The following is a 144,179-nucleotide window of genomic DNA, read 5'->3' as shown; positions in this document are numbered from 1 at the left end:
GGTGTGTGGATGCATCCTTACATGGTCCACTCTCATGAAAAAAATTGGTGCATTCGCAAGAAAAATCATGACTTGAGGTCGAACTATAAATACATCAGCGATTCGAACTTTTTCACATGCACGACTTTTACGCCATGAGAGCTATTCTCAAAAGTATAAGTTTCAGAACAAAAATATTTGGTGTGTGGATGCATTCTTACATGGTCCACCCTCATGAAAAACATTGGCGCAATTGCATAGAAATTCATGACTTGAGGTCGAACTATAAATACATCAGCGATTCGAACTTTTTCGCATGCACGACTTTTACGCCATGAGAGCTATTCTCAAAAGTATAAGTTTCAGAACAAAAATGTTTGGTGTGTGGATGCATTCTTACATGGTCCACCCTCATGAAAAATATTGGCGCATTCGCAAGAAAAATCATGACTTGAGGTCGAACTATAAATACATCAGCGATTCGAACTTTTTCACATGCACGACTTTTACGCCATGAGAGCTATTCTCAAAAGTATAAGTTTCAGAACATATGTATTTGGTATGTGGATGCATTCTTACATGGTCCACCATCATGAAAAAAATTAGTGCATTTCCGAGAAAAATCATGACTTGAGGTCGAACTATAAATACATCAGCGATTCGAACTTTTTCACATGCACGACTTTTACGCCATGAGAGTTATTCTGAAAAGTATAAGTTTCAGAACAAAAATGTTTGGTGTGTGGATGCATTCTTACATGGTCCACCATCATGAAAAAAATTGGCGCATTCGCTAGAAAAATCATGACTTGAGGTCGAACTATAAATACATCAGCGATTCGAACTTTTTCACATGCACGACTTTTACGCCATGAGAGTTATTCTGAAAAGTATAAGTTTCAGAACAAAGATGTTTGGTGTGTGGATGCATTCTTACATGGTCCACCCTCATGAAAAAAATTGGCGCAATTGCATAGAAATTCAGGACTTGATGCCGAACTATAAATACATCAGCGATTCGAACTTTTTCGCATGCACGACTTTTACGCCATGAGAGCTATTCTCAAAAGTATAAGTTTCAGAACAAAAATATTTGGTGTGTGGATGCATTCTTACATGGTCCACCCTCATGAAAAAAATTGGCGCAATTGCATAGAAATTCATGACTTGAGGTCGAACTATAAATACATCAGCGATTCGAACTTTTTCGCATGCACGACTTTTACGCCATGAGAGCTATTCTCAAAAGTATAAGTTTCAGAACAAAAATGTTTGGTGTGTGGATGCATTCTTACATGGTCCACCCTCATGAAAAATATTGGCGCATTCGCAAGAAAAATCATGACTTGAGGTCGAACTATAAATACATCAGCGATTCGAACTTTTTCACATGCACGACTTTTACGCCATGAGAGCTATTCTCAAAAGTATAAGTTTCAGAACATATGTATTTGGTATGTGGATGCATTCTTACATGGTCCACCATCATGAAAAAAATTAGCGCATTTCCGAGAAAAATCATGACTTGAGGTCGAACTATAAATACATCAGCGATTCGAACTTTTTCACATGCACGACTTTTACGCCATGAGAGTTATTCTGAAAAGTATAAGTTTCAGAACAAAAATGTTTGGTGTGTGGATGCATTCTTACATGGTCCACCATCATGAAAAAAATTGGCGCATTCGCTAGAAAAATCATGACTTGAGGTCGAACTATAAATACATCAGCGATTCGAACTTTTTCACATGCACGACTTTTACGCCATGAGAGTTATTCTGAAAAGTATAAGTTTCAGAACAAAGATGTTTGGTGTGTGGATGCATTCTTACATGGTCCACCCTCATGAAAAAAATTGGCGCAATTGCATAGAAATTCAGGACTTGAGGCCGAACTATAAATACATCAGCGATTCGAACTTTTTCGCATGCACGACTTTTACGCCATGAGAGCTATTCTCAAAAGCATAAGTTTCAGAACAAAAATGTTTGGTGTGTGGATGCATCCTTACATGGTCCACTCTCATGAAAAAAATTGGTGCATTCGCAAGAAAAATCATGACTTGAGGTCGAACTATAAATACATCAGCGATTCGAACTTTTTCACATGCACGACTTTTACGCCATGAGAGCTATTCTCAAAAGTATAAGTTTCAGAACAAAAATATTTGGTGTGTGGATGCATTCTTACATGGTCCACCCTCATGAAAAACATTGGCGCAATTGCATAGAAATTCATGACTTGAGGTCGAACTATAAATACATCAGCGATTCGAACTTTTTCGCATGCACGACTTTTACGCCATGAGAGCTATTCTCAAAAGTATAAGTTTCAGAACAAAAATGTTTGGTGTGTGGATGCATTCTTACATGGTCCACCCTCATGAAAAATATTGGCGCATTCGCAAGAAAAATCATGACTTGAGGTCGAACTATAAATACATCAGCGATTCGAACTTTTTCACATGCACGACTTTTACGCCATGAGAGCTATTCTCAAAAGTATAAGTTTCAGAACATATGTATTTGGTATGTGGATGCATTCTTACATGGTCCACCATCATGAAAAAAATTAGCGCATTTCCGAGAAAAATCATGACTTGAGGTCGAACTATAAATACATCAGCGATTCGAACTTTTTCACATGCACGACTTTTACGCCATGAGAGTTATTCTGAAAAGTATAAGTTTCAGAACAAAAATGTTTGGTGTGTGGATGCATTCTTACATGGTCCACCCTCATGAAAAACATTGGCGCAATTGCATAGAAATTCATGACTTGAGGTCGAACTATAAATACATCAGCGATTCGAACTTTTTCGCAAGAACGACTTTTACGCCATAAGAGCTATTCTCAAAAGTATAAGTTTCAGAACAAAAATGTTTGGTGTGTGGATGCATTCTTACATGGTCCACCCTCATGAAAAAAATTGGCGCATTTGCAAGAAAAATCATGACTTGAGGTCGAACTATAAATACATCAGCGATTCGAACTTTTTCACATGCACGACTTTTACGCCATGAGAGCTATTCTCAAAAGTATAAGTTTCAGAACATATATATTTGGTGTGTGGATGCATTCTTACATGGTCCACCCTCATGAAAAATATTGGCGCATTTGCAAGAAAAATCATGACTTGAGGTCGAACTATAAATACATCAGCGATTCGAACTTTTTCACATGCACGACTTTTACGCCATGAGAGTTATTCTGAAAAGTATAAGTTTCAGAACAAAAATGTTTGGTGTGTGGATGCATTCTTACATGGTCCACCCTCATGAAAAAAATTGGCGCAATTGCATAGAAATTCAGGACTTGAGGCCGAACTATAAATACATCAGCGATTCGAACTTTTTTGCATGCACGACTTTTACGCCATGAGAGCTATTCTCAAAAGTATAAGTTTCAGAACAAACATGTTTGGTGTGTGGATGCATTCTTACATGGTCCACCCTCATGAAAAACATTGGTGCAATTGCATAGAAACTCATGACTTGAGGTCGAACTATAAATACATCAGCGATTCGAACTTTTTCGCATGCACGACTTTTACGCCATGAGAGCTATTCTCAAAAGTATAAGTTTCAGAACAAAAATGTTTGGTGTGTGGATGCATTCTTACATGGTCCACCCTCATGAAAAAAATTGGCGCATTCGCAAGAAAAATCATGACTTGAGGTCGAACTATAAATACATCAGCGATTCGAACTTTTTCGCATGCACGACTTTTACGCCATGAGAGCTATTCTCAAAAGTATAAGTTTCAGAATATATATATTTGGTGTGTGGATGCATTCTTACATGGTCCACCATCATGAAAAAAAATTAGCGCATTTCCGAGAAAAATCATGACTTGAGGTCGAACTATAAATACATCAGCGATTCGAACTTTTTCACATGCACGACTTTTACGCCATGAGAGTTATTCTGAAAAGTATAAGTTTCAGAACAAAAATGTTTGGTGTGTGGATGCATTCTTACATGGTCCACCCTCATGAAAAACATTGGCGCAATTGCATAGAAATTCATGACTTGAGGTCGAACTATAAATACATCAGCGATTCGAACTTTTTCACATGCACGACTTTTACGCCATGAGAGCTATTCTCAAAAGTATAAGTTTCAGAACAAAAATGTTTGGTGTGTGGATGCATTCTTACATGGTCCACCCTCATGAAAAAAATTGGCGCATTCGCAAGAAAAATCATGACTTGAGGTCAAACTATAAATACATCAGCGATTCGAACTTTTTCACATGCACGACTTTTACGCCATGAGAGCTATTCTCAAAAGTATAAGTTTCAGAAAAAAGATGTTTGGTGTGTGGATGCATTCTTACATGGTCCACCATCATGAAAAAAATTGGCGCAATTGCATAGAAATTCAGGACTTGATGCCGAACTATAAATACATCAGCGATTCGAACTTTTTCACATGCACGACATTTACGCCATGAGAGCTATTCTCAAAAGTATAAGTTTCAGAACATACATATTTGGTGTGTGGATGCATTCTTACATGGTCCACCCTCATGAAAAAAATTAGCGCATTTCCGAGAAAAATCATGACTTGAGGTCGAACTATAAATACATCAGCGATTCGAACTTTTTCACATGCACGACTTTTACGCCATGAAAGTTATTCTGAAAAGTATAAGTTTCAGAACAAAAATGTTTGGTGTGTGGATGCATTCTTACATGGTCCACCCTCATGAAAACAATTGGCGCATTTGCAAGAATATTCATGACTTGAGGTCGAACTATAAATACATCAGCGATTCGAACTTTTTCACATGCACGACTTTTACGCCATGAGAGCTATTCTCAAAAGTATAAGTTTCAGAACAAAAATGTTTGGTGTGTGGATGCATTCTTACAAGGTCCACCCTCATGAAAAAAATTGGCGCATTTGCCAGAAAAATCATGACTTGAGGTCGAACTATAAATACATGAGCGATTCGAACTTTTTCACATGCACGACTTTTACGCCATGAGAGTTATTCTGAAAAGTATAAGTTTCAGAACAAAAATGTTTGGTGTGTGGATGCATTCTTACATGGTCCACCCTCATGAAAAACATTGGCGCATTTGCAAGAAAAATCATGACTTGAGGTCGAACTATAAATACATCAGCGATTCGAACTTTTTCACATGCACGACTTTTACGCCATGACAGTTATTCTGAAAAGTATAAGTTTCAGAACAAAAATGTTTGGTGTGTGGATGCATTCTTACATGGTCCACCCTCATGAAAAAAATTGGCGCAATTGCATAGAAATTCATGACTTGAGGCCGAACTATAAATACATCAGCGATTCGAACTTTTTTGCATGCACGACTTTTACGCCATGAGAGCTATTCTCAAAAGTATAAGTTTCAGAACAAAAATGTTTGGTGTGTGGATGCATTCTTACATGGTCCACCCTCATGAAAAACATTGGTGCAATTGTATCGAAACTCATGACTTGAGGTCGAACTATAAATACATCAGCGATTCGAACTTTTTCACATGCACGACTTTTACGCCATGAGAGCTATTCTCAAAAGTATAAGTCTCAGAACAAAAATGTTTTGTGTGTGGATGCATTCTTACATGGTCCACCCTCATGAAAAAAATTGGCGCATTCGCAAGAAAAATCATGACTTGAGGTCGAACTATAAATACATCAGCGATTCGAACTTTTTCACATGCACGACTTTTACGCCATGAGAGCTATTCTCAAAAGTATAAGTTTCAGAACATATATATTTGGTGTGTGGATGCATTCTTACATGGTCCACCCTCATGAAAAAAAATTAGCGCATTTCCGAGAAAAATCATGACTTGAGGTCGAACTATAAATACATCAGCGATTCGAACTTTTTCACATGCACGACTTTTACGCCATGAGAGTTATTCTGAAAAGTATAAGTTTCAGAACAAAAATGTTTGGTGTGTGGATGCATTCTTACATGGTCCACCCTCATGAAAAACATTGGCGCAATTGCATAGAAATTCATGACTTGAGGTCGAACTATAAATACATCAGCGATTCGAACTTTTTCACATGCACGACTTTTACGCCATGAGAGCTATTCTCAAAAGTATAAGTTTCAGAACAAAAATGTTTGGTGTGTGGATGCATTCTTACATGGTCCACCCTCATGAAAAAAAGTGGCGCATTTGCAAGAAAAATCATGACTTGAGGTCAAACTATAAATACATCAGCGATTCGAACTTTTTCACATGCACGACTTTTACGCCATGAGAGCTATTCTGAAAAGTATAAGTTTCAGAAAAAAGATGTTTGGTGTGTGGATGCATTCTTACATGGTCCACCCTCATGAAAAAAATTGGCGCAATTGCATAGAAATTCAGGACTTGATGCCGAACTATAAATACATCAGCGATTCGAACTTTTTCACATGCACGACTTTTACGCCATGAGAGCTATTCTCAAAAGTATAAGTTTCAGAACATATATATTTGGTGTGTGGATGCATTCTTACATGGTCCACCATCATGAAAAAAATTAGCGCATTTCCGAGAAAAATCATGACTTGAGGTCGAACTATAAATACATCAGCGATTCGAACTTTTTCACATGCACGACTTTTACGCCATGACAGTTATTCTGAAAAGTATAAGTTTCAGAACAAAAATGTTTGGTGTGTGGATGCATTCTTACATGGTCCACCCTCATGAAAAAAATTGGCGCAATTGCATAGAAATTCATGACTTGAGGCCGAACTATAAATACATCAGCGATTCGAACTTTTTTGCATGCACGACTTTTACGCCATGAGAGCTATTCTCAAAAGTATAAGTTTCAGAACAAAAATGTTTGGTGTGTGGATGCATTCTTACATGGTCCACCCTCATGAAAAAAATTGGCGCATTCGCAAGAAAAATCATGACTTGAGGTCGAACTATAAATACATCAGCGATTCGAACTTTTTCACATGCACGACATTTACGCCATGAGAGCTATTCTCAAAAGTATAAGTTTCAGAACATATATATTTGGTGTGTGGATGCATTCTTACATGGTCCACCATCATGAAAAAAAATTAGCGCATTTCCGAGAAAAATCATGACTTGAGGTCGAACTATAAATACATCAGCGATTCGAACTTTTTCACATGCACGACTTTTACGCCATGAGAGTTATTCTGAAAAGTATAAGTTTCAGAACAAAAATGTTTGGTGTGTGGATGCATTCTTACATGGTCCACCCTCATGAAAAACATTGGCGCAATTGCATAGAAATTCATGACTTGAGGTCGAACTATAAATACATCAGCGATTCGAACTTTTTCACATGCACGACTTTTACGCCATGAGAGCTATTCTCAAAAGTATAAGTTTCAGAACAAAAATGTTTGGTGTGTGGATGCATTCTTACATGGTCCACCCTCATGAAAAAAATTGGCGCATTCGCAAGAAAAATCATGACTTGAGGTCAAACTATAAATACATCAGCGATTCGAACTTTTTCACATGCACGACTTTTACGCCATGAGAGCTATTCTCAAAAGTATAAGTTTCAGAAAAAAGATGTTTGGTGTGTGGATGCATTCTTACATGGTCCACCCTCATGAAAAAAATTGGCGCAATTGCATAGAAATTCAGGACTTGATGCCGAACTATAAATACATCAGCGATTCGAACTTTTTCACATGCACGACTTTTACGCCATGAGAGCTATTCTCAAAAGTATAAGTTTCAGAACATATATATTTGGTGTGTGGATGCATTCTTACATGGTCCACCATCATGAAAAAAATTAGCGCATTTCCGAGAAAAATCATGACTTGAGGTCGAACTATAAATACATCAGCGATTCGAACTTTTTCACATGCACGACTTTTACGCCATGAGAGTTATTCTGAAAAGTATAAGTTTCAGAACAAAAATGTTTGGTGTGTGGATGCATTCTTACATGGTCCACCCTCATGAAAAACATTGGCGCAATTGCATAGAAATTCATGACTTGAGGTCGAACTATAAATACATCAGCGATTCGAACTTTTTCGCATGCACGACTTTTACGCCATGAGAGCTATTCTGAAAAGTATAAGTTTCAGAACAAAAATGTTTTGTGTGTGGATGCATTCTTACATGGTCCACCCTCATGAAAAAAATTGCCGCATTCGCAAGAAAAATCATGACTTGAGGTCGGACTATAAATACATCAGCGATTCGAACTTTTTCACATGCACGACTTTTACGCCATGAGAGCTATTCTCAAAAGTATAAGTTTCAGAACATATATATTTGGTGTGTGGATGCATTCTTACATGGTCCACCCTCATGAAAAAAATTAGCGCATTTCCGAGAAAAATCATGACTTGAGGTCGAACTATAAATACATCAGCGATTCGAACTTTTTCACATGCACGACTTTTACGCCATGAAAGTTATTCTGAAAAGTATAAGTTTCAGAACAAAAATGTTTGGTGTGTGGATGCATTCTTACATGGTCCACCCTCATGAAAAAAATTGGCGCATTTGCAAGAAAAATCATGACTTGAGGTCGAACTATAAATACATCAGCGATTCGAACTTTTTCACATGCACGACTTTTACGCCAAGAGAGCTATTCTCAAAAGTATAAGTTTCAGAAAAAAGATGTTTGGTGTGTGGATGCATTCTTACATGGTCCACCCTCATGAAAACAATTGGCGCAATTGCATAGAAATTCAGGACTTGATGCCGAACTATAAATACATCAGCGATTCGAACTTTTTCACATGCACGACTTTTACGCCATGAGAGCTATTCTCAAAAGTATAAGTTTCAGAACATATATATTTGGTGTGTGGATGCATTCTTACATGGTCCACCATCATGAAAAAAATTAGTGCATTTCCGAGAAAAATCATGACTTGAGGTCGAACTATAAATACATCAGCGATTCGAACTTTTTCACATGCACGACTTTTACGCCATGAGAGTTATTCTGAAAAGTATAAGTTTCAGAACAAAAATGTTTGGTGTGTGGATGCATTCTTACATGGTCCACCCTCATGAAAAACATTGGCGCAATTGCATAGAAATTCATGACTTGAGGTCGAACTATAAATACATCAGCGATTCGAACTTTTTCGCATGCACGACCTTTACGCCATGAGAGCTATTCTCAAAAGTATAAGTTTCAGAACAAAAATGTTTGGTGTGTGGATGCATTCTTACATGGTCCACCCTCATGAAAAAAATTGCCGCATTCGCAAGAAAAATCATGACTTGAGGTCGGACTATAAATACATCAGCGATTCGAACTTTTTCACATGCACGACTTTTACGCCATGAGAGCTATTCTCAAAAGTATAAGTTTCAGAACATATATATTTGGTGTGTGGATGCATTCTTACATGGTCCACCCTCATGAAAAAAATTAGCGCATTTCCGAGAAAAATCATGACTTGAGGTCGAACTATAAATACATCAGCGATTCGAACTTTTTCACATGCACGACTTTTACGCCATGAAAGTTATTCTGAAAAGTATAAGTTTCAGAACAAAAATGTTTGGTGTGTGGATGCATTCTTACATGGTCCACCCTCATGAAAAATATTGGCGCATTTGCAAGAAAAATCATGACTTGAGGTCGAACTATAAATACATGAGCGATTCGAACGTTTTCACATGCACGACTTTTACGCCATGACAGTTATTCTGAAAAGTATAAGTTTCAGAACAAAAATGTTTGGTGTGTGGATGCATTCTTACATGGTCCACCCTCATGAAAATAAATTGGCGCAATTGCATAGAAATTCAGGACTTGAGGCCGAACTATAAATACATCAGCGATTCGAACTTTTTTGCATGCACGACTTTTACGCCATGAGAGCTATTCTCAAAAGTATAAGTTTCAGAACAAACATGTTTTGTGTGTGGATGCATTCTTACATGGTCCACCCTCATGAAAAACATTGGCGCAATTGCATAGAAATTCATGACTTGAGGTCGAACTATAAATACATCAGCGATTCGAACTTTTTCACATGCACGACTTTTACGCCATGAAAGTTATTCTGAAAAGTATAAGTTTCAGAACAAAAATGTTTGGTGTGTGGATGCATTCTTACATGGTCCACCCTCATGAAAAATATTGGCGCATTTGCAAGAAAAGTCATGACTTGAGGTCGAACTATAAATACATCAGCGATTCGAACTTTTTCACATGCACGACTTTTACGCCATGACAGTTATTCTGAAAAGTATAAGTTTCAGAACAAAAATGTTTGGTGTGTGGATGCATTCTTACATGGTCCACCCTCATGAAAAAAAATTGGCGCAATTGCATAGAAATTCAGGACTTGAGGCCGAACTATAAATACATCAGCGATTCGAACTTTTTTGCATGCACGACTTTTACGCCATGAGAGCTATTCTCAAAAGTATAAGTTTCAGAACAAACATGTTTGGTGTGTGGATGCATTCTTACATGGTCCACCCTCATGAAAAACATTGGCGCAATTGCATAGAAACTCATGACTTGAGGTCGAACTATAAATACATCAGCGATTCGAACTTTTTCGCATGCACGACTTTTACGCCATGAGAGCTATTCTGAAAAGTATAAGTTTCAGAACAAAAATGTTTGGTGTGTGGATGCATTCTTACATGGTCCACCCTCATGAAAAAAAATGGCGCATTCGCAAGAAAAATCATGACTTGAGGTCGAACTATAAATACATCAGCGATTCGAACTTTTTCACATACACGACTTTTACGCCATGAGAGCTATTCTCAAAAGTATAAGTTTCAGAACAAAAATGTTTGGTATGTGGATGCATTCTTACATGGTCCACCCTCATGAAAAATATTGGCGCATTTGCAAGAAAAATCATGACTTGAGGTCGAACTATAAATACATCAGCGATTCGAACTTTTTCACATGCACGACTTTTACGCCATGACAGTTATTCTGAAAAGTATAAGTTTCAGAACAAAAATGTTTGGTGTGTGGATGCATTCTTACATGGTCCACCCTCATGAAAAAAATTGGCGCAATTGCATAGAAATTCAGGACTTGAGGCCGAACTATAAATACATCAGCGATTCGAACTTTTTTGCATGCACGACTTTTACGCCATGAGAGCTATTCTCAAAAGTATAAGTTTCAGAACATATATATTTGGTGTGTGGATGCATTCTTACATGGTCCACCCTCATGAAAAAAATTAGCGCATTTCCGAGAAAAATCATGACTTGAGGTCGAACTATAAATACATCAGCGATTCGAACTTTTTTGCATGCACGACTTTTACGCCATGAGAGCTATTCTCAAAAGTATAAGTTTCAGAACAAAAATGTTTGGTGTGTGGATGCATTCTTACATGGTCCACCCTCATGAAAAAAATTGGTGCATTCGCAAGAAAAATCATGACTTGAGGTCGAACTATAAATACATCAGCCATTCGAACTTTTTCACATGCACGACATTTACGCCATGAGAGCTATTCTCAAAAGTATAAGTTTCAGAACATATATATTTGGTGTGTGGATGCATTCTTACATGGTCCACCATCATGAAAAAAAATTAGCGCATTTCCGAGAAAAATCATGACTTGAGGTCGAACTATAAATACATCAGCGATTCGAACTTTTTCACATGCACGACTTTTACGCCATGAGAGTTATTCTGAAAAGTATAAGTTTCAGAACAAAAATGTTTGGTGTGTGGATGCATTCTTACATGGTCCACCCTCATGAAAAACATTGGCGCAATTGCATAGAAATTCATGACTTGAGGTCGAACTATAAATACATCAGCGATTCGAACTTTTTCACATGCACGACTTTTACGCCATGAGAGCTATTCTGAAAAGTATAAGTTTCAGAACAAAAATGTTTGGTGTGTGGATGCATTCTTACATGGTCCACCCTCATGAAAAAAATTGCCGCATTCGCAAGAAAAATCATGACTTGAGGTCAAACTATAAATACATCAGCGATTCGAACTTTTTCACATGCACGACTTTTACGCCATGAGAGCTATTCTCAAAAGTATAAGTTTCAGAAAAAAGATGTTTGGTGTGTGGATGCATTCTTACATGGTCCACCCTCATGAAAAAAATTGGCGCAATTGCATAGAAATTCAGGACTTGATGCCGAACTATAAATACATCAGCGATTCGAACTTTTTCACATGCACGACTTTTACGCCATGAGAGCTATTCTCAAAAGTATAAGTTTCAGAACATATATATTTGGTGTGTGGATGCATTCTTACATGGTCCACCATCATGAAAAAAATTAGCGCATTTCCGAGAAAAATCATGACTTGAGGCCGAACTATAAATACATCAGCGATTCGAACTTTTTTGCATGCACGACTTTTACGCCATGAGAGCTATTCTCAAAAGTATAAGTTTCAGAACATATATATTTGGTGTGTGGATGCATTCTTACATGGTCCACCCTCATGAAAAACATTGGCGCAATTGCATAGAAACTCATGACTTGAGGTCGAACTATAAATACATCAGCGATTCGAACTTTTTCACATGCACGACATTTACGCCATCAGAGCTATTCTCAAAAGTATAAGTTTCAGAACATATATATTTGGTGTGTGGATGCATTCTTACATGGTCCACCATCATGAAAAAAATTGCCGCATTCGCAAGAAAAATCATGACTTGAGGTCGAACTATAAATACATCAGCGATTCGAACTTTTTTGCATGCACGACTTTTACGCCATGAGAGCTATTCTCAAAAGTATAAGTTTCAGAACAAAAATGTTTGGTGTGTGGATGCATTCTTACATGGTCCACCCTCATGAAAAAAATTGCCGCATTCGCAAGAAAAATCATGACTTGAGGTCGAACTATAAATACATCAGCGATTCGAACTTTTTCACATGCACGACATTTACGCCATGAGAGCTATTCTCAAAAGTATAAGTTTCAGAACATATATATTTGGTGTGTGGATGCATTCTTACATGGTCCACCATCATGAAAAAAAATTAGCGCATTTCCGAGAAAAATCATGACTTGAGGTCGAACTATAAATACATCAGCGATTCGAACTTTTTCACGTGCACGACTTTTACGCCATGAGAGTTATTCTGAAAAGTATAAGTTTCAGAACAAAAATGTTTGGTGTGTGGATGCATTCTTACATGGTCCACCCTCATGAAAAACATTGGCGCAATTGCATAGAAATTCATGACTTGAGGTCGAACTATAAATACATCAGCGATTCGAACTTTTTCACATGCACGACTTTTACGCCATGAGAGCTATTCTCAAAAGTATAAGTTTCAGAACAAAAATGTTTGGTGTGTGGATGCATTCTTACATGGTCCACCCTCATGAAAAAAATTGGCGCATTCGCAAGAAAAATCATGACTTGAGGTCAAACTATAAATACATCAGCGATTCGAACTTTTTCACATGCACGACTTTTACGCCATGAGAGCTATTCTCAAAAGTATAAGTTTCAGAAAAAAGATGTTTAGTGTGTGGATGCATTCTTACATGGTCCACCCTCATGAAAAAAATTGGCGCAATTGCATAGAAATTCAGGACTTGATGCCGAACTATAAATACATCAGCGATTCGAACTTTTTCACATGCACGACTTTTACGCCATGAGAGCTATTCTCAAAAGTATAAGTTTCAGAACATATATATTTGGTGTGTGGATGCATTCTTACATGGTCCACCATCATGAAAAAAATTAGCGCATTTCCGAGAAAAATCATGACTTGAGGTCGAACTATAAATACATCAGCGATTCGAACTTTTTCACATGCACGACTTTTACGCCATGAGAGTTATTCTGAAAAGTATAAGTTTCAGAACAAAAATGTTTGGTGTGTGGATGCATTCTTACATGGTCCACCCTCATGAAAAACATTGGCGCAATTGCATAGAAATTCATGACTTGAGGTCGAACTATAAATACATCAGCGATTCGAACTTTTTCGCATGCACGACTTTTACGCCATGAGAGCTATTCTCAAAAGTATAAGTTTCAGAACAAAAATGTTTGGTGTGTGGATGCATTCTTACATGGTCCACCCTCATGAAAAAAATTGCCGCATTCGCAAGAAAAATCATGACTTGAGGTCGGACTATAAATACATCAGCGATTCGAACTTTTTCACATGCACGACTTTTACGCCATGAGAGCTATTCTCAAAAGTATAAGTTTCAGAACATATATATTTGGTGTGTGGATGCATTCTTACATGGTCCACCCTCATGAAAAAAATTAGCGCATTTCCGAGAAAAATCATGACTTGAGGTCGAACTATAAATACATCAGCGATTCGAACTTTTTCACATGCACGACTTTTACGCCATGAGAGCTATTCTCAAAAGTATAAGTTTCAGAAAAAAGATGTTTGGTGTGTGGATGCATTCTTACATGGTCCACCCTCATGAAAACAATTTGCGCAATTGCATAGAAATTCAGGACTTGATGCCGAACTATAAATACATCAGCGATTCGAACTTTTTCACATGCACGACTTTTACGCCATGAGAGCTATTCTCAAAAGTATAAGTTTCAGAACATATATATTTGGTGTGTGGATGCATTCTTACATGGTCCACCATCATGAAAAAAATTAGTGCATTTCCGAGAAAAATCATGACTTGAGGTCGAACTATAAATACATCAGCGATTCGAACTTTTTCACATGCACGACATTTTTACGCCATGAGAGTTATTCTGAAAAGTATAAGTTTCAGAACAAAAATGTTTGGTGTGTGGATGCATTCTTACATGGTCCACCCTCATGAAAAACATTGGCGCAATTGCATAGAAATTCATGACTTGAGGTCGAACTATAAATACATCAGCGATTCGAACTTTTTCGCATGCACGACTTTTACGCCATGAGAGCTATTCTCAAAAGTATAAGTTTCAGAACAAAAATGTTTGGTGTGTGGATGCATTCTTACATGGTCCACCCTCATGAAAAAAATTGCCGCATTCGCAAGAAAAATCATGACTTGAGGTCGGACTATAAATACATCAGCGATTCGAACTTTTTCACATGCACGACTTTTACGCCATGAGAGCTATTCTCAAAAGTATAAGTTTCAGAACATATATATTTGGTGTGTGGATGCATTCTTACATGGTCCACCCTCATGAAAAAAATTAGCGCATTTCCGAGAAAAATCATGACTTGAGGTCGAACTATAAATACATCAGCGATTCGAACTTTTTCACATGCACGACTTTTACGCCATGAAAGTTATTCTGAAAAGTATAAGTTTCAGAACAAAAATGTTTGGTGTGTGGATGCATTCTTACATGGTCCACCCTCATGAAAAATATTGGCGCATTTGCAAGAAAAATCATGACTTGAGGTCGAACTATAAATACATCAGCGATTCGAACTTTTTCACATGCACGACTTTTACGCCATGACAGTTATTCTGAAAAGTATAAGTTTCAGAACAAAAATGTTTGGTGTGTGGATGCATTCTTACATGGTCCACCCTCATGAAAAAAAATTGGCGCAATTGCATAGAAATTCAGGACTTGAGGCCGAACTATAAATACATCAGCGATTCGAACTTTTTTGCATGCACGACTTTTACGCCATGAGAGCTATTCTCAAAAGTATAAGTTTCAGAACAAACATGTTTGGTGTGTGGATGCATTCTTACATGGTCCACCCTCATGAAAAACATTGGCGCAATTGCATAGAAACTCATGACTTGAGGTCGAACTATAAATACATCAGCGATTCGAACTTTTTTGCATGCACGACTTTTACGCCATGAGAGCTATTCTCAAAAGTATAAGTTTCAGAACAAACATGTTTGGTGTGTGGATGCATTCTTACATGGTCCACCCTCATGAAAAACATTGGTGCAATTGCATAGAAACTCATGACTTGAGGTCGAACTATAAATACATCAGCGATTCGAACTTTTTAGCATGCACGACTTTTACGCCATGAGAGCTATTCTCAAAAGTATAAGTTTCAGAACAAAAATGTTTGGTGTGTGGATGCATTCTTACATGGTCCACCCTCATGAAAAAAATTGCCGCATTCGCAAGAAAAATCATGACTTGAGGTCGAACTATAAATACATCAGCGATTCGAACTTTTTCACATGCACGACTTTTACGCCATGAGAGCTATTCACAAAAGTATAAGTTTCAGAACATATATATTTGGTGTGTGGATGCATTCTTACATGGTCCACCATCATGAAAAAAAATTAGCGCATTTCCGAGAAAAATCATGACTTGAGGTCGAACTATAAATACATCAGCGATTCGAACTTTTTCACATGCACGACTTTTACGCCATGAGAGTTATTCTGAAAAGTATAAGTTTCAGAACAAAAATGTTTGGTGTGTGGATGCATTCTTACATGGTCCACCCTCATGAAAAACATTGGCGCAATTGCATAGAAATTCATGACTTGAGGTCGAACTATAAATACATCAGCGATTCGAACTTTTTCACATGCACGACTTTTACGCCATGACAGCTATTCTCAAAAGTATAAGTTTCAGAACAAAAATGTTTGGTGTGTGGATGCATTCTTACATGGTCCACCCTCATGAAAAAAATAAGCGCATTCGCAAGAAAAATAATGACTTGAGGTCAAACTATAAATACATCAGCGATTCGAACTTTTTCACATGCACGACTTTTACGCCAAGAGAGCTATTCTCAAAAGTATAAGTTTCAGAAAAAAGATGTTTGGTGTGTGGATGCATTCTTACATGGTCTACCCTCATGAAAAAAATTGGCGCAATTGCATAGAAATTCAGGACTTGATGCCGAACTATAAATACATCAGCGATTCGAACGTTTTCACATGCACGACTTTTACGCCATGAGAGCTATTCTCAAAAGTATAAGTTTCAGAACAAATATATTTGGTGTGTGGATGCATTCTTACATGGTCCACCCTCATGAAAAAAATTAGTGCATTTCCGAGAAAAATCATGACTTGAGGTCGAACTATAAATACATCAGCGATTCGAACTTTTTCACATGCACGACTTTTACGCCATGGAAGTTATTCTGAAAAGTATAAGTTTCAGAACAAAAATGTTTGGTGTGTGGATGCATTCTTACATGGTCCACCCTCATGAAAAATATTGGCGCATTTGCAAGAAAAATCATGACTTGAGGTCGAACTATAAATACATCAGCGATTCGAACTTTTTCACATGCACGACTTTTACGCCATGACAGTTATTCTGAAAAGTATAAGTTTCAGAACAAAAATGTTTGGTGTGTGGATGCATTCTTACATGGTCCACCCTCATGAAAAAAATTGGCGCAATTGCATAGAAATTCAGGACTTGAGGCCGAACTATAAATACATCAGCGATTCGAACTTTTTTGCATGCACGACTTTTACGCCATGAGAGCTATTCTCAAAAGTATAAGTTTCAGAACAAACATGTTTGGTGTGTGGATGCATTCTTACATGGTCCACCCTCATGAAAAACATTGGCGCAATTGCATAGAAACTCATGACTTGAGGTCGAACTATAAATACATCAGCGATTCGAACTTTTTCGCATGCACGACTTTTACGCCATGAGAGCTATTCTCAAAAGTATAAGTTTCAGAACAAAAATGTTTGGTGTGTGGATGCATTCTTACATGGTCCACCCTCATGAAAAAAATTGCCGCATTCGCAAGAAAAATCCTGACTTGAGGTCGAACTATAAATACATCAGCGATTCGAACTTTTTCACATGCACGACATTTACGCCATGAGAGCTATTCTCAAAAGTATAAGTTTCAGAACATATATATTTGGTGTGTGGATGCATTCTTACATGGTCCACCATCATGAAAAAAATTGGCGCATTTCCGAGAAAAATCATGACTTGAGGTCGAACTATAAATACATCAGCGATTCGAACTTTTTCACATGCACGACTTTTACGCCATGAGAGTTATTCTGAAAAGTATAAGTTTCAGAAGAAAAATGTTTGGTGTGTGGATGCATTCTTACATGGTCCACCCTCATGAAAAACATTGGCGCAATTGCATAGAAATTCATGACTTGAGGTCGAACTATAAATACATCAGCGATTCGAACTTTTTCACATGCACGACTTTTACGCCATGAGAGCTATTCTGAAAAGTATAAGTTTCAGAACAAAAATGTTTGGTGTGTGGATGCATTCTTACATGGTCCACCCTCATGAAAAAAATTGGCGCATTTGCAAGAAAAATCATGACTTGAGGTCAAACTATAAATACATCAGCGATTCGAACTTTTTCACATGCACGACTTTTACGCCATGAGAGCTATTCTCAAAGGTATAAGTTTCAGAAAAAAGATGTTTGGTGTGTGGATGCATTCTTACATGGTCCACCCTCATGAAAAACATTGGCGCAATTGCATTGAAATTCATGACTTGAGGTCGAACTATAAATACATCAGCGATTCGAACTTTTTCACATGCACGACTTTTACGCCATGAGAGCTATTCTGAAAAGTATAAGTTTTAGAACAAAAATGTTTGGTGTGTGGATGCATTCTTACATGGTCCACCCTCATGAAAAAAATTGGCGCATTCGCAAGAAAAATCATGACTTGAGGTCGAACTATAAATACATCAGCGATTCGAACTTTTTCACATGCACGACTTTTACGCCATGACAGTTATTCTGAAAAGTATAAGTTTCAGAACAAAAATGTTTGGTGTGTGGATGCATTCTTACATGGTCCACCCTCATGAAAAAAATTGGCGCAATTGCAAAGAAATTCAGGACTTGAGGCCGAACTATAAATACATCAGCGATTCGAACTTTTTTGCATGCACGACTTTTACGCCATGAGAGCTATTCTCAAAAGTATAAGTTTCAGAACAAACATGTTTGGTGTGTGGATGCATTCTTACATGGTCCACCCTCATGAAAAACATTGGCGCAATTGCATAGAAATTCATGACTTGAGGTCGAACTATAAATGCATCAGCGATTCGAACTTTTTCGCATGCACGACTTTTACGCCATGAGAGCTATTCTCAAAAGTATAAGTTTCAGAACAAAAATGTTTGGTGTGTGGATGCATTCTTACATGGTCCACCCTCATGAAAAAAATTGCCGCATTCGCAAGAAAAATCATGACTTGAGGTCGAACTATAAATACATCAGCGATTCGAACTTTTTCACATGCACGACTTTTACGCCATGAGAGCTATTCTCAAAAGTATAAGTTTCAGAACATATATATTTTGTGTGTGGATGCATTCTTACATGGTCCACCATTATGAAAAAAATTAGCGCATTTCCGAGAAAAATCATGACTTGAGGTCGAACTATAAATACATCAGCGATTCGAACTTTTTCACATGCACGACTTTTACGCCATGAGAGTTATTCTGAAAAGTATAAGTTTCAGAACAAAAATGTTTGGTGTGTGGATGCATTCTTACATGGTCCACCCTCATGAAAAACATTGGCGCAATTGCATAGAAATTCATGACTTGAGGTCGAACTATAAATACATCAGCAATTCGAACTTTTTCACATGCACGACTTTTACGCCATGAGAGCTATTCTGAAAAGTATAAGTTTCAGAACAAAAATGTTTGGTGTGTGGATGCATTCTTACATGGTCCACCCTCATGAAAAAAATTGGCGCATTCGCAGGAAAAATCATGACTTGAGGTCGAACTATAAATACATCAGCAATTCGAACTTTTTCGCATGCACGACTTTTACGCCATGAGAGCTATTCTCAAAAGTATAAGTTTCAGAACAAAAATGTTTGGTGTGTGGATGCATTCTTACATGGTCCACCCTCATGAAAAAAATTGGCGCATTTGCAAGAAAAATCATGACTTGAGGTCGAACTATAAATACATCAGCGATTCGAACTTTTTTGCATGCACGACTTTTACGCCATGAGAGTTATTCTGAAAAGTATAAGTTTCAGAACAAAGATGTTTGGTGTGTGGATGCATTCCTACATGGTCCACCCTCATGAAAAAATTGGCGCAATTGCATAGAAATTCATGACTTGAGGTCGAACTATAAATACATCAGCGATTCGAACTTTTTCACATGCACGACTTTTACGCCATGAGAGTTATTCTGAAAAGTATAAGTTTCAGAACAAAAATATTTGGTGTGTGGATGCATTCTTACATGGTCCACCCTCATGAAAAAAATTGCCGCATTCGCAAGAAAAATCATGACTTGAGGTCGAACTATAAATACATCAGCGATTCGAACTTTTTCACATGCACGACTTTTACGCCATGAGAGCGATTCTCAAAAGTATAAGTTTCAGAACATATAGATTTGGTGTGTGGATGCATTCTTACATGGTCCACCATCATGAAAAAAATTAGCGCATTTCCGAGAAAAATCATGACTTGAGGTCGAACTATAAATACATCAGCGATTCGAACTTTTTCACATGCACGACTTTTACGCCATGAGAGTTATTCTGAAAAGTATAAGTTTCAGAACAAAAATGTTTGGTGTGTGGATGCATTCTTACATGGTCCACCCTCATGAAAAACATTGGCGCAATTGCATAGAAATTCAGGACTTGAGGTCGAACTATAAATACATCAGCGATTCGAACTTTTTCGCATGCACGACTTTTACGCCATGAGAGCTATTCTGAAAAGTATAAGTTTCAGAACAAAAATGTTTGGTGTGTGGATGCATTCTTACATGGTCCACCCTCATGAAAAGAATTGGCGCATTTGCAAGAAAAATCATGACTTGAGGTCAAACTATAAATACATCAGCGATTCGAACTTTTTCACATGCACGACTTTTACGCCATGAGAGTTATTCTTAAAAGTATAAGTTTCAGAACAAAGATGTTTCGTGTGTGGATGCATTCTTACATGGTCCACCCTCATGAAAAAAATTGCCGCATTCGCAAGAAAAATCATGACTTGAGGTCGAACTATAAATACATCAGCGATTCGAACTTTTTCGCATGCACGACTTTTACGCCATGAGAGCTATTCTGAAAAGTATAAGTTTCAGAACAAAAATGTTTGGTGTGTGGATGCATTCTTACATGGTCCACCCTCATGAAAAAAATTGGCGCAGTCGCAAGAAAAATCATGACTTGAGGTCGAACTATAAATACATCAGCGATTCGAACTTTTTCACATGCACCACTTTTACGCCATGAGAGTTATTCTCAAAAGTATAAGTTTCAGAACAAAAATGTTTGGTGTGTGGATGCATTCTTACATGGTCCACCCTCATGAAAAAAATTGGCGCATTTGCAAGAAAAATCATGACTTGAGGTCGAACTATAAATACATCAGCGATTCGAACTTTTTCACATGCACGACTTTTACGCCATGAGAGTTCTTCTCAAAAGTATAAGTTTCAGAACAAAGATGTTTGGTGTGTGGATGCATTCTTACATGGTCCACCCTCATGAAAAAAACTGGCGCAATTGCATAGAAATTCAGGACTTGAGGTCGAACTATAAAAACATCAGCGATTCGAACTTTTTCACATGCACGACTTTTACGCCATGAGAGCTATTCTGAAAAGTATAAGTTTCAGAACAAAAATGTTTGGTGTGTGGATGCATTCTTACATGGTCCACCCTCATGAAAAAAATTGGCGCATTCGCAAGAAAAATCATGACTTGAGGTCGAACTATAAATACATCAGCGATTCGAACTTTTTCGCATGCACGACTTTTACGCCATGAGAGCTATTCTGAAAAGTATAAGTTTCAGAACAAAAATGTTTGGTGTGTGGATGCATTCTTACATGGTCCACCCTCATGAAAAAAATTGGCGCAGTCGCAAGAAAAATCATGACTTGAGGTCGAACTATAAATACATCAGCGATTCGAACTTTTTCACATGCACGACTTTTACGCCATGAGAGCTATTCTCAAAAGTATAAGTTTCAGAAGAAAAATGTTTGGTGTGTGGATGCATTCTTACATGGTCCACCCTCATGAAAAAAATAAGCGCATTCGCAAGAAAAATCATGACTTGAGGTCGAACTATAAATACATCAGCGATTCGAACTTTTTCACATGCACGACTTTTACGCCATGACAGTTATTCTTAAAAGTATAAGTTTCAGAACAAAAATGTTTGGTGTGTGGATGCATTCTTACATGGTCCACCCTCATGAAAAAAATTGGCGCATTTGCAAGAAAAATCATGACTTGAGGTCGAACTATAAATACATCAGCGATTCGAACTTTTTTGCATGCACGACTTTTACGCCATGAGAGTTATTCTTAAAAGTATAAGTTTCAGAACAAAAATGTTTGGTGTGTGGATGCATTCCTACATGGTCCACCCTCATGAAAAAATTGGCGCAATTGCATAGAAATTCATGACTTGAGGTCGAACTATAAATACATCAGCGATTCGAACTTTCTCACATGCACGACTTTTACGCCATGAGAGTTATTCTGAAAAGTATAAGTTTCAGAACAAAAATATTTGGTGTGTGGATGCATTCGTACATGGTCCACCCTCATGAAATAAATTGGCGCATTCGCAAGAAAAATCATGACTTGAGGTCGAACTATAAATACATCAGCGATTCGAACTTTTTCACATGCACGACTTTTACGCCATGAGAGCGATTCTCAAAAGTATAAGTTTCAGAACATATAGATTTGGTGTGTGGATGCATTCTTACATGGTCCACCATCATGAAAAAAATTAGCGCATTTCCGAGAAAAATCATGACTTGAGGTCGAACTATAAATACATCAGCGATTCGAACTTTTTCACATGCACGACTTTTACGCCATGAGAGCGATTCTCAAAAGTATAAGTTTCAGAACATATAGATTTGGTGTGTGGATGCATTCTTACATGGTCCACCATCATGAAAAAAATTAGCGCATTTCCGAGAAAAATCATGACTTGAGGTCGAACTATAAATACATCAGCGATTCGAACTTTTTCACATGCACGACTTTTACGCCATGAGAGTTATTCTGAAAAGTATAAGTTTCAGAACAAAAATGTTTGGTGTGTGGATGCATTCGTACATGGTCCACCCTCATGAAAAAAATAAGCGCATTTGCAAGAAAAATCATGACTTGAGGTCGAACTATAAATACATCAGCGATTCGAACTTTTTCACATGCACGACTTTTACGCCATGAGAGTTATTCTGAAAAGTATAAGTTTCAGAACAAAAATGTTTGGTGTGTGGATGCATTCTTACATGGTCCACCCTCATGAAAAAAATTGGCGCAATTGCATAAAAATTCAGGACTTGAGGTCGAACTATAAATACATCAGCGATTCGAACTTTTTCACATGCACGACTTTTACGCCATGATAGCTATTCTCGAAAGTATAAGTTTCAGAACAAAAATGTTTGGTGTGTGGATGCATTCTTACATGGTCCACCCTCATGAAAAAAATTGGCGCAATTGCGTAAAAATTCAGGACTTGAGGTCGAACTATAAATACATCAGCGATTCGAACTTTTTCACATGCACGACTTTTACGCCATGACAGCTATTCTGAAAAGTATAAGTTTCAGAACAAAAATGTTTGGTGTGTGGATGCATTCTTACATGGTCCACCCTCATGAAAAAAATTAGCGCATTTGCAAGAAAAATCATGACTTGAGGTCGAACTATAAATACATCAGCGATTCGAACTTTTTCGCATGCACGACTTTTACGCCATGAGAGTTATTCTGAAAAGTATAAGTTTCAGAACAAAAATGTTTGGTGTGTGGATGCATTCTTACATGGTCCACCCTCATGAAAAAAATTGCCGCATTTGGAAGAAAAATCATGACTTGAGGTCGAACTATAAATACATCAGCGATTCGAACTTTTTCACATGCACGACTTTTACGCCATGAGAGTTATTCTCAAAAGTATAAGTTTCAGAACAAAAATGTTTGGTGTGTGGATGCATTCTTACATGGTCCACCCTCATGAAAAAAATTGGCGCAATTGCATAAAAATTCAGGACTTGAGGCCGAACTATAAATAAATCAGCGATTCGAACTTTTTCGCATGCACGACTTTTACGCCATGAGAGTTATTCTGAAAAGTATAAGTTTCAGAACAAAAATGTTTGGTGTGTGGATGCATTCTTACATGGTCCACCCTCATGAAAAGAATTGGCGCATTTGCAAGAAAAATCATGACTTGAGGTCGAACTATAAATACATCAGCGATTCGAACTTTTTCACATGCACGACTTTTACGCCATGACAGTTATTCTGAAAAGTATAAGTTTCAGAACAAAAATGTTTGGTGTGTGGATGCATTCTTACATGGTCCACCCTCATGAAAAAAATTGGCGCAATTGCATAGAAATTCAGGACTTGAGGCCGAACTATAAATACATCAGCGATTCGAACTTTTTTGCATGCACGACTTTTACGCCATGAGAGCTATTCTCAAAAGTATAAGTTTCAGAACAAACATGTTTGGTGTGTGGATGCATTCTTACATGGTCCACCCTCATGAAAAACATTGGCGCAATTACATAGAAACTCATGACTTGAGGTCGAACTATAAATACATCAGCGATTCGAACTTTTTCGCATGCACGACTTTTACGCCATGAGAGCTATTCTCAAAAGTATAAGTTTCAGAACGAAAATGTTTGGTGTGTGGATGCATTCTTACATGGTCCACCCTCATGAAAAAAATTGCCGCATTCGCAAGAAAAATCATGACTTGAGGTCGAACTATAAATACATCAGCGATTCGAACTTTTTCACATGCACGACATTTACGCCATGAGAGCTATTCTCAAAAGTATAAGTTTCAGAACATATATATTTGGTGTGTGGATGCATTCTTACATGGTCCACCCTCATGAAAAAAATTGCCGCATTCGCAAGAAAAATCATGACTTGAGGTCGAACTATAAATACATCAGCGATTCGAACTTTTTCACATGCACGACTTTTACGCCATGACAGTTATTCTGAAAAGTATAAGTTTCAGAACAAAAATGTTTGGTGTGTGGATGCATTCTTACATGGTCCACCCTCATGAAAAAAATTGGCGCAATTACATAGAAATTCAGGACTTGAGGCCGAACTATAAATACATCAGCGATTCGAACTTTTTCACATGCACGACTTTTACGCCATGAGAGCTATTCTCAAAAGTATAAGTTTCAGAACAAACATGTTTGGTGTGTGGATGCATTCTTACATGGTCCACCCTCATGAAAAACATTGGCGCAATTGCATAGAAATTCATGACTTGAGGTCGAACTATAAATGCATCAGCGATTCGAACTTTTTCGCATGCACGACTTTTACGCCATGAGAGCTATTCTCAAAAGTATAAGTTTCAGAACAAAAATGTTTGGTGTGTGGATGCATTCTTACATGGTCCACCCTCATGAAAAAAATTGCCGCATTCGCAAGAAAAATCATGACTTGAGGTCGAACTATAAATACATCAGCGATTCGAACTTTTTCACATGCACGACTTTTACGCCATGAGAGCTATTCTCAAAAGTATAAGTTTCAGAACATATATATTTGGTGTGTGGATGCATTCTTACATGGTCCACCATTATGAAAAAAATTAGCGCATTTCCGAGAAAAATCATGACTTGAGGTCGAACTATAAATACATCAGCGATTCGAACTTTTTCACATGCACGACTTTTACGCCATGAGAGTTATTCTGAAAAGTATAAGTTTCAGAACAAAAATGTTTGGTGTGTGGATGCATTCTTACATGGTCCACCCTCATGAAAAACATTGGCGCAATTGCATAGAAATTCATGACTTGAGGTCGAACTATAAATACATCAGCGATTCGAACTTTTTCACATGCACGACTTTTACGCCATGAGAGCTATTCTGAAAAGTATAAGTTTCAGAACAAAAATGTTTGGTGTGTGGATGCATTCTTACATGGTCCACCCTCATGAAAAAAATTGGCGCATTCGCAAGAAAAATCATGACTTGAGGTCGAACTATAAATACATCAGCGATTCGAACTTTTTCGCATGCACGACTTTTACGCCATGAGAGCTATTCTCAAAAGTATAAGTTTCAGAACAAAAATGTTTGGTGTGTGGATGCATTCTTACATGGTCCACCCTCATGAAAAAAATTGGCGCAGTCGCAAGAAAAATCATGACTTGAGGTCGAACTATAAATACATCAGCGATTCGAACTTTTTCACATACACGACTTTTACGCCATGACAGTTATTCTGAAAAGTATAAGTTTCAGAACAAAAATGTTTGGTGTGTGGATGCATTCTTACATGGTCCACCCTCATGAAAAAAATTGGCTCAATTGCATAGAAATTCAGGACTTGAGGCCGAACTATAAATACATCAGCGATTCGAACTTTTTTGCATGCACGACTTTTACGCCATGAGAGCTATTCTCAAAAGTATAAGTTTCAGAACAAACATGTTTGGTGTGTGGATGCATTCTTACATGGTCCACCCTCATGAAAAACATTGGCGCAATTGCATAGAAACTCATGACTTGAGGTCGAACTATAAATACATCAGCGATTCGAACTTTTTCGCATGCACGACTTTTACGCCATGAGAGCTATTCTCAAAAGTATAAGTTTCAGAACGAAAATGTTTGGTGTGTGGATGCATTCTTACATGGTCCACCCTCATGAAAAAAATTGCCGCATTCGCAAGAAAAATCATGACTTGAGGTCGAACTATAAATACATCAGCGATTCGAACTTTTTCACATGCACGACATTTACGCCATGAGAGCTATTCTCAAAAGTATAAGTTTCAGAACATATATATTTGGTGTGTGGATGCATTCTTACATGGTCCACCATCATGAAAAAAATTAGCGCATTTGCAAGAAAAATCATGACTTGAGGTCGAACTATAAATACATCAGCGATTCGAACTTTTTCACATGCACGACTTTTACGCCATGACAGTTATTCTGAAAAGTATAAGTTTCAGAACAAAAATGTTTGGTGTGTGGATGCATTCTTACATGGTCCACCCTCATGAAAAAAATTGGCGCATTCGCAAGAAAAATCATGACTTGAGGTCGAACTATAAATACATCAGCGATTCGAACTTTTTCACATGCACGACTTTTACGCCATGAGAGCGATTCTCAAAAGTATAAGTTTCAGAACATATAGATTTGGTGTGTGGATGCATTCTTACATGGTCCACCATCATGAAAAAAATTAGCGCATTTCCGAGAAAAATCATGACTTGAGGTCGAACTATAAATACATCAGCGATTCGAACTTTTTCACATGCACGACTTTTACGCCATGAGAGTTATTCTGAAAAGTATAAGTTTCAGAACAAAAATGTTTGGTGTGTGGATGCATTCTTACATGGTCCACCCTCATGAAAAACATTGGCGCAATTGCATAGAAATTCAGGACTTGAGGTCGAACTATAAATACATCAGCGATTCGAACTTTTTCGCATGCACGACTTTTACGCCATGAGAGCTATTCTCAAAAGTATAAGTTTCAGAACAAAAATGTTTGGTGTGTGGATGCATTCTTACATGGTCCACCCTCATGAAAAAAATTGGCGCATTCGCAAGAAAAATCATGACTTGAGGTCGAACTATAAATACATCAGCGATTCGAACTTTTTCACATGCACGACTTTTACGCCATGAGAGCTATTCTCAAAAGTATAAGTTTCAGAAGAAAAATGTTTGGTGTGTGGATGCATTCCTACATGGTCCACCCTCATGAAAAAATTGGCGCAATTGCATAGAAATTCATGACTTGAGGTCGAACTATAAATACATCAGCGATTCGAACTTTCTCACATGCACGACTTTTACGCCATGAGAGTTATTCTCAAAAGTATAAGATTCAGAACATAGATGTTTGGTGTGTGGATGCATTCCTACATGGTCCACCCTCATGAAAAAATTGGCGCAATTGCATAGAAATTCATGACTTGAGGTCGAACTATAAATACATCAGCGATTCGAAATTTCTCACATGCACGACTTTTACGCCATGAGAGTTATTCTGAAAAGTATAAGTTTCAGAACAAAAATATTTGGTGTGTGGATGCATTCTTACATGGTCCACCCTCATGAAAAAAATTGGCGCATTCGCAAGAAAAATCATGACTTGAGGTCGAACTATAAATACATCAGCGATTCGAACTTTTTCACATGCACGACTTTTACGCCATGAGAGTTATTCTCAAAAGTATAAGTTTCAGAACATATATATCTGGTGTGTGGATGCATTCTTACATGGTCCACCCTCATGAAAAAAATTGGCGCATTTGCAAGAAAAATCATGACTTGAGGTCGAACTATAAATACATCAGCGATTCGAACTTTTTCACATGCACGACTTTTACGCCATGAGAGCTATTCTCAAAAGTATAAGTTTCAGAACAAAAATATTTGGTGTGTGGATGCATTCTTACATGGTCCACCCTCATGAAAAAAATTAGCGCATTTGCAAGAAAAATCATGACTTGAGGTCGAACTATAAATACATCAGCGATTCGAACTTTTTCACATACACGACTTTTACGCCATGAGAGTTATTCTGAAAAGTATAAGTTTCAGAACAAAGATGTTTGGTGTGTGGATGCATTCTTACATGGTCCATCCTCATGAAGAAAATTGGCGCAATTGCATAAAAATTCATGACTTGAGGTCGAACTATAAATACATCAGCGATTCGAACTTTTTCACATGCACGACTTTTACGCCATGAGAGCTATTCTGAAAAGTATAAGTTTCAGAACAAAAATGTTTGGTGTGTGGATGCATTCGTACATGGTCCACCCTCATGAAAAAAATAAGCGCATTTGCAAGAAAAATCATGACTTGAGGTCGAACTATAAATACATCAGCGATTCGAACTTTTTCACATGCACGACTTTTACGCCATGAGAGTTATTCTGAAAAGTATAAGTTTCAGAAGAAAAATGTTTGGTGTGTGGATGCATTCTTACATGGTCCACCCTCATGAAAAAAATTGGCGCAATTGCATCAAAATTCAGGACTTGAGGTCGAACTATAAATACATCAGCGATTCGAACTTTTTCACATGCACGACTTTTACGCCATGATAGCTATTCTCGAAAGTATAAGTTTCAGAACGAAAATGTTTGGTGTGTGGATGCATTCTTACATGGTCCACCCTCATGAAAAAAATTGGCGGAATTGCGTAAAAATTCAGGACTTGAGGTCGAACTATAAATACATCAGCGATTCGAACTTTTTCACATGCACGACTTTTACGCCATGACAGCTATTCTGAAAAGTATAAGTTTCAGAACAAAAATGTTTGGTGTGTGGATGCATTCTTACATGGTCCACCCTCATGAAAAAAATTGGCGCATTTGCAAGAAAAATCATGACTTGAGGTCGAACTATAAATACATCAGCGATTCGAACTTTTTCGCATGCACGACTTTTACGCCATGAGAGTTATTCTGAAAAGTATAAGTTTCAGAACAAAAATGTTTGGTGTGTGGATGCATTCTTACATGGTCCACCCTCATGAAAAAAATAAGTGCATTTGGAAGAAAAATCATGACTTGAGGTCGAACTATAAATACATCAGCGATTCGAACTTTTTCACATGCACGACTTTTACGCCATGAGAGTTATTCTGAAAAGTATAAGTTTCAGAACAAAAATGTTTGGTGTGTGGATGCATTCTTACATGGTCCACCCTCATGAAAAAAATTGGCGCAATTGCATAAAAATTCAGGACTTGAGGCCGAACTATAAATAAATCAGCGATTCGAACTTTTTCGCATGCACGACTTTTACGCCATGAGAGTTATTCTGAAAAGTATAAGTTTCAGAACAAAAATGTTTGGTGTGTGGATGCATTCTTACATGGTCCACCCTCATGAAAAGAATTGGTGCATTCGCAAGAAAAATCATGACTTGAGGTCGAACTATAAATACATCAGCGATTCGAACTTTTTCACATGCACGACTTTTACGCCATGAGAGTTATTCTGAAAAGTATAAGTTTCAGAAGAAAAATGTTTGGTGTGTGGATGCATTCTTACATGGTCCACCCTCATGAAAAAAATTGGCGCAATTGCATAAAAATTCATGACTTGAGGTCGAACTATAAATACATCAGCGATTCGAACTTTTTCACATGCACGACTTTTACGCCATGATAGCTATTCTCGAAAGTATAAGTTTCAGAACAAAAATGTTTGGTGTGTGGATGCATTCTTACATGGTCCACCCTCATGAAAAAAATTGGCGCAATTGCGTAAAAATTCAGGACTTGAGGTCGAACTATAAATACATCAGCGATTCGAACTTTTTCACATGCACGACTTTTACGCCATGACAGCTATTCTGAAAAGTATAAGTTTCAGAACAAAAATGTTTGGTGTGTGGATGCATTCTTACATGGTCCACCCTCATGAAAAAAATTAGCGCATTTGCAAGAAAAATCATGACTTGAGGTCGAACTATAAATACATCAGCGATTCGAACTTTTTCGCATGCACGACTTTTACGCCATGAGAGTTATTCTGAAAAGTATAAGTTTCAGAACAAAAATGTTTGGTGTGTGGATGCATTCTTACATGGTCCACCCTCATGAAAAAAATAAGTGCATTTGGAAGAAAAATCATGACTTGAGGTCGAACTATAAATACATCAGCGATTCGAACTTTTTCGCATGCACGACTTTTACGCCATGAGAGTTATTCTGAAAAGTATAAGTTTCAGAACAAAAATGTTTGGTGTGTGGATGCATTCTTACATGGTCCACCCTCATGAAAAGAATTGGCGCAATTGCATAAAAATTCAGGACTTGAGGCCGAACTATAAATAAATCAGCGATTCGAACTTTTTCGCATGCACGACTTTTACGCCATGAGAGTTATTCTGAAAAGTATAAGTTTCAGAACAAAAATGTTTGGTGTGTGGATGCATTCTTACATGGTCCACCCTCATGAAAAAAATTGGCGCATTTGCAAGAAAAATCATGACTTGAGGTCGAACTATAAATACATCAGCGATTCGAACTTTTTCACATGCACGACTTTTACGCCATGAGAGTTAATCTCAAAAGTATAAGTTTCAGAACAAAGATGTTTGGTGTGTGGATGCATTCTTACATGGTCCACCCTCATGAAAAAATAGGCGCAATTGCATAGAAATTCATGACTTGAGGTCGAACTATAAATACATCAGCGATTCGAACTTTTTCACATGCACGACTTTTACGCCATGAGAGTTATTCTCAAAAGTATAAGTTTCAGAACATATATATTTGGTGTGTGGATGCATTCTTACATGGTCCACCCTCATGAAAAAAATTGGCGCATTTGCAAGAAAAATCATGACTTGAGGTCGAACTATAAATACATCAGCGATTCGAACTTTTTCACATGCACGACTTTTACGCCATGAGAGCTATTCTCGAAAGTATACGTTTCAGAACAAAAATATTTGGTGTGTGGATGCATTCTTACATGGTCCACCCTCATGAAAAAAATTAGCGCATTTGGAAGAAAAATCATGACTTGAGGCCGAACTATGAATACATCAGCGATTCGAACTTTTTCGCATGCACGACTTTTACGCCATGAGAGTTATTCTGAAAAGTATAAGTTTCAGAACAAAAATGTTTGGTGTGTGGATGCATTCTTACATGGTCCACCCTCATGAAAAAAATTGGCGCATTTGCAAGAAAAATCATGACTTGAGGTCGAACTATAAATACATCAGCGATTCGAACTTTTTCACATGCACGACTTTTACGCCATGAGAGTTATTCTGAAAAGTATAAGTTTCAGAACAAAAATGTTTGGTGTGTGGATGCATTCTTACATGGTCCACCCTCATGAAAAAAATTGGCGCAATTGCATAGAAATTCAGGACTTGAGGTCGAACTATAAACACATCAGCGATTCGAACTTTTTCACATGCACGACTTTTACGCCATGAGAGTTATTCTCAAAATTATAAGTTTCAGAACAAAAATGTTTGGTGTGTGGATGCATTCTTACATGGTCCACCCTCATGAAAAAAATTGGTGCATTCGCAAGAAAAATCATGACTTGAGGTCGAACTATAAATACATCAGCGATTCGAACTTTTTCACATGCACGACTTTTACGCCATGAGAGCTATTCTCAAAAGTATAAGTTTCAGAACATATATATTTGGTGTGTGGATGCATTCTTACATGGTCCACCCTCATGAAAAATTTGGCGCATTTGCAAGAAAAATCATGACTTGAGGTCGAACTATAAATACATCAGCGATTCGAACTTTTTCACATGCACGACTTTTACGCCATGAGAGTTATTCTCGAAAGTATAAGTTTCAGAACAAAAATATTTGGTGTGTATATGCATTCTTATATGGTCCACCCTCATGAAAAAAATTAGCGCATATGCATGAAAAATCATGACTTGAGGTCGAACTATAAATACATCAGCGATTCGAACTTTTTCACATGCACGACTTTTACGCCATGAGAGTTATTCTCAAAAGTATAAGTTTCAGAATAAAAATGTTTGGTGTGTGGATGCATTCTTACATGGTCCACCCTCATGAAAAAAATTGGCGCAATTACATAAAAATTCAGGACTTGAGGCCGAACTATAAATACATCAGCGATTCGAACTTTTTCGCATGCACGACTTTTACGCCATGAGAGTTATTCTGAAAAGTATAAGTTTCAGAACAAAAATGTTTGGTGTGTGGATGCATTCTTACATGGTCCACCCTCATGAAAAGAATTGGCGCATTTGCAAGAAAAATCATGACTTGAGGTCGAACTATAAATACATCAGCGATTCGAACTTTTTCACATGCACGACTTTTACGCCATGAGAGTTATTCTGAAAAGTATAAGTTTCAGAACAAAAATGTTTGGTGTGTGGATGCATTCTTACATGGTCCACCCTCATGAAAAAATTGGCGCAATTGCATAAAAATTCAGGACTTGAGGCCGAACTATAAATAAATCAGCGATTCGAACTTTTTCGCATGCACGACTTTTACGCCATGAGAGTTATTCTGAAAAGTATAAGTTTCAGAACAAAAATATTTGGTGTGTGGATGCATTCTTACATGGTCCACCCTCATGAAAAAAATTGGCGCATTTGCAAGAAAAATCATGACTTGAGGTCGAACTATAAATACATCAGCGATTCGAACTTTTTCACATGCACGACTTTTACGCCATGAGAGTTATTCTGAAAAGTATAAGTTTCAGAACAAAAATGTTTGGTGTGTGGATGCATTCTTACATGGTCCACCCTCATGAAAAAAATTGGCGCATTTGCAAGAAAAATCATGACTTGAGGTCGAACTATAAATACATCAGCGATTCGAACTTTTTCACATGCACGACTTTTACGCCATGAGAGTTAATCTCAAAAGTATAAGTTTCAGAACAAAGATGTTTGGTGTGTGGATGCATTCCTAGATGGTCCACCCTCATGAAAAAATTGGCGCAATTGCATAGAAATTCATGACTTGAGGTCGAACTATAAATACATCAGCGATTCGAACTTTCTCACATGCACGACTTTTACGCCATGAGAGTTATTCTGAAAAGTATAAGTTTCAGAACAAAAATATTTGGTGTGTGGATGCATTCTTACATGGTCCACCCTCATGAAAAAAATTGGCGCATTCGCAAGAAAAATCATGACTTGAGGTCGAACTATAAATACATCAGCGATTCGAACTTTTTCACATGCACGACTTTTACGCCATGAGAGTTATTCTCAAAAGTATAAGTTTCAGAACAAAAATATTTGGTGTGTGGATGCATTATTACATGGTCCACCCTCATGAAAAAAATTGGCGCATTTGCAAGAAAAATCATGACTTGAGGTCGAACTATAAATACATCAGCGATTCGAACTTTTTCACATGCACGACTTTTACGCCATGAGAGCTATTCTCGAAAGTGTAAGTTTCAGAACAAAAATGTTTGGTGTGTGGATGCATTCTTACATGGTCCACCCTCATGAAAAAAATTAGCGCATTTGCAAGAAAAATCATGACTTGAGGCCGAACTATAAATACATCAGCGATTCGAACTTTTTCGCATGCACGACTTTTACGCCATGAGAGTTATTCTCAAAAGTGTAAGTTTCAGAACAAAAATGTTTGGTGTGTGGATGCATTCTTACATGGTCCACCCTCATGAAAAAAATTGGCGCATTTGCAAGAAAAATCATGACTTGAGGTCGAACTATAAATACATCAGCGATTCGAACTTTTTCACATGCACGACTTTTACGCCATGAGAGTTATTCTGAAAAGTATAAGTTTCAGAACAAAAATGTTTTGTGTGTGGATGCATTCTTACATGGTCCACCCTCATGAAAAAAATTGGCGCAATTGCATAGAAATTTATGACTTGAGGTCGAACTATAAATACATCAGCGATTCGAACTTTTTCACATGCACAACTTTTACACCATGAGAGTCATTCTCAAAAGCATAAGTTTCAGAACATATATATTTGGTGTGTGGATGCATTATTACATGGTCCACCCTCATGAAAAAAATTGGCGCATTTGCAAGAAAAATCATGACTTGAGGTCGAACTATAAATACATCAGCGATTCGAACTTTTTCACATGCACGACTTTTACGCCATGAGAGCTATTCTCGAAAGTGTAAGTTTCAGAACAAAAATGTTTGGTGTGTGGATGCATTCTTACATGGTCCACCCTCATGAAAAAAATTAGCGCATTTGCAAGAAAAATCATGACTTGAGGCCGAACTATAAATACATCAGCGATTCGAACTTTTTCGCATGCACGACTTTTACGCCATGAGAGTTATTCTCGAAAGTGTAAGTTTCAGAACAAAAATGTTTGGTGTGTGGATGCATTCTTACATGGTCCACCCTCATGAAAAAAATTGGCGCATTTGCAAGAAAAATCATGACTTGAGGTCGAACTATAAATACATCAGCGATTCGAACTTTTTCACATGCACGACTTTTACGCCATGAGAGTTATTCTGAAAAGTATAAGTTTCAGAACAAAAATGTTTTGTGTGTGGATGCATTCTTACATGGTCCACCCTCATGAAAAAAATTGGCGCAATTGCATAGAAATTCATGACTTGAGGTCGAACTATAAATACATCAGCGATTCGAACTTTTTCACATGCACAACTTTTACACCATGAGAGTCATTCTCAAAAGCATAAGTTTCAGAACAAAAATATTTGGTGTGTGGATGCATTCTTACATGGTCCACCCTCATGAAAAAAATTGGCGCATTTGCAAGAAAAATCATGACTTGAGGTCGAACTATAAATACATCAGCGATTCGAACTTTTTCACATGCACGACTTTTACGCCATGAGAGCTATTCTCAAAAGTATAAGTTTCAGAACATATATATTTGGTGTGTGGATGCATTCTTACATGGTCCACCCTCATGAAAAAAATTGGCGCATTCGCAAGAAAAATCATGACTTGAGGTCGAACTATAAATACATCAGCGATTCGAACTTTTTCACATGCATGACTTTTACGCCATGAGAGTTATTCTGAAAAGTATAAGTTTCAGAACAAAAATGTTTGGTGTGTGGATGCATTCTTACATGGTCCACCCTCATGAAAAAAATTGGCGCAATTACATAAAAATTCAGGACTTGAGGCCGAACTATAAATACATCAGCGATTCGAACTTTTTCGCATGCACGACTTTTACGACATGAGAGTTATTCTGAAAAGTATAAGTTTCAGAACAAAAATGTTTGGTGTGTGGATGCATTCTTACATGGTCCACCCTCATGAAAAAAATTGGCGCATTGGCAAGAAAAATCATGACTTGAGGTCGAACTATAAATACATCAGCGATTCGAACTTTTTCACATGCACGACTTTTACGCCATGAGAGTTATTCTGAAAAGTATAAGTTTCAGAACAAAAATGTTTGGTGTGTGGATGCATTCTTACATGGTCCACCCTCATGAAAACAATTGGTGCATTTGCAAGAAAAATCATGACTTGAGGTCGAACTATAAATACATCAGCGATTCGAACTTTTTCACATGCACGACTTTTACGCCATGAGAGTTCTTCTCAAAAGTATAAGTTTCAGAACAAAGATGTTTTGTGTGTGGATGCATTCTTACATGGTCCACCCTCATGAAAAAAATTGGTGCAATTGCATAGAAATTCATGACTTGAGGTCGAACTATAAATACATCAGCGATTCGAACTTTTTCACATGCACGACTTTTACGCCATGAGAGTTATTCTGAAAAGTATAAGTTTCAGAACAAAAATATTTGGTGTGTGGATGCATTCTTACATGGTCCACCCTCATGAAAAAAATTGGCGCATTGGCAAGAAAAATCATGACTTGAGGTCGAACTATAAATACATCAGCGATTCGAACTTTTTCACATGCACGACTTTTACGCCATGAGAGCTATTCTCAAAAGTATAAGTTTCAGAACATATATATTTGGTGTGTGGATGCATTCTTACATGGTCCACCCTCATGAAAAAAATTGGCGCATTCGCAAGAAAAATCATGACTTGAGGTCGAACTATAAATACATCAGCGATTCGAACTTTTTCACATGCACGACTTTTACGCCATGAGAGTTATTCTCGAAAGTATAAGTTTCAGAACAAAGATGTTTGGTGTGTGGATGCATTCTTACATGGTCCACCCTCATGAAAAAAATTGGCGCAATTGCATAGAAAATCATGACTTGAGGTCGAACTATAAATACATCAGCGATTCGAACTTTTTCACATGCACGACTTTTACGCCATGAGAGCTATTCTCAAAAGTATAAGTTTCAGAACATATATATTTGGTGTGTGGATGCATTCTTACATGGTCCACCCTCATGAAAAAAATTGGCGCATTCGCAAGAAAAATCATGACTTGAGGTCGAACTATAAATACATCAGCGATTCGAACTTTTTCACATGCACGACTTTTACGCCATGAGAGTTATTCTCAAAAGTATAAGTTTCAGAACAAAAATGTTTGGTGTGTGGATGCATTCTTACATGGTCCACCCTCATGAAAAAAATTGGCGCAATTACATAAAAATTCAGGACTTGAGGCCGAACTATAAATACATCAGCGATTCGAACTTTTTCGCATGCACGACTTTTACGCCATGAGAGTTATTCTGAAAAGTATAAGTTTCAGAACAAAAATGTTTGGTGTGTGGATGCATTCTTACATGGTCCACCCTCATGAAAAAAATTGGCGCATTGGCAAAAAAAATCATGACTTGAGGTCGAACTATAAATACATCAGCGATTCGAACTTTTTCACATGCACGACTTTTACGCCATGAGAGTTATTCTCGAAAGTATAAGTTTCAGAACAAAGATGTTTGGTGTGTGGATGCATTCTTACATGGTCCACCCTCATGAAAAAAATTGGCGCAATTGCATAGAAATTCAGGACTTGAGGTCGAACTATAAATACATCAGCGATTCGAACTTTTTCACATGCACGACTTTTACGCCATGAGAGCTATTCTCAAAAGTATAAGTTTCAGAACATATATATTTGGTGTGTGGATGCATTCTTACATGGTCCACCCTCATGAAAAAAATTGGCGCATTCGCAAGAAAAATCATGACTTGAGGTCGAACTATAAATACATCAGCGATTCGAACTTTTTCACATGCACGACTTTTACGCCATGAGAGTTATTCTGAAAAGTATAAGTTTCAGAACAAAAATGTTTGGTGTGTGGATGCATTCTTACATGGTCCACCCTCATGAAAAAAATTGGCGCAATTACATAAAAATTCAGGACTTGAGGCCGAACTATAAATACATCAGCGATTCGAACTTTTTCGCATGCACGACTTTTACGCCATGAGAGTTATTCTGAAAAGTATAAGTTTCAGAACAAAAATGTTTGGTGTGTGGATGCATTCTTACATGGTCCACCCTCATGAAAAAAATTGGCGCATTGGCAAGAAAAATCATGACTTGAGGTCGAACTATAAATACATCAGCGATTCGAACTTTTTCACATGCACGACTTTTACGCCATGAGAGTTATTCTGAAAAGTATAAGTTTCAGAACAAAAATGTTTGGTGTGTGGATGCATTCTTACATGGTCCACCCTCATGAAAAAAATTGGTGCATTTGCAAGAAAAATCATGACTTGAGGTCGAACTATAAATACATCAGCGATTCGAACTTTTTCACATGCACGACTTTTACGCCATGAGAGTTCTTCTCAAAAGTATAAGTTTCAGAACAAAGATGTTTGTGTGTGGATGCATTCTTACATGGTCCACCCTCATGAAAAAAATTGGCGCAATTGCATAGAAATTCAGGACTTGAGGTCGAACTATAAAAACATCAGCGATTCGAACTTTTTCACATGCACGACTTTTACGCCATGAGAGTTATTCTGAAAAGTATAAGTTTCAGAACAAAAATATTTGGTGTGTGGATGCATTCTTACATGGTCCACCCTCATGAAAAAAAAAAATTGGCGCATTGGCAAGAAAAATCATGACTTGAGGTCGAACTATAAATACATCAGCGATTCGAACTTTTTCACATGCACGACTTTTACGCCATGAGAGTTATTCTCAAAAGTATAAGTTTCAGAACATATATATTTGGTGTGTGGATGCATTCTTACATGGTCCACCCTCATGAAAAAAATTGGCGCATTCGCAAGAAAAATCATGACTTGAGGTCGAACTATAAATACATCAGCGATTCGAACTTTTTCACATGCACGACTTTTACGCCATGAGAGTTATTCTCAAAAGTATAAGTTTCAGAACATATATATTTGGTGTGTGGATGCATTCTTACATGGTCCACCCTCATGAAAAAAATTGGCGCATTCGCAAGAAAAATCATGACTTGAGGTCGAACTATAAATACATCAGCGATTCGAACTTTTTCACATGCACGACTTTTACGCCATGAGAGTTATTCTCAAAAGTATAAGTTTCAGAACAAAAATATTTGGTGTGTATATGCATTCTTATATGGTCCACCCTCATGAAAAAAATTAGCGCATATGCAAGAAAAATCATGACTTGAGGTCGAACTATAAATACATCAGCGATTCGAACTTTTTCACATGCACGACTTTTACGCCATGAGAGTTATTCTGAAAAGTATAAGTTTCAGAACAAAAATGTTTGGTGTGTGGATGCATTCTTACATGGTCCACCCTCATGAAAAAAATTGGCGCAATTACATAAAAATTCAGGACTTGAGGCCGAACTATAAAAACATCAGCGATTCGAGCTTTTTCACATGCACGACTTTTACGCCATGAGAGTTATTCTGAAAAGTATAAGTTTCAGAACAAAAATATTTGGTGTGTGGATGCATTCTTACATGGTCCACCCTCATGAAAAAAATTGGCGCATTTGCAAGAAAAATCATGACTTGAGGTCGAACTATAAATACATCAGCGATTCGAACTTTTTCACATGCACGACTTTTACGCCATGAGAGTTATTCTCAAAAGTATAAGTTTCAGAACAAAAATGTTTGGTGTGTGGATGCATTCTTACATGGTCCACCCTCATGAAAAAAATTGGCGCATTCGCATTAAAAATCATGACTTGAGGTCGAACTATAAATACATCAGCGATTCGAACTTTTTCACATGCACAACTTTTACGCCATGAGAGTTATTCTCAAAAGTATAAGATTCAGAACAAAAATGTTTGGTAAGTGGATGCATTCTTACATGGTCCACCCTCATGAAAAAAATAAGCGCATTTGCAAGAAAAATCATGACTTGAGGTCGAACTATAAATATATCAGCGATTCGAACTTTTTCACATGCACGACTTTTACGCCATGAGAGTTATTCTGAAAAGTATAAGTTTCAGAACAAAAATGTTTGGTGTGTGGATGCATTCTTACATGGTCCATCCTCATGAAAAAAATTGGCGCAATTGCATAAAAATTCATGACTTGAGGTCGAACTATAAATACATCAGCGATTCGAACTTTTTCACATGCACGACTTTTACGCCATGACAGCTATTCTGAAAAGTATAAGTTTCAGAACAAAAATATTTGGTGTGTGGATGCATTCGTATATGGTCCACCCTCATGAAAAAAATAAGCGCATTTGCAAGAAAAATCATGACTTGAGGTCGAACTATAAATACATCAGCGATTCGAACTTTTTCACATGCACGACTTTTACGCCATGAGAGCTATTCTCAAAAGTATAAGTTTCAGAACATATATATTTGGTGTGTGGATGCATTCTTACATGGTCCACCCTCATGAAAAAAATTGGCGCAATTGCATAAAAATTCAGGACTTGAGGTCGAACTATAAATACATCAGCGATTCGAACTTTTTCACATGCACGACTTTTACGCCATGAGAGTTATTCTGAAAAGTATAAGTTTCAGAACAAAAATATTTGGTGTGTGGATGCATTCTTACATGGTCCACCCTCATGAAAAAAATTGGCGCATTCGCAAGAAAAATCATGACTTGAGGTCGAACTATAAATACATCAGCGATTCGAACTTTTTCACATGCACGACTTTTACGCCATGAGAGCTATTCTCAAAAGTATAAGTTTCAGAACATATATATTTGGTGTGTGGATGCATTCTTACATGGTCCACCCTCATGAAAACAATTGGCGCATTTGCAAGAAAAATCATGACTTGAGGTCGAACTATAAATACATCAGCGATTCGAACTTTTTCACATGCACGACTTTTACGCCATGAGAGCTATTCTCGAAAGTATAAGTTTCAGAACAAAAATGTTTGGTGTGTGGATGCATTCTTACATGGTCCACCCTCATGAAAAAAATTGGCGCAATTGCGTAAAAATTCATGACTTGAGGTCGAACTATAAATACATCAGCGATTCGAACTTTTTCACATGCACGACTTTTACGCCATGACAGCTATTCTGAAAAGTTTAAGTTTCAGAACAAAAATGTTTGGTGTGTGGATGCATTCTTACATGGTCCACCCTCATGAAAAAAATTGGCGCAATTACATAAAAATTCAGGACTTGAGGTCGAACTATAAATACATCAGCGATTCGAACTTTTTCACATGCACGACTTTTACGCCATGAGAGTTATTCTGAAAAGTATAAGTTTCAGAACAAAAATGTTTGGTGTGTGGATGCATTCTTACATGGTCCACCCTCATGAAAAAAATTGGCGCATTCGCAAGAAAAATCATGACTTGAGGTCGAACTATAAATACATCAGCGATTCGAACTTTTTCACATGCACGACTTTTACGCCATGAGAGTTATTCTGAAAAGTATAAGTTTCAGAACAAAGATGTTTGGTGTGTGGATGCATTCTTACATGGTCCACCCTCATGAAAAAAATTGGCGCAATTACATAAAAATTCAGGACTTGAGGCCGAACTATAAATACATCAGCGATTCGAACTTTTTCGCATGCACGACTTTTACGCCATGAGAGTTATTCTGAAAAGTATAAGTTTCAGAACAAAAATGTTTGGTGTGTGGATGCATTCTTACATGGTCCACCCTCATGAAAAAAATTGGCGCATTTGCAAGAAAAATCATGACTTGAGGTCGAACTATAAATACATCAGCGATTCGAACTTTTTCACATGCACGACTTTTACGCCATGAGAGTTATTCTGAAAAGTATAAGTTTCAGAACAAAAATGTTTGGTGTGTGGATGCATTCTTACATGGTCCACCCTCATGAAAAAAATTGGTGCATTTGCAAGAAAAATCATGACTTGAGGTCGAACTATAAATACATCAGCGATTCGAACTTTTTCACATGCACGACTTTTACGCCATGAGAGTTCTTCTCAAAAGTATAAGTTTCAGAACAAAGATGTTTGGTGTGTGGATGCATTCTTACATGGTCCACCCTCATGAAAAAAATTGGCGCAATTGCATAGAAATTCAGGACTTGAGGTCGAACTATAAAAACATCAGCGATTCGAACTTTTTCACATGCACGACTTTTACGCCATGAGAGTTATTCTGAAAAGTATAAGTTTCAGAACAAAAATATTTGGTGTGTGGATGCATTCTTACATGGTCCACCCTCATGAAAAAAATTGGCGCATTCGCAAGAAAAATCATGACCTGAGGTCGAACTATAAATACATCAGCGATTCGAACTTTTTCACATGCACGACTTTTACGCCATGAGAGTTATTCTCAAAAGTATAAGTTTCAGAACATATATATTTGGTGTGTGGATGCATTCTTACATGGTCCACCCTCATGAAAAAAATTGGCGCATTCGCATTAAAAATCATGACTTGAGGTCGAACTATAAATACATCAGCGATTCGAACTTTTTCACATGCACAACTTTTACGCCATGAGAGTTATTCTCAAAAGTATAAGATTCAGAACAAAGTGTTTGGTGTGTGGATGCATTCTTACATGGTCCACCCTCATGAAAAAAATAAGCGCATTTGCAAGAAAAATCATGACTTGAGGTCGAACTATAAATACATCAGCGATTCGAACTTTTTCACATGCACGACTTTTACGCCATGAGAGTTATTCTGAAAAGTATAAGTTTCAGAACAAAGATGTTTGGTGTGTGGATGCATTCTTACATGGTCCATCATCATGGAAAAAATTGGCGCAATTACATAAAAATTCAGGACTTGAGGTCGAACTATAAATACATCAGCGATTCGAACTTTTTCACATGCACGACTTTTACGCCATGAGAGCTATTCTGAAAAGTATAAGTTTCAGAACAAAAATGTTTGGTGTGTGGATGCATTCGTATATGGTCCACCCTCATGAAAAAAATTGGCGCATTTGCAAGAAAAATCATGACTTGAGGTCGAACTATAAATACATCAGCGATTCGAACTTTTTCACATGCACGACTTTTACGCCATGAGAGTTATTCTGAAAAGTATAAGTTTCAGAACAAAAATGTTTGGTGTGTGGATGCATTCGTACATGGTCCACCCTCATGAAAAAAATTGGCGCATTCGCAAAAAAATCATGACTTGAGGTCGAACTATAAATACATCAGCGATTCGAACTTTTTCACATGCACGACTTTTACGCCATGAGAGTTCTTCTCAAAAGTATAAGTTTCAGAACAAAAATGTTTGGTGTGTGGATGCATTCTTACATGGTCCACCCTCATGAAAAAATTGGCGCAATTGCATAGAAATTCAGGACTTGAGGTCGAACTATAAAAACATCAGCGATTCGAACTTTTTCACATGCACGACTTTTACGCCATGAGAGCTATTCTCAAAAGTATAAGTTTCAGAACATATATATTTGGTGTGTGGATGCATTCTTACATGGTCCACCCTCATGAAAAAAATTGGCGCATTTGCAAGAAAAATCATGACTTGAGGTCGAACTATAAATACATCAGCGATTCGAACTTTTTCACATGCACGACTTTTACGCCATGAGAGCTATTCTCGAAAGTATAAGTTTCAGAACAAAAATGTTTGGTGTGTGGATGCATTCTTACATGGTCCACCCTCATGAAAAAAATTGGCGCAATTACATAAAAATTCAGGACTTGAGGTCGAACTATAAATACATCAGCGATTCGAACTTTTTCACATGCACGACTTTTACGCCATGAGAGTTATTCTGAAAAGTATAAGTTTCAGAACAAAAATGTTTGGTGTGTGGATGCATTCTTACATGGTCCACCCTCATGAAAAAAATTGGCGCATTCGCAAGAAAAATCATGACTTGAGGTCGAACTATAAATACATCAGCGATTCGAACTTTTTCACATGCACGACTTTTACGCCATGAGAGTTATTCTGAAAAGTATAAGTTTCAGAACAAAGATGTTTGGTGTGTGGATGCATTCTTACATGGTCCACCCTCATGAAAAAAATTGGCGCAATTACATAAAAATTCAGGACTTGAGGCCGAACTATAAATACATCAGCGATTCGAACTTTTTCGCATGCACGACTTTTACGCCATGAGAGTTATTCTGAAAAGTATAAGTTTCAGAACAAAAATGTTTGGTGTGTGGATGCAATCTTACATGGTCCACCCTCATGAAAAAAATTGGCGCATTTGCAAGAAAAATCATGACTTGAGGTCGAACTATAAATACATCAGCGATTCGAACTTTTTCACATGCACGACTTTTACGCCATGAGAGTTATTCTGAAAAGTATAAGTTTCAGAACAAAAATGTTTGGTGTGTGGATGCATTCTTACATGGTCCACCCTCATGAAAAAAATTGGTGCATTTGCAAGAAAAATCATGACTTGAGGTCGAACTATAAATACATCAGCGATTCGAACTTTTTCACATGCACGACTTTTACGCCATGAGAGTTCTTCTCAAAAGTATAAGTTTCAGAACAAAGATGTTTGGTGTGTGGATGCATTCTTACATGGTCCACCCTCATGAAAAAAATTGGCGCAATTGCATAGAAATTCAGGACTTGAGGTCGAACTATAAAAACATCAGCGATTCGAACTTTTTCACATGCACGACTTTTACGCCATGAGAGTTATTCTCAAAAGTATAAGTTTCAGAACAAAAATATTTGGTGTGTGGATGCATTCTTACATGGTCCACCATCATGAAAAAAATTGGCGCATTCGCAAGAAAAATCATGACTTGAGGTCGAACTATAAATACATCAGCGATTCGAACTTTTTCACATGCACGACTTTTACGCCATGAGAGTTATTCTCAAAAGTATAAGTTTCAGAACATATATATTTGGTGTGTGGATGCATTCTTACATGGTCCACCCTCATGAAAAAAATTGGCGCATTCGCATTAAAAATCATGACTTGAGGTCGAACTATAAATACATCAGCGATTCGAACTTTTTCACATGCACAACTTTTACGCCATGAGAGTTATTCTCAAAAGTATAAGATTCAGAACAAAGTGTTTGGTAAGTGGATGCATTCTTACATGGTCCACCCTCATGAAAAAAATAAGCGCATTTGCAAGAAAAATCATGACTTGAGGTCGAACTATAAATACATCAGCGATTCGAACTTTTTCACATGCACGACTTTTACGCCATGAGAGTTCTTCTCAAAAGTATAAGTTTCAGAACAAAGATGTTTGGTGTGTGGATGCATTCTTACATGGTCCATCCTCATGAAAAAAATTGGCGCAATTGCATAAAAATTCAGGACTTGAGGTCGAACTATAAATACATCAGCGATTCGAACTTTTTCACATGCACGACTTTTACGCCATGAGAGCTATTCTGAAAAGTATAAGTTTCAGAACAAAAATGTTTGGTGTGTGGATGCATTCGTATATGGTCCACCCTCATGAAAAAAATAAGCGCATTTGCAAGAAAAATCATGACTTGAGGTCGAACTATAAATACATCAGCGATTCGAACTTTTTCACATGTACGACTTTTACGCCATGAGAGTTATTCTGAAAAGTATAAGTTTCAGAACAAAAATGTTTGGTGTGTGGATGCATTCTTACATGGTCCACCCTCATGAAAAAAATTGGCGCATTCGCAAGAAAAATCATGACTTGAGGTCGAACTATAAATACATCAGCGATTCGAACTTTTTCACATGCACGACTTTTACGCCATGAGAGTTATTCTGAAAAGTATAAGTTTCAGAACAAAAATGTTTGGTGTGTGGATGCATTCTTACATGGTCCACCCTCATGAAAAAAATTGGCGCATTTGCAAGAAAAATCATGACTTGAGGTCGAACTATAAATACATCAGCGATTCGAACTTTTTCACATGCTACTTTTACGCCATGAGAGCTATTCTCGAAAGTATAAGTTTCAGAACAAAAATGTTTGGTGTGTGGATGCATTCTTACATGGTCCACCCTCATGAAAAAAATTGGCGCAATTGCGTAAAAATTCAGGACTTGAGGTCGAACTATAAATACATCAGCGATTCGAGCTTTTTCACATGCACGACTTTTACGCCATGACAGCTATTCTGAAAAGTATAAGTTTCAGAACAAAAATGTTTGGTGTGTGGATGCATTCTTACATGGTCCACCCTCATGAAAAAAATTGGCGCATTCGCAAGAAAAATCATGACTTGAGGTCGAACTATAAATACATCAGCGATTCGAACTTTTTCACATGCACCACTTTTACGCCATGAGAGTTATTCTGAAAAGTATAAGTTTCAGAACAAAAATGTTTGGTGTGTGGATGCATTCTTACATGGTCCACCCTCATGAAAAAAATTGGCGCAATTGCATAGAAATTCAGGACTTGAGGTCGAACTATAAAAACATCAGCGATTCGAACTTTTTCACATGCACGACTTTTACGCCATGAGAGCTATTCTCAAAAGTATAAGTTTCAGAACATATATATTTGGTGTGTGGATGCATTCTTACATGGTCCACCCTCATGAAAAAAATTGGCGCATTCGCAAGAAAAATCATGACTTGAGGTCGAACTATAAATACATCAGCGATTCGAACTTTTTCACATGCACGACTTTTACGCCATGAGAGTTATTCTGAAAAGTATAAGTTTCAGAACAAAAATGTTTGGTGTGTGGATGCATTCGTACATGGTCCACCCTCATGAAAAAAATTGGCGCATTCGCAAAAAAATCATGACTTGAGGTCGAACTATAAATACATCAGCGATTCGAACTTTTTCACATGCACGACTTTTACGCCATGAGAGCTATTCTCAAAAGTATAAGTTTCAGAACATATATATTTGGTGTGTGGATGCATTCTTACATGGTCCACCCTCATGAAAAAAATTGGCGCATTTGCAAGAAAAATCATGACTTGAGGTCGAACTATAAATACATCAGCGATTCGAACTTTTTCACATGCACGACTTTTACGCCATGAGAGCTATTCTCGAAAGTATAAGTTTCAGAACAAAAATGTTTGGTGTGTGGATGCATTCTTACATGGTCCACCCTCATGAAAAAAATTGGCGCAATTACATAAAAATTCAGGACTTGAGGTCGAACTATAAATACATCAGCGATTCGAACTTTTTCACATGCACGACTTTTACGCCATGAGAGTTATTCTGAAAAGTATAAGTTTCAGAACAAAAATGTTTGGTGTGTGGATGCATTCTTACATGGTCCACCCTCATGAAAAAAATTGGTGCATTCGCAAGAAAAATCATGACTTGAGGTCGAACTATAAATACATCAGCGATTCGAACTTTTTCACATGCACGACTTTTACGCCATGAGAGTTATTCTGAAAAGTATAAGTTTCAGAACAAAGATGTTTGGTGTGTGGATGCATTCTTACATGGTCCACCCTCATGAAAAAAATTGGCGCAATTACATAAAAATTCAGGACTTGAGGCCGAACTATAAATACATCAGCGATTCGAACTTTTTCGCATGCACGACTTTTACGCCATGAGAGTTATTCTGAAAAGTATAAGTTTCAATACAAAAATGTTTGGTGTGTGGATGCATTCTTACATGGTCCACCCTCATGAAAAAAATTGGCGCATTTGCAAGAAAAATCATGACTTGAGGTCGAACTATAAATACATCAGCGATTCGAACTTTTTCACATGCACCACTTTTACGCCATGAGAGTTATTCTCAAAAGTATAAGTTTCAGAACAAAAATGTTTGGTGTGTGGATGCATTCTTACATGGTCCACCCTCATGAAAAAAATTGGCGCATTTGCAAGAAAAATCATGACTTGAGGTCGAACTATAAATACATCAGCGATTCGAACTTTTTCACATGCACGACTTTTACGCCATGAGAGTTCTTCTCAAAAGTATAAGTTTCAGAACAAAGATGTTTGGTGTGTGGATGCATTCTTACATGGTCCACCCTCATGAAAAAAACTGGCGCAATTGCATAGAAATTCAGGACTTGAGGTCGAACTATAAAAACATCAGCGATTCGAACTTTTTCACATGCACGACTTTTACGCCATGAGAGTTATTCTGAAAAGTATAAGTTTCAGAACAAAAATATTTGGTGTGTGGATGCATTCTTACATGGTCCACCCTCATGAAAAAAATTGGCGCATTCGCAAGAAAAATCATGACTTGAGGTCGAACTATAAATACATCAGCGATTCGAACTTTTTCACATGCACGACTTTTACGCCATGAGAGTTATTCTCAAAAGTATAAGTTTCAGAACATATATATTTGGTGTGTGGATGCATTCTTACATGGTCCACCCTCATGAAAAAAATTGGCGCATTCGCATTAAAAATCATGACTTGAGGTCGAACTATAAATACATCAGCGATTCGAACTTTTTCACATGCACAACTTTTACGCCATGAGAGTTATTCTCAAAAGTATAAGATTCAGAACAAAGTGTTTGGTAAGTGGATGCATTCTTACATGGTCCACCCTCATGAAAAAAATAAGCGCATTTGCAAGAAAAATCATGACTTGAGGTCGAACTATAAATACATCAGCGATTCGAACTTTTTCACATGCACGACTTTTACGCCATGAGAGTTCTTCTCAAAAGTATAAGTTTCAGAACAAAGATGTTTGGTGTGTGGATGCATTCTTACATGGTCCATCCTGATGAAAAAAATTGGCGCAATTGCATAAAAATTCAGGACTTGAGGTCGAACTATAAATACATCAGCGATTCGAACTTTTTCACATGCACGACTTTTACGCCATGAGAGCTATTCTCAAAAGTATAAGTTTCAGAACATATATATTTGGTGTGTGGATGCATTCTTACATGGTCCACCCTCATGAAAAAAATTGGCGCATTCGCAAGAAAAATCATGACTTGAGGTCGAACTATAAATACATCAGCGATTCGAACTTTTTCACATGCACGACTTTTACGCCATGAGAGTTATTCTGAAAAGTATAAGTTTCAGAACAAAAATGTTTGGTGTGTGGATGCATTCGTACATGGTCCACCCTCATGAAAAAAATTGGCGCATTCGCAAAAAAATCATGACTTGAGGTCGAACTATAAATACATCAGCGATTCGAACTTTTTCACATGCACGACTTTTACGCCATGAGAGCTATTCTCAAAAGTATAAGTTTCAGAACATATATATTTGGTGTGTGGATGCATTCTTACATGGTCCACCCTCATGAAAAAAATTGGCGCATTTGCAAGAAAAATCATGACTTGAGGTCGAACTATAAATACATCAGCGATTCGAACTTTTTCACATGCACGACTTTTACGCCATGAGAGCTATTCTCGAAAGTATAAGTTTCAGAACAAAAATGTTTGGTGTGTGGATGCATTCTTACATGGTCCACCCTCATGAAAAAAATTGGCGCAATTACATAAAAATTCAGGACTTGAGGTCGAACTATAAATACATCAGCGATTCGAACTTTTTCACATGCACGACTTTTACGCCATGAGAGTTATTCTGAAAAGTATAAGTTTCAGAACAAAAATGTTTGGTGTGTGGATGCATTCTTACATGGTCCACCCTCATGAAAAAAATTGGTGCATTCGCAAGAAAAATCATGACTTGAGGTCGAACTATAAATACATCAGCGATTCGAACTTTTTCACATGCACGACTTTTACGCCATGAGAGTTATTCTGAAAAGTATAAGTTTCAGAACAAAGATGTTTGGTGTGTGGATGCATTCTTACATGGTCCACCCTCATGAAAAAAATTGGCGCAATTACATAAAAATTCAGGACTTGAGGCCGAACTATAAATACATCAGCGATTCGAACTTTTTCGCATGCACGACTTTTACGCCATGAGAGTTATTCTGAAAAGTATAAGTTTCAATACAAAAATGTTTGGTGTGTGGATGCATTCTTACATGGTCCACCCTCATGAAAAAAATTGGCGCATTTGCAAGAAAAATCATGACTTGAGGTCGAACTATAAATACATCAGCGATTCGAACTTTTTCACATGCACCACTTTTACGCCATGAGAGTTATTCTCAAAAGTATAAGTTTCAGAACAAAAATGTTTGGTGTGTGGATGCATTCTTACATGGTCCACCCTCATGAAAAAAATTGGCGCATTTGCAAGAAAAATCATGACTTGAGGTCGAACTATAAATACATCAGCGATTCGAACTTTTTCACATGCACGACTTTTACGCCATGAGAGTTCTTCTCAAAAGTATAAGTTTCAGAACAAAGATGTTTGGTGTGTGGATGCATTCTTACATGGTCCACCCTCATGAAAAAAACTGGCGCAATTGCATAGAAATTCAGGACTTGAGGTCGAACTATAAAAACATCAGCGATTCGAACTTTTTCACATGCACGACTTTTACGCCATGAGAGTTATTCTGAAAAGTATAAGTTTCAGAACAAAAATATTTGGTGTGTGGATGCATTCTTACATGGTCCACCCTCATGAAAAAAATTGGCGCATTCGCAAGAAAAATCATGACTTGAGGTCGAACTATAAATACATCAGCGATTCGAACTTTTTCACATGCACGACTTTTACGCCATGAGAGTTATTCTCAAAAGTATAAGTTTCAGAACATATATATTTGGTGTGTGGATGCATTCTTACATGGTCCACCCTCATGAAAAAAATTGGCGCATTCGCATTAAAAATCATGACTTGAGGTCGAACTATAAATACATCAGCGATTCGAACTTTTTCACATGCACAACTTTTACGCCATGAGAGTTATTCTCAAAAGTATAAGATTCAGAACAAAGTGTTTGGTAAGTGGATGCATTCTTACATGGTCCACCCTCATGAAAAAAATAAGCGCATTTGCAAGAAAAATCATGACTTGAGGTCGAACTATAAATACATCAGCGATTCGAACTTTTTCACATGCACGACTTTTACGCCATGAGAGTTCTTCTCAAAAGTATAAGTTTCAGAACAAAGATGTTTGGTGTGTGGATGCATTCTTACATGGTCCATCCTGATGAAAAAAATTGGCGCAATTGCATAAAAATTCAGGACTTGAGGTCGAACTATAAATACATCAGCGATTCGAACTTTTTCACATGCACGACTTTTACGCCATGAGAGCTATTCTGAAAAGTATAAGTTTCAGAACAAAAATGTTTGGTGTGTGGATGCATTCGTATATGGTCCACCCTCATGAAAAAAATAAGCGCATTTGCAAGAAAAATCATGACTTGAGGTCGAACTATAAATACATCAGCGATTCGAACTTTTTCACATGCACGACTTTTACGCCATGAGAGTTATTCTGAAAAGTATAAGTTTCAGAACAAAAATGTTTGGTGTGTGGATGCATTCTTACCTGGTCCACCCTCATGAAAAAAATTGGCGCATTCGCAAGAAAAATCATGACTTGAGGTCGAACTATAAATACATCAGCGATTCGAACTTTTTCACATGCACGACTTTTACGCCATGAGAGCTATTCTCAAAAGTATAAGTTTCAGAACATATATATTTGGTGTGTGGATGCATTCTTACATGGTCCATCCTCATGAAAAAAATTGGCGCATTTGCAAGAAAAATCATGACTTGAGGTCGAACTATAAATACATCAGCGATTCGAACTTTTTCACATGCTACTTTTACGCCATGAGAGCTATTCTCGAAAGTATAAGTTTCAGAACAAAAATGTTTGGTGTGTGGATGCATTCTTACATGGTCCACCCTCATGAAAAAAATTGGCGCAATTGCGTAAAAATTCAGGACTTGAGGTCGAACTATAAATACATCAGCGATTCGAGCTTTTTCACATGCACGACTTTTACGCCATGACAGCTATTCTGAAAAGTATAAGTTTCAGAACAAAAATGTTTGGTGTGTGGATGCATTCTTACATGGTCCACCCTCATGAAAAAAATTGGCGCATTCGCAAGAAAAATCATGACTTGAGGTCGAACTATAAATACATCAGCGATTCGAACTTTTTCACATGCACGACTTTTACGCCATGAGAGTTATTCTGAAAAGTATAAGTTTCAGAACAAAAATGTTTGGTGTGTGGATGCATTCTTACATGGTCCACCCTCATGAAAAAAATTGGCGCATTCGCAAGAAAAATCATGACTTGAGTTCGAACTATAAATACATCAGCGATTCGAACTTTTTCACATGCACGACTTTTACGCCATGAGAGCTATTCTGAAAAGTATAAGTTTCAGAACAAAGATGTTTGGTGTGTGGATGCATTCGTATATGGTCCACCCTCATGAAAAAAATAAGCGCATTTGCAAGAAAAATCATGACTTGAGGTCGAACTATAAATACATCAGCGATTCGAACTTTTTCACATGCACGACTTTTACGCCATGAGAGTTATTCTGAAAAGTATAAGTTTCAGAACAAAGATGTTTGGTGTGTGGATGCATTCTTACATGGTCCACCCTGATGAAAAAAATTGGCGCAATTGCATAAAAATTCAGGACTTGAGGTCGAACTATAAATACATCAGCGATGCGAACTTTTTCACATGCACGACATTTACGCCATGAGAGTTATTCTGAAAAGTATAAGTTTCAGAACAAAAATGTTTGGTGTGTGGATGCATTCTTACATGGTCCACCCTCATGAAAAAAATTGGCGCATTCGCAAGAAAAATCATGACTTGAGGTCGAACTATAAATACATCAGCGATTCGAACTTTTTCACATGCACGACTTTTACGCCATGAGAGCTATTCTCAAAAGTATAAGTTTCAGAACATATATATTTGGTGTGTGGATGCATTCTTACATGGTCCACCCTCATGAAAAAAATTGGCGCATTTGCAAGAAAAATCATGACTTGAGGTCGAACTATAAATACATCAGCGATTCGAACTTTTTCACATGCACGACTTTTACGCCATGAGAGCTATTCTCGAAAGTATAAGTTTCAGAACAAAAATGTTTGGTGTGTGGATGCATTCTTACATGGTCCACCCTCATGAAAAAAATTGGCGCATTCGCAAGAAAAATCATGACTTGAGGTCGAACTATAAATACATCAGCGATTCGAACTTTTTCACATGCACGACTTTTACGCCATGAGAGTTATTCTGAAAAGTATAAGTTTCAGAACATATATATTTGGTGTGTGGATGCATTCTTACATGGTCCACCCTCATGAAAAAAATTGGCGCATTCGCATTAAAAATCATGACTTGAGGTCGAACTATAAATACATCAGCGATTCGAACTTTTTCGCATGCACGACTTTTACGCCATGAGAGTTATTCTGAAAAGTATAAGTTTCAGAACAAAAATGTTTGGTGTGTGGATGCATTCTTACATGGTCCACCCTCATGATAAAAATTGGCGCAATTGCATAAAAATTCAGGACTTGAGGCCGAACTATAAATAAATCAGCGATTCGAACTTTTTCGCATGCACGACTTTTACGCCATGAGAGTTATTCTGAAAAGTATAAGTTTCAGAACAAAAATGTTTGGTGTGTGGATGCATTCTTACATGGTCCACCCTCATGAAAAAAATAAGCGCATTTGCAAGAAAAATCATGACTTGAGGTCGAACTATAAATACATCAGCGATTCGAACTTTTTCACATGCACGACTTTTACGCCATGAGAGTTATTCTGAAAAGTATAAGATTCAGAACAAAAATGTTTGGTGTGTGGATGCATTCTTACATGGTCCACCCTCATGAAAAAAATTGGTGCCTTTGCAAGAAAAATCATGACTTGAGGTCGAACTATAAATACATCAGCGATTCGAACTTTTTCACATGGACGACTTTTACGCCATGAGAGCTATTCTGAAAAGTATAAGTTTCAGAACAAAAATGTTTGGTGTGTGGATGCATTCTTACATGGTCCACCCTCATGAAAAAAATAAGCGCATTTGCAAGAAAAATCATGACTTGAGGTCGAACTATAAATACATCAGCGATTCGAACTTTTTCACATGCACGACTTTTACGCCATGAGAGTTATTCTGAAAAGTATAAGTTTCAGAACAAAGATGTTTGGTGTGTGGATGCATTCTTACATGGTCCACCCTGATGAAAAAAATTGGCGCAATTGCATAAAAATTCAGGACTTGAGGTCGAACTATAAATACATCAGCGATTCGAACTTTTTCACATGCACGACTTTTACGCCATGAGAGCTATTCTCAAAAGTATAAGTTTCAGAACAAAAATGTTTGGTGTGTGGATGCATTCTTACATGGTCCACCCTCATGAAAAAAATTGGCGCATTCGCAAGAAAAATCATGACTTGAGGTCGAACTATAAATACATCAGCGATTCGAACTTTTTCACATGCACGACTTTTACGCCATGAGAGCTATTCTCAAAAGTATAAGTTTCAGAACAAAAATGTTTGGTGTGTGGATGCATTCTTACATGGTCCACCCTCATGAAAAAAATTGGCGCATTCGCAAGAAAAATCATGACTTGAGGTCGAACTATAAATACATCAGCGATTCGAACTTTTTCACATGCACGACTTTTACGCCATGAGAGTTATTCTGAAAAGTATAAGGTTCAGAACAAAGATGTTTGGTGTGTGGATGCATTCTTACATGGTCCACCCTCATGAAAAAAATTGGCGCAATTACATAAAAATTCAGGACTTGAGGCCGAACTATAAATACATCAGCGATTCGAACTTTTTCACATGCACGACTTTTACGCCATGAGAGTTATTCTGAAAAGTATAAGTTTCAGAACAAAAATGTTTGGTGTGTGGATGCATTCTTACATGGTCCACCCTCATGAAAAAAACTGGCGCATTTGCAAGAAAAATCATGACTTGAGGTCGAACTATAAATACATCAGCGATTCGAACTTTTTCACATGCACGACTTTTACGCCATGAGAGTTATTCTGAAAAGTATAAGTTTCAGAACAAAAATGTTTGGTGTGTGGATGCATTCTTACATGGTCCACCCTCATGAAAAAAATTGGTGCATTTGCAAGAAAAATCATGACTTGAGGTCGAACTATAAATACATCAGCGATTCGAACTTTTTCACATGCACGACTTTTACGCCATGAGAGTTCTTCTCAAAAGTATAAGTTTCAGAACAAAGATGTTTGGTGTGTGGATGCATTCTTACATGGTCCACCCTCATGAAAAAAATTGGCGCAATTGCATAGAAATTCATGACTTGAGGTCGAACTATAAAAACATCAGCGATTCGAACTTTTTCACATGCACGACTTTTACGCCATGAGAGTTATTCTGAAAAGTATAAGTTTCAGAACAAAAATATTTGGTGTGTGGATGCATTCTTACATGGTCCACCCTCATGAAAAAAATTGGCGCATTCGCAAGAAAAATCATGACTTGAGGTCGAACTATAAATACATCAGCGATTCGAACTTTTTCACATGCACGACTTTTACGCCATGAGAGTTATTCTGAAAAGTATAAGTTTCAGAACATATATATTTGGTGTGTGGATGCATTCTTACATGGTCCACCCTCATGAAAAAAATTGGCGCATTCGCATTAAAAATCATGACTTGAGGTCGAACTATAAATACATCAGCGATTCGAACTTTTTCACATGCACAACTTTTACGCCATGAGAGTTATTCTCAAAAGTATAAGTTTCAGAACAAAGATGTTTGGTGTGTGGATGCATTCTTACATGGTCCATCCTCATGAAAAAAATTGGCGCAATTGCATAAAAATTCATGACTTGAGGTCGAACTATAAATACATCAGCGATTCGAACTTTTTCACATGCACGACTTTTACGCCATGAGAGCTATTCTGAAAAGTATAAGTTTCAGAACAAAGATGTTTGGTGTGTGGATGCATTCGTATATGGTCCACCCTCATGAAAAAAATAAGCGCATTTGCAAGAAAAATCATGACTTGAGGTCGAACTATAAATACATCAGCGATTCGAACTTTTTCACATGCACGACTTTTACGCCATGAGAGTTATTCTGAAAAGTATAAGTTTCATAACAAAAATGTTTGGTGTGTGGATGCATTCTTACATGGTCCACCCTGATGAAAAAAATTGGCGCAATTGCATAAAAATTCAGGACTTGAGGTCGAACTATAAATACATCAGCGATGCGAACTTTTTCACATGCACGACATTTACGCCATGAGAGTTATTCTGAAAAGTATAAGTTTCAGAACAAAAATGTTTGGTGTGTGGATGCATTCTTACATGGTCCACCCTCATGAAAAAAATTGGCGCATTCGCAAGAAAAATCATGACTTGAGGTCGAACTATAAATACATCAGCGATTCGAACTTTTTCACATGCACGACTTTTACGCCATGAGAGCTATTCTCAAAAGTATAAGTTTCAGAACATATATATTTGGTGTGTGGATGCATTCTTACATGGTCCACCCTCATGAAAAAAATTGGCGCATTTGCAAGAAAAATCATGACTTGAGGTCGAACTATAAATACATCAGCGATTCGAACTTTTTCACATGCACGACTTTTACGCCATGAGAGCTATTCTCGAAAGTATAAGTTTCAGAACAAAAATGTTTGGTGTGTGGATGCATTCTTACATGGTCCACCCTCATGAAAAAAATTGGCGCAATTGCGTAAAAATTCAGGACTTGAGGTCGAACTATAAATACATCAGCGATTCGAACTTTTTCACATGCACGACTTTTACGCCATGACAGCTATTCTGAAAAGTATAAGTTTCAGAACAAAAATGTTTGGTGTGTGGATGCATTCTTACATGGTCCACCCTCATGAAAAAAATTAGCGCATTTGCAAGAAAAATCATGACTTGATGTCGAACTATAAATACATCAGCGATTCGAACTTTTTCGCATGCACGACTTTTACGCCATGAGAGTTATTCTGAAAAGTATAAGTTTCAGAACAAAAATGTTTGGTGTGTGGATGCATTCTTACATGGTCCACCCTCATGATAAAAATTGGCGCAATTGCATAAAAATTCAGGACTTGAGGCCGAACTATAAATAAATCAGCGATTCGAACTTTTTCGCATGCACGACTTTTACGCCATGAGAGTTATTCTGAAAAGTATAAGTTTCAGAACAAAAATGTTTGGTGTGTGGATGCATTCTTACATGGTCCACCCTCATGAAAAAAATAAGCGCATTTGCAAGAAAAATCATGACTTGAGGTCGAACTATAAATACATCAGCGATTCGAACTTTTTCACATGCACGACTTTTACGCCATGAGAGTTATTCTGAAAAGTATAAGATTCAGAACAAAAATGTTTGGTGTGTGGATGCATTCTTACATGGTCCACCCTCATGAAAAAAATTGGTGCCTTTGCAAGAAAAATCATGACTTGAGGTCGAACTATAAATACATCAGCGATTCGAACTTTTTCACATGGACGACTTTTACGCCATGAGAGCTATTCTGAAAAGTATAAGTTTCAGAACAAAAATGTTTGGTGTGTGGATGCATTCTTACATGGTCCACCCTCATGAAAAAAATAAGCGCATTTGCAAGAAAAATCATGACTTGAGGTCGAACTATAAATACATCAGCGATTCGAACTTTTTCACATGCACGACTTTTACGCCATGAGAGTTATTCTGAAAAGTATAAGTTTCAGAACAAAGATGTTTGGTGTGTGGATGCATTCTTACATGGTCCACCCTGATGAAAAAAATTGGCGCATTCGCAAGAAAAATCATGACTTGAGGTCGAACTATAAATACATCAGCGATTCGAACTTTTTCACATGCACGACTTTTACGCCATGAGAGCTATTCTCAAAAGTATAAGTTTCAGAACGTATATATTTGGTGTGTGGATGCATTCTTACATGGTCCACCCTCATGTAAAAAATTGGCACATTTGCAAGAAAAATCATGACTTGAGGTCGAACTATAAATACATCAGCGATTCGAACTTTTTCACATGCACGACTTTTACGCCATGAGAGTTATTCTGAAAAGTATAAGTTTCAGAACAAAAATGTTTTGTGTGTGGGTGCATTCTTACATGGTCCACCCTCATGTAAAAAATTGGCGCATTCGCAAGAAAAATCATGACTTGAGGTCGAACTATAAATACATCAGCGATTCGAACTTTTTCACATGCACGACTTTTACGCCATGAGAGCTATTCTCGAAAGTATAAGTTTCAGAACAAAAATGTTTGGTGTGTGGATGCATTCTTACATGGTCCACCCTCATGAAAACAATTAGCGCATTCGCAAGAAAAATCATGACTTGAGGTCGAACTATAAATACATCAGCGATTCGAACTTTTTCACATGCACGACTTTTACGCCATGAGAGTTATTCTGAAAAGTATAAGTTTCAGAACAAAAATGTTTGGTGTGTGGATGCATTCTTACATGGTCCACCCTCATGAAAAAAATTGGCGCATTTGCAAGAAAAATCATGACTTGAGGTCGAACTATAAATACATCAGCGATTCGAACTTTTTCACATGCACGACTTTTACGCCATGAGAGTTATTCTGAAAAGTATAAGTTTCAGAACAAAGATGTTTGGTGTGTGGATGCATTCTTACATGGTCCACCCTCATGAAAAAAATTGGCGCAATTACATAAAAATTCAGGACTTGAGGCCGAACTATAAATACATCAGCGATTCGAACTTTTTCGCATGCACGACTTTTACGCCATGAGAGTTATTCTGAAAAGTATAAGTTTCAGAACAAAAATGTTTGGTGTGTGGATGCATTCTTACATGGTCCACCCTCATGAAAAAAATTGGCGCATTCGCAAGAAAAATCATGACTTGAGGTCGAACTATAAATACATCAGCGATTCGAACTTTTTCACATGCACGACTTTTACGCCATGAGAGTTATTCTGAAAAGTATAAGTTTCAGAACAAAAATGTTTGGTGTGTGGATGCATTCTTACATGGTCCACCCTCATGAAAAAAATTGGTGCATTTGCAAGAAAAATCATGACTTGAGGTCGAACTATAAATACATCAGCGATTCGAACTTTTTCACATGCACGACTTTTACGCCATGAGAGTTCTTCTCAAAAGTATAAGTTTCAGAACAAAGATGTTTGGTGTGTGGATGCATTCTTACATGGTCCACCCTCATGAAAAAAATTGGCGCAATTGCATAGAAATTCATGACTTGAGGTCGAACTATAAAAACATCAGCGATTCGAACTTTTTCACATGCACGACTTTTACGCCATGAGAGTTATTCTGAAAAGTATAAGTTTCAGAACAAAAATATTTGGTGTGTGGATGCATTCTTACATGGTCCACCCTCATGAAAATAATTGGCACATTCGGAAGAAAAATCATGACTTGAGGTCGAACTATAAATACATCAGCGATTCGAACTTTTTCACATGCACGACTTTTACGCCATGAGAGTTATTCTCAAAAGTATAAGTTTCAGAACATATATATTTGGTGTGTGGATGCATTCTTACATGGTCCACCCTCATGAAAAAAATTGGCGCATTCGCATTAAAAATCATGACTTGAGGTCGAACTATAAATACATCAGCGATTCGAACTTTTTCACATGCACAATTTTTACGCCATGAGAGTTATTCTCAAAAGTATAAGATTCAGAACAAAAATGTTTGGTGTGTGGATGCATTCTTACATGGTCCACCCTCATGAAAAAAATTGGCGCATTTGCAAGAAAAATCATGACTTGAGGTCGAACTATAAATACATCAGCGATTCGAACTTTTTCACATGCACGACTTTTACGCCATGAGAGTTATTCTGAAAAGTATAAGTTTCAGAAGAAAAATGTTTGGTGTGTGGATGCATTCTTACATGGTCCACCCTGATGAAAAAAATTGGCGCAATTGCATAAAAATTCAGGACTTGAGGTCGAACTATAAATACATCAGCGATTCGAACTTTTTCACATGCACGACTTTTACGCCATGAGAGTTATTCTGAAAAGTATAAGTTTCAGAACAAAAATGTTTGGTGTGTGGATGCATTCGTACATGGTCCACCCTCATGAAAAAAATTGGCGCATTCGCAAGAAAAATCATGACTTGAGGTCGAACTATAAATACATCAGCGATTCGAACTTTTTCACATGCACGACTTTTACGCCATGAGAGCTATTCTCAAAAGTATAAGTTTCAGAACATATATATTTGGTGTGTGGATGCATTCTTACATGGTCCACCCTCATGAAAAAAATTGGCGCATTTGCAAGAAAAATCATGACTTGAGGTCGAACTATAAATACATCAGCGATTCGAACTTTTTCACATGCACGACTTTTACGCCATGAGAGCTATTCTCGAAAGTATAAGTTTCAGAACAAAAATGTTTGGTGTGTGGATGCATTCTTACATGGTCCACCCTCATGAAAAAAATTGGCGCAATTGCGTAAAAATTCAGGACTTGAGGTCGAACTATAAATACATCAGCGATTCGAACTTTTTCACATGCACGACTTTTACGCCATGACAGCTATTCTGAAAAGTATAAGTTTCAGAACAAAAATGTTTGGTGTGTGGATGCATTCTTACATGGTCCACCCTCATGAAAAAAATTAGCGCATTTGCAAGAAAAATCATGACTTGAGGTCGAACTATAAATACATCAGCGATTCGAACTTTTTCGCATGCACGACTTTTACGCCATGAGAGTTATTCTGAAAAGTATAAGTTTCAGAACAAAAATGTTTGGTGTGTGGATGCATTCTTACATGGTCCACCCTCATGATAAAAATTGGCGCAATTGCATAAAAATTCAGGACTTGAGGCCGAACTATAAATAAATCAGCGATTCGAACTTTTTCGCATGCACGACTTTTACGCCATGAGAGTTATTCTGAAAAGTATAAGTTTCAGAACAAAAATGTTTGGTGTGTGGATGCATTCTTACATGGTCCACCCTCATGAAAAAAATAAGCGCATTTGCAAGAAAAATCATGACTTGAGGTCGAACTATAAATACATCAGCGATTCGAACTTTTTCACATGCAGGACTTTTACGCCATGAGAGTTATTCTGAAAAGTATAAGATTCAGAACAAAAATGTTTGGTGTGTGGATGCATTCTTACATGGTCCACCCTCATGAAAAAAATTGGTGCCTTTGCAAGAAAAATCATGACTTGAGGTCGAACTATAAATACATCAGCGATTCGAACTTTTTCACATGGACGACTTTTACGCCATGAGAGCTATTCTGAAAAGTATAAGTTTCAGAACAAAAATGTTTGGTGTGTGGATGCATTCTTACATGGTCCACCCTCATGAAAAAAATTGGCGCATTTGCAAGAAAAATCATGACTTGAGGTCGAACTATAAATACATCAGCGATTCGAACTTTTTCACATGCAGGACTTTTACGCCATGAGAGTTATTCTGAAAAGTATAAGTTTCAGAACAAAGATGTTTGGTGTGTGGATGCATTCTTACATGGTCCACCCTCATGAAAAAAATTGGCGCAATTGCGTAATAATTCAGGACTTGAGGTCGAACTATAAATACATCAGCGATTCGAACTTTTTCACATGCACGACTTTTACGCCATGAGAGCTATTCTCAAAAGTATAAGTTTCAGAACAAAAATGTTTGGTGTGTGGATGCATTCTTACATGGTCCACCCTCATGAAAAAAATTGGCGCATTCGCAAGAAAAATCATGACTTGAGGTCGAACTATAAATACATCAGCGATTCGAACTTTTTCACATGCACGACTTTTACGCCATGAGAGCTATTCTCAAAAGTATAAGTTTCAGAACATATATATTTGGTGTGTGGATGCATTCTTACATGGTCCACCCTCATGTAAAAAATTGGCAAATTTGCAAGAAAAATCATGACTTGAGGGCGAACTATAAATACATCAGCGATTCGAACTTTTTCACATGCACGACTTTTACGCCATGAGAGTTATTCTCAAAAGTATAAGTTTCAGAACAAAAATGTTTTGTGTGTGGATGCATTCTTACATGGTCCACCCTCATGTAAAAAATTGGCGCATTCGCAAGAAAAATCATGACTTGAGGTCGAACTATAAATACATCAGCGATTCGAACTTTTTCACATGCACGACTTTTACGCCATGAGAGCTATTCTCGAAAGTATAAGTTTCAGAACAAAAATGTTTGGTGTGTGGATGCATTCTTACATGGTCCACCCTCATGAAAACAATTAGCGCATTTGCAAGAAAAATCATGACTTGAGGTCGAACTATAAATACATCAGCGATTCGAACTTTTTCACATGCACGACTTTTACGCCATGAGAGTTATTCTGAAAAGTATAAGTTTCAGAACAAAAATGTTTGGTGTGTGGATGCATTCTTACATGGTCCACCCTCATGAAAAAAATTGGCGCATTTGCAAGAAAAATCATGACTTGAGGTCGAACTATAAATACATCAGCGATTCGAACTTTTTCACATGCACGACTTTTACGCCATGAGAGTTATTCTGAAAAGTATAAGTTTCAGAACAAAGATGTTTGGTGTGTGGATGCATTCTTACATGGTCCACCCTCATGAAAAAAATTGGCGCAATTACATAAAAATTCAGGACTTGAGGCCGAACTATAAATACATCAGCGATTCGAACTTTTTCGCATGCACGACTTTTACGCCATGAGAGTTATTCTGAAAAGTATAAGTTTCAGAACAAAAATGTTTGGTGTGTGGATGCATTCTTACATGGTCCACCCTCATGAAAAAAATTGGCGCATTTGCAAGAAAAATCATGACTTGAGGTCGAACTATAAATACATCAGCGATTCGAACTTTTTCACATGCACGACTTTTACGCCATGAGAGTTATTCTGAAAAGTATAAGTTTCAGAACAAAAATGTTTGGTGTGTGGATGCATTCTTACATGGTCCACCCTCATGAAAAAAATTGGTGCATTTGCAAGAAAAATCATGACTTGAGGTCGAACTATAAATACATCAGCGATTCGAACTTTTTCACATGCACGACTTTTACGCCATGAGAGTTCTTCTCAAAAGTATAAGTTTCAGAACAAAAATGTTTGGTGTGTGGATGCATTCTTACATGGTCCACCCTCATGAAAAAAATTGGCGCAATTGCATAGAAATTCATGACTTGAGGTCGAACTATAAAAACATCAGCGATTCGAACTTTTTCACATGCACGACTTTTACGCCATGAGAGTTATTCTGAAAAGTATAAGTTTCAGAACAAAAATATTTGGTGTGTGGATGCATTCTTACATGGTCCACCCTCATGAAAAAAATTGGCGCATTCGGAAGAAAAATCATGACTTGAGGTCGAACTATAAATACATCAGCGATTCGAACTTTTTCACATGCACGACTTTTACGCCATGAGAGTTATTCTCAAAAGTATAAGTTTCAGAACATATATATTTGGTGTGTGGATGCATTCTTACATGGTCCACCCTCATGAAAAAAATTGGCGCATTTGCATTAAAAATCATGACTTGAGGTCGAACTATAAATACATCAGCGATTCGAACTTTTTCACATGCACAATTTTTACGCCATGAGAGTTATTCTCAAAAGTATAAGATTCAGAACAAAAATGTTTGGTGTGTGGATGCATTCGTACATGGTCCACCCTCATGAAAAAAATAAGCGCATTTGCAAGAAAAATCATGACTTGAGGTCGAACTATAAATACATCAGCGATTCGAACTTTTTCACATGCACGACTTTTACGCCATGAGAGTTATTCTGAAAAGTATAAGTTTCAGAAGAAAAATGTTTGGTGTGTGGATGCATTCTTACATGGTCCACCCTGATGAAAAAAATTGGCGCAATTGCATAAAAATTCAGGACTTGAGGTCGAACTATAAATACATCAGTGATTCGAGCTTTTTCACATGCACGACTTTTACGCCATGAGAGTTATTCTGAAAAGTATAAGTTTCAGAACAAAAATGTTTGGTGTGTGGATGCATTCGTACATGGTCCACCCTCATGAAAAAAATTGGCGCATTCGCAAGAAAAATCATGACTTGAGGTCGAACTATAAATACATCAGCGATTCGAACTTTTTCACATGCACGACTTTTACGCCATGAGAGCTATTCTCAAAAGTATAAGTTTCAGAACATATATATTTGGTGTGTGGATGCATTCTTACATGGTCCACCCTCATGAAAAAAATTGGCGCATTTGCAAGAAAAATCATGACTTGAGGTCGAACTATAAATACATCAGCGATTCGAACTTTTTCACATGCACGACTTTTACGCCATGAGAGCTATTCTCGAAAGTATAAGTTTCAGAACAAAAATGTTTGGTGTGTGGATGCATTCTTACATGGTCCACCCTCATGAAAAAAATTGGCGCAATTGCGTAAAAATTCATGACTTGAGGTCGAACTATAAATACATCAGCGATTCGAACTTTTTCACATGCACGACTTTTACGCCATGACAGCTATTCTGAAAAGTATAAGTTTCAGAACAAAAATGTTTGGTGTGTGGATGCATTCTTACATGGTCCACCCTCATGAAAAAAATTGGTGCCTTTGCAAGAAAAATCATGACTTGAGGTCGAACTATAAATACATCAGCGATTCGAACTTTTTCGCATGCACGACTTTTACGCCATGAGAGTTATTCTGAAAAGTATAAGTTTCAGAACAAAAATGTTTGGTGTGTGGATGCATTCTTACATGGTCCACCCTCATGAAAAAAATTGGCGCATTCGCAAAAAAAATCATGACTTGAGGTCGAACTATAAATACATCAGCGATTCGAACTTTTTCACATGCACGACTTTTACGCCATGAGAGTTATTCTGAAAAGTATAAGTTTCAGAACAAAGATGTTTGGTGTGTGGATGCATTCTTACATGGTCCACCCTCATGAAAACAATTGGCGCAATTACATAAAAATTCAGGACTTGAGGTCGAACTATAAATACATCAGCGATTCGAACTTTTTCGCATGCACGACTTTTACGCCATGAGAGTTATTCTGAAAAGTATAAGTTTCAGAACAAAAATGTTTGGTGTGTGGATGCATTCTTACATGGTCCACCCTCATGAAAAAAATTGGCGCATTTGCAAGAAAAATCATGACTTGAGGTCGAACTATAAATACATCAGCGATTCGAACTTTTTCACATGCACGACTTTTACGCCATGAGAGTTATTCTGAAAAGTATAAGTTTCAGAACAAAAATGTTTGGTGTGTGGATGCATTCTTACATGGTCCACCCTCATGAAAAAAATTGGTGCATTTGCAAGAAAAATCATGACTTGAGGTCGAACTATAAATACATCAGCGATTCGAACTTTTTCACATGCACGACTTTTACGCCATGAGAGTTCTTCTCAAAAGTATAAGTTTCAGAACATATATATTTGGTGTGTGGATGCATTCTTACATGGTCCACCCTCATGAAAAAAATTGGCGCATTTGCATTAAAAATCATGACTTGAGGTCGAACTATAAATACATCAGCGATTCGAACTTTTTCACATGCACGACTTTTACGCCATGAGAGTTATTCTGAAAAGTATAAGTTTCAGAACAAAAATATTTGGTGTGTGGATGCATTCTTACATGGTCCACCCTCATGAAAAAAATTGGCGCATTCGCAAGAAAAATCATGACTTGAGGTCGAACTATAAATACATCAGCGATTCGAACTTTTTCACATGCACGACTTTTACGCCATGAGAGTGATTCTCAAAAGTATAAGTTTCAGAACATATATATTTGGTGTGTGGATGCATTCTTACATGGTCCACCCTCATGAAAAAAATTGGCGCATTCGCATTAAAAATCATGACTTGAGGTCGAACTATAAATACATCAGCGATTCGAACTTTTTCACATGCACAATTTTTACGCCATGAGAGTTATTCTCAAAAGTATAAGATTCAGAACAAAAATGTTTGGTGTGTGGATGCATTCTTACATGGTCCACCCTCATGAAAAAAATTGGCGCATTTGCAAGAAAAATCATGACTTGAGGTCGAACTATAAATACATCAGCGATTCGAACTTTTTCACATGCACGACTTTTACGCCATGAGAGTTATTCTGAAAAGTATAAGTTTCAGAACAAAGATGTTTGGTGTGTGGATGCATTCTTACATGGTCCATCCTCATGAAAAAAATTGGCGCAATTGCATAAAAATCATGACTTGAGGTCGAACTATAAATACATCAGCGATTCGAACTTTTTCACATGCACGACTTTTACGCCGTGAGAGTTATTCTCAAAAGTATAAGTTTCAGAAGAAAAATGTTTTGTGTGTGGATGCATTCTTACATGGTCCACCCTGATGAAAAAAATTGGCGCAATTGCATAAAAATTCAGGACTTGAGGTCGAACTATAAATACATCAGCGATTCGAACTTTTTCACATGCACGACTTTTACGCCATGAGAGTTATTCTGAAAAGTATAAGTTTCAGAACAAAAATGTTTGGTGTGTGGATGCATTCGTACATGGTCCACCCTCATGAAAAAAATTGGCGCATTCGCAAGAAAAATCATGACTTGAGGTCGAACTATAAATACATCAGCGATTCGAACTTTTTCACATGCACGACTTTTACGCCATGAGAGCTATTCTCAAAAGTATAAGTTTCAGAACATATATATTTGGTGTGTGGATGCATTCTTACATGGTCCACCCTCATGAAAAAAATTGGCGCATTTGCAAGAAAAATCATGACTTGAGGTCGAACTATAAATACATCAGCGATTCGAACTTTTTCACATGCACGACTTTTACGCCATGAGAGCTATTCTCGAAAGTATAAGTTTCAGAACAAAAATGTTTGGTGTGTGGATGCATTCTTACATGGTCCACCCTCATGAAAAAAATTGGCGCAATTGCGTAAAAATTCAGGACTTGAGGTCGAACTATAAATACATCAGCGATTCGAACTTTTTCACATGCACGACTTTTACGCCATGACAGCTATTCTGAAAAGTATAAGTTTCAGAACAAAAATGTTTGGTGTGTGGATGCATTCTTACATGGTCCACCCTCATGAAAAAAATTGGCGCATTTGCAAGAAAAATCATGACTTGAGGTCGAACTATAAATACATCAGCGATTCGAGCTTTTTCGCATGCACGACTTTTACGCCATGAGAGTTATTCTGAAAAGTATAAGTTTCAGAACAAAAATGTTTGGTGTGTGGATGCATTCTTACATGGTCCACCCTCATGAAAAAAATAAGTGCATTTGGAAGAAAAATCATGACTTGAGGTCGAACTATAAATACATCAGCGATTCGAACTTTTTCACATGCACGACTTTTACGCCATGAGAGTTATTCTGAAAAGTATAAGTTTCAGAACAAAAATGTTTGGTGTGTGGATGCATTCTTACATGGTCCACCCTCATGAAAAAAATTGGCGCAATTGCATAAAAATTCACGACTTGAGGCCGAACTATAAATAAATCAGCGATTCGAACTTTTTCGCATGCACGACTTTTACGCCATGAGAGTTATTCTGAAAAGTATAAGTTTCAGAACAAAAATGTTTGGTGTGTGGATGCATTCTTACATGGTCCACCCTCATGAAAAAAATAAGCGCATTTGCAAGAAAAATCATGACTTGAGGTCGAACTATAAATACATCAGCGATTCGAACTTTTTCACATGCACGACTTTTACGCCATGAGAGTTATTCTGAAAAGTATAAGATTCAGAACAAAAATGTTTGGTGTGTGGATGCATTCTTACATGGTCCACCCTCATGAAAAAAATTGGTGCCTTTGCAAGAAAAATCATGACTTGAGGTCGAACTATAAATACATCAGCGATTCGAACTTTTTCGCATGCACGACTTTTACGCCATGAGAGTTATTCTGAAAAGTATAAGTTTCAGAACAAAAATGTTTGGTGTGTGGATGCATTCTTACATGGTCCACCCTCATGAAAAAAATAAGCGCATTTGCAAGAAAAATCATGACTTGAGGTCGAACTATAAATACATCAGCGATTCGAACTTTTTCACATGCACGACTTTTACGCCATGAGAGTTATTCTGAAAAGTATAAAATTCAGAACAAAGATGTTTGGTGTGTGGATGCATTCTTACATGGTCCACCCTCATGAAAAAAATTGGCGCAATTGCGTAAAATTTCAGGACTTGAGGTCGAACTATAAATACATCAGCGATTCGAACTTTTTCACATGCACGACTTTTACGCCATGAGAGCTATTCTGAAAAGTATAAGTTTCAGAACAAAAATGTTTGGTGTGTGGATGCATTCTTACATGGTCCACCCTCATGTAAAAAATTGGCGCATTCGCAAGAAAAATCATGACTTGAGGTCGAACTATAAATACATCAGCGATTAGAACTTTTTCGCATGCAGGACTTTTACGCCATGAGAGCTATTCTCAAAAGTATAAGTTTCAGAACATATATATTTGGTGTGTGGATGCATTCTTACATGGTCCACCCTCATGTAAAAAATTGGCGCATTTGCAAGAAAAATCATGACTTGAGGTCGAACTATAAATACATCAGCGATTCGAACTTTTTCACATGCACGACTTTTACGCCATGAGAGTTATTCTGAAAAGTATAAGTTTCAGAACAAAAATGTTTTGTGTGTGGATGCATTCTTACATGGTCCACCCTCATGTAAAAAATTGGCGCATTCGCAAGAAAAATCATGACTTGAGGTCGAACTATAAATACATCAGCGATTCGAACTTTTTCACATGCACGACTTTTACGCCATGAGAGCTATTCTCGAAAGTATAAGTTTCAGAACAAAAATGTTTGGTGTGTGGATGCATTCTTACATGGTCCACCCTCATGAAAAAAATTGGCGCATTTGCAAGAAAAATCATGACTTGAGGTCGAACTATAAATACATCAGCGATTCGAACTTTTTCACATGCACGACTTTTACGCCATGAGAGTTATTCTGAAAAGTATAAGTTTCAGAACAAAAATGTTTGGTGTGTGGATGCATTCTTACATGGTCCACCCTCATGAAAAAAATTGGCGCATTCGCAAGAAAAATCATGACTTGAGGTCGAACTATAAATACATCAGCGATTCGAACTTTTTCACATGCACGACTTTTACGCCATGACAGTTATTCTGAAAAGTATAAGTTTCAGAACAAAGATGTTTGGTGTGTGGATGCATTCTTACATGGTCCACCCTCATGAAAAAAATTGGCGCAATTGCATAAAAATTCAGGACTTGAGGTCGAACTATAAATACATCAGCGATTCGAACTTTTTCACATGCACGACTTTTACGCCATGAGAGTTATTCTGAAAAGTATAAGTTTCAGAACAAAAAAATTTGGTGTGTGGATGCATTCTTACATGGTCCACCCTCATGAAAAAAATTGGTGCCTTTGCAAGAAAAATCATGACTTGAGGTCGAACTATAAATACATCAGCGATTCGAACTTTTTCACATGCACGACTTTTACGCCATAAAAGCTATTTTCAAAAGTATAAGTTTCAGAACATATATATTTGGTGTGTGGATGCATTCTTACATGGTCCACACTCATGAAAAAAATTGGCGCATTTGCAAGAAAAATCATGACTTGAGGTCGAACTATAAATACATCAGCGATTCGAACTTTTTCACATGCACGACTTTTACGCCATGACAGCTATTCTCGAAAGTATAAGTTTCAGAACAAAAATGTTTGGTGTGTGGATGCATTCTTACATGGTCCACCCTCATGAAAAAAATTAGCGCATTTGCAAGAAAAATCATGACTTGAGGTCGAACTATAAATACATCAGCGATTCGAACTTTTTCGCATGCAGGACTTTTACGCCATGAGAGTTATTCTGAAAAGTATAAGTTTCAGAACAAAAATGTTTGGTGTGTGGATGCATTCTTACATGGTCCACCCTCATGAAAAAAATTGGCGCATTTGTAAGAAAAATCATGACTTGAGGTCGAACTATAAATACATCAGCGATTCGAACTTTTTCACATGCACGACTTTTACGCCATGAGAGTTATTCTGAAAAGTATAAGTTTCAGAACAAAGATGTTTGGTGTGTGGATGCATTCTTACATGGTCCACCCTCATGAAAAAAATTAGCGCAATTGCATAAAAATTCAGGACTTGAGGTCGAACTATAAATACATCAGCGATTCGAACTTTTTCACATGCACGACTTTTACGCCATGAGAGCTATTCTGAAAAGTATAAGCTTCAGAACAAAAATGTTTGGTGTGTGGATGCATTCGTACATGGTCCACCCTAATGAAAAAAATTGGCGCATTCGCAAGAAAAATCATGACTTGAGGTCGAACTATAAATACATCAGCGATTCGAACTTTTTCACATGCACGACTTTTACGCCATAAAAGCTATTTTCAAAAGTATAAGTTTCAGAACATATATATTTGGTGTGTGGATGCATTCTTACATGGTCCACCCTCATGAAAAAAATTGGCGCATTTGCAAGAAAAATCATGACTTGAGGTCGAACTATAAATACATCAGCGATTCGAACTTTTTCACATGCACGACTTTTACGCCATGACAGCTATTCTCGAAAGTATAAGTTTCAGAACAAAAATGTTTGGTGTGTGGATGCATTCTTACATGGTCCACCCTCATGAAAAAAATTAGCGCATTTGCAAGAAAAATCATGACTTGAGGTCGAACTATAAATACATCAGCGATTCGAACTTTTTCGCATGCACGACTTTTACGCCATGAGAGTTATTCTGAAAAGTATAAGTTTCAGAACAAAAATGTTTGGTGTGTGGATGCATTCTTACATGGTCCACCCTCATGAAAAAAATTGGCGCATTTGTAAGAAAAATCATGACTTGAGGTCGAACTATAAATACATCAGCGATTCGAACTTTTTCACATGCACGACTTTTACGCCATGAGAGTTATTCTGAAAAGTATAAGTTTCAGAACAAAAATGTTTGGTGTGTGGATGCATTCTTACATGGTCCACCCTCATGAAAAAAATAAGTGCATTTGCAAGAAAAATCATGACTTGAGGTCGAACTATAAATACATCAGCGATTCGAACTTTTTCACATGCACGACTTTTACGCCATGAGAGTTATTCTCAAAAGTATAAGTTTCAGAACAAAAATGTTTGGTGTGTGGATGCATTCTTACATGGTCCACCCTCATGAAAAAAATTGGCGCAATTGCATAAAAATTCAGGACTTGAGGCCGAACTATAAATAAATCAGCGATTCGAACTTTTTCGCATGCACGACTTTTACGCCATGAGAGTTATTCTGAAAAGTATAAGTTTCAGAACAAAAATGTTTGGTGTGTGGATCCATTCTTACATGGTCCACCCTCATGAAAAAAATAAGCGCATTTGCAAGAAAAATCATGACTTGAGGTCGAACTATAAATACATCAGCGATTCGAACTTTTTCACATGCACGACTTTTACGCCATGAGAGTTATTCTGAAAAGTATAAGATTCAGAACAAAAATGTTTGGTGTGTGGATGCATTCTTACATGGTCCACCCTCATGAAAAAAATTGGTGCCTTTGCAAGAAAAATCATGACTTGAGGTCGAACTATAAATACATCAGCGATTCGAACTTTTTCACATGCACGACTTTTACGCCATGAGAGTTATTCTGAAAAGTATAAGTTTCAGAACAAAAATGTTTGGTGTGTGGATGCATTCTTACATGGTCCACCCTCATGAAAAAAATAAGCGCATTTGCAAGAAAAATCATGACTTGAGGTCGAACTATAAATACATCAGCGATTCGAACTTTTTCACATGCACGACTTTTACGCCATGACAGCTATTCTCGAAAGTATAAGTTTCAGAACAAAAATGTTTGGTGTGTGGATGCATTCTTACATGGTCCACCCTCATGAAAAAAATTAGCGCATTTGCAAGAAAAATCATGACTTGAGGTCGAACTATAAATACATCAGCGATTCGAACTTTTTCGCATGCACGACTTTTACGCCATGAGAGTTATTCTGAAAAGTATAAGTTTCAGAACAAAAATGTTTGGTGTGTGGATGCATTCTTACATGGTCCACCCTCATGAAAAAAATTGGCGCATTTGTAAGAAAAATCATGACTTGAGGTCGAACTATAAATACATCAGCGATTCGAACTTTTTCACATGCACGACTTTTACGCCATGAGAGTTATTCTGAAAAGTATAAGTTTCAGAACAAAAATGTTTGGTGTGTGGATGCATTCTTACATGGTCCACCCTCATGAAAAAAATAAGTGCATTTGCAAGAAAAATCATGACTTGAGGTCGAACTATAAATACATCAGCGATTCGAACTTTTTCACATGCACGACTTTTACGCCATGAGAGTTATTCTCAAAAGTATAAGTTTCAGAACAAAAATGTTTGGTGTGTGGATGCATTCTTACATGGTCCACCCTCATGAAAAAAATTGGCGCAATTGCATAAAAATTCAGGACTTGAGGCCGAACTATAAATAAATCAGCGATTCGAACTTTTTCGCATGCACGACTTTTACGCCATGAGAGTTATTCTGAAAAGTATAAGTTTCAGAACAAAAATGTTTGGTGTGTGGATCCATTCTTACATGGTCCACCCTCATGAAAAAAATAAGCGCATTTGCAAGAAAAATCATGACTTGAGGTCGAACTATAAATACATCAGCGATTCGAACTTTTTCACATGCAGGACTTTTACGCCATGAGAGTTATTCTGAAAAGTATAAGATTCAGAACAAAAATGTTTGGTGTGTGGATGCATTCTTACATGGTCCACCCTCATGAAAAAAATTGGTGCCTTTGCAAGAAAAATCATGACTTGAGGTCGAACTATAAATACATCAGCGATTCGAACTTTTTCACATGCACGACTTTTACGCCATGAGAGTTATTCTGAAAAGTATAAGTTTCAGAACAAAAATGTTTGGTGTGTGGATGCATTCTTACATGGTCCACCCTCATGAAAAAAATAAGCGCATTTGCAAGAAAAATCATGACTTGAGGTCGAACTATAAATACATCAGCGATTCGAACTTTTTCACATGCACGACTTTTACGCCATGAGAGTTATTCTGAAAAGTATAAGTTTCAGAACAAAAATGTTTGGTGTGTGGATGCATTCTTACATGGTCCACCCTCATGAAAAAAATTGGCGCAATTGGATAAAAATTCAGGACTTGAGGTCGAACTATAAATACATCAGCGATTCGAACTTTTTCACATGCACGACTTTTACGCCATGACAGCTATTCTGAAAAGTATAAGTTTCAGAACAAAAATGTTTGGTGTGTGGATGCATTCTTACATCGTCCACCCTCATGAAAAAAATTAGCGCATTTGCAAGAAAAATCATGACTTGAGGTCGAACTATAAATACATCAGCGATTCGAACTTTTTCACATGCACGACTTTTACGCCATGAGAGTTATTCTGAAAAGTATAAGTTTCAGAACAAAAATGTTTGGTGTGTGGATGCATTCTTACATGGTCCACCCTCATGAAAAAAATTGGCGCAATTGCATAAAAATTCAGGACTTGAGGCCAAACTATAAATAAATCAGCGATTCGAACTTTTTTGCATGCACGACTTTTACGCCATGAGAGTTATTCTGAAAAGTATAAGTTTCAGAACAAAAATGTTTGGTGTGTGGATGCATTCTTACATGGTCCACCCTCATGAAAAAAATAAGCGCATTTGCAAGAAAAATCATGACTTGAGGTCGAACTATAAATACATCAGCGATTCGAACTTTTTCACATGCACGACTTTTACGCCATGAGAGTTATTCTGAAAAGTATAAGTTTCAGAACAAAAATGTTTGGTGTGTGGATGCATTCTTACATGGTCCACCCTCATGAAAAAAATTGGCCCAATTGCATAAAAATTCAGGACTTGAGGCAGAACTATAAATAAATCAGCGATTCGAACTTTTTCGAATGCACGACTTTTACGCCATGAGAGCTATTCTCAAAAGTATAAGTTTCAGAACAAAAATGTTTGGTGTGTGGATGCATTCTTACATGGTCCACCCTCATGAAAAAAATTGGCGCATTCGCAAGAAAAATCATGACTTGAGGTCGAACTATAAATACATCAGCGATTCGAACTTTTTCACATGCACGACTTTTACGCCATGAGAGTTATTCTGAAAAGTATAAGTTTCAGAACAAAAATGTTTGGTGTGTGGATGCATTCTTACATGGTCCACCCTCATGTAAAAAATTGGCGCATTCGCAAGAAAAATCATGACTTGAGGTCCAACTATAAATACATCAGCGATTCGAACTTTTTCACATGCACGACTTTTACGCCATGAGAGTTATTCTGAAAAGTATAAGTTTCAGAACAAAGATGTTTGGTGTGTGGATGCATTCTTACATGGTCCACCCTCATGAAAAAAATTGGCGCAATTACATAAAAATTCAGGACTTGAGGTCGAACTATAAATACATCAGCGATTCGAACTTTTTCGCATGCACGACTTTTACGCCATGAGAGTTATTCTGAAAAGTATAAGTTTCAGAACAAAAATGTTTGGTGTGTGGATGCATTCTTACATGGTCCACCCTCATGAAAAAAATTGGCGCATTTGCAAGAAAAATCATGACTTGAGGTCGAACTATAAATACATCAGCGATTCGAACTTTTTCACATGCACGACTTTTACGCCATGAGAGTTATTCTGAAAAGTATAAGTTTCAGAACAAAAATGTTTGGTGTGTGGATGCATTCTTACATGGTCCACCCTCATGAAAAAAATTGGTGCATTTGCAAGAAAAATCATGACTTGAGGTCGAACTATAAATACATCAGCGATTCGAACTTTTTCACATGCACGACTTTTACGCCATGAGAGTTCTTCTCAAAAGTATAAGTTTCAGAACAAAGATGTTTGGTGTGTGGATGCATTCTTACATGGTCCACCCTCATGAAAAAAATTGGCGCAATTGCATAGAAATTCATGACTTGAGGTCGAACTATAAAAACATCAGCGATTCGAACTTTTTCACATGCACGACTTTTACGCCATGAGAGTTATTCTGAAAAGTATAAGTTTCAGAACAAAAATATTTGGTGTGTGGATGCATTCTTACATGGTCCACCCTCATGAAAAAAATTGGCGCATTCGCAAGAAAAATCATGACTTGAGGTCGAACTATAAATACATCAGCGATTCGAACTTTTTCACATGCACGACTTTTACGCCATGAGAGTTATTCTCAAAAGTATAAGTTTCAGAACATATATATTTGGTGTGTGGATGCATTCTTACATGGTCCACCCTCATGAAAAAAATTGGCGCATTCGCATTAAAAATCATGACTTGAGGTCGAACTATAAATACATCAGCGATTCGAACTTTTTCACATGCACAACTTTTACGCCATGAGAGTTATTCTCAAAAGTATAAGATTCAGAACAAAAATGTTTGGTAAGTGGATGCATTCTTACATGGTCCACCCTCATGAAAAAAATAAGCGCATTTGCAAGAAAAATCATGACTTGAGGTCGAACTATAAATACATCAGCGATTCGAACTTTTTCACATGCACGACTTTTACGCCATGAGAGTTATTCTGAAAAGTATAAGTTTCAGAACAAAGATGTTTGGTGTGTGGATGCATTCTTACATGGTCCATCCTCATGAAAAAAATTGGCGCAATTGCATAAAAATTCAGGACTTGAGGTCGAACTATAAATACATCAGCGATTCGAACTTTTTCACATGCACGACTTTTACGCCATGAGAGCTATTCTCAAAAGTATAAGTTTCAGAACAAAAATGTTTGGTGTGTGGATGCATTCGTATATGGTCCACCCTCATGAAAAAATTAAGCGCATTTGCAAGAAAAATCATGACTTGAGGTCGAACTATAAATACATCAGCGATTCGAACTTTTTCACATGCACGACTTTTACGCCATGAGAGTTATTCTGAAAAGTATAAGTTTCAGAACAAAAATGTTTGGTGTGTGGATGCATTCTTACATGGTCCACCCTCATGAAAAAAATTGGCGCAATTGCATAGAAATTCAGGACTTGAGGTCGAACTATAAATACATCAGCGATTCGAACTTTTTCACATGCACGACTTTTACGCCATGAGAGTTATTCTGAAAAGTATAAGTTTCAGAACAAAAATGTTTGGTGTGTGGATGCATTCGTACATGGTCCACCCTCATGAAAAAAATTGGCGCATTTGCAAGAAAAATCATGACTTGAGGTCGAACTATAAATACATCAGCGATTCGAACTTTTTCACATGCACGACTTTTACGCCATGAGAGCTATTCTCAAAAGTATAAGTTTCAGAACATATATATTTGGTGTGTGGATGCATTCTTACATGGTCCACCCTCATGAAAAAAATTGGCGCATTTGCAAGAAAAATCATGACTTGAGGTCGAACTATAAATACATCAGCGATTCGAACTTTTTCACATGCACGACTTTTACGCCATGAGAGCTATTCTCAAAAGTATAAGTTTCAGAACATATATATTTGGTGTGTGGATGCATTCTTACATGGTCCACCCTCATGAAAAAAATTGGCGCATTTGCAAGAAAAATCATGACTTGAGGTCGAACTATAAATACATCAGCGATTCGAACTTTTTCACATGCACGACTTTTACGCCATGAGAGTTATTCTCGAAAGTATAAGTTTCAGAACAAAAATGTTTGGTGTGTGGATGCATTCTTACATGGTCCACCCTCATGAAAAAAATTGGTGCAATTGCGTAAAAATTCAGGACTTGAGGTCGAACTATAAATACATCAGCGATTCGAACTTTTTCACATGCACGACTTTTACGCCATGACAGCTATTCTGAAAAGTATAAGTTTCAGAACAAAAATGTTTGGTGTGTGGATGCATTCTTACATGGTCCACCCTCATGAAAAAAATTAGCGCATTTGCAAGAAAAATCATGACTTGAGGTCGAACTATAAATACATCAGCGATTCGAACTTTTTCGCATGCACGACTTTTACGCCATGAGAGTTATTCTGAAAAGTATAAGTTTCAGAACAAAAATGTTTGGTGTGTGGATGCATTCTTACATGGTCCACCCTCATGAAAAAAATTGGCGCAGTTGCATAAAAATTCAGGACTTGGGGCCGAACTATAAATACATCAGCGATTCGAACTTTTTCGCATGAACGACTTTTACGCCATGAGAGCTATTCTCAAAAGTATAAGTTTCAGAACAAAAATGTTTGGTGTGTGGATGCATTCTTACATGGTCCACCCTCATGAAAAAAATAAGCGCATTTGCAAGAAAAATCATGACTTGAGGTCGAACTATAAATACATCAGCGATTCGAACTTTTTCACATGCACGACTTTTACGCCATGAGAGTTATTCTGAAAAGTATAAGTTTCAGAACAAAAATGTTTGGTGTGTGGATGCATTCTTACATGGTCCACCCTCATGAAAAAAATTGGTGCCTTTGCAAGAAAAATCATGACTTGAGGTCGAACTATAAATACATCAGCGATTCGAACTTTTTCACATGCACGACTTTTACACCATGAGAGTTATTCTGAAAAGTATAAGTTTCAGAACAAAAATGTTTGGTGTGTGGATGCATTCGTACATGGTCCACCCTCATGAAAAAAATATGCGCATTTGCAAGAAAAATCATGACTTGAGGTCGAACTATAAATACATCAGCGATTCGAACTTTTTCACATGCACGACTTTTACGCCATGAGAGTTATTCTGAAAAGTATAAGTTTCAGAACAAAGATGTTTGGTGTGTGGATGCATTCTTACATGGTCCACCCTCATGAAAAAAATTGGCGCAATTGCGTAAAAATTCAGGACTTGAGGTCGAACTATAAATACATCAGCGATTCGAACTTTTTCACATGCACGACTTTTACGCCATGAGAGCTATTCTCAAAAGTATAAGTTTCAGAACAAAAATGTTTGGTGTGTGGATGCATTCTTACATGGTCCACCATCATGAAAAAAATAAGCGCATTTGCAAGAAAAATCATGACTTGAGGTCGAACTATAAATACATCAGCGATTCGAACTTTTTCAAATGCACGACTTTTACGCCATGAGAGTTATTCTGAAAAGTATAAGATTCAGAACAAAAATGTTTGGTGTGTGGATGCATTCTTACATGGTCCACCCTCATGAAGAAAATTGGTGCCTTTGCAAGAAAAATCATGACTTGAGGTCGAACTATAAATACATCAGCGATTCGAACTTTTTCACATGCACGACTTTTACACCATGAGAGTTATTCTGAAAAGTATAAGTTTCAGAACAAAAATGTTTGGTGTGTGGATGCATTCGTACATGGTCCACCCTCATGAAAAAAATAAGCGCATTTGCAAGAAAAATCATGACTTGAGGTCGAACTATAAATACATCAGCGATTCGAACTTTTTCACATGCACGACTTTTACGCCATGAGAGTTATTCTGAAAAGTATAAGTTTCAGAACAAAGATGTTTGGTGTGTGGATGCATTCTTACATGGTCCACCCTCATGAAAAAAATTGGCGCAATTGCGTAAAAATTCAGGACTTGAGGTCGAACTATAAATACATCAGCGATTCGAACTTTTTCACATGCACGACTTTTACGCCATGAGAGCTATTCTCAAAAGTATAAGTTTCAGAACAAAAATGTTTGGTGTGTGGATGCATTCTTACATGGTCCACCCTCATGAAAAAAATTGGCGCATTTGCAAGAAAAATCATGACTTGATGTCGAACTATAAATACATCAGCGATTCGAACTTTTTCACATGCACGACTTTTACGCCATGAGAGCTATTCTCAAAAGTATAAGTTTCAGAACATATATATTTGGTGTGTGGATGCATTCTTACATGGTCCACCCTCATGAAAAAAATTGGCGCATTTGCAAGAAAAATCATGACTTGAGGTCGAACTATAAATACATCAGCGATTCGAACTTTTTCACATGCACGACTTTTACGCCATGAGAGCTATTCTCGAAAGTATAAGTTTCAGAACAAAAATGTTTGGTGTGTGGATGCATTCTTACATGGTCCACCCTCATGAAAAAAATTGGCGCAATTGCGTAAAAATTCAGGACTTGAGGTCGAACTATAAATACATCAGCGATTCGAACTTTTTCACATGCACGACTTTTACGCCATGACAGCTATTCTGAAAAGTATAAGTTTCAGAACAAAAATGTTTGGTGTGTGGATGCATTCTTACATGGTCCACCCTCATGAAAAAAATTAGCGCATTTGCAAGAAAAATCATGACTTGAGGTCGAACTATAAATACATCAGCGATTCGAACTTTTTCGCATGCACGATTTTTACGCCATGAGAGTTATTCTGAAAAGTATAAGTTTCAGAACAAAAATGTTTGGTGTGTGGATGCATTCTTACATGGTCCACCCTCATGAAAAAAATAAGTGCATTTGGAAGAAAAATCATGACTTGAGGTCGAACTATAAATACATCAGCGATTCGAACTTTTTCACATGCACGACTTTTACGCCATGAGAGTTATTCTGAAAAGTATAAGTTTCAGAACAAAAATGTTTGGTGTGTGGATGCATTCTTACATGGTCCACCCTCATGAAAAAAACTGGTGCAATTGCATAAAAATTCAGGACTTGAGGCCGAACTATAAATAAATCAGCGATTCGAACTTTTTCGCATGCACGACTTTTACGCCATGAGAGTTATTCTCAAAAGTATAAGTTTCAGAACAAAAATGTTTGGTGTGTGGATGCATTCTTACATGGTCCACCCTCATGAAAAAAATAAGCGCATTTGCAAGAAAAATCATGACTTGATGTCGAGCTATAAATACATCAGCGATTCGAACTTTTTCACATGCACGACTTTTACGCCATGAGAGTTATTCTGAAAAGTATAATATTCAGAACAAAAATGTTTGGTGTGTGGATGCATTCTTACATGGTCCACCCTCATGAAAAAAATTGGTGCCTTTGCAAGAAAAATCATGACTTGAGGTCGAACTATAAATACATCAGCGATTCGAACTTTTTCACATGCACGACTTTTACGCCATGAGAGTTATTCTGAAAAGTATAAGTTTCAGAACAAAAATGTTTGGTGTGTGGATGCATTCTTACATGGTCCACCCTCATGAAAAAAATTAGCGCATTTGCAAGAAAAATCATGACTTGAGGTCGAACTATAAATACATCAGCGATTCGAACTTTTTCACATGCACGACTTTTACGCCATGAGAGTTATTCTGAAAAGTATAAGTTTCAGAAAAAAGATGTTTGGTGTGTGGATGCATTCTTACATGGTCCACCCTCATGAAAAAAATTGGTGCAATTGCGTAAAAATTCAGGACTTGAGGTCGAACTATAAATACATCAGCGATTCGAACTTTTTCACATGCACGACTTTTACGCCATGAGAGCTATTCTCAAAAGTATAAGTTTCAGAACAAAAATGTTTGGTGTGTGGATGCATTCTTACATGGTCCACCCTCATGAAAAAAATTGGCGCATTCGCAAGAAAAATCATGACTTGAGGTCGAACTATAAATACATCAGCGATTCGAACTTTTTCACATGCACGACTTTTACGCCATGAGAGCTATTCTCAAAAGTATAAGTTTCAGAACATATATATTTGGTGTGTGGATGCATTCTTACATGGTCCACCCTCATGTAAAAAATTGGCGCATTTGCAGGAAAAATCATGACTTGAGGTCGAACTATAAATACATCAGCGATTCGAACTTTTTCACATGCACGACTTTTACGCCATGAGAGTTATTCTGAAAAGTATAAGTTTCAGAACAAAAATGTTTTGTGTGTGGATGCATTCTTACATGGTCCACCCTCATGTAAAAAATTGGCGCATTCGCAAGAAAAATCATGACTTGAGGTCGAACTATAAATACATCAGCGATTCGAACTTTTTCACATGCACGACTTTTACGCCATGAGAGCTATTCTCAAAAGTATAAGTTTCAGAACAAAAATGTTTGGTGTGTGGATGCATTCTTACATGGTCCACCCTCATGAAAAAAATTGGCGCATTTGCAAGAAAAATCATGACTTGATGTCGAACTATAAATACATCAGCGATTCGAACTTTTTCACATGCACGACTTTTACGCCATGAGAGCTATTCTCAAAAGTATAAGTTTCAGAACATATATATTTGGTGTGTGGATGCATTCTTACATGGTCCACCCTCATGAAAAAAATTGGCGCATTTGCAAGAAAAATCATGACTTGAGGTCGAACTATAAATACATCAGCGATTCGAACTTTTTCACATGCACGACTTTTACGCCATGAGAGCTATTCTCGAAAGTATAAGTTTCAGAACAAAAATGTTTGGTGTGTGGATGCATTCTTACATGGTCCACCCTCATGAAAAAAATTGGCGCAATTGCGTAAAAATTCAGGACTTGAGGTCGAACTATAAATACATCAGCGATTCGAACTTTTTCACATGCACGACTTTTACGCCATGACAGCTATTCTGAAAAGTATAAGTTTCAGAACAAAAATGTTTGGTGTGTGGATGCATTCTTACATGGTCCACCCTCATGAAAAAAATTAGCGCATTTGCAAGAAAAATCATGACTTGAGGTCGAACTATAAATACATCAGCGATTCGAACTTTTTCGCATGCACGATTTTTACGCCATGAGAGTTATTCTGAAAAGTATAAGTTTCAGAACAAAAATGTTTGGTGTGTGGATGCATTCTTACATGGTCCACCCTCATGAAAAAAATAAGTGCATTTGGAAGAAAAATCATGACTTGAGGTCGAACTATAAATACATCAGCGATTCGAACTTTTTCACATGCACGACTTTTACGCCATGAGAGTTATTCTGAAAAGTATAAGTTTCAGAACAAAAATGTTTGGTGTGTGGATGCATTCTTACATGGTCCACCCTCATGAAAAAAACTGGTGCAATTGCATAAAAATTCAGGACTTGAGGCCGAACTATAAATAAATCAGCGATTCGAACTTTTTCGCATGCACGACTTTTACGCCATGAGAGTTATTCTCAAAAGTATAAGTTTCAGAACAAAAATGTTTGGTGTGTGGATGCATTCTTACATGGTCCACCCTCATGAAAAAAATAAGCGCATTTGCAAGAAAAATCATGACTTGATGTCGAGCTATAAATACATCAGCGATTCGAACTTTTTCACATGCACGACTTTTACGCCATGAGAGTTATTCTGAAAAGTATAATATTCAGAACAAAAATGTTTGGTGTGTGGATGCATTCTTACATGGTCCACCCTCATGAAAAAAATTGGTGCCTTTGCAAGAAAAATCATGACTTGAGGTCGAACTATAAATACATCAGCGATTCGAACTTTTTCACATGCACGACTTTTACGCCATGAGAGTTATTCTGAAAAGTATAAGTTTCAGAACAAAAATGTTTGGTGTGTGGATGCATTCTTACATGGTCCACCCTCATGAAAAAAATTAGCGCATTTGCAAGAAAAATCATGACTTGAGGTCGAACTATAAATACATCAGCGATTCGAACTTTTTCACATGCACGACTTTTACGCCATGAGAGTTATTCTGAAAAGTATAAGTTTCAGAAAAAAGATGTTTGGTGTGTGGATGCATTCTTACATGGTCCACCCTCATGAAAAAAATTGGTGCAATTGCGTAAAAATTCAGGACTTGAGGTCGAACTATAAATACATCAGCGATTCGAACTTTTTCACATGCACGACTTTTACGCCATGAGAGCTATTCTCAAAAGTATAAGTTTCAGAACAAAAATGTTTGGTGTGTGGATGCATTCTTACATGGTCCACCCTCATGAAAAAAATTGGCGCATTCGCAAGAAAAATCATGACTTGAGGTCGAACTATAAATACATCAGCGATTCGAACTTTTTCACATGCACGACTTTTACGCCATGAGAGCTATTCTCAAAAGTATAAGTTTCAGAACATATATATTTGGTGTGTGGATGCATTCTTACATGGTCCACCCTCATGTAAAAAATTGGCGCATTTGCAGGAAAAATCATGACTTGAGGTCGAACTATAAATACATCAGCGATTCGAACTTTTTCACATGCACGACTTTTACGCCATGAGAGTTATTCTGAAAAGTATAAGTTTCAGAACAAAAATGTTTTGTGTGTGGATGCATTCTTACATGGTCCACCCTCATGTAAAAAATTGGCGCATTCGCAAGAAAAATCATGACTTGAGGTCGAACTATAAATACATCAGCGATTCGAACTTTTTCACATGCACGACTTTTACGCCATGAGAGCTATTCTCGAAAGTATAAGTTTCAGAACAAAAATGTTTGGTGTGTGGATGCATTCTTACATGGTCCACCCTCATGAAAACAATTAGCGCATTTGCAAGAAAAATCATGACTTGAGGTCGAACTATAAATACATCAGCGATTCGAACTTTTTCACATGCACGACTTTTACGCCATGAGAGTTATTCTGAAAAGTATAAGTTTCAGAACAAAAATGTTTGGTGTGTGGATGCATTCTTACATGGTCCACCCTGATGAAAAAAATTGGCGCATTCGCAAGAAAAATCATGACTTGAGGTCGAACTATAAATACATCAGCGATTCGAACTTTTTCACATGCACGACTTTTACGCCATGAGAGTTATTCTGTAAAGTATAAGTTTCAGAACAAATATGTTTGGTGTGTGGATGCATTCTTACATGGTCCACCCTCATGAAAAAAATTGGCGCATTTGCAAGAAAAATCATGACTTGAGGTCGAACTATAAATACATCAGCGATTCGAACTTTTTCGCATGCACGACTTTTACGCCATGAGAGTTATTCTAAAAAGTATAAGTTTCAGAACAAAAATGTTTGGTGTGTGGATGCATTCTTACATGGTCCACCCTCATGAAAAAAATTGGCGCATTTGCAAGAATATTCATGACTTGAGGTCGAACTATAAATACATCAGCGATTCGAACTTTTTCACATGCAGGACTTTTACGCCATGAGAGTTATTCTGAAAAGTATAAGTTTCAGAACAAAGATGTTTGGTGTGTGGATGCATTCTTACATGGTCCACCCTCATGAAAAAAATTGGCGCAATTGCGTAAAAATTCAGGACTTGAGGTCGAACTATAAATACATCAGCGATTCGAACTTTTTCACATGCACGACTTTTACGCCATGAGAGCTATTCTCAAAAGTATAAGTTTCAGAACAAAAATGTTTGGTGTGTGGATGCATTCTTACATGGTCCACCATCATGAAAAAAATAAGCGCATTTGCAAGAAAAATCATGACTTGAGGTCGAACTATAAATACATCAGCGATTCGAACTTTTTCAAATGCACGACTTTTACGCCATGAGAGTTATTCTGAAAAGTATAAGATTCAGAACAAAAATGTTTGGTGTGTGGATGCATTCTTACATGGTCCACCCTCATGAAAAAAATTGGTGCCTTTGCAAGAAAAATCATGACTTGAGGTCGAACTATAAATACATCAGCGATTCGAACTTTTTGACATGCACGACTTTTACACCATGAGAGTTATTCTAAAAAGTATAAGTTTCAGAACAAAAATGTTTGGTGTGTGGATGCATTCGTACATGGTCCACCCTCATGAAAAAAATAGGCGCATTTGCAAGAAAAATCATGACTTGAGGTCGAACTATAAATACATCAGCGATTCGAACTTTTTCACATGCACGACTTTTACGCCATGAGAGCTATTCTCGAAAGTATAAGTTTCAGAACAAAAATGTTTGGTGTGTGGATGCATTCTTACATGGTCCACCCTCATGAAAAAAATTGGCGCAATTGCGTAAAAATTCAGGACTTGAGGTCGAACTATAAATACATCAGCGATTCGAACTTTTTCACATGCACGACTTTTACGCCATGAGAGTTATTCTGAAAAGTATAAGTTTCAGAACAAAAATGTTTGGTGTGTGGATGCATTCTTACATGGTCCACCCTCATGAAAAAAATTAGCGCATTTGCAAGAAAAATCATGACTTGAGGTCGAACTATAAATACATCAGCGATTCGAACTTTTTCGCATGCACGATTTTTACGCCATGAGAGTTATTCTGAAAAGTATAAGTTTCAGAACAAAAATGTTTGGTGTGTGGATGCATTCTTACATGGTCCACCCTCATGAAAAAAATAAGTGCATTTGGAAGAAAAATCATGACTTGAGGTCGAACTATAAATACATCAGCGATTCGAACTTTTTCACATGCACGACTTTTACGCCATGAGAGTTATTCTGAAAAGTATAAGTTTCAGAACAAAAATGTTTGGTGTGTGGATGCATTCTTACATGGTCTACCCTCATGAAAAAAACTGGCGCAATTGCATAAAAATTCAGGACTTGAGGCCGAACTATAAATAAATCAGCGATTCGAACTTTTTCGCATGCACGACTTTTACGCCATGAGAGTTATTCTCAAAAGTATAAGTTTCAGAACAAAAATGTTTGGTGTGTGGATGCATTCTTACATGGTCCACCCTCATGAAAAAAATAAGCGCATTTGCAAGAAAAATCATGACTTGATGTCGAGCTATAAATACATCAGCGATTCGAACTTTTTCACATGCACGACTTTTACGCCATGAGAGTTATTCTGAAAAGTATAATATTCAGAACAAAAATGTTTGGTGTGTGGATGCATTCTTACATGGTCCACCCTCATGAAAAAAATTGGTGCCTTTGCAAGAAAAATCATGACTTGAGGTCGAACTATAAATACATCAGCGATTCGAACTTTTTCACATGCACGACTTTTACGCCATGAGAGTTATTCTGAAAAGTATAAGTTTCAGAACAAAAATGTTTGGTGTGTGGATGCATTCTTACATGGTCCACCCTCATGAAAAAAATTAGCGCATTCGCAAGAAAAATCATGACTTGAGGTCGAACTATAAATACATCAGCGATTCGAACTTTTTCACATGCACGACTTTTACGCCATGAGAGCTATTCTCAAAAGTATAAGTTTCAGAACATATATATTTGGTGTGTGGATGCATTCTTACATGGTCCACCCTCATGTAAAAAATTGGCGCATTTGCAGGAAAAATCATGACTTGAGGTCGAACTATAAATACATCAGCGATTCGAACTTTTTCACATGCACGACTTTTACGCCATGAGAGTTATTCTGAAAAGTATAAGTTTCAGAACAAAAATGTTTTGTGTGTGGATGCATTCTTACATGGTCCACCCTCATGAAAAAAATTGGCGCATTCGCAAGAAAAATCATGACTTGAGGTCGAACTATAAATACATCAGCGATTCGAACTTTTTCACATGCACGACTTTTACGCCATGAGAGCTATTCTCGAAAGTATAAGTTTCAGAACAAAAATGTTTGGTGTGTGGATGCATTCTTACATGGTCCACCCTCATGAAAACAATTAGCGCATTTGCAAGAAAAATCATGACTTGAGGTCGAACTATAAATACATCAGCGATTCGAACTTTTTCACATGCACGACTTTTACGCCATGAGAGTTATTCTAAAAAGTATAAGTTTCAGAACAAAAATGTTTGGTGTGTGGATGCATTCTTACATGGTCCACCCTCATGAAAAAAATTGGCGCATTCGCAAGAAAAATCATGACTTGAGGTCGAACTATAAATACATCAGCGATTCGAACTTTTTCACATGCACGACTTTTACGCCATGAGAGTTATTCTGTAAAGTATAAGTTTCAGAACAAATATGTTTGGTGTGTGGATGCATTCTTACATGGTCCACCCTCATGAAAAAAATTGGCGCATTTGCAAGAAAAATCATGACTTGAGGTCGAACTATAAATACATCAGCGATTCGAACTTTTTCGCATGCACGACTTTTACGCCATGAGAGTTATTCTGAAAAGTATAAGTTTCAGAACAAAAATGTTTGGTGTGTGGATGCATTCTTACATGGTCCACCCTCATGAAAAAAATTGGCGCATTTGCAAGAATATTCATGACTTGAGGTCGAACTATAAATACATCAGCGATTCGAACTTTTTCACATGCACGACTTTTACGCCATGAGAGTTATTCTGAAAAGTATAAGTTTCAGAACAAAAATGTTTGGTGTGTGGATGCATTCTTACATGGTCCACCCTCATGAAAAAAATTGGCGCAATTGCATAAAAATTCAGGACTTGGGGCCGAACTATAAATAAATCAGCAATTCGAACTTTTTCGCATGAACGACTTTTACGCCATGAGAGCTATTCTCAAAAGTATAAGTTTCAGAACAAAAATGTTTGGTGTGTGGATGCATTCTTACATGGTCCACCCTCATGAAAAAAATAAGTGCATTTGCAAGAAAAATCATGACTTGAGGTCGAACTATAAATACATCAGCGATTCGAACTTTTTCACATGCACGACTTTTACGCCATGAGAGTTATTCTGAAAAGTATAAGTTTCAGAACAAAAATGTTTGGTGTGTGGATGCATTCTTACATGGTCCACCCTCATGAAAAAAATTGGTGCCTTTGCAAGAAAAATCATGACTTGAGGTCGAACTATAAATACATCAGCGATTCGAACTTTTTCACATGCACGACTTTTACACCATGAGAGTTATTCTGAAAAGTATAAGTTTCAGAACAAAAATGTTTGGTGTGTGGATGCATTCGTACATAGTCCACCCTCATGAAAAAAATAGGCGCATTTGCAAGAAAAATCATGACTTGAGGTCGAACTATAAATACATCAGCGATTCGAACTTTTTCACATGCACGACTTTTACGCCATGAGAGTTATTCTGAAAAGTATAAGTTTCAGAACAAAGATGTTTGGTGTGTGGATGCATTCTTACATGGTCCACCCTCATGAAAAAAATTGGCGCAATTGCGTAAAAATTCAGGACTTGAGGTCGAACTATAAATACATCAGCGATTCGAACTTTTTCACATGCACGACTTTTACGCCATGAGAGCTATTCTCAAAAGTATAAGTTTCAGAACAAAAATGTTTGGTGTGTGGATGCATTCTTACATGGTCCACCATCATGAAAAAAATAAGTGCATTTGCAAGAAAAATCATGACTTGAGGTCGAACTATAAATACATCAGCGATTCGAACTTTTTCACATGCACGACTTTTACGCCATGAGAGTTATTCTGAAAAGTATAAGATTCAGAACAAAAATGTTTGGTGTGTGGATGCATTCTTACATGGTCCACCCTCATGAAAAAAATTGGTGCCTTTGCAAGAAAAATCATGACTTGAGGTCGAACTATAAATACATCAGCGATTCGAACTTTTTCACATGCACGACTTTTACGCCATGAGAGTTATTCTGAAAAGTATAAGTTTCAGAACAAAAATGTTTGGTGTGTGGATGCATTCTTACATGGTCCACCCTCATGAAAAAAATTGGCGCAATTGCGTAAAAATTCAGGACTTGAGGTCGAACTATAAATACATCAGCGATTCGAACTTTTTCACATGCACGACTTTTACGCCATGAGAGCTATTCTCAAAAGTATAAGTTTCAGAACAAAAATGTTTGGTGTGTGGATGCATTCTTACATGGTCCACCCTCATGAAAAAAATTGGCGCATTTGCAAGAAAAATCATGACTTGATGTCGAACTATAAATACATCAGCGATTCGAACTTTTTCACATGCACGACTTTTACGCCATGAGAGCTATTCTCAAAAGTATAAGTTTCAGAACATATATATTTGGTGTGTGGATGCATTCTTACATGGTCCACCCTCATGAAAAAAATTGGCGCATTTGCAAGAAAAATCATGACTTGAGGTCGAACTATAAATACATCAGCGATTCGAACTTTTTCACATGCACGACTTTTACGCCATGAGAGCTATTCTCGAAAGTATAAGTTTCAGAACAAAAATGTTTGGTGTGTGGATGCATTCTTACATGGTCCACCCTCATGAAAAAAATTGGCGCAATTGCGTAAAAATTCAGGACTTGAGGTCGAACTATAAATACATCAGCGATTCGAACTTTTTCACATGCACGACTTTTACGCCATGACAGCTATTCTGAAAAGTATAAGTTTCAGAACAAAAATGTTTGGTGTGTGGATGCATTCTTACATGGTCCACCCTCATGAAAAAAATTAGCGCATTTGCAAGAAAAATCATGACTTGAGGTCGAACTATAAATACATCAGCGATTCGAACTTTTTCGCATGCACGACTTTTACGCCATGAGAGTTATTCTGAAAAGTATAAGTTTCAGAACAAAAATGTTTGGTGTGTGGATGCATTCTTACATGGTCCACCCTCATGAAAAAAATAAGTGCATTTGGAAGAAAAATCATGACTTGAGGTCGAACTATAAATACATCAGCGATTCGAACTTTTTCACATGCACGACTTTTACGCCATGAGAGTTATTCTGAAAAGTATAAGTTTCAGAACAAAAATGTTTGGTGTGTGGATGCATTCTTACATGGTCCACCCTCATGAAAAAAACTGGCGCAATTGCATAAAAATTCAGGACTTGAGGCCGAACTATAAATAAATCAGCGATTCGAACTTTTTCGCATGCACGACTTTTACGCCATGAGAGTTATTCTCAAAAGTATAAGTTTCAGAACAAAAATGTTTGGTGTGTGGATGCATTCTTACATGGTCCACCCTCATGAAAAAAATAAGCGCATTTGCAAGAAAAATCATGACTTGATGTCGAGCTATAAATACATCAGCGATTCGAACTTTTTCACATGCACGACTTTTACGCCATGAGAGTTATTCTGAAAAGTATAATATTCAGAACAAAAATGTTTGGTGTGTGGATGCATTCTTACATGGTCCACCCTCATGAAAAAAATAAGCGCATTTGCAAGAAAAATCATGACTTGAGGTCGAACTATAAATACATCAGCGATTCGAACTTTTTCACATGCACGACTTTTACGCCATGAGAGTTATTCTGAAAAGTATAAGTTTCAGAACAAAAATGTTTGGTGTGTGGATGCATTCTTACATGGTCCACCCTCATGAAAAAAATTAGCGCATTTGCAAGAAAAATCATGACTTGAGGTCGAACTATAAATACATCAGCGATTCGAACTTTTTCACATGCACGACTTTTACGCCATGAGAGTTATTCTGAAAAGTATAAGTTTCAGAAAAAAGATGTTTGGTGTGTGGATGCATTCTTACATGGTCCACCCTCATGAAAAAAATTGGCGCAATTGCGTAAAAATTCAGGACTTGAGGTCGAACTATAAATACATCAGCGATTCGAACTTTTTCACATGCACGACTTTTACGCCATGAGAGCTATTCTCAAAAGTATAAGTTTCAGAACAAAAATGTTTGGTGTGTGGATGCATTCTTACATGGTCCACCCTCATGAAAAAAATTGGCGCATTTGCAGGAAAAATCATGACTTGATGTCGAACTATAAATACATCAGCGATTCGAACTTTTTCACATGCACGACTTTTACGCCATGAGAGCTATTCTCAAAAGTATAAGTTTCAGAACATATATATTTGGTGTGTGGATGCATTCTTACATGGTCCACCCTCATGAAAAAAATTGGCGCATTTGCAAGAAAAATCATGACTTGAGGTCGAACTATAAATACATCAGCGATTCGAACTTTTTCACATGCACGACTTTTACGCCATGAGAGCTATTCTCGAAAGTATAAGTTTCAGAACAAAAATGTTTGGTGTGTGGATGCATTCTTACATGGTCCACCCTCATGAAAAAAATTGGCGCAATTGCGTAAAAATTCAGGACTTGAGGTCGAACTATAAATACATCAGCGATTCGAACTTTTTCACATGCACGACTTTTACGCCATGACAGCTATTCTGAAAAGTATAAGTTTCAGAACAAAAATGTTTGGTGTGTGGATGCATTCTTACATGGTCCACCCTCATGAAAAAAATTAGCGCATTTGCAAGAAAAATCATGACTTGAGGTCGAACTATAAATACATCAGCGATTCGAACTTTTTCGCATGCACGATTTTTACGCCATGAGAGTTATTCTGAAAAGTATAAGTTTCAGAACAAAAATGTTTGGTGTGTGGATGCATTCTTACATGGTCCACCCTCATGAAAAAAATAAGTGCATTTGGAAGAAAAATCATGACTTGAGGTCGAACTATAAATACATCAGCGATTCGAACTTTTTCACATGCACGACTTTTACGCCATGAGAGTTATTCTGAAAAGTATAAGTTTCAGAACAAAAATGTTTGGTGTGTGGATGCATTCTTACATGGTCCACCCTCATGAAAAAAACTGGCGCAATTGCATAAAAATTCAGGACTTGAGGCCGAACTATAAATAAATCAGCGATTCGAACTTTTTCGCATGCACGACTTTTACGCCATGAGAGTTATTCTCAAAAGTATAAGTTTCAGAACAAAAATGTTTGGTGTGTGGATGCATTCTTACATGGTCCACCCTCATGAAAAAAATAAGCGCATTTGCAAGAAAAATCATGACTTGATGTCGAGCTATAAATACATCAGCGATTCGAACTTTTTCACATGCACGACTTTTACGCCATGAGAGTTATTCTGAAAAGTATAATATTCAGAACAAAAATGTTTGGTGTGTGGATGCATTCTTACATGGTCCACCCTCATGAAAAAAATAAGCGCATTTGCAAGAAAAATCATGACTTGAGGTCGAACTATAAATACATCAGCGATTCGAACTTTTTCACATGCACGACTTTTACGCCATGAGAGTTATTCTGAAAAGTATAAGTTTCAGAACAAAAATGTTTGGTGTGTGGATGCATTCTTACATGGTCCACCCTCATGAAAAAAATTAGCGCATTTGCAAGAAAAATCATGACTTGAGGTCGAACTATAAATACATCAGCGATTCGAACTTTTTCACATGCACGACTTTTACGCCATGAGAGTTATTCTGAAAAGTATAAGTTTCAGAAAAAAGATGTTTGGTGTGTGGATGCATTCTTACATGGTCCACCCTCATGAAAAAAATTGGCGCAATTGCGTAAAAATTCAGGACTTGAGGTCGAACTATAAATACATCAGCGATTCGAACTTTTTCACATGCACGACTTTTACGCCATGAGAGCTATTCTCAAAAGTATAAGTTTCAGAACAAAAATGTTTGGTGTGTGGATGCATTCTTACATGGTCCACCCTCATGAAAAAAATTGGCGCATTCGCAAGAAAAATCATGACTTGAGGTCGAACTATAAATACATCAGCGATTCGAACTTTTTCACATGCACGACTTTTACGCCATGAGAGCTATTCTCAAAAGTATAAGTTTCAGAACATATATATTTGGTGTGTGGATGCATTCTTACATGGTCCACCCTCATGTAAAAAATTGGCGCATTTGCAGGAAAAATCATGACTTGAGGTCGAACTATAAATACATCAGCGATTCGAACTTTTTCACATGCACGACTTTTACGCCATGAGAGTTATTCTGAAAAGTATAAGTTTCAGAACAAAAATGTTTTGTGTGTGGATGCATTCTTACATGGTCCACCCTCATGTAAAAAATTGGCGCATTCGCAAGAAAAATCATGACTTGAGGTCGAACTATAAATACATCAGCGATTCGAACTTTTTCACATGCACGACTTTTACGCCATGAGAGCTATTCTCGAAAGTATAAGTTTCAGAACAAAAATGTTTGGTGTGTGGATGCATTCTTACATGGTCCACCCTCATGAAAACAATTGGCGCATTTGCAAGAAAAATCATGACTTGAGGTCGAACTATAAATACATCAGCGATTCGAACTTTTTCACATGCACGACTTTTACGCCATGAGAGTTATTCTGAAAAGTATAAGTTTCAGAACAAAAATGTTTGGTGTGTGGATGCATTCTTACATGGTCCACCCTCATGAAAAAAATTGGCGCATTCGCAAGAAAAATCATGACTTGAGGTCGAACTATAAATACATCAGCGATTCGAACTTTTTCACATGCACGACTTTTACGCCATGAGAGTTATTCTGTAAAGTATAAGTTTCAGAACAAATATGTTTGGTGTGTGGATGCATTCTTACATGGTCCACCCTCATGAAAAAAATTGGCGCATTTGCAAGAAAAATCATGACTTGAGGTCGAACTATAAATACATCAGCGATTCGAACTTTTTCGCATGCACGACTTTTACGCCATGAGAGTTATTCTAAAAAGTATAAGTTTCAGAACAAAAATGTTTGGTGTGTGGATGCATTCTTACATGGTCCACCCTCATGAAAAAAATTGGCGCATTTGCAAGAATATTCATGACTTGAGGTCGAACTATAAATACATCAGCGATTCGAACTTTTTCACATGCACGACTTTTACGCCATGAGAGTTATTCTGAAAAGTATAAGTTTCAGAACAAAGATGTTTGGTGTGTGGATGCATTCTTACATGGTCCACCCTCACGAAAAAAATTAGCGCAATTGCATAAAAATTCAGGACTTGAGGTCGAACTATAAATACATCAGCGATTCGAACTTTTTCACATGCACGACTTTTACGCCATGAGAGCTATTCTGAAAAGTATAAGTTTCAGAACAAAAATGTTTGGTGTGTGGATGCATTCGTACATGGTCCACCCTAATGAAAAAAATTGGCGCATTCGCAAGAAAAATCATGACTTGAGGTCGAACTATAAATACATCAGCGATTCGAACTTTTTCACATGCACGACTTTTACGCCATAAAAGCTATTCTCAAAAGTATAAGTTTCAGAACATATATATTTGGTGTGTGGATGCATTCTTACATGGTCCACCCTCATGAAAACAATTAGCGCATTTGCAAGAAAAATCATGACTTGAGGTCGAACTATAAATACATCAGCGATTCGAACTTTTTCACATGCACGACTTTTACGCCATGAGAGTTATTCTGAAAAGTATAAGTTTCAGAACAAAAATGTTTGGTGTGTGGATGCATTCTTACATGGTCCACCCTCATGAAAAAAATTGGCGCATTCGCAAGAAAAATCATGACTTGAGGTCGAACTATAAATACATCAGCGATTCGAACTTTTTCACATGCACGACTTTTACGCCATGAGAGTTATTCTGTAAAGTATAAGTTTCAGAACAAATAAGTTTGGTGTGTGGATGCATTCTTACATGGTCCACCCTCATGAAAAAAATTGGCGCATTTGCAAGAAAAATCATGACTTGAGGTCGAACTATAAATACATCAGCGATTCGAACTTTTTCGCATGCACGACTTTTACGCCATGAGAGTTATTCTAAAAAGTATAAGTTTCAGAACAAAAATGTTTGGTGTGTGGATGCATTCTTACATGGTCCACCCTCATGAAAAAAATTGGCGCATTTGCAAGAATATTCATGACTTGAGGTCGAACTATAAATACATCAGCGATTCGAACTTTTTCACATGCACGACTTTTACGCCATGAGAGTTATTCTGAAAAGTATAAGTTTCAGAACAAAGATGTTTGGTGTGTGGATGCATTCTTACATGGTCCACCCTCACGAAAAAAATTAGCGCAATTGCATAAAAATTCAGGACTTGAGGTCGAACTATAAATACATCAGCGATTCGAACTTTTTCACATGCACGACTTTTACGCCATGAGAGCTATTCTGAAAAGTATAAGTTTCAGAACAAAAATGTTTGGTGTGTGGATGCATTCGTACATGGTCCACCCTAATGAAAAAAATTGGCGCATTCGCAAGAAAAATCATGACTTGAGGTCGAACTATAAATACATCAGCGATTCGAACTTTTTCACATGCACGACTTTTACGCCATAAAAGCTATTCTCAAAAGTATAAGTTTCAGAACATATATATTTGGTGTGTGGATGCATTCTTACATGGTCCACCCTCATGAAAAAAATTGGCGCATTTGCAAGAAAAATCATGACTTGAGGTCGAACTATAAATACATCAGCGATTCGAACTTTTTCACATGCACGACTTTTACGCCATGACAGCTATTCTCGAAAGTATAAGTTTCAGAACAAAAATGTTTGGTGTGTGGATGCATTCTTACATGGTCCACCCTCATGAAAAAAATTAGCGCATTTGCAAGAAAAATCATGACTTGAGGTCGAACTATAAATACATCAGCGATTCGAACTTTTTCGCATGCACGACTTTTACGCCATGAGAGTTATTCTGAAAAGTATAAGTTTCAGAACAAAAATGTTTGGTGTGTGGATGCATTCTTACATGGTCCACCCTCATGAAAAAAATTGGCGCATTTGTAAGAAAAATCATGACTTGAGGTCGAACTATAAATACATCAGCGATTCGAACTTTTTCACATGCACGACTTTTACGCCATGAGAGTTATTCTGAAAAGTATAAGTTTCAGAACAAAAATGTTTGGTGTGTGGATGCATTCTTACATGGTCCACCCTCATGAAAAAAATTGGCGCAATTGCATAAAAATTCAGGACTTGAGGCCGAACTATAAATAAATCAGCGATTCGAACTTTTTCGCATGCACGACTTTTACGCCATGAGAGTTATTCTGAAAAGTATAAGTTTCAGAACAAAAATGTTTGGTGTGTGGATGCATTCTTACATGGTCCACCCTCATGAAAAAAATAAGCGCATTTGCATAAAAAATCATGACTTGAGGTCGAACTATAAATACATCAGCGATTCGAACTTTTTCACATGCACGACTTTTACGCCATGAGAGTTATTCTGAAAAGTATAAGTTTCAGAACAAAAATGTTTGGTGTGTGGATGCATTCTTACATGGTCCACCCTCATGAAAAAAATTGGCGCAATTGCATAAAAATTCAGGACTTGAGGCCGAACTATAAATAAATCAGCGATTCGAACTTTTTCGCATGCACGACTTTTACGCCATGAGAGTTATTCTGAAAAGTATAAGTTTCAGAACAAAAATGTTTGGTGTGTGGATGCATTCTTACATGGTCCACCCTCATGAAAAAAATAAGCGCATTTGCAAGAAAAATCATGACTTGATGTCGAGCTATAAATACATCAGCGATTCGAACTTTTTCACATGCACGACTTTTACGCCATGAGAGTTATTCTGAAAAGTATAATATTCAGAACAAAAATGTTTGGTGTGTGGATGCATTCTTACATGGTCCACCCTCATGAAAAAAATTGGTGCCTTTGCAAGAAAAATCATGACTTGAGGTCGAACTATAAATACATCAGCGATTCGAACTTTTTCACATGCACGACTTTTACGCCATGAGAGTTATTCTGAAAAGTATAAGTTTCAGAAAAAAGATGTTTGGTGTGTGGATGCATTCTTACATGGTCCACCCTCATGAAAAAAATTGGCGCAATTGCGTAAAAATTCAGGACTTGAGGTCGAACTATAAATACATCAGCGATTCGAACTTTTTCACATGCACGACTTTTACGCCATGAGAGCTATTCTCAAAAGTATAAGTTTCAGAACAAAAATGTTTGGTGTGTGGATGCATTCTTACATGGTCCACCCTCATGAAAAAAATTGGCGCATTCGCAAGAAAAATCATGACTTGAGGTCGAACTATAAATACATCAGCGATTCGAACTTTTTCACATGCACGACTTTTACGCCATGAGAGCTATTCTGAAAAGTATAAGTTTCAGAACAAAAATATTTGGTGTGTGGATGCATTCTTACATGGTCCACCCTCATGTAAAAAATTGGCGCATTTGCAAGAAAAATCATGACTTGAGGTCGAACTATAAATACATCAGCGATTCGAACTTTTTCACATGCACGACTTTTACGCCATGAGAGTTATTCTGAAAAGTATAAGTTTCAGAACAAAAATGTTTTGTGTGTGGATGCATTCTTACATGGTCCACCCTCATGTAAAAAATTGGCGCATTCGCAAGAAAAATCATGACTTGAGGTCGAACTATAAATACATCAGCGATTCGAACTTTTTCACATGCACGACTTTTACGCCATGAGAGTTATTCTCAAAAGTATAAGTTTCAGAACAAAAATGTTTGGTGTGTGGATGCATTCTTACATGGTCCACCCTCATGAAAAAAATTGGCGCAATTGCATAAAAATTCAGGACTTGAGGTCGAACTATAAATAAATCAGCGATTCGAACTTTTTCGCATGCACGACTTTTACGCCATGAGAGTTATTCTGAAAAGTATAAGTTTCAGAACAAAAATGTTTGGTGTGTGGATGCATTCTTACATGGTCCACCCTCATGAAAAAAATAAGCGCATTTGCAAGAAAAATCATGACTTGATGTCGAGCTATAAATACATCAGCGATTCGAACTTTTTCACATGCACGACTTTTACGCCATGAGAGTTATTCTGAAAAGTATAATATTCAGAACAAAAATGTTTGGTGTGTGGATGCATTCTTACATGGTCCACCCTCATGAAAAAAATTGGTGCCTTTGCAAGAAAAATCATGACTTGAGGTCGAACTATAAATACATCAGCGATTCGAACTTTTTCACATGCACGACTTTTACGCCATGAGAGTTATTCTGAAAAGTATAAGTTTCAGAACAAAAATGTTTGGTGTGTGGATGCATTCTTACATGGTCCACCCTCATGAAAAAAATTAGCGCATTTGCAAGAAAAATCATGACTTGAGGTCGAACTATAAATACATCAGCGATTCGAACTTTTTCACATGCACGACTTTTACGCCATGAGAGTTATTCTGAAAAGTATAAGTTTCAGAAAAAAGATGTTTGGTGTGTGGATGCATTCTTACATGGTCCACCCTCATGAAAAAAATTGGCGCAATTGCGTAAAAATTCAGGACTTGAGGTCGAACTATAAATACATCAGCGATTCGAACTTTTTCACATGCACGACTTTTACGCCATGAGAGCTATTCTCAAAAGTATAAGTTTCAGAACAAAAATGTTTGGTGTGTGGATGCATTCTTACATGGTCCACCCTCATGAAAAAAATTGGCGCATTCGCAAGAAAAATCATGACTTGAGGTCGAACTATAAATACATCAGCGATTCGAGCTTTTTCACATGCACGACTTTTACGCCATGAAAGCTATTCTCAAAAGAATAAGTTTCAGAACATATATATTTGGTGTGTGGATGCATTCTTACATGGTCCACCCTCATGTAAAAAATTGGCGCATTTGCAAGAAAAATCATGACTTGAGGTCGAACTATAAATACATCAGCGATTCGAACTTTTTCACATGCACGACTTTTACGCCATGAGAGTTATTCTGAAAAGTATAAGTTTCAGAACAAAAATGTTTGGTGTGTGGATGCATTCTTACATGGTCCACCCTCATGAAAAAAATTAGCGCATTTGCAAGAAAAATCATGACTTGAGGTCGAACTATAAATACATCAGCGATTCGAACTTTTTCACATGCACGACTTTTACGCCATGAGAGTTATTCTGAAAAGTATAAGTTTCAGAAAAAAGATGTTTGGTGTGTGGATGCATTCTTACATGGTCCACCCTCATGAAAAAAATTGGCGCAATTGTGTAAAAATTCAGGACTTGAGGTCGAACTATAAATACATCAGCGATTCGAACTTTTTCACATGCACGACTTTTACGCCATGAGAGCTATTCTCAAAAGTATAAGTTTCAGAACAAAAATGTTTGGTGTGTGGATGCATTCTTACATGGTCCACCCTCATGAAAAAAATTGGCGCATTCGCAAGAAAAATCATGACTTGAGGTCGAACTATAAATACATCAGCGATTCGAGCTTTTTCACATGCACGACTTTTACGCCATGAAAGCTATTCTCAAAAGTATAAGTTTCAGAACATATATATTTGGTGTGTGGATGCATTCTTACATGGTCCACCCTCATGTAAAAAATTGGCGCAGTTGCAAGAAAAATCATGACTTGAGGTCGAACTATAAATACATCAGCGATTCGAACTTTTTCACATGCACGACTTTTACGCCATGAGAGTTATTCTGAAAAGTATAAGTTTCAGAACAAAAATGTTTTGTGTGTGGATGCATTCTTACATGGTCCACCCTCATGTAAAAAATTGGCGCATTCGCAAGAAAAATCATGACTTGAGGTCGAACTATAAATACATCAGCGATTCGAACTTTTTCACATGCACGACTTTTACGCCATGAGAGCTATTCTCGAAAGTATAAGTTTCAGAACAAAAATGTTTGGTGTGTGGATGCATTCTTACATGGTCCACCCTCATGAAAACAATTAGCGCATTTGCAAGAAAAATCATGACTTGAGGTCGAACTATAAATACATCAGCGATTCGAACTTTTTCACATGCACGACTTTTACGCCATGAGAGTTATTCTGAAAAGTATAAGTTTCAGAACAAAAATGTTTGGTGTGTGGATGCATTCTTACATGGTCCACCCTCATGAAAAAAATTGGCGCATTCGCAAGAAAAATCATGACTTGAGGTCGAACTATAAATACATCAGCGATTCGAACTTTTTCACATGCACGACTTTTACGCCATGAGAGTTATTCTAAAAAGTATAAGTTTCAGAACAAAAATGTTTGGTGTGTGGATGCATTCTTACATGGTCCACCCTCATGAAAAAAATAAGTGCATTTGCAAGAATATTCATGACTTGAGGTCGAACTATAAATACATCAGCGATTCGAACTTTTTCACATGCACGACTTTTACGCCATGAGAGTTATTCTGAAAAGTATAAGTTTCAGAACAAAGATGTTTGGTGTGTGGATGCATTCTTACATGGTCCACCCTCACGAAAAAAATTAGCGCAATTGCATAAAAATTCAGGACTTGAGGTCGAACTATAAATACATCAGCGATTCGAACTTTTTCACATGCACGACTTTTACGCCATAAAAGCTATTCTCAAAAGTATAAGTTTCAGAACATATATATTTGGTGTGTGGATGCATTCTTACATGGTCCACCCTCATGAAAAAAATTGGCGCATTTGCAAGAAAAATCATGACTTGAGGTCGAACTATAAATACATCAGCGATTCGAACTTTTTCACATGCACGACTTTTACGCCATAAAAGCTATTCTCAAAAGTATAAGTTTCAGAACATATATATTTGGTGTGTGGATGCATTCTTACATGGTCCACCCTCATGAAAAAAATTGGCGCATTTGCAAGAAAAATCATGACTTGAGGTCGAACTATAAATACATCAGCGATTCGAACTTTTTCACATGCACGACTTTTACGCCATGACAGCTATTCTCGAAAGTATAAGTTTCAGAACAAAAATGTTTGGTGTGTGGATGCATTCTTACATGGTCCACCCTCATGAAAAAAATTAGCGCATTTGCAAGAAACATCATGACTTGAGGTCGAACTATAAATACATCAGCGATTTGAACTTTTTCGCATGCACGACTTTTACGCCATGAGAGTTATTCTGAAAAGTATAAGTTTCAGAACAAAAATGTTTGGTGTGTGGATGCATTCTTACATGGTCCACCCTCATGAAAAAAATTGGCGCATTTGTAAGAAAAATCATGACTTGAGGTCGAACTATAAATACATCAGCGATTCGAACTTTTTCACATGCACGACTTTTACGCCATGAGAGTTATTCTGAAAAGTATAAGTTTCAGAACAAAAATGTTTGGTGTGTGGATGCCTTCTTACATGGTCCACCCTCATGAAAAAAATTGGCGCAATTGCATAAAAATTCAGGACTTGAGGTCGAACTATAAATACATCAGCGATTCGAACTTTTTCGCATGCACGACTTTTACGCCATGAGAGTTATTCTGAAAAGTATAAGTTTCAGAACAAAAATGTTTGGTGTGTGGATGCATTCTTACATGGTCCACCCTCATGAAAAAAACTGGCGCATTCGCAAGAAAAATCATGACTTGAGGTCGAACTATAAATACATCAGCGATTCGAACTTTTTCACATGCACGACTTTTACGCCATGAGAGCTATTCTCAAAAGTATAAGTTTCAGAACATATATATTTGGTGTGTGGATGCATTCTTACATGGTCCACCCTCATGTAAAAAATTGGCGCATTTGCAAGAAAAATCATGACTTGAGGTCGAACTATAAATACATCAGCGATTCGAACTTTTTCACATGCACGACTTTTACGCCATGAGAGTTATTCTGAAAAGTATAAGTTTCAGAACAAAAATGTTTGGTGTGTGGATGCATTCTTACATGGTCCACCCTCATGAAAAAAATTGGCGCATTCGCAAGAATAATCATGACTTGAGGTCGAACTATAAATACATCAGCGATTCGAACTTTTTCACATGCACGACTTTTACGCCATAAAAGCTATTCTCAAAAGTATAAGTTTCAGAACATATATATTTGGTGTGTGGATGCATTCTTACATGGTCCACCCTCATGAAAAAAATTGGCGCATTTGCAAGAAAAATCATGACTTGAGGTCGAACTATAAATACATCAGCGATTCGAACTTTTTCACATGCACGACTTTTACGCCATGACAGCTATTCTCGAAAGTATAAGTTTCAGAACAAAAATGTTTGGTGTGTGGATGCATTCTTACATGGTCCACCCTCATGAAAAAAATTAGCGCATTTGCAAGAAAAATCATGACTTGAGGTCGAACTATAAATACATCAGCGATTCGAACTTTTTCGCATGCACGACTTTTACGCCATGAGAGTTATTCTGAAAAGTATAAGTTTCAGAACAAAAATGTTTGGTGTGTGGATGCATTCTTACATGGTCCACCCTCATGAAAAAAATTGGCGCATTTGTAAGAAAAATCATGACTTGAGGTCGAACTATAAATACATCAGCGATTCGAACTTTTTCACATGCACGACTTTTACGCCATGAGAGTTATTCTGAAAAGTATAAGTTTCAGAACAAAAATGTTTGGTGTGTGGATGCATTCTTACATGGTCCACCCTCATGAAAAAAATAAGTGCATTTGCAAGAAAAATCATGACTTGAGGTCGAACTATAAATACATCAGCGATTCGAACTTTTTCACATGCACGACTTTTACGCCATGAGAGTTATTCTCAAAAGTATAAGTTTCAGAACAAAAATGTTTGGTGTGTGGATGCATTCTTACATGGTCCACCCTCATGAAAAAAATTGGTGCAATTGCATAAAAATTCAGGACTTGAGGCCGAACTATAAATAAAACAGCGATTCGAACTTTTTCGCATGCACGACTTTTACGCCATGAGAGTTATTCTGAAAAGTATAAGTTTCAGAACAAAAATGTTTGGTGTGTGGATCCATTCTTACATGGTCCACCCTCATGAAAAAAATAAGCGCATTTGCAAGAAAAATCATGACTTGAGGTCGAACTATAAATACATCAGCGATTCGAACTTTTTCACATGCACGACTTTTACGCCATGAGAGCTATTCTGAAAAGTATAAGTTTCAGAACAAAAATGTTTGGTGTGTGGATGCATTCTTACATGGTCCACCCTCATGAAAAAAACTGGCGCATTCGCAAGAAAAATCATGACTTGAGGTCGAACTATAAATACATCAGCGATTCGAACTTTTTCACATGCACGACTTTTACGCCATAAAAGCTATTCTCAAAAGTATAAGTTTCAGAACATATATATTTGGTGTGTGGATGCATTCTTACATGGTCCACCCTCATGAAAAAAATTGGCGCATTTGCAAGAAAAATCATGACTTGAGGTCGAACTATAAATACATCAGCGATTCGAACTTTTTCACATGCACGACTTTTACGCCATGACAGCTATTCTCGAAAGTATAAGTTTCAGAACAAAAATGTTTGGTGTGTGGATGCATTCTTACATGGTCCACCCTCATGAAAAAAATTAGCGCATTTGCAAGAAAAATCATGACTTGAGGTCGAACTATAAATACATCAGCGATTCGAACTTTTTCGCATGCACGACTTTTACGCCATGAGAGTTATTCTGAAAAGTATAAGTTTCAGAACAAAAATGTTTGGTGTGTGGATGCATTCTTACATGGTCCACCCTCATGAAAAAAATTGGCGCATTTGTAAGAAAAATCATGACTTGAGGTCGAACTATAAATACATCAGCGATTCGAACTTTTTCACATGCACGACTTTTACGCCATGAGAGTTATTCTGAAAAGTATAAGTTTCAGAACAAAAATGTTTGGTGTGTGGATGCATTCTTACATGGTCCACCCTCATGAAAAAAATAAGTGCATTTGCAAGAAAAATCATGACTTGAGGTCGAACTATAAATACATCAGCGATTCGAACTTTTTCACATGCACGACTTTTACGCCATGAGAGTTATTCTCAAAAGTATAAGTTTCAGAACAAAAATGTTTGGTGTGTGGATGCATTCTTACATGGTCCACCCTCATGAAAAAAATTGGTGCAATTGCATAAAAATTCAGGACTTGAGGCCGAACTATAAATAAATCAGCGATTCGAACTTTTTCGCATGCACGACTTTTACGCCATGAGAGTTATTCTGAAAAGTATAAGTTTCAGAACAAAAATGTTTGGTGTGTGGATCCATTCTTACATGGTCCACCCTCATGAAAAAAATAAGCGCATTTGCAAGAAAAATCATGACTTGAGGTCGAACTATAAATACATCAGCGATTCGAACTTTTTCACATGCACGACTTTTACGCCATGAGAGCTATTCTGAAAAGTATAAGTTTCAGAACAAAAATGTTTGGTGTGTGGATGCATTCTTACATGGTCCACCCTCATGAAAAAAACTGGCGCATTCGCAAGAAAAATCATGACTTGAGGTTGAACTATAAATACATCAGCGATTCGAACTTTTTCACATGCACGACTTTTACGCCATGAGAGTTATTCTGAAAAGTATAAGTTTCAGAACAAAAATGTTTGGTGTGTGGATGCATTCTTACATGGTCCACCCTCATGAAAAAAATTGGCGCATTTGCAAGAAAAATCATGACTTGAGGCCGAACTATAAATACATCAGCGATTCGAACTTTTTCACATGCACGACTTTTACGCCATGAGAGTTATTCTGAAAAGTATAAGTTTCAGAACAAAAATGTTTGGTGTGTGGATGCATTCTTACATGGTCCACCCTCATGAAAAAAATTGGCGAAATTGCGTAAAAATTCAGGACTTGAGGCCGAACTATAAATACATCAGCGTTTCGAACTTTTTCGCATGCACGACTTTTACGCCATGAGAGCTATTCTCAAAAGCATAAGTTTCAGAACAAAAATGTTTGGTGTGTGGATGCATTCTTACATGGTCCACCCTCATGAAAAAAATTGGCGCATTCGCAAGAAAAATCATGACTTGAGGTCGAACTATAAATACATCAGCGATTCGAACTTTTTCACATGCACGACTTTTACGCCATGAGAGCTATTCTCGAAAGTATAAGTTTCAGAACAAAAATGTTTGGTGTGTGGATGCATTCTTACATGGTCCACCCTCATGAAAAAAATTGGCGCAATTGCATAAAAATTCAGGACTTGAGGCCGAACTATAAATACATCAGCGATTCGAGCTTTTTCGCATGCACGACTTTTACGCCATGAGAGTTATTCTGAAAAGTATAAGTTTTCAGAACAAAAATGTTTGGTGTGTGGATGCCTTCTTACATGGTCCACCCTCATGAAAAAAATAAGCGCATGTGCAAGAAAAATCATGACTTGAGGTCGAACTATAAATACATCAGCGATTCGAACTTTTTCACATGCACGACTTTTACGCCATGAGAGTTATTCTGAAAAGTATAAGTTTCAGAACAAAAATGTTTGGTGTGTGGATGCATTCTTACATGGTCCACCCTCATGAAAAAAATTAGCGCATTTGCAAGAAAAATCATGACTTGAGGTCGAACTATAAATACATCAGCGATTCGAACTTTTTCACATGCACGACTTTTACGCCATGAGAGCTATTCTGAAAAGTATAAGTTTCAGAACAAAAATGTTTGGTGTGTGGATGCATTCTTACATGGTCCACCCTCATGAAAAAAACTGGCGCATTCGCAAGAAAAATCATGACTTGAGGTCGAACTATAAATACATCAGCGATTCGAACTTTTTCACATGCACGACTTTTACGCCATGAGAGCTATTCTCAAAAGTATAAGTTTCAGAACATATATATTTGGTGTGTGGATGCATTCTTACATGGTCCACCCTCATGTAGAAAATTGGCGCATTTGCAAGAAAAATCATGACTTGAGGTCGAACTATAAATACATCAGCGATTCGAACTTTTTCACATGCACGACTTTTACGCCATGAGAGTTATTCTGAAAAGTATAAGTTTCAGAACAAAAATGTTTGGTGTGTGGATGCATTCTTACATGGTCCACCCTCATGAAAAAAATTGGCGCATTCGCAAGAAAAATCATGACTTGAGGTCGAACTATAAATACATCAGCGATTCGAACTTTTTCACATGCACGACTTTTACGCCATAAAAGCTATTCTCAAAAGTATAAGTTTCAGAACATATATATTTGGTGTGTGGATGCATTCTTACATGGTCCACCCTCATGAAAAAAATTGGCGCATTTGCAAGAAAAATCATGACTTGAGGTCGAACTATAAATACATCAGCGATTCGAACTTTTTCACATGCACGACTTTTACGCCATGACAGCTATTCTCGAAAGTATAAGTTTCAGAACAAAAATGTTTGGTGTGTGGATGCATTCTTACATGGTCCACCCTCATGAAAAAAATTAGCGCATTTGCAAGAAAAATCATGACTTGAGGTCGAACTATAAATACATCAGCGATTCGAACTTTTTCGCATGCACGACTTTTACGCCATGAGAGTTATTCTGAAAAGTATAAGTTTCAGAACAAAAATGTTTGGTGTGTGGATGCATTCTTACATGGTCCACCCTCATGAAAAAAATTGGCGCATTTGTAAGAAAAATCATGACTTGAGGTCGAACTATAAATACATCAGCGATTCGAACTTTTTCACATGCACGACTTTTACGCCATGAGAGTTATTCTGAAAAGTATAAGTTTCAGAACAAAAATGTTTGGTGTGTGGATGCATTCTTACATGGTCCACCCTCATGAAAAAAATAAGTGCATTTGCAAGAAAAATCATGACTTGAGGTCGAACTATAAATACATCAGCGATTCGAACTTTTTCACATGCACGACTTTTACGCCATGAGAGTTATTCTGAAAAGTATAAGTTTCAGAACAAAAATGTTTGGTGTGTGGATGCATTCTTACATGGTCCACCCTCATGAAAAAAATTGGCGCAATTGCATAAAAATTCAGGACTTGAGGCCGAACTATAAATAAATCAGCGATTCGAACTTTTTCGCATGCACGACTTTTACGCCATGAGAGCTATTCTGAAAAGTATAAATTTCAGAACAAAAATGTTTGGTGTGTGGATCCATTCTTACATGGTCCACCCTCATGAAAAAAATAAGCGCATTTGCAAGAAAAATCATGACTTGAGGTCGAACTATAAATACATCAGCGATTCGAACTTTTTCACATGCACGACTTTTACGCCATGAGAGCTATTCTCAAAAGTATAAGTTTCAGAACAAAAATGTTTGGTGTGTGGATGCATTCGTACATGGTCCACCCTCATGAAAAAAACTGGCGCATTCGCAAGAAAAATCATGACTTGAGGTCGAACTATAAATACATCAGCGATTCGAACTTTTTCACATGCACGACTTTTACGCCATGAGAGTTATTCTGAAAAGTATAAGTTTCAGAACAAAAATGTTTGGTGTGTGGATGCATTCTTACATGGTCCACCCTCATGAAAAAAATTGGCGCATTTGCAAGAAAAATCATGACTTGAGGTCGAACTATAAATACATCAGCGATTCGAACTTTTTCACATGCACGACTTTTACGCCATGAGAGTTATTCTGAAAAGTATAAGTTTCAGAACAAAAATGTTTGGTGTGTGGATGCATTCTTACATGGTCCACCCTCATGAAAAAAATTGGCGAAATTGCGTAAAAATTCAGGACTTGAGGCCGAACTATAAATACATCAGCGATTCGAACTTTTTCGCATGCACGACTTTTACGCCATGAGAGCTATTCTCAAAAGCATAAGTTTCAGAACAAAATTGTTTGGTGTGTGGATGCATTCTTACATGGTCCACCCTCATGAAAAAAATTGGCGCATTCGCAAGAAAAATCATGACTTGAGGTCGAACTATAAATACATCAGCGATTCGAACTTTTTCACATGCACGACTTTTACGCCATGAGAGCTATTCTCGAAAGTATAAGTTTCAGAACAAAAATGTTTGGTGTGTGGATGCATTCTTACATGGTCCACCCTCATGAAAAAAATTGGCGCAATTGCATAAAAATTCAGGACTTGAGGCCGAACTATAAATAAATCAGCGATTCGAACTTTTTCGCATGCACGACTTTTACGCCATGAGAGTTATTCTGAAAAGTATAAGTTTCAGAACAAAAATGTTTGGTGTGTGGATGCCTTCTTACATGGTCCACCCTCATGAAAAAAATAAGCGCATGTGCAAGAAAAATCATGACTTGAGGTCGAACTATAAATACATCAGCGATTCGAACTTTTTCACATGCACGACTTTTACGCCATGAGAGTTATTCTGAAAAGTATAAGTTTCAGAACAAAAATGTTTGGTGTGTGGATGCATTCTTACATGGTCCACCCTCATGAAAAAAATTAGCGCATTTGCAAGAAAAATCATGACTTGAGGTCGAACTATAAATACATCAGCGATTCGAACTTTTTCACATGCACGACTTTTACGCCATGAGAGTTATTCTGAAAAGTATAAGTTTCAGAACAAAAATGTTTGGTGTGTGGATGCATTCTTACATGGTCCACCCTCATGAAAAAAATAAGCGCATTTGCAAGAAAAATCATGACTTGAGGTCGAACTATAAATACATCAGCGATTCGAACTTTTTCACATGCACGACTTTTACGCCATGAGAGTTATTCTCAAAAGTATAAGTTTCAGAACAAAGATGTTTGGTGTGTGGATGCATTCTTACATGGTCCATCCTCATGAAAAAAATTGGCGCAATTGCGTAAAAATTCAGGACTTGAGGTCGAACTATAAATACATCAGCGATTCGAACTTTTTCACATGCACGACTTTTACGCCATGAGAGCTATTCTGAAAAGTATAAGTTTCAGAACAAAAATGTTTGGTGTGTGGATGCATTCTTACATGGTCCACCCTCATGAAAAAGTTGGCGCAATTGCATAAAAATTCAGGACTTGAGGCCGAACTATAAATAAATCAGCGATTCGAACTTTTTCACATGCACGACTTTTACGCCATGAGAGTTATTCTGAAAAGTATAAGTTTCAGAACAAAAATGTTTGGTGTGTGGATGCATTCTTACATGGTCCACCCTCATGAAAAAAATTGGCGCATTTGCAAGAAAAATCATGACTTGAGGTCGAACTATAAATACATCAGCGATTCGAACTTTTTCACATGCACGACTTTTACGCCATGAGAGTTATTCTGAAAAGTATAAGTTTCAGAACAAAAATGTTTGGTGTGTGGATGCATTCTTACATGGTCCACCCTCATGAAAAAATTTGGTGCCTTTGCAAGAAAAATCATGACTTGAGGTCGAACTATAAATACATCAGCGATTCGAACTTTTTCACATGCACGACTTTTACGCCATGAGAGTTATTCTGAAAAGTATAAGTTTCAGAACAAAAATGTTTGGTGTGTGGATGCATTCTTACATGGTCCACCCTCATGAAAAAAATTGGCGAAATTGCATAAAAATTCAGGACTTGAGGCCGAACTATAAATACATCAGCGATTCGAACTTTTTCGCATGCACGACTTTTACGCCATGAGAGCTATTCTCAAAAGCATAAGTTTCAGAACAAAAATGTTTGGTGTGTGGATGCATTCTTACATGGTCCACCCTCATGAAAAAAATTGGCGCATTCGCAAGAAGAATCATGACTTCAGGTCGAACTATAAATACATCAGCGATTCGAACTTTTTCACATGCACGACTTTTACGCCATGAGAGCTATTCTCGAAAGTATAAGTTTCAGAACAAAAATGTTTGGTGTGTGGATGCATTCTTACATGGTCCACCCTCATGAAAAAAATTGGCGCAATTGCATAAAAATTCATGACTTGAGGCCGAACTATAAATAAATCAGCGATTCGAACTTTTTCGCATGCACGACTTTTACGCCATGAGAGTTATTCTGAAAAGTATAAGTTTCAGAACAAAAATATTTGGTGTGTGGATGCATTCGTACATGGTCCACCCTCATGAAAAAAATAAGCGCATTTGCAAGAAAAATCATGACTTGAGGTCGAACTATAAATACATCAGCGATTCGAACTTTTTCACATGCACGACTTTTACGCCATGAGAGTTATTCTCAAAAGTATAAGTTTCAGAACAAAAATGTTTGGTGTGTGGATGCATTCTTACATGGTCCACCCTCATGAAAAAAATTGGCGCATTTGCAAGAAAATTCATGACTTGAGACCGAACTATAAATACATCAGCGATTCGAACTTTTTCACATGCACGACTTTTACGCCATGAGAATTATTCTGAAAAGTATAAGCTTCAGAACAAAAATGTTTGGTGTGTGGATGCATTCTTACATGGTCCAACCTCATGAAAAAAATTGGCGCATTTGCAAGAAAAATCATGACTTGAGGTCGAACTATAAATACATCAGCGATTCGAACTTTTTCACATACACGACTTTTACGCCATGAGAGCTATTCTCAAAAGTATAAGTTTCAGAACAAAAATGTTTGGTGTATGGATGCATTCTTACATGCTCCACCCTCATGAAAAAAATTGGCGCAATTGCATAGAAAATCATGACTTGAGGTCGAACTATAAATACATCAGCGATTCGAACTTTTTCGCATGCACGACTTTTACGCCATGAGAGCTATTCTGAAAAGTATAAGTTTCAGAACAAAAATATTTGGTGTGTGGATGCATTCTTACATGGTCCACCCTCATGAAAACAATTGGCGCATTTGCAAGAAAATTCATGACTTGAGGTCGAACTATAAATACATCAGCGATTCGAACTTTTTCACATGCACGACTTTTACGCCATGAGAGTTATTCTGAAAAGTATAAGTTTCAGAACAAAAATGTTTGGTGTGTGGATGCATTCTTACATGGTCCACCCTCATGAAAACAATTGGTGCATTTGCAAGAAAAATCATGACTTGAGGTCGAACTATAAATACATCAGCGATTCGAACTTTTTCACATGCACGACTTTTACGCCATGAGAGTTATTCTGAAAAGTATAAGTTTCAGAACAAAAATGTTTGGTGTGTGGATGCATTCTTACATGGGCCACCCTCATGAAAAAAATTGGCGCATTCGCAAGAATATTCATGACTTGAGGTCGAACTATAAATACATCAGCGATTCGAACTTTTTCACATGCACGACTTTTACGCCATGAGAGTTATTCTGAAAAGTATAAGTTTCAGAACAAAAATGTTTGGTGTGTGGATGCATTCTTACATGGTCCACCCTCATGAAAAAAATTGGCGCATTTGTAAGAAAAATCATGACTTGAGGTCGAACTATAAATACATCAGCGATTCGAACTTTTTCACATGCACGACTTTTACGCCATGAGAGTTATTCTGTAAAGTATAAGTTTCAGAACAAAAATGTTTGGTTTGTGGATGCATTCTTACATGGTCCACCCTCATGAAAAAAATTGGCGCATTTGCAAGAAAAATCATGACTTGAGGTCGAACTATAAATACATCAGCGATTCGAACTTTTTCACATGCACGACTTTTACGCCATGAGAGTTATTCTCAAAAGTATAAGTTTCAGAACAAAAATGTTTGGTGTGTGGATGCATTCTTACATGGTCCACCCTCATGAAAAAAATTGGCGCATTTGCAAGAAAAATCATGACTTGAGGTCGAACTATAAATACATCAGCGATTCGAACTTTTTCGCATGCACGACTTTTACGCCATGAGAGTGATTCTCAAAAGTATAAGTTTCAGAACAAAGATGTTTGGTGTGTGGATGCATTCTTACATGGTCCACCCTCATGAAAAAAATTGGCGCAATTGCAAAGAAATTCAGGACTTGAGGCCAAACTATAAATACATCAGCGATTCGAACTTTTTCACATACACGACTTTTACGCCATGAGAGCTATTCTCAAAAGTATAAGTTTCAGAATAAAAATGTTTGGTGTATGAATGCATTCTTACATGGTCCACCCTCATGAAAAAAATTGGCGCAATTGCATAGAAATTCAGGACTTGAGGCCAAACTATAAATACATCAGCGATTCGAACTTTTTTGCATGCACGACTTTTACGCCATGAGAGCTATTTTCAAAAGTATAAGTTTCAGAACAAAAATGTTTGGTTTGTGGATGCATTCTTACATGGTCCACCCTCATGAAAAAAATTGGCGCATTTGCAAGAAAAATCATGACTTGAGGTCGAACTATAAATACATCAGCGATTCGAACTTTTTCACATGCACGACTTTTACGCCATGAGAGCTATTCTCAAAAGTATAAGTTTCAGAACAAAAATGTTTGGTGTGTGGATGCATTCTTACATGGTCCACCCTCGTGAAAAAAATTGGCGCATTCGCAAGAAAAATCATGACTTGAGGTCGAACTATAAATACATCAGCGATTCGAACTTTTTCACATGCACGACTTTTACGCCATGAGAGTTATTCTCAAAAGTATAAGTTTCAGAACAAAAATGTTTGGTGTGTGGATGCATTCTTACATGGTCCACCCTCATGAAAAAAATTGGCGCAATTGCATAGAAAATCATGTCTTGAGGCCAAACTATAAATACATCAGCGATTCGAACTTTTTCACATGCACGACTTTTACGCCATGAGAGCTATTCTGAAAAGTATAAGTTTCAGAACAAAAATGTTTGGTGTGTGGATGCATTCTTACATGGTCCACCCTCATGAAAAAAATTGGCGCAATTGCAAGAATATTCATGACTTGAGGTCGAACTATAAATACATCAGCGATTCGAACTTTTTCGCATGCACGACTTTTACGCCATGAGAGTTATTCTGAAAAGTATAAGTTTCAGAACAAAAATATATGGTGTGTGGATGCATTCTTACATGGTCCACCCTCATGAAAAAAATTGGCGCATTTGCAAGAAAAATCATGACTTGAGGTCGAACTATAAATACATCAGCGATTCGAACTTTTTCACATGCACGACTTTTACGCCATGAGAGTTATTCTGTAAAGTATAAGTTTCAGAACAAAAATGTTTGGTGTGTGGATGCATTCTTACATGGTCCACCCTCATGAAAAAAATTGGCGCATTTGCAAGAAAAATCATGACTTGAGGTCGAACTATAAATACATCAGCGATTCGAACTTTTTCACATGCACGACTTTTACGCCTTGAGAGTTATTCTCAAAAGTATAAGTTTCAGAACAAAAATGTTTGGTGTGTGGATGCATTCTTACATGGTCCACCCTCATGAAAAGAATTGGCGCATTTGCAAGAAAAATCATGACTTGAGGTCGAACTATAAATACATCAGCGATTCGAACTTTTTCGCATGCACGACTTTTACGCCATGAGAGTGATTCTCAAAAGTATAAGTTTCAAAACAAAAATGTTTGGTGTGTGGATGCATTCTTACATGGTCCACCCTCATGAAAAAAATTGGCGCATTTGCAAGAAAAATCATGACTTGAGGTCGAACTATAAATACATCAGCGATTCGAACTTTTTCACATGCACGACTTTTACGCCATGAGAGCTATTCTCAAAAGTATAAGTTTCAGAACAAAAATGTTTGGTGTGTGGATGCATTCTTACATGGTCCACCCTCATGAAAAAAATTGGCGCAATTGCATAGAAATTCAGGACTTGAGGCCAAACTATAAATACATCAGCGATTCGAACTTTTTCACATGCACGACTTTTACGCCATGAGAGTTATTCTAAAAAGTATAAGTTTCAGAACAAAAATGTTTGGTGTGTGGATGCATTCTTACATGGTCCACCCTCATGAAAAAAATTGGCGCATTTGCAAGAAAAATCATGACTTGAGGTCGAACTATAAATACATCAGCGATTCGAACTTTTTCGCATGCACGACTTTTACGCCATGAGAGTGATTCTCAAAAGTATAAGTTTCAGAACAAAGATGTTTGGTGTGTGGATGCATTCTTACATGGTCCACCCTCATGAAAAAAATTGGCGCATTTGCAAGAAAAATCATGACTTGAGGTCGAACTATAAATACATCAGCGATTCGAACTTTTTCACATGCACGACTTTTACGCCATGAGAGTTATTCTGAAAAGTATAAGTTTCAGAACAAAAATGTTTGGTGTGTGGATGCATTCTTACATGGGCCACCCTCATGAAAAAAATTGGCGCATTCGCCAGAATATTCATGACTTGAGGTCGAACTATAAATACATCAGCGATTCGAACTTTTTCGCATGCACGACTTTTACGCCATGAGAGTTATTCTGAAAAGTATAAGTTTCAGAACAAAAATGTTTGGTGTGTGGATGCATTCTTACATGGTCCACCCTCATGAAAAAAATTGGCGCATTTGTAAGAAAAATCATGACTTGAGGTCGAACTATAAATACATCAGCGATTCGAACTTTTTCACATGCAAGACTTTTACGCCATGAGAGTTATTCTGTAAAGTATAAGTTTCAGAACAAAAATGTTTGGTGTGTGGATGCATTCTTACATGGTCCACCCTCATGAAAAAAATTGGCGCATTTGCAAGAAAAATCATGACTTGAGGTCGAACTATAAATACATCAGCGATTCGAACTTTTTCACATGCACGACTTTTACGCCATGAGAGTTATTCTCAAAAGTATAAGTTTCAGAACAAAAATGTTTGGTGTGTGGATGCATTCTTACATGGTCCACCCTCATGAAAAAAATTGGCGCATTTGCAAGAAAAATCATGACTTGAGGTCGAACTATAAATACATCAGCGATTCGAACTTTTTCGCATGCACGACTTTTACGCCATGAGAGTGATTCTCAAAAGTATAAGTTTCAGAACAAAGATGTTTGGTGTGTGGATGCATTCTTACATGGTCCACCCTCATGAAAAAAATTGGCGCAATTGCATAGAAATTCAGGACTTGAGGCCAAACTATAAATACATCAGCGATTCGAACTTTTTCACATGCACGACTTTTACGCCATGAGAGCTATTCTCAAAAGTATAAGTTTCAGAATAAAAATGTTTGGTGTATGAATGCATTCTTACATGGTCCACCCTCATGAAAAAAATTGGCGCAATTGCATAGAAATTCAGGACTTGAGGCCAAACTATAAATACATCAGCGATTCGAACTTTTTTGCATGCACGACTTTTACGCCATGAGAGCTATTTTCAAAAGTATAAGTTTCAGAACAAAAATGTTTGGTGTGTGGATGCATTCTTACATGGTCCACCCTTATGAAAAAAATTGGCGCATTTGCAAGAAAAATCATGACTTGAGGTCGAACTATAAATACATCAGCGATTCGAACTTTTTCACATGCACGACTTTTACGCCATGAGAGCTATTCTCAAAAGTATAAGTTTCAGAACAAAAATGTTTGGTGTGTGGATGCATTCTTACATGGTCCACCCTCGTGAAAAAAATTGGCGCATTCGCAAGAAAAATCATGACTTGAGGTCGAACTATAAATACATCAGCGATTCGAACTTTTTCACATGCACGACTTTTACGCCATGAGAGTTATTCTCAAAAGTATAAGTTTCAGAACAAAAATGTTTGGTGTGTGGATGCATTCTTACATGGTCAACCCTCATGAAAAAAATTGGCGCAATTGCATAGAAAATCATGTCTTGAGGCCAAACTGTAAATACATCAGCGATTCGAACTTTTTCACATGCACGACTTTTACGCCATGAGAGTTATTCTGAAAAGTATAAGTTTCAGAACAAAAATGTTTGGTGTGTGGATGCATTCTTACATGGTCCACCCTCATGAAAAGAATTGGCGCATTTGCAAGAAAAATCATGACTTGAGGTCGAACTATAAATACATCAGCGATTCGAACTTTTTCACATGCACGACTTTTACGCCATGAGAGTTATTCTGTAAAGTATAAGTTTCAGAACAAAAATATTTGGTGTGTGGATGCATTCTTACATGGTCCACCCTCATGAAAAAAATTGGCGCATTTGCAAGAAAAATCATGACTTGAGGTCGAACTATAAATACATCAGCGATTCGAACTTTTTCACATGCACGACTTTTACGCCATGAGAGTTATTCTGAAAAGTATAAGTTTCAGAACAAAAATGTTTGGTGTGTGGATGCATTCTTACATGGTCCACCCTCATGAAAAAAATTGGCGCATTTGCAAGAAAAATCATGACTTGAGGTCGAACTATAAATACATCAGCGATTCGAACTTTTTCGCATGCACGACTTTTACGCCATGAGAGTGATTCTCAAAAGTATAAGTTTCAGAACAAAGATGTTTGGTGTGTGGATGCATTCTTACATGGTCCACCCTCATGAAAAAAATTGGCGCAATTGCATAGAAATTCAGGACTTGAGGCCAAACTATAAATAAATCAGCGATTCGAACTTTTTCACATGCACGACTTTTACGCCATGAGAGTTATTCTGAAAAGTATAAGTTTCAGAACAAAAATGTTTGGTGTGTGGATGCATTCTTACATGGTCCACCCTCATGAAAAAAATTGGCGCAATTGCAAGAAAAATCATGACTTGAGGTCGAACTATAAATACATCAGCGATTCGAACTTTTTCGCATGCACGACTTTTACGCCATGAGAGTGATTCTCAAAAGTATAAGTTTCAGAACAAAGATGTTTGGTGTGTGGATGCATTCTTACATGGTCCACCCTCATGAAAAAAATTGGCGCAATTGCATAGAAATTCAGGACTTGAGGCCAAACTATAAATACATCAGCGATTCGAACTTTTTCACATGCACGACTTTTACGCCATGAGAGTTATTCTCAAAAGTATAAGTTTCAGAACAAAAATGTTTGGTGTGTGGATGCATTCTTACATGGTCCACCCTCATGAAAAAAAATGGCGCATTTGCAAGAAAAATCATGACTTGAGGTCGAACTATAAATACATCAGCGATTCGAACTTTTTCGCATGCACGACTTTTACGCCATGAGAGTTATTCTCAAAAGTATAAGTTTCAGAACAAAGATGTTTGGTGTGTGGATGCATTCTTACATGGTCCACCCTCATGAAAAAAATTGGCGCAATTGCATAGAAATTCAGGACTTGAGGCCGAACTATAAATACATCAGCGATTCGAGCTTTTTCACATGCACGACTTTTACGCCATGAGAGTTATTCTAAAAAGTATAAGTTTCAGAACAAAAATATTTGGTGTGTGGATGCATTCTTACATGGTCCACCCTCATGAAAAAAATTGGCGCATTCGCAAGAAAATTCATGACTTGAGGTCGAACTATAAATACATCAGCGATTCGAACTTTTTCAGATGCACGACTTTTACGCCATGAGAGTTATTCTGAAAAGTATAAGTTTCAGAACAAAAATGTTTGGTGTGTGGATGCATTCTTACATGGTCCACCCTCATGAAAAAAATTGGCGCATTTCCAAGAAAAATCATGACTTGAGGTCGAACTATAAATACATCAGCGATTCGAACTTTTTCACATGCATGACCTTTACGCCATGAGAGTTATTCTGAAAAGTATAAGTTTCAGAACAAAAATGTTTCGTGTGTGGATGCATTCTTACATGGTCCACCCTCATGAAAAAAATTGGCGCATTCGCAAGAAAAATCATGACTTGAGGTCGAACTATAAATACATCAGCGATTCGAACTTTTTCACATGCACGACTTTTACGCCATGAGAGTTATTCTGAAAAGTATAAGTTTCAGAACAAAAATGTTTGGTGTGTGGATGCATTCTTACATGGTCCACCCTCATGAAAAAAATTGGCGCATTTGCAAGAAAAATCATGACTTGAGGTCGAACTATAAATACATCAGCGATTCGAACTTTTTCACATGCACGACTTTTACGCCATGAGAATTATTCTGAAAAGTATAAGTTTCAGAACAAAAATGTTTGGTGTGTGGATGCATTCTTACATGGGCCACCCTCATGAAAAAAATTGGCGCATTCGCAAGAATATTCATGACTTGAGGTCGAACTATAAATACATCAGCGATTCGAACTTTTTCGCATGCACGACTTTTACGCCATGAGAGTTATTCTGAAAAGTATAAGTTTCAGAACAAAAATGTTTGGTGTGTGGATGCATTCTTACATGGTCCACGCTCATGAAAAAAATTGGCGCATTTGTAAGAAAAATCATGACTTGAGGTCGAACTATAAATACATCAGCGATTCGAACTTTTTCACATGCACGACTTTTACGCCATGAGAGTTATTCTGTAAAGTATAAGTTTCAGAACAAAAATGTTTGGTGTGTGGATGCATTCTTACATGGTCCACCCTCATGAAAAAAATTGGCGCATTTGCAAGAAAAATCATGACTTGAGGTCGAACTATAAATACATCAGCGATTCGAACTTTTTCACATGCACGACTTTTACGCCATGAGAGTTATTCTGAAAAGTATAAGTTTCAGAACAAAAATGTTTGGTGTGTGGATGCATTCTTACATGGTCCACCCTCATGAAAAAAATTGGCGCATTTGCAAGAAAAATCATGACTTGAGGTCGAACTATAAATACATCAGCGATTCGAACTTTTTCGCATGCACGACTTTTACGCCATGAGAGTGATTCTCAAAAGTATAAGTTTCAGAACAAAAATGTTTGGTGTATGAATGCATTCTTACATGGTCCACCCTCATGAAAAAAATTGGCGCAATTGCATAGAAATTCAGGACTTGAGGCCAAACTATAAATACATCAGCGATTCGAACTTTTTCACATGCACGACTTTTACGCCATGAGAGCTATTTTCAAAAGTATAAGTTTCAGAACAAAAATGTTTGGTGTGTGGATGCATTCTTACATGGTCCACCCTCATGAAAAAAATTGGCGCATTTGGAAGAAAAATCATGACTTGAGGTCGAACTATAAATACATCAGCGATTCGAACTTTTTCACATGCACGACTTTTACGCCATGAGAGCTATTCTCAAAAGTATAAGTTTCAGAACATATATATTTAGTGTGTGGATGCATTCTTACATGGTCCACCCTCGTGAAAAAAATTGGCGCATTCGCAAGAAAAATCATGACTTGAGGTCGAACTATAAATACATCAGCGATTCGAACTTTTTCACATGCATGACCTTTACGCCATGAGAGTTATTCTGAAAAGTATAAGTTTCAGAACAAAAATGTTTGGTGTGTGGATGCATTCTTACATGGTCCACCCTCATGAAAAAAATTGGCGCATTCGCAAGAAAAATCATGACTTGAGGTCGAACTATAAATACATCAGCGATTCGAACTTTTTCACATGCACGACTTTTACGCCATGAGAGTTATTCTCAAAAGTATAAGTTTCAGAACAAAAATGTTTGGTGTGTGGATGCATTCTTACATGGTCCACCCTCATGAAAAAAATTGGCGCATTTGCAAGAAAAATCATGACTTGAGGTCGAACTATAAATACATCAGCGATTCGAACTTTTTCACATGCACGACTTTTACGCCATGAGAGTTATTCTGAAAAGTATAAGTTTCAGAACAAAAATGTTTGGTGTGTGGATGCATTCTTACATGGGCCACCCTCATGAAAAAAATTGGCGCATTCGCAAGAATATTCATGACTTGAGGTCGAACTATAAATACATCAGCGATTCGAACTTTTTCGCATGCACGACTTTTACGCCATGAGAGTTATTCTGAAAAGTATAAGTTTCAGAACAAAAATGTTTGGTGTGTGGATGCATTCTTACATGGTCCACGCTCATGAAAAAAATTGGCGCATTTGTAAGAAAAATCATGACTTGAGGTCGAACTATAAATACATCAGCGATTCGAACTTTTTCACATGCACGACTTTTACGCCATGAGAGTTATTCTGTAAAGTATAAGTTTCAGAACAAAAATGTTTGGTGTGTGGATGCATTCTTACATGGTCCACCCTCATGAAAAAAATTGGCGCATTTGCAAGAAAAATCATGACTTGAGGTCGAACTATAAATACATCAGCGATTCGAACTTTTTCACATGCACGACTTTTACGCCATGAGAGTTATTCTGAAAAGTATAAGTTTCAGAACAAAAATGTTTGGTGTGTGGATGCATTCTTACATGGTCCACCCTCATGAAAAAAATTGGCGCATTTGCAAGAAAAATCATGACTTGAGGTCGAACTATAAATACATCAGCGATTCGAACTTTTTCGCATGCACGACTTTTACGCCATGAGAGTGATTCTCAAAAGTATAAGTTTCAGAACAAAAATGTTTGGTGTATGAATGCATTCTTACATGGTCCACCCTCATGAAAAAAATTGGCGCAATTGCATAGAAATTCAGGACTTGAGGCCAAACTATAAATACATCAGCGATTCGAACTTTTTCACATGCACGACTTTTACGCCATGAGAGCTATTTTCAAAAGTATAAGTTTCAGAACAAAAATGTTTGGTGTGTAAATGCATTCTTACATGGTCCACCCTCATGAAAAAAATTGGCGCATTTGCAAGAAAAATCATGACTTGAGGTCGAACTATAAATACATCAGCGATTCGAACTTTTTCACATGCACGACTTTTACGCCATGAGAGCTATTCTCAAAAGTATAAGTTTCAGAACATATATATTTAGTGTGTGGATGCATTCTTACATGGTCCACCCTCGTGAAAAAAATTGGCGCATTCGCAAGAAAAATCATGACTTGAGGTCGAACTATAAATACATCAGCGATTCGAACTTTTTCACATGCACGACTTTTACGCCATGAGAGTTATTCTCAAAAGTATAAGTTTCAGAACAAAAATGTTTGGTGTGTGGATGCATTCTTACATGGTCCACCCTCATGAAAAAAATTGGCGCATTTGCAAGAAAAATCATGACTTGAGGTCGAACTATAAATACATCAGCGATTCGAACTTTTTCACATACACGACTTTTACGCCATGAGAGTTATTCTGTAAAGTATAAGTTTCAGAACAAAAATGTTTGGTGTGTGGATGCATTCTTACATGGTCCACCCTCATGAAAAAAATTGGCGCATTCGCAAGAAAAATCATGACTTGAGGTCGAACTATAAATACATCAGCGATTCGAACTTTTTCGCATGCACGACTTTTACGCCATGAGAGCTATTCTCAAAAGTATAAGTTTCAGAACAAAAATGTTTGGTGTGTGGATGCATTCTTACATGGTCCACCCTTGTGAAAAAAATTGGCGCATTTGCAAGAATATTCATGACTTGAGGTCGAACTATAAATACATCAGCGATTCGAACTTTTTCACATGCACGACTTTTACGCCATGAGAGTTATTCTGAAAAGTATAAGTTTCAGAACAAAAATGTTTGGTGTGTGGATGCATTCTTACATGGTCCACCCTCATGAAAAAAATTGGCGCAATTGCATAGAAATTCAGGACTTGAGGCCAAACTATAAATACATCAGCGATTCGAACTTTTTCGCATGCACGACTTTTACGCCATGAGAGCTATTCTCAAAAGTATAAGTTTCAAAACAAAAATGTTTGGTGTGTGGATGCATTCTTACATGGTCCACCCTCATGAAAAAAATTGGCGCATTTGCAAGAAAAATCATGACTTGAGGTCGAACTATAAATACATCAGCGATTCGAACTTTTTCACATGCACGACTTTTACGCCATGAGAGCTATTCTCAAAAGTATAAGTTTCAGAACAAAAATGTTTGGTGTGTGGATGCATTCTTACATGGTCCACCCTCATGAAAAAAATTGGCGCATTCGCAAGAAAAATCATGACTTGAGGTCGAACTATAAATACATCAGCGATTCGAACTTTTTCACATGCACGACTTTTACGCCATGAGAGCTATTCTCAAAAGTATAAGTTTCAGAACAAAAATGTTTAGTGTGTGGATGCATTCTTACATGGTCCACCCTCGTGAAAAAAATTGGCGCATTTGCAAGAATATTCATGACTTGAGGTCGAACTATAAATACATCAGCAATTCGAACTTTTTCACATGCACGACTTTTACGCCATGAGAGTTATTCTGAAAAGTGTAAGTTTCAGAACAAAAATGTTTGGTGTGTGGATGCATTCTTACATCGTCCACCCTCATGAAAAAAATTGGCGCATTTGCAAGAAAAATCATGACTTGAGGTCGAACTATAAATACATCAGCGATTCGAACTTTTTCACATGCACGACTTTTACGCCATGAGAGCTATTCTCAAAAGTATAAGTTTCAGAACAAAAATGTTTGGTGTGTTGATGCATTCTTACATGGTCCACCCTCATGAAAAAAATTGGCGCATTCGCAAGAAAAATCATGACTTGAGGTCGAACTATAAATACATCAGCGATTCGAACTTTTTCACATGCACGACTTTTACGCCATGAGAGTGATTCTCAAAAGTATAAGTTTCAGAACAAAAATGTTTAGTGTGTGGATGCATTCTTACATGGTCCACCCTCGTGAAAAAAATTGGCGCATTTGCAAGAATATTCATGACTCGAGGTCGAACTATAAATACATCAGCAATTCGAACTTTTTCACATGCACGACTTTTACGCCATGAGAGTTATTCTGAAAAGTATAAGTTTCAGAACAAAAATGTTTGGTGTGTGGATGCATTCTTACATCGTCCACCCTCATGAAAAAAATTGGCGCATTTGCAAGAAAAATCATGACTTGAGGTCGAACTATAAATACATCAGCGATTCGAACTTTTTCACATGCACGACTTTTACGCCATGAGAGCTATTCTCAAAAGTATAAGTTTCAGAACAAAAATGTTTGGTGTGTGGATGCATTCTTACATGGTCCACCCTCATGAAAAAAATTGGCGCATTCGCAAGAAAAATCATGACTTGAGGTCGAACTATAAATACATCAGCGATTCGAACTTTTTCACATGCACGACTTTTACGCCATGAGAGCTATTCTCAAAAGTATAAGTTTCAGAACAAAAATGTTTGGTGTGTGGATGCATTCTTACATGGTCCACCCTCGTGAAAAAAATTGGCGCATTCGCAAGAAAAATCATGACTTGAGGTCGAACTATAAATACATCAGCGATTCGAGCTTTTTCACATGCACGACTTTTACGCCATGAGAGTTATTCTGAAAAGTATAAGTTTCAGAACAAAAATGTTTGGTGTGTGGATGCATTCTTACATGGTCCACCCTCATGAAAAAAATTGGCGCATTTGCAAGAAAAATCATGACTTGAGGTCGAACTATAAATACATCAGCGATTCGAACTTTTCACATACACGACTTTTACGCCATGAGAGTTATTCTGTAAAGTATAAGTTTCAGAACAAAAATGTTTGGTGTGTGGATGCATTCTTACATGGTCCACCCTCATGAAAAAAATTGGTGCAATTGCATAGAAATTCAGGACTTGAGGCCAAACTATAAATACATCAGCGATTCGAACTTTTTCACATGCACGACTTTTACGCCATGAGAGTGATTCTCAAAAGTATAAGTTTCAGAACAAAGATGTTTGGTGTGTGGATGCATTCTTACATGGTCCACCCTCATGAAAAAAATTGGTGCAATTGCATAGAAATTCAGGACTTGAGGCCAAACTATAAATACATCAGCGATTCGAACTTTTCACATGCACGACTTTTACGCCATGAGAGTGATTCTCAAAAGTATAAGTTTCAGAACAAAGATGTTTGGTGTGTGGATGCATTCTTACATGGTCCACCCTCATGAAAAAAATTGGTGCAATTGCATAGAAATTCAGGACTTGAGGCCAAACTATAAATACATCAGCGATTCGAACTTTTTCACATGCACGACTTTTACGCCATGAGAGCTATTCTCAAAAGTATAAGTTTCAGAACAAAAATATTAGGTGTGTGGATGCATTCTTACATGGTCCGACCTCATGAGAAAAATTGGCGCATTTGCAAGAAAAATCATGACTTGAGGCCGAACTATAAATACATCAGCGATTCGAACTTTTTCACATGCACGACTTTTACGCCATGAGAGTTATTCTCAAAAGTATAAATTTCAGAACAAAGATGTTTGGTGTGTGGATGCATTCTTACATGGTCCACCCTCATGAAAAAAATTGGTGCAATTGCATAGAAATTCAGGACTTGAGGCCAAACTATAAATACATCAGCGATTCGAACTTTTTCACATGCACGACTTTTACGCCATGAGAGTTATTCTCAAAAGTATAAGTTTCAGAACAAAAATGTTTGGTGTGTGGATGCATTCTTACATGGTCCACCCTCATGAAAAAAATTGGCGCATTTGCAAGAAAATTCATGACTTGAGGTCGAACTATAAATACATCAGCGATTCGAGCTTTTTCACATGCACGACTTTTACACCATGAGAGTTATTCTAAAAAGTATAAGTTTCAGAACAAAAATGTTTGGTGTGTGGACGCATTCTTACATGGTCCACCCTCATGAAAAAAATTGGCGCATTCGCAAGAAAATTCATGACTTGAGGTCGAACTATAAATACATCAGCGATTCGAACTTTTTCACATGCACGACTTTTACGCCATGAGAGTTATTCTGAAAATTATAAGTTTCAGAACAAAAATGTTTGGTGTGTGGATGCATTCTTACATGGTCCACCCTCATGAAAAAAATTGGCGCATTTGCAATAAAAATCATGACTTGAGGTCGAACTATAAATACATCAGCGATTCGAACTTTTTCGCATGCACGACTTTTACGCCATGAGAGCTATTCTCAAAAGTATAAGTTTCAGAACAAAGATGTTTGGTGTGTGGATGCATTCTTACATGGTCCACCCTCATGAAAAAAATTGGCGCAATTGCATAGAAATTCAGGACTTGAGGTCGAACTATAAATACATCAGCGATTCGAACTTTTTCACATGCACGACTTTTACGCCATGAGAGCTATTCTGAAAAGTATAAGTTTCAGAACAAAAATGTTTGGTGTGTGGATGCATTCTTACATGGTCCACCCTCATGAAAAAAATTGGCGCATTTGCAAGAAAATTCATGACTTGAGGTCGAACTATAAATACATCAGCGATTCGAGCTTTTTCACATGCACGACTTTTACGCCATGAGAGTTATTCTAAAAAGTATAAGTTTCAGAACAAAAATGTTTGGTGTATGGATGCATTCTTACATGGTCCACCCTCATGAAAAAAATTGGCGCATTTGCAAGAAAAATCATGACTTGAGGTCGAACTATAAATACATCAGCGATTCGAACTTTTTCACATGCACGACTTTTACGCCATGAGAGCTATTCTCAAAAGTATAAGTTTCAGAACAAAAATGTTTGGTGTGTGGATGCATTCTTACATGGTCCACCTTCATGAAAAGAATTGGCGCATTCGCAAGAAAAATCATGACTTGAGGTCGAACTATAAATACATCAGCGATTCGAACTTTTTCACATGCACGACTTTTACGCCATGAGAGTTATTCTGAAAAGTATAAGTTTCAGAACAAAAATGTTTGGTGTGTGGATGCATTCTTAAATGGTCCACCCTCATGAAAAAAATTGGCGCATTCACAAGAAAAATCATGACTTGAGGTCGAACTATAAATACATCAGCGATTCGAGCTTTTTCACATGCACGACTTTTACGCCATGAGAGCTATTCTCAAAAGTATAAGTTTCAGAACAAAAATGTTTGGTGTGTGGATGCATTCTTACATGGTCCACCCTCATGAAAAAAATTGGCGCATTTGCAAGAATATTCATGACTTGAGGTCGAACTATAAAAACATCAGCGATTCGAACTTTTTCACATGCACGACTTTTACGCCATGAGAGCTATTCTCAAAAGTATAAGTTTCAGAACAAAAATGTTTGGTGTGTGGATGCATTCTTACATGGTCCACCCTCATGATAAAAATTGGCGCATTTGCAAGAAAAATCATGACTTGAGGTCGAACTATAAATACATCAGCGATTCGAACTTTTTCACATGCACGACTTTTACGCCATGAGAGTTATTCTGTAAAGTATAAGTTTCAGAACAAAAATGTTTGGTGTGTGGATGCATTCTTACATGGTCCACCCTCATGAAAAAAATTGGCGCATTTGCAAGAATATTCATGACTTGAGGTCGAACTATAAATACATCAGCGATTCGAACTTTTTCACATGCACGACTTTTACGCCATGAGAGTTATTCTGAAAAGTATAAGTTTCAGAACAAAAATGTTTGGTGTGTGGATGCATTCTTACATGGTCCACCCTCATGAAAAAAATTGGCGCATTCGCAAGAAAAATCATGACTTGAGGTCGAACTATAAATACATCAGCGATTCGAACTTTTTCACATGCACGACTTTTACGCCATGAGAGTTATTCTGAAAAGTATAAGTTTCAGAACAAAGATGTTTGGTGTGTGGATGCATTCTTACATGGTCCACCCTCATGAAAAAAATTGGTGCAATTGCATAGAAATTCAGGACTTGAGGCCAAACTATAAATACATCAGCGATTCGAACTTTTTCGCATGCACGACTTTTACGCCATGAGAGTTATTCTGCAAAAGTATAAGTTTCAGAACAAAAATGTTTCGTGTGTGGATGCATTCTTACATGGTCCGACCTCATGAGAAAAATTGGCGCATTTGCAAGAAAAATCATGACTTGAGGTCGAACTATAAATACATCAGCGATTCGAACTTTTTCACATGCACGACTTTTACGCCATGAGAGCTATTTTCAAAAGTATAAGTTTCAGAACAAAAATGTTTGGTGTGTGGATGCATTCTTACATGGTCCACCCTCATGAAAAAAATTGGCGCATTTGCAAGAAAATTCATGACTTGAGGTCGAACTATAAATACATCAGCGATTCGAGCTTTTTCACATGCACGACTTTTACGCCATGAGAGTTATTCTAAAAAGTATAAGTTTCAGAACAAAAATATTTGGTGTGTGGATGCATTCTTACATGGTCCACCCTCATGAAAAAAATTGGCGCATTCGCAAGAAAATTCATGACTTGAGGTCGAACTATAAATACATCAGCGATTCGAACTTTTTCACATGCACGACTTTTACGCCATGAGAGTTATTCTCAAAAGTATAAGTTTCAGAACAAAAATGTTTGGTGTGTGGATGCATTCTTACATGGTCCACCCTCATGAAAAAAATTGGCGCATTTGCAAGAAAAATCATGACTTGAGGTCGAACTATAAATACATCAGCGATTCGAACTTTTTCGCATGCAGGACTTTTACGCCATGAGAGTGATTCTCAAAAGTATAAGTTTCAGAACAAAGATGTTTGGTGTGTGGATGCATTCTTACATGGTCCACCCTCATGAAAAAAATTGGCGCAATTGCATAGAAATTCAGGACTTGAGGTCGAACTATAAATACATCAGCGATTCGAACTTTTTCGCATGCACGACTTTTACGCCATGAGAGCTATTCTCAAAAGTATAAGTTTCAGAACAAAAATGTTTAGTGTGTGGATGCATTCTTACATGGTCCACCCTCATGAAAAAAATTGGCGTATTTGCAAGAAAATTCATGACTTGAGGTCGAACTATAAATACATCAGCGATTCGAGCTTTTTCACATGCACGACTTTTACGCCATGAGAGTTATTCTAAAAAGTATAAGTTTCAGAACAAAAATATTTGGTGTGTGGACGCATTCTTACATGGTCCACCCTCATGAAAAAAATTGGCGCATTCGCAAGAAAATTCATGACTTGAGGTCGAACTATAAATACATCAGCGATTCGAACTTTTTCACATGCACGACTTTTACGCCATGAGAGTTATTCTCAAAAGTATAAGTTTCAGAACAAAAATGTTTGGTGTGTGGATGCATTCTTACATGGTCCACCCTCATGAAAAAAATTGGCGCATTTGCAAGAAAAATCATGACTTGAGGTCGAACTATAAATACATCAGCGATTCGAACTTTTTCGCATGCACGACTTTTACGCCATGAGAGTGATTCTCAAAAGTATAAGTTTCAGAACAAAGATGTTTGGTGTGTGGATGCATTCTTACATGGTCCACCCTCATGAAAAATATTGGCGCAATTGCATAGAAATTCAGGACTTGAGGTCGAACTATAAATACATCAGCGATTCGAACTTTTTCACATGCACGACTTTTACGCCATGAGAGCTATTCTCAAAAGTATAAGTTTCAGAACAAAAATGTTTGGTGTGTGGATGCATTCTTACATGGTCCACCCTCATGAAAAAAATTGGCGCATTTGCAAGAAAATTCATGACTTGAGGTCGAACTATAAATACATCAGCGATTCGAGCTTTTTCACATGCACGACTTTTACGCCATGAGAGTTATTCTAAAAAGTATAAGTTTCAGAACAAAAATGTTTGGTGTATGGATGCATTCTTACATGGTCCACCCTCATGAAAAAAATTGGCGCAATTGCATAGAAATTCAGGACTTGAGGCCAAACTATAAATACATCAGCGATTCGAACTTTTTCACATGCACGACTTTTACGCCATGAGAGCTATTTTCAAAAGTATAAGTTTCAGAACAAAAATGTTTGGTGTGTGGATGCATTCTTACATGGTCCACCTTCATGAAAAGAATTGGCGCATTCGCAAGAAAAATCATGACTTGAGGTCGAACTATAAATACATCAGCGATTCGAACTTTTTCACATGCACGACTTTTACGCCATGAGAGTTATTCTGAAAAGTATAAGTTTCAGAACAAAAATGTTTGGTGTGTGGATGCATTCTTACATGGTCCACCCTCATGAAAAAAATTGGCGCATTCGCAAGAAAAATCATGACTTGAGGTCGAACTATAAATACATCAGCGATTCGAACTTTTTCACATGCACGACTTTTACGCCATGAGAGCTATTCTCAAAAGTATAAGTTTCAGAACAAAAATGTTTGGTGTGTGGATGCATTCTTACATGGTCCACCCTCATGAAAAAAATTGGCGCATTTGCAAGAAAATTCATGACTTGAGGTCGAACTATAAATACATCAGCGATTCGAGCTTTTTCACATGCACGACTTTTACGCCATGAGAGTTATTCTAAAAAGTATAAGTTTCAGAACAAAAATATTTGGTGTGTGGATGCATTCTTACATGGTCCACCCTCATGAAAAAAATTGGCGCATTCGCAAGAAAATTCATGACTTGAGGTCGAACTATAAATACATCAGCGATTCGAACTTTTTCACATGCACGACTTTTACGCCATGAGAGTTATTCTCAAAAGTATAAGTTTCAGAACAAAAATGTTTGGTGTGTGGATGCATTCTTACATGGTCCACCCTCATGAAAAAAATTGGCGCATTTGCAAGAAAAATCATGACTTGAGGTCGAACTATAAATACATCAGCGATTCGAACTTTTTCGCATGCAGGACTTTTACGCCATGAGAGTGATTCTCAAAAGTATAAGTTTCAGAACAAAGATGTTTGGTGTGTGGATGCATTCTTACATGGTCCACCCTCATGAAAAAAATTGGCGCAATTGCATAGAAATTCAGGACTTGAGGTCGAACTATAAATACATCAGCGATTCGAACTTTTTCGCATGCACGACTTTTACGCCATGAGAGCTATTCTCAAAAGTATAAGTTTCAGAACAAAAATGTTTGGTGTGTGGATGCATTCTTACATGGTCCACCCTCATGAAAAAAATTGGCGTATTTGCAAGAAAATTCATGACTTGAGGTCGAACTATAAATACATCAGCGATTCGAGCTTTTTCACATGCACGACTTTTACGCCATGAGAGTTATTCTAAAAAGTATAAGTTTCAGAACAAAAATATTTGGTGTGTGGACGCATTCTTACATGGTCCACCCTCATGAGAAAAATTGGCGCATTCGCAAGAAAAATCATGACTTGAGGTCGAACTATAAATACATCAGCGATTCGAACTTTTTCACATGCACGACTTTTACGCCATGAGAGCTATTTTCAAAAGTATAAGTTTCAGAACAAAAATGTTTGGTGTGTGGATGCATTCTTACATGGTCCACCCTCATGAAAAAAATTGGCGCATTTGCAAGAAAAATCATGACTTGAGGTCGAACTATAAATACATCAGCGATTCGAACTTTTTCGCATGCACGACTTTTACGCCATGAGAGTGATTCTCAAAAGTATAAGTTTCAGAACAAAGATGTTTGGTGTGTGGATGCATTCTTACATGGTCCACCCTCATGAAAAAAATTGGCGCAATTGCATAGAAATTCAGGACTTGAGGTCGAACTATAAATACATCAGCGATTCGCATTTTTTTAGCATGCACGACTTTTACGCCATGAGAGTTATTCTAAAAAGTATAAGTTTCAGAACAAAAATGTTTGGTGTCTGGATGCATTCTTACATGGTCCACCCTCATGAAAAAAATTGGCGCATTCGCAAGAAAAATCATGACTTGAGGTCGAACTATAAATACATCAGCGATTCGAACTTTTTCACATGCACGACTTTTACGCCATGAGAGCTATTCTCAAAAGTATAAGTTTCAGAACAAAAATGTTTGGTGTATGGATGCATTCTTACATGGTCCACCCTCATGAAAAAAATAAACGCAATTGCATAGAAATTCAGGACTTGAGGCCAAACTATAAATACATCAGCGATTCGAACTTTTTCGCATGCACGACTTTTACGCCATGAGAGCTATTTTCAAAAGTATAAGTTTCAGAACAAAAATGTTTGGTGTGTGGATGCATTCTTACATTGTCCACCTTCATGAAAAAAATTGGCGCATTCGCAAGAAAAATCATGACTTGAGGTCGAACTATAAATACATCAGCGATTCGAACTTTTTCACATGCACGACTTTTACGCCATGAGAGTTATTTTGAAAAGTATAAGTTTCAGAACAAAAATGTTTGGTGTGTGGATGCATTCTTAAATGGTCCACCCTCATGAAAAAAATTGGCGCATTCGCAAGAAAAATCATGACTTGAGGTCGAACTATAAATACATCAGCGATTCGAACTTTTTCACATGCACGACTTTTACGCCATGAGAGCTATTCTCAAAAGTATAAGTTTCAGAACAAAAATGTTTGGTGTGTGGATGCATTCTTACATTGTCCACCTTCATGAAAAAAATTGGCGCATTCGCAAGAAAAATCATGACTTGAGGTCGAACTATAAATACATCAGCGATTCGAACTTTTTCACATGCACGACTTTTACGCCATGAGAGTTATTCTAAAAAGTATAAGTTTCAGAACAAAAATATTTGGTGTGTGGACGCATTCTTACATGGTCCACCCTCATGAAAAAAATTGGCGCATTCGCAAGAAAATTCATGACTTGAGGTCGAACTATAAATACATCAGCGATTCGAACTTTTTCACATGCACGACTTTTACGCCATGAGAGTTATTCTGAAAATTATAAGTTTCAGAACAAAAATGTTTGGTGTGTGGATGCATTCTTACATGGTCCACCCTCATGAAAAAAATTGGCGCATTTGCAATAAAAATCATGACTTGAGGTCGAACTATAAATACATCAGCGATTCGAACTTTTTCGCATGCACGACTTTTACGCCATGAGAGCTATTCTCAAAAGTATAAGTTTCAGAACAAAGATGTTTGGTGTGTGGATGCATTCTTACATGGTCCACCCTCATGAAAAAAATTGGCGCAATTGCATAGAAATTCAGGACTTGAGGTCGAACTATAAATACATCAGCGATTCGAACTTTTTCACATGCACGACTTTTACGCCATGAGAGCTATTCTCAAAAGTATAAGTTTCAGAACAAAAATGTTTGGTGTGTGGATGCATTCTTACATGGTCCACCCTCATGAAAAAAATTGGCGCATTTGCAAGAAAATTCATGACTTGAGGTCGAACTATAAATACATCAGCGATTCGAGCTTTTTCACATGCACGACTTTTACGCCATGAGAGTTATTCTAAAAAGTATAAGTTTCAGAACAAAAATGTTTGGTGTGTGGATGCATTCTTACATGGTCCACCCTCATGAAAAAAATTGGCGCAATTGCATAGAAATTCAGGACTTGAGGCCAAACTATAAATACATCAGCGATTCGAACTTTTTCACATGCACGACTTTTACGCCATGAGAGCTATTTTCAAAAGTATAAGTTTCAGAACAAAAATGTTTGGTGTGTGGATGCATTCTTACATGGTCCACCTTCATGAAAAGAATTGGCGCATTCGCAAGAAAAATCATGACTTGAGGTCGAACTATAAATACATCAGCGATTCGAACTTTTTCACATGCACGACTTTTACGCCATGAGAGTTATTCTGAAAAGTATAAGTTTCAGAACAAAAATGTTTGGTGTGTGGATGCATTCTTAAATGGTCCACCCTCATGAAAAAAATTGGCGCATTCGCAAGAAAAATCATGACTTGAGGTCGAACTATAAATACATCAGCGATTCGAACTTTTTCACATGCACGACTTTTACGCCATGAGAGCTATTCTCAAAAGTATAAGTTTCAGAACAAAAATGTTTGGTGTGTGGATGCATTCTTACATGGTCCACCCTCGTGAAAAAAATTGGCGCATTTGCAAGAATATTCATGACTTGAGGTCGAACTATAAATACATCAGCGATTCGAACTTTTTCACATGCACGACTTTTACGCCATGAGAGCTATTCTCAAAAGTATAAGTTTCAGAACAAAAATGTTTGGTGTGTGGATGCATTCTTACATGGTCCACCCTCATGATAAAAATTGGCGCATTTGCAAGAAAAATCATGACTTGAGGTCGAACTATAAATACATCAGCGATTCGAACTTTTTCACATGCACGACTTTTACGCCATGAGAGTTATTCTGAAAAGTATAAGTTTCAGAACAAAAATGTTTGGTGTGTGGATGCATTCTTACATGGTCCACCCTCATGAAAAAAATTGGCGCATTCGCAAGAAAAATCATGACTTGAGGTCGAACTATAAATACATCAGCGATTCGAACTTTTTCACATGCACGACTTTTACGCCATGAGAGTTATTCTGAAAAGTATAAGTTTCAGAACAAAGATGTTTGGTGTGTGGATGCATTCTTACATGGTCCACCCTCATGAAAAAAATTGGTGCAATTGCATAGAAATTCAGGACTTGAGGCCAAACTATAAATACATCAGCGATTCGAACTTTTTCGCATGCACGACTTTTACGCCATGAGAGTTATTCTGCAAAAGTATAAGTTTCAGAACAAAAATGTTTGGTGTGTGGATGCATTCTTACATGGTCCGACCTCATGAAAACAATTGGTGCATTTGGAAGAAAAATCATGACTTGAGGTCGAACTATAAATACATCAGCGATTCGAACTTTTTCACATGCACGACTTTTACGCCATGAGAGCTATTCTCGAAAGTATAAGTTTCAGAACAAAATTATTTGGTGTGTGGATGCATTCTTACATGGTCCACCCTCATGAAAAAAATTGGCGCATTTGCAAGAAAAATCCTGACTTGAGGTCGAACTATAAATACATCAGCGATTCGAACTTTTTCACATACACGACTTTTACGCCATGAGAGTGATTCTCAAAAGTATAAGTTTCAGAACAAAAATGTTTGGTGTGTGGATGCATTCTTACATGGTCCACCCTCATGAAAAAAATTGGCGCATTTGCAAGAAAAATCATGACTTGAGGTCGAACTATAAATACATCAGCGATTCGAACTTTTTCACATGCACGACTTTTACGCCATGAGAGCTATTTTCAAAAGTATAAGTTTCAGAACAAAAATGTTTGGTGTGTGGATGCATTCTTACATGGTCCACCCTCATGAAAAAAATTGGCGCATTTGCAAGAAAATTCATGACTTGAGGTCGAACTATAAATACATCAGCGATTCGAGCTTTTTCACATGCACGACTTTTACGCCATGAGAGTTATTCTAAAAAGTATAAGTTTCAGAACAAAAATATTTGGTGTGTGGATGCATTCTTACATGGTCCACCCTCATGAAAAAAATTGGCGCATTCGCAAGAAAATTCATGACTTGAGGTCGAACTATAAATACATCAGCGATTCGAACTTTTTCACATGCACGACTTTTACGCCATGAGAGTTATTCTCAAAAGTATAAGTTTCAGAACAAAAATGTTTGGTGTGTGGATGCATTCTTACATGGTCCACCCTCATGAAAAAAATTGGCGCATTTGCAAGAAAAATCATGACTTGAGGTCGAACTATAAATACATCAGCGATTCGAACTTTTTCGCATGCACGACTTTTACGCCATGAGAGTGATTCTCAAAAGTATAAGTTTCAGAACAAAGATGTTTGGTGTGTGGATGCATTCTTACATGGTCCACCCTCATGAAAAAAATTGGCGCAATTGCATAGAAATTCAGGACTTGAGGTCGAACTATAAATACATCAGCGATTCGAACTTTTTCGCATACACGACTTTTACGCCATGAGAGCTATTCTCAAAAGTATAAGTTTCAGAACAAAAATGTTCGGTGTGTGGATGCATTCTTACATGGTCCACCCTCATGAAAAAAATTGGCGCATTTGCAAGAAAATTCATGACTTGAGGTCGAACTATAAATACATCAGCGATTCGAGCTTTTTCACATGCACGACTTTTACGCCATGAGAGTTATTCTAAAAAGTATAAGTTTCAGAACAAAAATATTTGGTGTGTGGACGCATTGTTACATGGTCCACCCTCATGAAAAAAATTGGCGCATTCGCAAGAAAATTCATGACTTGAGGTCGAACTATAAATACATCAGCGATTCGAACTTTTTCACATGCACGACTTTTACGCCATGAGAGTTATTCTGAAAAGTATAAGTTTCAGAACAAAAATGTTTGCTGTGTGGATGCATTCTTACATGGTCCACCCGCGTGAAAAAAATTGGCGCATTTGCAAGAATATTCATGACTTGAGGTCGAACTATAAATACATCAGCGATTCGAACTTTTTCACATGCACGACTTTTACGCCATGAGAGCTATTCTCAAAAGTATAAGTTTCAGAACAAAAATGTTTGGTGTGTGGATGCATTCTTACATGGTCCACCCTCATGAAAAAAATTGGCGCATTTGCAAGAAAAATCATGACTTGAGGTCGAACTATAAATACATCAGCGATTCGAACTTTTTCGCATGCACGACTTTTACGCCATGAGAGTGATTCTCAAAAGTATAAGTTTCAGAACAAAGATGTTTGGTGTGTGGATGCATTCTTACATGGTCCACCCTCATGAAAAAAATTGGCGCAATTGCATAGAAATTCAGGACTTGAGGTCGAACTATAAATACATCAGCGATTCGCATTTTTTTAGCATGCACGACTTTTACGCCATGAGAGTTATTCTAAAAAGTATAAGTTTCAGAACAAAAATGTTTGGTGTCTGGATGCATTCTTACATGGTCCACCCTCATGAAAAAAATTGGCGCATTCGCAAGAAAATTCATGACTTGAGGTCGAACTATAAATACATCAGCGATTCGAACTTTTTCACATGCACGACTTTTACGCCATGAGAGCTATTCTCAAAAGTATAAGTTTCAGAACAAAAATGTTTGGTGTATGGATGCATTCTTACATGGTCCACCCTCATGAAAAAAATTGGCCCAATTGCATAGAAATTCAGGACTTGAGGCCAAACTATAAATACATCAGCGATTCGAACTTTTTCACATGGACGACTTTTACGCCATGAGAGCTATTTTCAAAAGTATAAGTTTCAGAACAAAAATGTTTGGTGTGTGGATGCATTCTTACATTGTCCACCTTCATGAAAAAAATTGGCGCATTCGCAAGAAAAATCATGACTTGAGGTCGAACTATAAATACATCAGCGATTCGAACTTTTTCACATGCACGACTTTTACGCCATGAGAGTTATTCTGAAAAGTATAAGTTTCAGAACAAAAATGTTTGGTGTGTGGATGCATTCTTAAATGGTCCACCCTCATGAAAAAAATTGGCGCATTCGCAAGAAAAATCATGACTTGAGGTCGAACTATAAATACATCAGCGATTCGAACTTTTTCACATGCACGACTTTTACGCCATGAGAGCTATTCTCAAAAGTATAAGTTTCAGAACAAAAATGTTTGGTGTGTGGATGCATTCTTACATGGTCCACCCGCGTGAAAAAAATTGGCGCATTTGCAAGAATATTCATGACTTGAGGTCGAACTATAAATACATCAGCGATTCGAACTTTTTCACATGCACGACTTTTACGCCATGAGAGCTATTCTCAAAAGTATAAGTTTCAGAACAAAAATGTTTGGTGTGTGGATGCATTCTTACATGGTCCACCCTCATGAAAAAAATTGGCGCATTTGCAAGAAAAATCATGACTTGAGGTCGAACTATAAATACATCAGCGATTCGAACTTTTTCACATGCACGACTTTTACGCCATGAGAGTTATTCTGTAAAGTATAAGTTTCAGAACAAAAATGTTTGGTGTGTGGATGCATTCTTACATGGTCCACCCTCATGAAAAAAATTGGCGCATTTGGAAGAAAAATCATGACTTGAGGTCGAACTATAAATACATCAGCGATTCGAACTTTTTCACATACACGACTTTAAGGCCATGAGAGTTATTCTGAAAAGTATAAGTTTCAGAACAAAAATGTTTGGTGTGTGGATGCATTCTTACATGGTCCACCCTCATGAAAAAAATTGGCGCATTCGCAAGAAAAATCATGACTTGAGGTCGAACTATAAATACATCAGCGATTCGAACTTTTTCACATGCACGACTTTTACGCCATGAGAGTTATTCTCAAAAGTATAAGTTTCAGAACAAAGATGTTTGGTGTGTGGATGCATTCTTACATGGTCCACCCTCATGAAAAAAATTGGTGCAATTGCATAGAAATTCAGGACTTGAGGCCAAACTATAAATACATCAGCGATTCGAACTTTTTCACATGCACGACTTTTACGCCATGAGAGCTATTCTGAAAAGTATAAGTTTCAGAACAAAGATGTTTGGTGTGTGGATGCATTCTTACATGGTCCACCCTCATGAAAAAAATTGGTGCAATTGCATAGAAATTCAGGACTTGAGGCCAAACTATAAATACATCAGCGATTCGAACTTTTTCACATGCACGACTTTTACGCCATGAGAGCTATTCTCAAAAGTATAAGTTTCAGAACAAAAATGTTTGGTGTGTGGATGCATTCTTACATGGTCCACCCTCATGAAAAAATTTAGCGCATTTGCAAGAAAAATCATGACTTGAGGTCGAACTATAAATACATCAGCGATTCGAGCTTTTTCACATGCACGACTTTTACGCCATGAGAGTTATTCTAAAAAGTATAAGTTTCAGAACAAAAATATGTAGTGTGTGGATGCATTCTTACATGGTCCACCCTCATGAAAAAAATTGGCGCATTTGCAAGAAAATTCATGACTTGAGGTCGAACTATAAATACATCAGCGATTCGAACTTTTTCACATGCACGACTTTTACGCCATGAGAGTTATTCTGAAAAGTGTAAGTTTCAGAACAAAAATGTTTAGTGTGTGGATGCATTCTTACATGGTCCACCCTCATGAAAAAAATTGGCGCATTTGCAAGAAAAATCATGACTTGAGGTCGAACTATAAATACATCAGCGATTCGAACTTTTTCGCATTCACGACTTTTACGCCATGAGAGCTATTCTAAAAAGTATAAGTTTCAGAACAAAGATGTTTGGTGTGTGGATGCATTCTTACATGGTCTGCCCTCATGAAAAAAATTGGCGCAATTGCATAGAAATTCAGGACTTGAGGCCAAACTATAAATACATCAGCGATTCGAACTTTTTCGCATGCACGACTTTTACGCCATGAGAGCTATTCTCAAAATTATAAGTTTCAGAACAAAAATATTTGGTGTGTGGATGCATTCTTACATGGTCCACCCTCATGAAAAAAATTGGCGCATTTGCAAGAAAAATCATGACTTGAGGTCGAACTATAAATACATCAGTGATTCGAACTTTTTCACATGCACGACTTTTACGCCATGAGAGTTATTCTGAAAAGTGTAAGTTTCAGAACAAAAATGTTTAGTGTGTGGATGCATTCTTACATGGTCCACCCTCATGAAAAAAATTGGCGCATTTGCAAGAAAAATCATGACTTGAGGTCGAACTATAAATACATCAGCGATTCGAACTTTTTCACATGCACGACTTTTACGCCATGAGAGTTATTCTGTAAAGTATAAGTTTCAGAACAAAAATGTTCAGTGTGTGGATGCATTCTTACATGGTCCACCCTCATGAAAAAAAATGGCGCATTCGCAAGAAAAATCATGACTTGAGGTCGAACTATAAATACATCAGCGATTCGAACTTTTTCACATGCACGACTTTTACGCCATGAGAGTTATTCTGAAAAGTATAAGTTTCAGAACAAAAATGTTTGGTGTGTGGATGCATTCTTACATGGTCCACCCTCATGAAAAAAATTGGCGCAATTGCATAGAAATTCAGGACTTGAGGCCGAACTATAAATACATCAGCGATTCGAACTTTTTCGCATGCACGACTTTTACGCCATGAGAGCTATTCTCAAAAGTATAAGTTTCAGAACAAAAATGTTTGGTGTGTGGATGCATTCTTACATGGTCCACCCTCATGAAAAAAATTGGCGCATTCGCAAGAAAAATCATGACTTGAGGTCGAACTATAAATTCATCAGCGATTCGAACTTTTTCGCATGCACGACTTTTACGCCATGAGAGCTATTCTCAAAAGCATAAGTTTCAGAACAAAAATGTTTGGTGTGTGGATGCATTCTTACATGGTCCACCCTCATGAAAAAAATTGGCCCAATTGCATAGAAATTCAGGACTTGAGGCCAAACTATAAATACATCAGCGATTCGAACTTTTCGCATGCACAACTTTTACGCCATGAGAGTTATTCTGAAAAGTATAAGTTTCAGAACAAAAATATTTGGTGTGTGGATGCATTCTTACATGGTCCACCCTCATGAAAAAAATTGGCGCATTTGCAAGAAAAATCATGACTTGAGGTCGAACTATAAATACATCAGCGATTCGAGCTTTTTCACATGCACGACTTTTACGCCATGAGAGTTATTCTGAAAAGTATAAGTTTCAGAACAAAAATATTTGGTGTGTGGATGCATTCTTACATGGTCCACCCTCATGAAAAAAATTGGCGCATTTCCAAGAAAAATCATGACTTGAGGTCGAACTATAAATACATCAGCGATTCGAACTTTTTCACATGCACGACTTTTACGCCATGAGAGTTATTCTGTAAAGTATAAGTTTCAGAACAAAGATGTTTGGTGTGTGGATGCATTCTTACATGGTCCACCCTCATGAAAAAAAATGGCGCATTTGGAAGAAAAATCATGACTTGAGGTCGAACTATAAATACATCAGCGATTCGAACTTTTTCACATGCACGACTTTTACGCCATGAGAGTTATTCTGAAAAGTGTAAGTTTCAGAACAAAAATGTTTGGTGTGTGGATGCATTCTTACATGGTCCGCCCTCATGAAAAAAATTGGCGCAATTGCATAGAAATTCAGGACTTGAGGCCAAACTATAAATACATCAGCGATTCGAACTTTTTCGCATGCACGACTTTTACGCCATGAGAGCTATTCTCAAAATTATAAGTTTCAGAACAAAAATATTTGGTGTGTGGATGCATTCTTACATGGTCCACCCTCATGAAAAAAATTGGCGCATTTGCAAGAAAAATCATGACTTGAGGTCGAACTATAAATACATCAGTGATTCGAACTTTTTCACATGCACGACTTCTACGCCATGAGAGTTATTCTGAAAAGTGTAAGTTTCAGAACAAAAATGTTTAGTGTGTGGATGCATTCTTACATGGTCCACCCTCATGAAAAAAATTGGCGCATTTGCAAGAAAAATCATGACTTGAGGTCGAACTATAAATACATCAGCGATTCGAACTTTTTCACATGCACGACTTTTACGCCATGAGAGTTATTCTGAAAAGTATAAGTTTCAGAACAAAAATGTTTAGTGTGTGGATGCATTCTTACATGGTCCACCCTCATGAAAAAAAATGGCGCATTCGCAAGAAAAATCATGACTTGAGGTCGAACTATAAATACATCAGCGATTCGAACTTTTTCACATGCACGACTTTTACGCCATGAGAGTTATTCTGAAAAGTATAAGTTTCAGAACAAAAATGTTTGGTGTGTGGATGCATTCTTACATGGTCCACCCTCATGAAAAAAATTGGCGCAATTGCATAGAAATTCAGGACTTGAGGCCGAACTATAAATACATCAGCGATTCGAACTTTTTCGCATGCACGACTTTTACGCCATGAGAGCTATTCTCAAAAGTATAAGTTTCAGAACAAAAATGTTTGGTGTGTGGATGCATTCTTACATGGTCCACCCTCATGAAAAAAATTGGCGCATTCGCAAGAAAAATCATGACTTGAGGTCGAACTATAAATTCATCAGCGATTCGAACTTTTTCGCATGCACGACTTTTACGCCATGAGAGCTATTCTCAAAAGCATAAGTTTCAGAACAAAAATGTTTGGTGTGTGGATGCATTCTTACATGGTCCACCCTCATGAAAAAAATTGGCCCAATTGCATAGAAATTCAGGACTTGAGGCCAAACTATAAATACATCAGCGATTCGAACTTTTCGCATGCACAACTTTTACGCCATGAGAGTTATTCTGAAAAGTATAAGTTTCAGAACAAAAATGTTTGGTGTGTGGATGCATTCTTACATGGTCCACCCTCATGAAAAAAATTGGCGCATTCGCAAGAAAAATCATGACTTGAGGTCGAACTATAAATACATCAGCGATTCGAACTTTTTCACATGCACGACTTTTACGCCATGAGAGTTATTCTGAAAAGTATAAGTTTCAGAACAAAAATGTTTGGTGTGTGGATGCATTCTTACATGGTCCACCCTCATGAAAAAAATTGGCGCATTTCCAAGAAAAATCATGACTTGAGGTCGAACTATAAATACATCAGCGATTCGAACTTTTTCACATGCACGACTTTTACGCCATGAGAGTTATTCTGAAAAGTGTAAGTTTCAGAACAAAAATGTTTGGTGTGTGGATGCATTCTTACATGGTCCGCCCTCATGAAAAAAATTGGCGCAATTGCATAGAAATTCAGGACTTGAGGCCAAACTATAAATACATCAGCGATTCGAACTTTTTCGCATGCACGACTTTTACGCCATGAGAGCTATTCTCAAAATTATAAGTTTCAGAACAAAAATATTTGGTGTGTGGATGCATTCTTACATGGTCCACCCTCATGAAAAAAATTGGCGCATTTGCAAGAAAAATCATGACTTGAGGTCGAACTATAAATACATCAGTGATTCGAACTTTTTCACATGCACGACTTCTACGCCATGAGAGTTATTCTGAAAAGTGTAAGTTTCAGAACAAAAATGTTTAGTGTGTGGATGCATTCTTACATGGTCCACCCTCATGAAAAAAATTGGCGCATTTGCAAGAAAAATCATGACTTGAGGTCGAACTATAAATACATCAGCGATTCGAACTTTTTCACATGCACGACTTTTACGCCATGAGAGTTATTCTGAAAAGTATAAGTTTCAGAACAAAAATGTTTAGTGTGTGGATGCATTCTTACATGGTCCACCCTCATGAAAAAAAATGGCGCATTCGCAAGAAAAATCATGACTTGAGGTCGAACTATAAATACATCAGCGATTCGAACTTTTTCACATGCACGACTTTTACGCCATGAGAGTTATTCTGAAAAGTATAAGTTTCAGAACAAAAATGTTTGGTGTGTGGATGCATTCTTACATGGTCCACCCTCATGAAAAAAATTGGCGCAATTGCATAGAAATTCAGGACTTGAGGCCGAACTATAAATACATCAGCGATTCGAACTTTTTCGCATGCACGACTTTTACGCCATGAGAGCTATTCTCAAAAGTATAAGTTTCAGAACAAAAATGTTTGGTGTGTGGATGCATTCTTACATGGTCCACCCTCATGAAAAAAATTGGCGCATTCGCAAGAAAAATCATGACTTGAGGTCGAACTATAAATTCATCAGCGATTCGAACTTTTTCGCATGCACGACTTTTACGCCATGAGAGCTATTCTCAAAAGCATAAGTTTCAGAACAAAAATGTTTGGTGTGTGGATGCATTCTTACATGGTCCACCCTCATGAAAAAAATTGGCCCAATTGCATAGAAATTCAGGACTTGAGGCCAAACTATAAATACATCAGCGATTCGAACTTTTCGCATGCACAACTTTTACGCCATGAGAGTTATTCTGAAAAGTATAAGTTTCAGAACAAAAATGTTTGGTGTGTGGATGCATTCTTACATGGTCCACCCTCATGAAAAAAATTGGCGCATTCGCAAGAAAAATCATGACTTGAGGTCGAACTATAAATACATCAGCGATTCGAACTTTTTCACATGCACGACTTTTACGCCATGAGAGTTATTCTGAAAAGTATAAGTTTCAGAACAAAAATGTTTGGTGTGTGGATGCATTCTTACATGGTCCACCCTCATGAAAAAAATTGGCGCATTTCCAAGAAAAATCATGACTTGAGGTCGAACTATAAATACATCAGCGATTCGAACTTTTTCACATGCACGACTTTTACGCCATGAGAGTTATTCTGTAAAGTATAAGTTTCAGAACAAAAATGTTTGGTGTGTGGATGCATTCTTACATGGTCCACCCTCATGAAAAAAAATGGCGCAATTGCATAGAAATTCAGGACTTGAGGCCGAACTATAAATACATCAGCGATTCGAACTTTTTCTCATGCACGACTTTTACGCCATGAGAGCTATTCTCAAAAGTATAAGTTTCAGAACAAAAATCTTTGGTGTGTGGATGCATTCTTACATGGTCCACCCTCATGAAAAAAATTGGCGCATTCGCAAGAAAAATCATGACTTGAGGTCGAACTATAAATACATCAGCGATTCGAACTTTTTCACATACAAGACTTTTACGCCATGAGAGTTATTCTGAAAAGTATAAGTTTCAGAACAAAAATGTTTGGTGTGTGGATGCATTCTTACATGGTCCACCCTCATGAAAAAAATTGGCGCATTCGCAAGAAAAATCATGACTTGAGGTCGAACTATAAATTCATCAGCGATTCGAACTTTTTCGCATGCACGACTTTTACGCCATGAGAGCTATTCTCAAAAGCATAAGTTTCAGAACAAAAATGTTTGGTGTGTGGATGCATTCTTACATGGTCCACCCTCATGAAAAAAATTGGCCCAATTGCATAGAAATTCAGGACTTGAGGCCAAACTATAAATACATCAGCGATTCGAACTTTTCGCATGCACAACTTTTACGCCATGAGAGTTATTCTGAAAAGTATAAGTTTCAGAACAAAAATGTTTGGTGTGTGGATGCATTCTTACATGGTCCACCCTCATGAAAAAAATTGGCGCATTCGCAAGAAAAATCATGACTTGAGGTCGAACTATAAATACATCAGCGATTCGAACTTTTTCACATGCACGACTTTTACGCCATGAGAGTTATTCTGAAAAGTATAAGTTTCAGAACAAAAATGTTTGGTGTGTGGATGCATTCTTACATGGTCCACCCTCATGAAAAAAATTGGCGCATTTCCAAGAAAAATCATGACTTGAGGTCGAACTATAAATACATCAGCGATTCGAACTTTTTCACATGCACGACTTTTACGCCATGAGAGTTATTCTGTAAAGTATAAGTTTCAGAACAAAAATGTTTGGTGTGTGGATGCATTCTTACATGGTCCACCCTCATGAAAAAAAATGGCGCAATTGCATAGAAATTCAGGACTTGAGGCCGAACTATAAATACATCAGCGATTCGAACTTTTTCTCATGCACGACTTTTACGCCATGAGAGCTATTCTCAAAAGTATAAGTTTCAGAACAAAAATCTTTGGTGTGTGGATGCATTCTTACATGGTCCACCCTCATGAAAAAAATTGGCGCATTTGCAAGAAAAATCATGACTTGAGGTCGAACTATAAATACATCAGCGATTCGAACTTTTTCACATACAAGACTTTTACGCCATGAGAGTTATTCTGAAAAGTATAAGTTTCAGAACAAAAATGTTTGGTGTGTGGATGCATTCTTACATGGTCCACCCTCATGAAAAAAATTGGCGCATTTGCAAGAATATTCATGACTTGAGGTCGAACTATAAATACATCAGCGATTCGAACTTTTTCGCATGCACGACTTTTACGCCATGAGAGCTATTCTCAAAAGTATAAGTTTCAGAACAAAAATGTTTGGTGTGTGGATGCATTCTTACATGGTCCACCCTCATGAAAAAAATTGGCGCATTTGCAAGAATATTCATGACTTGAGGTCGAACTATAAATACATCAGCGATTCGAACTTTTTCACATGCACGACTTTTACGCCATGAGAGCTATTCTGAAAAGTATAAGTTTCAGAACAAAAATGTTTGGTGTGTGGATGCATTCTTACATGGTCCACCCTCATGAAAACAATTGGCGCATTAGCAAGAAAAATCATGACTTGAGGTCGAACTATAAATACATCAGTGATTCGAACTTTTTCACATGCACGACTTTTACGCCATGAGAGCTATTCTCAAAAGTATAAGTTTCAGAACAAAAATGTTTAGTGTGTGGATGCATTCTTACATGGTCCACCCTCATGAAAAACATTGGCGCATTCGCAAGAAAAATCATGACTTGAGGTCGAACTATATATACATCAGCGATTCGAACTTTTTCGCATGCACGACTTTTACGCTATGAGAGTGATTCTCAAAAGTATAAGTTTCAGAACAAAAATATTTGGTGTGTGGATGCATTCTTACATGGTCCACCCTCATGAAAGAATCTGGCGCAATTGTATAGAAATTCAGGACTTGAGGCCAAACTATAAATACATCAGCGATTCGAACTTTTTCGCATGCACGACTTTTACGCCATGAGAGCTATTCTCAAAAGTATAAGTTTCAGAACAAAAATATTTGGTGTGTGGATGCATTCTTACATGGTCCACCCTCATGAAAAAAATTGGCGCATTCGCAAGAAAAATCATGACTTGAGGTCGAACTATAAATACATCAGCGATTCGAACTTTTTCACATGCACGACTTTTACGCCATGAGAGCTATTCTGAAAAGTATAAGTTTCAGAACAAAAATGTTTGGTGTGTGGATGCATTCTTACATGGTCCACCCTCATGAAAAAAATTGGCGCATTCGCAAGAATATTCATGACTTGAGGTCGAACTATAAATACATCAGCGATTCGAACTTTTTCACATGCACGACTTTTACGCCATGATAGTTATTCTGAAAAGTATAAGTTTCAGAACAAAAATGTTTGGTGTGTGGATGCACTCTTACATGGTCCACCCTCATGAAAAAAATTGGCGCATTTGCAAGAAAAATCATGACTTGAGGTCGAACTATAAATACATCAGCGATTCGAACTTTTTTGCATGCACGACTTTTACGCCATGAGAGTTATTCTGAAAAGTATAAGTTTCAGAACAAAGATGTTTGGTGTGTGGATGCATTCTTACATGGTCCACCCTCATGAAAAAAATTGGCGCAATTGCATAGAAATTCAGGACTTGAGGCCAAACTATAAATAC

This window comes from Haliotis cracherodii, unplaced genomic scaffold, assembly GCF_022045235.1.
Source record: "Haliotis cracherodii isolate W230 unplaced genomic scaffold, xgHalCrac1.p SCAF_26, whole genome shotgun sequence".
NCBI classification, from domain to species: Eukaryota; Metazoa; Mollusca; class Gastropoda; order Lepetellida; family Haliotidae; genus Haliotis; species Haliotis cracherodii.
The sequence above is the reverse complement of the archived record's forward strand: the minus strand, read 5'-3'. Positions refer to the sequence as shown.